This window comes from Equus asinus, chromosome 17 (genome assembly GCF_041296235.1).
Source record: "Equus asinus isolate D_3611 breed Donkey chromosome 17, EquAss-T2T_v2, whole genome shotgun sequence".
Classification (NCBI taxonomy): Eukaryota; Metazoa; Chordata; class Mammalia; order Perissodactyla; family Equidae; genus Equus; species Equus asinus.
In genome coordinates, this window is record NC_091806.1 from 39,389,472 (window position 1) to 39,523,449 (window position 133,978).

The 133,978-nt window shown below is 56.5% G+C and overlaps 1 protein-coding gene and 1 long non-coding RNA gene across 13 annotated transcripts; one reads left to right on the forward strand and one right to left on the reverse strand.

The window, feature by feature from the left end:
* Positions 1-1,182: 1,182 nt before the first annotated feature.
* Positions 1,183-67,862, reverse strand: SYT7 (synaptotagmin 7). 12 transcript variants are annotated; one of them, XM_070487943.1, is made up of 15 exons: positions 67,667-67,862; positions 61,713-62,502; positions 38,162-38,265; positions 33,859-33,938; positions 29,782-29,913; positions 28,659-28,883; positions 25,489-25,581; positions 24,853-25,221; positions 20,595-20,717; positions 15,629-15,764; positions 11,228-11,498; positions 8,014-8,183; positions 7,505-7,619; positions 6,771-6,970; positions 1,183-4,539 (listed from the first exon to the last, which is right to left on the reverse strand). In XM_070487943.1, the coding sequence occupies exons 1-15, from the start codon at positions 67,700-67,702 to the stop codon at positions 4,435-4,437; spliced, it is 2,949 nt and encodes a 982-aa protein (XP_070344044.1). In that variant the 5' UTR covers positions 67,703-67,862; the 3' UTR covers positions 1,183-4,434. The 12 variants fall into 12 exon arrangements, with proteins under 12 accessions (XP_070344044.1, XP_070344045.1, XP_070344046.1 ...); XM_070487944.1 differs by lacking the exon at positions 25,489-25,581 and having other exon boundaries at positions 67,667-67,861; XM_070487945.1 differs by lacking the exon at positions 20,595-20,717 and having other exon boundaries at positions 67,667-67,861.
* LOC139040798 (uncharacterized) lies at positions 9,193-14,325 on the forward strand. Its single transcript, XR_011495122.1, has 2 exons — positions 9,193-11,153; positions 11,313-14,325. It is a non-coding gene; the product is annotated as an uncharacterized lncRNA (long non-coding RNA).
* Positions 67,863-133,978: the final 66,116 nt, after the last annotated feature.

Sequence of the window (133,978 nt, forward strand, 5' to 3'; positions counted from 1 at the left end):
GAGGCCTAAACCCACAGCAAGGGGCTGCCACCTCTGCCCGGCCCGAGCCGTCCCTGCTTTCAGGCCCGGTTTTTCAGAGCTGTTTTCCCAGAGAGAGCGCGAACAGAAGTTTTGGCAAGGGGTACGCTTGAGGGTACTTACCTGACCCTAGGGCTCCCTCCAATTTCTGGACAGAGATCAGAAGCCAAAAAGAAAGGACCCACCTTGGAACGGGACATTTAAACCAAGTTGTCAGGAATGGATGGGGCAGAAAGGGAGAGTGCGGGCAGCTGTGGGGGTGGGGTGGGGAGCCTTCGTGCAGCACGAGGAGCTGCCAGTCCCACGCCCTGGGGAGCAGGAGGCACAATGGCCCCCTTCACTCCGGGGTGGGACAGAGGCCAGCAGGTGGGCACATAACGACACAGGGGTTCTTGTTCTTTCTGTGCCTGTAACAGATGGAGCATCTGACTTCTGAAGGACCCCGAGAGCTGGCCGGCCTCAGCTTCCCCCAAGCTGTGTGTAGGGAGCGAAGGAGGGGGTGGGGTGGTTATTGCTCTTCTGTGGACTGAGGGATCTGAGACGGGAGGAAGGAAATAGCTTGCTGGGGGCCACAGTGGCTGGAGAAGGCCAGGCCCTCAGGCTGGGACTGGCCATGGGCTCTTTTGAGTTGGATAGACATTTCCAGCCCCAAAAGATTAAACCAGAAAAGGGTGGAGAGAAGCCACAGGTCCAGCCAGCAGACCCGGAGCCCTTTCCTTGTGCCCTTGAGGACCAGGAAGGAGGAGGAGATGCTGGCCTGAAACCACAGTGGCCCAGCCGGAGTTCAGGTGGTGGTGGGGAAGGTGGAGGGTCCCCCTTTGGTTTGTCTGACCTGCTTTGGAGAGTGATGAGAGTTCCCTAGGAAGTGAGGGAGGGGATGTCGGGCTGGGTGAGCAAGAGGGGCACCCCTCAGACCTCGAGGAGACCGCACCCCCAGCAAGCCTTGCTTCAGGCCTGATCCAGGAGCCGTGGCTCATCCCGCTTTCTGGGTGGGTTCTCATTCTAGATCTGAGGATCGGCGGGAAGGCCTTACCCACCAGTAAAGCCAAATCCCAAAGGTGAGAAGGGGAGACAGCCCCAGGCTCCCCATGCCCCTCACCCCACTGCCTCTTCCCCTGGGAGGTGAGGGAGGGCTCGGACCCACGGAGGAAACAGCCAAGGCCCTACATTTTCACGATCCTTTATTAATCAGAACGGGCCTTGCCACAAAAAGCAGGGCCCATTCCCACAAAAATATGATTTTGCAAAGAGGAAATCTTGCTGGCTTAGAGGGTGCGTGTGGTGGAAAAACTTTGCCTGGTTCTTTTGTCCTTTTTTTTTTTTCCCTTCAGTTTTTCTTCATTTCTCTTCACTGCAAATTTTTTGCGAGAGTGGGTTTTTGTTTTTGTTTTTGTTATAAAACACTTGCACTCAATGACTCACACAATACAGACAGGGGCCACCAATCCCCACCCCTGGGGCCCCAGCCAAGCTGGGGACTCTGGGGGCCCCCCTTGGCTTTTGTGTGGCTGTTTTCCTTGTCCCTTCCCAGGCGTCTGGCGCCAGTGGGCAGGTGTGGGGTCCTGGGGTAGGTGGAATTTGTACAGTAGTTATGTGGGGAGATGGTCACAAGAAAAGATACCGAACAAGGAAACGACTAAGTCTAGGGTGCCCACGAAGATGGCAGATGACGCTCATGAAGGGACCTGGGACACAGTGAAGAGATAGATGGGCCCAGGTGGCCTCGGCTATCCCTGGAGGCCATGGGGGGAGGGGCGGGTGGGCCTCGCTTTCAGGCTGCGGTAATAATACTTTGCTCACTCGCGGGTAGCACCTTCAGAGTCCTCCTGCCTCCACCCCCAGGTCAGGTGACGGCCGCCTCACAACCTCCCTTATGAGGTAGGTGAAGTGTTATTACCATCATTTTACAGATGGGGAAACTGAGGCCCCGGGAGTGTGGGTGATTTGCCTAAGGTCCTGGGATGGTGGCCGGGCTCCAGTGCCCTCCCCCACCCTCAAGTTCCCCCATTCTCTGTTCTCCTATGGCCTCAGACCGCCCCCGCCCTCATCCCACACCACCCGCCTCCTCCAGAGCCAGCCCTTGGCCCCCCACTCGCCGCCCCACCACCGCGTCCCGGAGCTCCGACTGGACGTCCGGGGTTGGGGAACCCCAGGCCGGGTTAACCAACGTGCCTGGGTGGGGTGAGAGTGGGAACAGACTCCGTCCGGAGATGCTCTCTGCATATGATTGGCTAAGAGCTCCGTGGGCGGGGCTCGGGGAAGGATGCAGTTGCCCCGCCCACTCAATGCCAGTTGGTTTAGCTCGAGGGCTGTGCCGCGGGAGTGGGGCCTGGGGGCCTGGGGCCGGCTCGCTCCCTCGCCCGCCTCCCCCGGAGTGGAGGGGCGCAGGATCTAAGAGAGGGCTGGAGGATGACAGATCCCTTCTGCCTCTCAAGGCAGCACACAGCCTCCGGAGTCGCTGCCCTCCCATCCCCGCTGGGGGCTGGCTCCCGGCCCGCCCTGTTAGGACCGTGCAGTTGGGGCAGACCCCCATTTTAAGCAAAGCTACAATAGAGAAAAATCTGGATTTACAAGGAATGTGGGTGACTGTTTGCTTTACATGAGCATTCTTCACGCTACAAAATGATTCACCTACTCTGTACTCGAGTCCTCCAGATCCGAGGGGGAGGGGTGGGCGAGGGGTGTGAGATCCACTGTAAGAAAACTTTGATGTGGGCAAAAACGCGACCCGTCTACTGCACAGAGCGGAATGCTCAGCTCAAGGGGAAGTCTCCTGAAGGAAAATGGTTCTCGAATGCCGATGCGCTTGCCGTGTTCTGTAAGTGGGGACCCTCCCTAGGGTCTCCTTTCCTGGGGTGTCAGGCCCACGGCCACAGACCGTGGTGTCCGGGCGCCACCTGGCGGTGGGTGCGGGGAACATCAGGCCCCGGCTCGCGGACCCTGCCTTCGAGGCTGTCACCTCTAAGACCCGCGTGGGGAGGAGCCGGCCAAAGCAAGGACCATCCCGAAATCTGCTGTCGCCGAGGGAAAGCCAGTTCTAGTCTCTGCAGCAGCTGAGGCGGAGAAACCACAGCTTCTTGGTGGGGGGCAACTTCAGAACTCATAGGATCCTAGAATTTTTCCCTGCTTCCTCTGCCTGAACTAAGGGGGGCAGAAGGAGTTGCTCTGAGGGACGGGCGCGCGGGGAAGAGGAGAAGACATTCCTGGAGAAGGTCGGGCGATGGAAGATCAGAAATCACAACAGGGAAGGAAATGGAAGGTCTGCAAGCAAGGGGGATGGAGGGATGGGGCGTGCGGGTGGGGAGGTGTGCACAGACAGAGACATGAGGGAGGGGAGGGAAGTGGGAAAATGTGGAGAATATTGCCAACGTGGCTGGGAAATGAGATCTGGGAAAGTTGAGGGTGTTTTCGGATGAGAGTGTTAGGGAAGAGAGTTAGTGGGGCTCGGGACCCCTGGGAAGGAAGGGAGCAGGTGAGTCCGGGTGGAATGTGGCACGTACAATAGGTACCTGAAAGACGTTCAAGAGATGAAATCACTGCAGAAGAAGCTACTGGAGAACTCTGAGCAGAGAGGGGCACTGGGTGGGGGCAGGATGGCAGGAGGCAGCCCAGTTCTTAGCCCAGCTCCAGTGTCTGCCCCTCTTCCCCCCGCTTCCCCCTCCCTGCCCCACTCACCCCTCGCCTGCCTCTCCTCTCCCACCCCTGCTCTGTGCATGGACCTCTCCCAGCCTCCAGCTCCACCTCACTTCAGGAAACGCTGCCCTCTCTGCATAACCTTCAGCACTGCCGGCCCCAGGGGGACAGGGAGCAAGCGCCCCGACCTCCATACACACACGCGAGCACACACACACACGGTGAACACAACACAAGTACACAGGGCTGCGGCTCCAGGACCCCGGAGCAGGCTATATGCTATCCTCGGCATTCAGGGCCCAGCCGGCACCTGAAACTGCGCTGGGACGGGCCTCTCCTGGCCAGGCCGGGGACGAACGCCTCGGCCTCCCCGCTTCCTGGGCCCACCTCGTGGGCTGGGGAGGGGGCAGCTTCTCTCCACTCCAGGCACTGCCTTAAAGAAAACGGGGGACCGTGCCCACCTGGCGGGCCTCTGGAGGGATCTGCCCATGTGCCCATCTGGCTCGTGCTCTCCCCCACTTCTTTAGTATCAGCAAGTCAGGAAGGGAAGGGGCAAAGCAGGAAAATGGCTCCCAGAGCCCCTCCCCCCGAGCTGGACCGGTGGAGGATGGGGCTGGTACTTCCTAGAAATGGGGCCTGATGGATTCCTGGGACCCCTCCCTGGCCGAGCCCTCAGGGTCCTCCCCTCACCCATGGCAGGAGGGCCAGGCCGGGCGTTGTGCATAAAGTGAGGGCGTGATGGGGACCCAGGCCCTCGGACCCCTGGGCCTTCCTTGGCCCCACTCAGGCCTTCAGCTGGTGCCACTGGGCCACAGGCTGCCGGGGACGGGCAATCATGTCCTTCCAGTGTTTCACCTCCCCGGGCCCGCTCTTCCAGGACAGGTAGATCTGGGGAGAAAGGAAAGAGGATGGCATTAGTGGTGCTCTCTGAGGCATTGTCCCCTACCCCCCCAGGGGGTGATACTTCAGCCCCACAATGACATGATCATGGGGACAAGGGGCCTCCCCCTGCAGTGACAACCTACTCCATAGAGACCTCATCCCCCCTCCCCACTGCCAGCATGGCCCATTTTCCTTGCTGGGCCTCCCCTGGGAGCCCGGGTATGCCCGGCCCTTTCGAATTAGACTCCCGACTCGTTTTGTTTGAGGTAGGTATATTATTACCCCCATTTTACAGATGGAGAAACGAAGTTGCAGAGAGTTAAGAGACTTGCCCCCAGTCACAGAATTTATAAGTGGGGCAGAGGGATTCAAATCCAGGTCTTTTTGGCTCTACACTAGCAGCCCGATCCTGTCGGCCTCTATGGTAGGGGCTCCCGGCCTAGTGGGGCTGCGTGCATGATCCCCCAGCCTTGTGACTGGCGGGTGGCTAAGAGCACAGGGCTCCCTAAGCTCCCAGGCCAAAGTGAGAAGAAATCCACCTCCACCTTGGTCCAGCCAGCACAAGGCAGGACTGTTGAAAAGAAGCGATAATTGAGATCTCAGGACACCCAACTCCAAAAGGCTAAGCTGCAGGAAAGCTTAGAAGTGCATGTGGTTACTCAGCCCTCGGCCTGAGCTGGTCAAGGCAGGGGCTCAGCAGGCCCCGAGCCCTGCTCAGAACACACAGTCCCGCCGGGGTATGGGTGACAGCATCCTGGGGAACTGTCCCACCCGTGACCACAGGTCAGCCAGCCATGCTCCCTGGGCCTTGCTAGATGGCAGGCAGGCCAGCTCTCCTCTTTGAGGCCACCTTACTTCTGCTGCCCCCCTATAGCTGAGTTCTCCATTTCCGTCTGTCTGCGGGTGCCTCCACCTCGGCCCCCTGCCCTGTTTCCCCCATATTGACCCATGCCCCAGCAATCTGTCATGTCCCCTCACTTGCTTCTGGCATCCACCCTTCCCCTGCGCCCACCCTCATCTCTGGCTTCCTGCACTGTTTCTGGTCAAACCTCCGTGTCTGAACGGACGCACGTGCCCTTATAGGAATGGCTCAAAAATAGCTTTTATTAAAAGAGTAGTTAACATATATGTGCCAAGTATTGTGCTAAGCAGCTCACCTGAGTTCTCTCATTTAACCCTCCCAGCACACGGTGAGGATGGGATTGTCTCACTCTTATCTCAGGAGGAGGACATGAGGCTCAGAAAGGTTATGACTGTTAAGAGGTAGGGCTGGGACCTGTACCCAGGTGGGCTGACTCCCAAGCCCACACTCTCAACACTAAACCATAAACACACCCAGGACTAAACATTTCCAAGTGGAAAAATGGGAGGGTTGATGGCACAGACTCACATCTTAGAAAAACTCAAGGGCAGGTGGGGATTTTTTGTTAATGGACAATGAGGGGAGGTCATTTTCTTCAAGGAGGACATCCACGTAGCTCAGGCAATTCTTACAGCACCCTGGGAAGAGCTGTAAGGTCAGTATGAGGAGCTCCATTTACCAAGGAGAACACGGAAGCTCAGAGAGAGGAGTGACTTGCTCAAGGTCACAGAGCTGTTTAGCAGCAGATGAGGCGGGAACCGAAGCCGGGTCTTTGGAGTCTGACTGCAGCTCTCGACACTGCCCCACACAGCTCGCCCTCTGCAGACGGGACCCGGGTGACACTGCTCTGAGGTCCTGACCCTGCCTGAGGATGCTGTCCAGAAAACCTCTTTTTGGATCCAGGGCACTTCTTTTTCCCACCTCCTGTTTTCCCTGCCCTTCCAGTGGTTCTGTCCTGATCTGACGGACCCACAGGAGGACACTTAGGGAGGATCTCATCCAATCTCCTCATTTCAGAAATGGAGGCTCAGAGAGGGGAAGGGACTGACCCTCTCTCTCCTACTGTCCAGTCCTGCGCTCACCCACTACCCCTGATGCTTCTTCTTTTTTTGTGTGTGGTGAGAAAGATTGGCCCTGAGCTAACATCTGTGCCCATCTTCCTCTATTTTGTATGGGGGACGCTGTCACAGCATGGCTTGATGAGCGGTGTGTAGGTCTGTGCTCAGGATCTGAACCCATGAATCCCGGGCCACTGAAGTGGAGCGTGCAAATTTCACCACCACACCACCAGGCTGGCCCCTCTGCTGCTTCTTTTAAGGACAGACACTCGCTAGGTGCCAGGTGTGTGCGCCACACCGCCTGCCTTGCCCCCTACCTTGCCGATGACATCGTTGCGGCTGAGCTTGTCCTTGTCCATGACGGTGATGATGATGGTCGTCTCCCTCAGCTTCTCCGTGGGGATATCGAAGGCAAAGGACTCGTTGAAGATGGGGTTCAGGTTCCTCTTCATCGTCACCGTCTTCTTCTTCTCCACCCGCTTGTCCTTGTACATCAGCCACACCTTCACATAGGGGTCTGGGAGACGGGTCAGGGAAGGGTCAGAGGGGCAGTGGGGGAGTCCCCAGGATGCCCTTCCTCTTCCAGGTGTGGACACTGGGGCAGGAGGGGCTGTGTGCTTTCCCCAGAGGGTGAGAAAGCCCCAAGCAACAATGAGGGGATCTTGGGGACAAGCGGATGGGGGAGCTGGAAGGGACCTTAGCCATCACCTGGTGCCCTCTAAGGAAACGGTGCCCCAGAGAGGCCAGGTCTCGCCTGAGGTCACAGACAAGTGATGTTGGAGCTGGGGCTAGAACCCAGGCCTCCACAACAGTGTTCCCTTTCTTTCCGATTCTGGGAAGGACAGAGCCCAAGGGGATGATGACCCCCGAGGGTGCTCCAAAGGGGGCCACCACCCAGGGCTCTAGGGCAGAGGAGCTGGGACCAGAGGTGGGGTGTGGGGGTCGGGCTGAGGGCCACAGCACAGACCCTGCTCTCCACATCCAGTGTGACCCCTGTGTCCCCAGAACCTCCCCGGCCCATCCACCCCATGCTGCGAGAAGGGCCAAGCACCTGACGTGCCCCCGATGTCCATGGCTTTGAGGTTCCGGGCTTTGATGATGTTCACGATGATGGAGTTGGCAGAGGGGTTGTAGCAGAGAGACAAGAGCAGCTCCCCTCGGCTCCCCTGGGAGGGACAGGGGAGGGGTGAGGCTGGGCTGAGGGGAGGGCTGTGGGGACTAGGGGGAGGGAGCGGTGGTCTAGCTCTCCAGTGGGCCCCAATGCCCCAGGCTCCCACCCTGACCTGGGTGCTTACTCTGCCCCCCGTCTGTCATCTCTGTCACATGTGGTCTGCCCTCATCTGGCAGGTCTGGGCACCGCCCACGACAGGGCCCCCTGAGCAGAGCCCCGGTTCTTTGTCTCAGCTCAGGCAAGTACCCCTTGGGACAAGCGCTGGTGGGAACTCTGCTCCCTTGAGGCGGCCCGTCTGCACCCCTCCCCACAACCCTCATGACGTCCCTAAGGCTGAGGGGCGGATCTGCCAGCCCTGAGCCACCAGGGGCCCACGGGTGGGGCCTTACACTCCCATCGCTGCATGGCTTCAGATCCTTCCAGAAGGTCTGCATCTGGGTCAGGTCCACCTTGTTGAGGGGGATGGACACCTCCCCGATGGGGTCGTTGCGGCTGAAGCGGTCGTAGTCCAGGACCTGGAGGTAGAGGACCCTCTGCACCACCTTCTCGTAGGGGAAACCTGGGGACAGACAGCGCAGGTGAAGAGCGGGACAGAGAGCCACGGGGGCTGGGCAGGGCTGGGAGGCTCCCGGGCAGGAAGGCCCCAGGAGGAGGAGCAGCGCTGGCCCTTAGGCCGCCCACACCCGCATTCGGACCTTCCTGAAACGTTTCAAGGACTGTCATTGTCTCAATTGTCTCCCTTGACAATTCTCCGAGGTCGTTCTCCGAGGTCGATGGCATCTTGTCCATTTTACAGATGAGGAGCCTGAGGCTCAGAAGGCTTAAATTATGGGCCCAAAGCCCCACAGCTAATCAAGAGCAGAACTGGGGCCATTCGCTCACTCACTCACTCATCATGTGTCCATCTCGGTGGCCGGGCTGTGGCCCCCTTGCTCTCAGAGCAGCCCTGCCTCTGTCACTCGTCCTGAGGCAAGTCTGGGAGAGTGGCCCTGCCTGGGACAGCCATGGCTGCCAGAAAGCAAGCCCCAGGCGGGCTCAGGGCAGAGGGAGCCGGCCAAGGCATAGAAATAGGAGTGGATTCATGTCCTGGGACTCTGCGCTTGGCCTTCGCCTCCTTCCAACGCATCAGCCCGTCCTTCCCCAACAGCTCCTGCGGCCGCCCCCTTCTCCGCGGCCACCTCCCTCATCCAAGCCACCGGCACCCCGTGCCAACAGTCACAAGAGCGTCCAACCGCCCTCCTCCTCACACACTCTCTCCTACAGTCCATTCTCAACGCGGCGGCCAGAGGCAGCTTTTAAAAATAGAAATCGCATCATGATACTCTCCTGCCTACAGCCTCTCAATGGCTCCCAGCTCACTCAGAATAAAAGCCATGTGCCCTGCCTTGGCTGCAAGTCCTTCCACAACTTGGCCCGCGGTCCTCTCCCTGCCCGTCCTGTGACCACTCTTCCCTCAATGACTGGGCTCCCACCACACCCGCCTCGTTCACGGGCCTTCAGCCCCCGGCTTTTCCCCGCCTCCAGCACAAGCCGGCCCCCACCACGCCCCCTCCCAGCCTATTCTCTTCCTTCAGGTCTCGGCTTCCTTTCCTGGCATCCCACATGGGGTCTGATCCCCCGATACCCCATTCTACACTCCAGCACTTTCCTTTCGCAGCGTGACTCCCAGGCTATAACAGAGATTTATCTGTTTCCTTGAGTCTGACTCTAGCCCTCGGCCAGGATTTCCAGGAGGGATGTCTGTCCTCCCCACCGGATCCCGGCATCCCACGGTTTCTGGCACACAGTAGGTACCCGATAAACATGTTAAGTGAATCAATAATTGAACGAATGAATAAATGCCAGGGAAATGCCTGACAGAACAGCAGGAGTGTGCTGGGGTGGAGTGGGCGCTACGGCCGGGGGGAGAGCCAGGAGGAGCTGGGATGGGTTGGAAAGGTACCAGGGAGCCAGGGTAAGGTCTGGAGCCGGGGGATCTCTGGACTCTGGGAGGCTTAGATGAAGGAGAGGCCAGTCTGGGAGGTTCAAGGGGCACAGGCCAGCCTTGAGGCCTGAGGGGAGGAGACCTGAACCAGGAAGGAGAGAGGATGCTTAAGGTCTCAGCCCCATTGATGGAGAAGATGAAGAGGATGCTAGAAGCAGAGAGAAGCCTCTGATTGGAGCAGGTCTGGAAGAGGAAATCCTAAGTTCCCTGAATCCCCAGGCTCTGAATTCCTTCAGGGTCCCTTCCTCATATTCAGGGGGGCTACGTCTTGCTCATCTTGGAGTTCCCCAGGCCACTTGCCCATGTGACCCTTGGCATCTATTCAGGTGAAATGCATGAGGACAAACATTCTGGAAATCTCAGAGGCTCCCATAGGTCCCTACACCTGAGTCAGCTCCTTCAACACCAGAAGAGGCCATCTCCTATCTGGCAAACTCTTATTCATCCCTCAGAATCCATCCTGAATGGCCCCTCTTCTGGGAAATGTTCTCCAGCATCACCAAGGGGAGTTACGCAGTGTGTGGCCTAATTATCTACACATCTAAGTCCTCCATTAGACCAGGCCTGCCTTGAGGGCCATAATGCTTTTCTGCACCCCCAGGACCCAGAACAGTGCTCAGCTCATAGTTAATGCTAGGTAAATGTTTGCAGAAGGGACCGGTGGATTGGGGCTCTGCCCACAAACCTCACCCCACCAGCTGGCTACACACCTTCAGATGGCTGAGCCTCTTGCTGGTTGTGCCATCTCTCAACTGGCCCCCATGCTGACCGGGGACGAGGAGCGTGCAGAAACACACAGAAGCACCCACTAGCTCACCCCCAATGACTGACTCAGTGCGTGAGCTGGGAGACAGCAGATGGAGAAGAGTCCCTGGGGTGTGCACAGAAGGTTCTGGAAAGCCAGGGCATTGGGCAGCTGGAGGGCTGCTGGGAAAGGGTTCTGGTTTCTCTAAGTGGGGTCCAGGCACCCAAAGGGCAGAAATTGCTCCTGAAGATAAGAAAGAAGGGCCTACAGGAGAGAGGAAGGACATCCGCCTCCGTAGGGGCCACTGCTCCTGTGCGTCAGGAGGGGCCTGTCCCGTGTGTGGGGAGGGGCGGAGGCTGGGAACAGACCGAGTGTATTTCACAAACTAGTAGAGTGTTTCCTGGGTGTCAGGCACTATTGTAAGTGCCTTTACAACTTGCTGATGTACTGACTTGAAACAGGCTCAGCAAGGTTCAGGAACTTCCCCCAGGTCACACAGCTAATAAGCTGGGCTTCAAACTCAGGCAGCCTGGCACAGCCTGTGCACTTAACCGCTACAGCTTGGTGGCCCCAGATGCCCCACCTCTACATCCTGTGGGTCCCTCCCTTCCTTCCTGCCCTCCTCAGGAAGAGTCACGTGTCTGGGCTGAAGCCCCAGCTGGCGGCGGCCCAGCTTTCTTCCTCGGCCTCTGGCTGTGATGCCAGCTCCACTAGGCCCTGTAACCTGATGCCAGCAAGACACAAAATGCATCAGGTTAGCTGGGCCAAGACAGAGCACACTCCTGTGTGCATCTATGCATGTGAGTGTGCTTGTCGGCTGGGGAGTGGCGATGGGAAGAGGGACCCTGGGTGGCGGTGGGGGCCCCAGCCTCACCTTCAAAGAGGAAGGTCTCATTCCAGTGCGGGTTCAGGTTCTTCCGTTTCACCTTGGTCTCCAGCTTGTGCTTCTTGTCTGGCAGCAGGTAGATCTTGACAAAGGGGTCGCTGGTGCCGCTGAAGTCCTTGGCGGGCAGCTCCTGGGCCTTCATGATCTTCACGGTGAGCGTGGACTCCTGGAAGTTGTAGCCGACGCTGAACTGGATCCGGCCCAGGTTCTCTCGGCTGCAGCCCTCGTGGGCCTCGTCCTCCTCGGAGCCTGGGGAGAGCTGGGGGCGGGGCGAGGCCAGCAGGGTTGGGGATGATTCCGCTCCCCCAAAGCCCCCGCCGCCGCAGCCCAGCTCAGTTAGGAGGCCTCCCTGGGCCCAAAGCCAGTCCAGCTGTTGAGAGCTGTGCTCTCTCCCTGGTCGCAGTGTGGGGCTGGTGGTGGCCTGTCCCACGTTCACATCTGGCTGAGGATGCTCAGGCAGAGGGCCGTGCCTGGACCAGGGTCACACAGGGAGGGAGGGAGGAGCCAGGACAGCCCCTGTCTCCTGAATCCCGCTCCCCAGCCCCAGGTCTGCCATCACCCCAGCCCCAGCCCCACCGCAGGCTGCCTTCGCCTCCCGGGTCATGGCTGTGCTGGTGCGCCCCAGGTCCCCGAGCTCCCTCCTCCGGTTTCCACGGCCCTGGGGGGCCCACTGTGAAACACACCAACGCAGACACCTGGGCTCCAAAACAGATGTGGGGGATCGCTCACATCTCAAAAGAGTTTACCACGATATTTCTTTGCAAAGTGACTCTCTGGGGTTCTGAGGATGATGTGATTTACAAAATGAGAGAGGCGAGTTTTCAGGAGCAACGTCTGTTTGTGTAAGGCAGGGACACTAAAAACACGAATTCCTGGGCTCCGTCCCCAGGAGCCTGATTTGATGGGGTGGGGGGCTGGGCAGCAGAATTGTCTTAAAGGACCCTTGGATAACAGTGCTGCACACAAGGGCTGAGGACCCCTGGCAGAGAGGGCCACACCTGCACGCAGTCCCCATCCCCCAGGGGTGGAGGCTTGGGCCAACCGCGGGGTGGGGAGGAGGGGGTGGCGTGGGTGGCCCATTCCCAGGCTGACCTTGAAAAAATAGGAAGTAATTGGGGGGAGGGTCTCCCAGCCAAGTGTGCTAATCTGTGGCTGCTCACTAGGAACACTTGGGGAGGTTTTGGACTCCTGCCCGCCCCCTAGCCACCTGGATCCCGCCCCAGACCCTGCCCCCCCAACTCCAGACTCAGGGGGTCCACGTGGCTCAGGCATCCTTGTCTCTAAAAGCTCCTCAGGTGACTGGATGCGACGTAGCCAGGGTGCGACCCAGGCTACCACATTTAAGACAAAACCACTGGCACCTGCTTCTCTCCCCCCTTCTCCTGCAGGAGGCTTCGCTGTGCCCTCAGGCTCTGAAATGCTAAATAATATGGATTATAAGAATACGTATAGTGTGCACCTGCCATGGTGGAAGACTCTTATATCACCTTCTTACTGAATCCTGACAACAGCCGGGCAGTTATCACCACTCTCTAGCTGAGGAGACCGGCCCAGAGAGGTTAAGTCACGTGTCCAAGTTTGCACAGCAGTGTGACCCTCTCTGATTGGAAAGTCCACTCTTTCCACCAAAGCAGGCCCACATTCCAGGGCCATTTTGAGACTCCCCCCACAAGCCAGTGAGGCCTCACTTGCCCCAGGGGAGAAACATCCAAATCACACTAATAATAGTAACGACCACTTGCCTGGTCGTGCCCTGCACTGTACGCTTTGCCCTCATTGACTGCCTACAACATCCAGACGAGGCGGGCACTCCCACGTTCCAATTTGCTTTGGGGCACTAGGAGATTATTGTCGCAAGTCGCCTGTGAACCCAAGTCAGCGCCCAGCCTGGCCATCCTGAGCCCCTGACCAGCTGCCCTCACTCTCACACTCAGATCTGGTGTCTGGGGCTTCACCCGCCGCACCCCAGGTCTGCTTGGAGGTGGAAGGGGCCTTGGCTGCCTCCCTGGCTCTTCCTCACAGTGGGAGAAGGTCCCTCCAGCCCCCACCCCTGGATCCAGAGCAGATCCAGGGAGCTGCATGCTCCACCCCAGGCCCGCGGTGCATGTGGCTTCTCTCCCCAGATCCACTTTTCCTCTGGCCTTCCTCTCCCTCCTTGTACCAGCCCCAATCCCTTTGAACCTCAGTTTCCGCATCTGCAGAACGGGACCTCAAGACCTATCTTGTGGGGATCCTGGTTGGGGGGGGCGGGGTCCATGTCCCTTCCCGGCCCCAGGCTGTTTGCTGTTGCTGTGGACCAAGACCCTGGAGTGTGCGTGAGCACACAGAGCCTGCAGGCCATGTGTCCCTCCCCATTCCTTCTAAAATTGAGGTGGAGTCCCTGGTGGCCCCAGCCCCGCCTGAGGTCCCTCTGGTCACTTGGCTCTTGGTTCCCAAAGGAGGTGGTCACGTAGGAGTGGGTGGGAGGCCCAAGCTGGGCCAAGTGGGCTTCACCTCAAAAGGGGGCAGCGGCTTTGTGCCTGCTCCCAGGCTTTCCGAAGCACAGCCCTCAGCCCTAATTAACCAGCCGGGGCAGCTCCAGGAGCTGTCTCCACGGCAACCAGGCTGGCCATTCCCCCCCACTTAGGCCCCCAGGGAGGTGCCGCCTGAGCCCCTGCTCCAGCTGAAGTTAGCATCAAAAAGCATCCAGCTAGCCCACAGCAGGTTAGCGCGGGGTGACTCATATGGGGGTGTGGCCCGGCCTCCTCTCTGACCCCCTCCTCTGGATCTCTTCTTCTGGCCAGCTGTGGGTGCCTGACTCCTCCTGTCTCCTGACCCCCAGCTTCTGGCAGCCTAGGGGAGCTCAGACAGCGGTTTACTTCTGTCCTGCTCATCTTTGTCATCGCTATTAATGCCAGTGACCTAGCTTTGGCCTAGGGCTGGACAATTAGACCCTGCCTGCCCCGCTCTGAGCATCCGCTGGGGCCTGCACTTCCTTCCTGTGCCTGTGGCTGTCGGCCCCTCCCTGGGGATAGCAAGGGGCAGGCAAGCTGGCTGGGAAAGGGCCGTCCCTTCTGGGAACCTGGCTACCAGGAAGCTGTAACCAATTAAGAAGCCGTTCAGGGAGGCAGGATGGGCTGTGGCAATGGCCCGTCCAGACGAGAGGATGGTGGGTCCATCCACATGGGCGGGGGAAGACGGACGGGAGGGCAGCGGAGGGCCAGGCCTCGGGGGTGGGGAGAAGGGGGAGAGGTGGGGAGGCCCAAGAGAGACCAGCTCTGGAACAGGGAAAATCTGGTGTTCCAAACTACATCCAAGAGAAACGGAAACTCTTGGCCCCACCTCCGGCCCGCTGCCTGGGAATCTGCATTTTTAACAAGATTCCCCTGGTGATTCATGTGCATATTACAATTTGAGAGGCACTGGGCTGGAAAAGGGCAGTGGGGGTGGATGGTTAGAGCCGGCTGGAACCCTAAGTGGCAAAGGGTGAGGTCTGGTGCTCTGCGGACCTCAGGAGGGTGGCGGCCGCGGGTGCCAGAGCAAGAGAACTCTGAACTGAATGACGTCAGGACCGCCGAGGGCCTGAGAGCCCACCAGGCCCGCGTCCCCTCTCTCTACCAGGTCACGTCCAGTAGGATCACAGCAGGCGCCAGGTTCCGGGCCTCACGTCCTCTCCAAGCCGTCCTAGGGCTTCTGAGCTGCCAACCTTTACCTGACTCCTGCCTGCAAACCTCGGCTGCCCAATCAGAGTGTCCTCATCCTGCAGGTCCCGCCCCTCCGGGGGCTCTTTGGAAAGCACAGCGGGGCTAATGGCCGTGACTCACCGCTGCCACCAGGGGGCGCCACGTGAAGCCACAACCTCTCCCGGGGTGAAAACGCGCAGAACCGTGGGGCTGGGATCCTGGTGGGGCGGCACGTGGACAGAAGGGATCATGACCAGGGGGGGAACCTGCTCTCCTGTTCTCTTTGGGCCTCAGGTGGCTCCCCAGAACGGGGGTTGGGGGAGGTCCCTGGGATGAGGATATAAGCCTCGCTCCCCTGGGAGCTCCTCTTCAGACCTCCACTCGGTGGGACCCACGCCACTCAGGGAGGGGACACCTCCTGTCCCAAGTCCTCTGCCCACTGGCCTTTCCTTCTAGGATCATAAAAATACTTCCCATGAGCACGTTTCCGTAGGCCGCAGCACCACCGAGAAAGAGGCTGGAGGAGGATGGGCATTCTTATTCTCATCTGACAAACGAGGAAACTGAGGCACAGAGAGGCTGTTTTGGCGAAAGAGCTGGGAAAAGAACCCAGGCCTCGCTCACTCAGTCACCGTGCTGGTTTGCCTTCCTGAGCCAACTTCGCCAAACACTGTCACCAATTTCCACGCACGCTCCTCCCCCCGCCTCCCAGCCTCGCCCCTCTCACCATGAGCATCTCGCTGGTGAGGGAGTTGACGAGGTCGGAGACGGAGGAGCGCGGCTCTGTCCGGCGGTCAGACTCATCGTGGGGCGTCTGGCCCGGCACTGGCGCTGTGTTCACCACCTTCCCTCCTGTAGGCAACCTGAGGGCGGGGCAGGGGGTCCGAATGAGCTTGGCTGGGGAGGTGCGCTGGGCTGGGCACCACGGGCCTGGGTGGCGGCTGGACCTTCTCTGAGACCCAAGCAGCGGCCACCTCCAGCAGGCCGGCAGGAGCTATGCTCTTGTCCGGGGAAGCCTGGTTTTCCCCTGAGACCAGCTCTCAGGGCTCATCCCCCTCGGCTCTGCCCCAGAGTGATATGGCTTGGCTGTCCCTGTGGGTGCACCCACACCTCCTATTGACCAGAAAATCCCCTCGTTGCAGTCACTGCTTGCATGGTGGTCTCTGAGCATGCCTCCCTCCCCAGAAGCCCCCTCACCCCTGCTGGCCCCAGCCCGGGAGGGGAAGCTCCCCAGGTGGCCTGTCCAGGTCACCTCTCCCCGTCATTACCCTCTGCAGACACACCCAGAGCGCCCATCTCCTGAAGGCACCACCTTCGTTTATTCAGGCTCAGCGAGAACAGACGTGCCCGTCAGACACGAGGCTGACCAGGCGAGCTCAGGACCACTGTCCACACAGCTCTGTCCAGTAGAACTTTCTACGATGACATCAGTGTTCTATATCCACACTGGCCACGTGTGGCTACTGAGCATTTGAAATGTGGCCAGTGAGACTGAGGACTGAATTTTTAATTTGGTTTGACTTCATTTAGATTTAAATAGCCACCCACTGGATGGGGCAAGTCTAACCTCCTTGCTCCCCAGTGCCCACCCTTCTCCCACTCTGACCACTGCACGTGTGATAAGGCTGTCACTCAGGGTCAGAGGAAGACAGGGCGCCACCGAGGAGCCCCGGATCTGTCTGTTCCACGTGAGGCCCTGTCTGCACCCCAACTCCAGGCTGTTCCCAGGAAGCCGGGCTCTCTGGCCCAGTGGCTGGGTTGTGAGCCCAGCCTCCGTCCAGCTGGGGCTCAGAAAGGGGGCACTAAAAGGCTGCCCAGGGACCAGGCTGGAACATCCCATGAGGAGGAGAGGTGGGGGCAGGCAGCTAGGAAGAGACAGGGAGACTGGCAGCACGGGGCTTGAGACAGGCTACAACAGAACAGCTTTGAGAACCAGAGCCACAGACTGAGACACACACAGGCTGGACACAAGCCATGGCCTCGGTATGGACCAGCCGCCAGCACACAGTTGGCCACCACAGGCAGACATGCACGGAATATGCTGGGCCCTGGAGGGGAGACACCGGGACCCAACAGCAAGGCGTGCACACACAGGCACACACACACACACACACACGAGTGCACACAAGCCTGACACTCAGAGCAATAGGGAGAGAGTAGGAGGGGCAACCAGGCAGGTCACCAGAGCAGTGAGATGACACATATACAGCGATGCACACACTTAGATCCACAGAGGAAACATTCAGGGGGGACCCAGGCATGCCCAGGTGTGTACATGAATTGGGATAGACTGAAACAGAAAAAGCAGGGAGTGGTTCCAGAATCGGACGCACGACGCACCTGCTGTGAGAACCTGGGCTTGCCTGGACGACACAGAAACGCCCCACCCCGCCCGGGACACAAGGGGCGTCTGTCCCAGAGGTGCGGCCACAGCAGAGCACGCACATACAGGACACACACACGGACACACATGGCAGAGCATACACACACATGAACACACGCACGTGGACACGTGCTCACGCAGGCAGGCACGGGGAGGAAGAGGAGACTGAAATAGCTGGAGAGGTAAAGTCAGGTTAAAAATAGAGTGGGAGAGGAGGAGAGAGCATGAGATTGACTGCTGCAGGTATGAGAAAGTCAGAGTTATTTTGGCCACACCACAGCGTCAGCACAGCTGCAAAGCAGCCTGGGAAAAGATGGTCAGCGCCACGGAAGCTATCGGAGGTCACAGGACAGAGAGAGACAGAGAGACAAGGGCACAGAGAGGCAGAGGGAGAGGCGGAGGGGCCCGTCGCTGGCCCGGGGACATCCCTGTGAGGAGCAGATGGGAGGAAGGAGGGGGGAGAGAGAGAGAGGCCAAGAAGGGTTAGTCGGAGACGAGTGAAGAAGGCTGCAGGGCGGACAGGGGGACAGGAGGAGCGAGCGGCTGAGGGGAGAGGCGGAGAGGAGGCGGGGGACACACACCAGGACAGAAGAAACATGGTGGCTTCGGGGCAAGGAGAGTGATGGGGTGGCCAGGTCCCCGCCCTGCCCAGCGCCCCACTTGGGTGGGGGTGGGGCCACGGTGGAAACCATTTGGATCCCAAGGAGCAATGGTGGAAGGGATGGCTGAGAGCATGCGGTGGGGATGGGTGCAGGGCGGAATGGGCACAGCTGGGCATGAGACCCAGGGGCGGCCTTGGCCTCCTTCCCTCCCTCTCTGGCCCAGGAGCATTCTGAAGTTCTTGGGGCCCACTGTGCTGAGGCCCAGGGACTGGTGGATCCCAGATGGGGGTCTTCAGGGCCACCAAGAATCCTGGCAGTGGGGGGCAGGGACCCACGTTCCCATCTCCGTGTTGTTTGCTAGACGCAGCGCCACCTCCCCTGGGACCTAGAGTGGCTGCTCCGCCTCCTGGGGCCCTCCTGTCTCCCAGGAGCCTGCTGCTAACAGACCCCAGGGGCTCAGCATCTTCCCCAACAACAGCCACCCACCCCTTACTCTGGAGACATCTGGCGGAGGGATCAGCTGGGTGGAGAAAGGGGGACTGGGGCAGAAGGGCAGACCCTGAGTCTGGAGGCAGAAGCCGAAGAGGAAGAGGCAGCCGGCCCAGGCCCACTATTCCAAGGTCCAAGGAGCCAGAAGCCCAGAGGGCTGGAGCCCTAAGGTGCCTGTGGCCTGGTGGGTGGTGCCAACAACAAGCTTGGGATGGGGAGAGTGCTGGGGAGGAGGCGCTGGATTCCGGACACCCTCGCAGCGGCCAGTCACCCCAGGGGCCATGAGAAATGAGTTTCCAGGATGGGGTGGGTATGACCAGGTGGGAATGGCACGGGTCCACTCGGAAAGTCAGGGCAGGTGGGGGCCAGGGCCGGTGGCCTCCCCCTCCACACCCCTCTTTCCCAGGAAGGCCAGGGACAAACTGATGTAATGATCAGAAGGGATGGGTGTGTTAAAATATGGAGTGAGACCTGAGTGGCAAGGAGGTAAATATAGGCTGTGGGTGAAAATGGAGCCAGTTAATTAACACATGGGTGATGAGAAATCTCGTTTCCAGCCTGCATGTGTTCCCTCACGCTTCACACCTCTCCTGTCAAGGGCTCGGGTTCTTAGCAGGCTTTTGGAGGGCTCCGGCCCCCCTCCTGCAGCCTCTCGCCTCTGGCCCCCGGCCCTCTCCCCGTGGCCCTCAGGCCTGCCTGCAGCCCAGCTCTGAGGCCCCAGCCCAGGAAGCCGGGACTCCTGTAGCGCCAGGTGGGTTGGAGGGGGCGGGCTCTGTTCCTCCCGCACCCCAGGACTCGGGCTCAGGGTGTGACACCATCTGTGCCACTGAGTGAAGCTCTCCCCTCCCACTCTCTGGGGACTTCCAGCTATGCCTGGGGACATGCAACTGGGGACTTGAGATGGGGAGAAAATGAGAAGGCTGGTCTCCAGAAGCCACCAGAGGGACAGGCAAGTCAGCTAATTCTTGGCCTAACCCTCCCTAGCCCACAGGCCCCTGGCAGCAGCCTGGGACAGTCCCCTCCTGCCCCTAAGGGCCTCTTCAGGAAAGTCAGGGACTCTAACAAGTGCCCCAGCCCAAGGGCCTGTTCCCCTATGAGAAGCTTAGCATGTCCCAGCTGGAAGAGGTCACCCTGTTCAAGCCTTCATTTGACAGCCCAGGAAGCAGAGGTCCAGAGAGGCTGTGACTTGCCCAAGGTTGCAGAGTGAGGCTCTGGCAGAACCAGAGCTAGAAGGCCAGCATCCTGCCTGCTAGGCCACATGCTCTCCTGTCTGATGAGAAGCAGACCTGACCAAGATGATGAGCCATCCTCCCACGACCACGGGTGTGTGGCCACCCGGCCCAAGGCCAGGAGCAAGGAGGCGGCCAGGCGAGGGTCACCCCACCTATGTGATGCCACCAGAGCCCTAGGACCTCCAACCTTTCCCAGTCCCCCTCCCCAGGGCTCCACCCCCTCCTTGAGATGGGGGGGCATCAGGAGATGCTTCCCTGAGTTCCTGGTGGCCGAGGCTATGGACCGCTATATGCCTAGCCCTCTCTCAGCCTGTGTGGTGGCCACACGGGCTACTCCTGGTTGCCACAGGGCCCTGAGAGCCAGCAGCAGAGCTCCCAGCTGCTCTCGGCTCCTCACCCCGTTCCCTCCTCCTGGTGTCTCAAGCTCAGGGCTGCTTTTCTGGTTCTTTCTGGTCACCGGGCCTCTCCCATGGCCCAGACCCTCCCCCCACGGGGCTCTTCCATCAGCCAGCAGCCCAGTCACCCCCTTGCAGTGGGTGTTCCAGGCACGAGGGAGGTTGCGGTGGCGGGGATGAGGGAGAATAGGCTGGCGCCCCTTCCCTAACATCCCCCCCACCCACCAACCACCAGAGAAACTGGGATTTCTGGGTCGGGGGTGGGGCAGAGATGAAGGATGAGGGGGCAGCAGAGGGGGGCCAAGCAGGAAGATGGGGCAGACAGGCTGGCTTGCTCCGGGCAAGGGCAAGCGTGCCGGGGAGCAGGCTTGATCCAGAATGGTCCCAGGACGGCCGCATGGCCTCAGACCCGGGGGACACCACCGGGGTGGCGTGTGTGAGGGCACCGGCCGGGGAGGGGCTGTCCTCCCGCTCAGCATCCGCTGAAGGTGCCGCCACCTCGTCCAGCAGCCGGGCCAGTGGAGGCAGGTGGCCCCTCCGCGCCTCCTTTTCTGCCGTTGCCGCCGCCGCAGGCCCTCGCCTGTGCTCGTACCTCTTGTCCCCCTGAGCGTTCTGGTTCTGCTGGGTTCCTGGGTTTTGCAGGTCAGGGATATTGGCAAAGTCATCCTGTTCCGAAAGCCCTAAGACCAAGGATAGCACCACCATCCGGCCTTCCCTGCCCGGGGTGGGGGCAGCCCACCAGCCGGGGTGACACGAGGAGGCCCCACAGGCGGGGGCAGGGAGGGGAAGGAGAGAGAGACAGAGACAAAGAGAGAGAAGAAACAAGCGTAAGAAACTGGCCCTGCAGGAGAGAAAACAAACTTCAGCACTGTCAACAGTTGGAGAGCAGAGCAGGGTGGAGGCGGGGAGGGAGGGGATGGAGGGGAGGCATCCACGGCCTGAGGTCCAGCTCGCCTGGGGCCAGAGCAAGATTCTCTGGAGAGAAACGGGCCAGGGCTGGGCAGAGGCCTGCTGAGATGGCATGTGGATGGGACCGTTCCGAGGAGACACACGGGGAAGGCTGGGGGGGAGAGCAGAACACAGGCCCTGGGACACGGCGGATTTCTAAAGCTAATTCATCTCCCTTCCCACCATCCGGGCCCCCGGGAGAAGAGGGTGGGGCTGTGTCACCATCTTGCGACTGTGCAGGTAGGTTTGGGAGGTTCTTGGAAAGTTTGGAAATCCAGTGGGCACCGCGCCCAGGCTTCTGGAAGCCCCTCGTAAAGACATGTCTCGCTCATGGTCAGCCAGATGTCCTTGATGCCAGGAGGGGTCTTAGGAGCTCCCTCCCCCAGTACCTGGCCTCACAGCCCTTCAGAGAAGAATGGAAGTCCCTTTAGGCACACGGCATGTGGCCATCGTGGGCCTTCTCCTGTGTCCCCCTTCCCAGACACTCAGGGAACCACCACCAAGGTTTGTGGGTCCAGTCCAGGGGCCTTTCCTTGGGGGAGTCGTCCAGAAGACACCAAAAAACAAAGGTGGAGAGAGAGAAAGTGCAGAAACTTGGCAAGGTCTGGAGAAGTCCCAGCAGGACTCGAGGGAGCCTGTGTGCACAGCGAGGACAGTGTGGAGGAGGCTGGGCAGTCGAGGCAGACAAGGAGAAGGCGAGAACCCCTCAGAGCTGACGTGTGGGCAGCAGTGTGGGGCCGGAGGTCCAGCTGTGACATCTTTAGAATGGAGCCTTCTCAGAGAACCGCTGGACAACTGCATTTTCCAGGGATGAAAAGTGACCTGCCACCCCTCAAAACCACCTGAGTTTGTGGGCATTTTCTGGATGTTTCGTGGAGCTCATCCAGCGTTGGTTCTCTCATCCAAACAAAGGGACAGGGATTCTTGGATGGGGCAGGTATGAAGGCATGACTCAAGAAGGGCCAAGGGAAAGATGGTAAGCCTGACGGAATGTTCCAGAAGTCTACAACTTCAACCATCACCCAGGAGGGCAAAGTTTAGAGAGGAACAGCTAGCTATGGCTATTTCCCAGAGAGGTTGTCAAAAAAGGACCTTTAGGGGCCAGCTTGGTGGTGTAGTGGTTAAGTTCACGTGCTCTGCTTCAGTGGCCTGGCGTACACAGGTTCGGATCCCAGGCATGGACCTACACACCTCTCATCAAGCCATGCTGTGGCAGCAACCCACATACAAAATAGAGAAGACTGGCACAGATGTTAGCACAGGGATAATCTTCCTCAGCAAAAAAGAAAAAAAGGAACTCTAGCAGGTGAGAAATGGCGTCTGAGGGGAGCAGTGGGGACGCAGGGGTCTTAGAAAATGGGAGAGGGCAGTGGGGTCCGAGGGAGGGGAGAAAGCTAAGTGGCCGCACTGTCTTCTCTTTGTATCTTTGTCCCGGGCGCAGTCACTCCAGGCTGACGCTTGCACTGGCATCTAACTTTTGGGGGAAAACTCCTCACTTCACTCAGGACAAATCCACATTTTCTTTGTTCTCTGCCCACCGGTGCTGCCATCGAGTTGGTAAAATTCCATTTGGCTGCCTGGGAGCTGGTTGAGCTGGGGGAAGGCGAACCCAGCGAAAACAACATGTTTTTCCCGGTTAATGCATTTTTCAGATATTCCTTTGGTTCTTCTTAAAAACAAAGGGCTCCTCTGCATAATTTCCCAATTTGTCATTCTCTCTGGCATGGCAGGCCACAATGGCAAGAGGGGGAGATTTGGGGTGAAGCTGGTGGTGTCGGGGGGGGGACACCCTTTCAGCAGGAGCAAAGCCTCCCTCCCGGCAAGATGGGGTGGGATCTTGGGGGGGGGGCTGTCTAGCCCCCCCCACCTTGACCCTCTACCTGGGCCACCAGCTTTTGGGGCAAGAGAAGGGCCTCAGAAGCATGCCAGCTAAACCGAAGGCGGGGGTCAGGGGTCGGGAAACTACAGCTGGTGGCCTGTTTTTGCACAGCCCACAAGCTAAGAATGGTTTGTACATTTTTAAATGCGATCGAGACCACATGTGTCCTGCAGAGCCTAAAATATTTATAATCTGGCCCTTTACAGAAAAAGTTTGCCGACCCCTGCAGTGAGGAGCTACAGGCGGAGGAGGTAGTGGGTAGGGTGAGCTCTGGAGGTGGCTGGCAAGTGAGGGGCACCAAAGTGGGCAGAAGCAGTGTGGACAAAGGATGCTGGCAAAGGATGCTGGCAAGGGACCACTGCTCATCCAATCCTGGCTGACGAGGGTGGCGGTGGGCAGAGAAGAGTTGGTGCACAGGGGCTTTCACAAAGCTGGCTCCTTTCTTCCCAGAGTGTGAGGACCGCCCCTGCGCCAGTGTGACGGCTGCTAGAACAGGAGGCAGGGTGATGGCTGTGCAAAGAGCAGCCGGAGGTCAGGAGGAACAGAGCGGAGCAGGGGCCCGGCTGGTCCTCAGTTCTGTTCAAGCCACAGCAGAACCACTTCCTTCCACTCTCCGAATCCACACCAGTGCCATGGAATCTGTCCCAAAACAAACCACCACTTGGAAGTCAGAAGGCTCTGGTGGGCATCTTGTCTCATGCAGGCATCCAGGTGGATCCATGAGGGTCCCTGGGTGGGGAAGAGTCCAGAATGCACTGCCCGATTTGCCAAGTAGAGTCACAGGTGGCATGTCCTGCTGGGCCAGGGCCACAGCCCACTTGGACATGTGTGGGAAGCTGTCAGAGTGCCTCTCCCAGGGGCAGCACTCCTGTCCACCCTGGAAGCTCGGGCTGGGGTCTCAGCCAGAGGAGAGGCAGGATGCTCCGAGGGACTTGCATGCCTGTAGAATCCTTGTATCTTGCCAATGAGCTGGGCCTTGACCTTGGCCTTCCCCGTCCCCCTCCCTGTCTCCTCTCCCAGGCTTAGTGTGCTGGTCTCCTGCTCTGTGAAAAGTGCTCCCAGGGAAGACCTGGGCGAGAGGAATAATCCCCAGAGCCTGGAAGGAAGGTCATGTTAGGCCGGAGGAGGTGGGAGATGTCAGGGACCAAAGCCCAGGCCTGCCCTGGGCTCTGAGAGTGAGTGCAGAGGGCCAGAGGGATGCCAGGGAGAGGGCACCCTGGGTGGGGCCCCTATCAACAAGGGGTGGGAACACACAGCCGGGGAGGGGGGGAATGGCTGAGGTTAGACATCGATGGCGTGTTGTTGTTTCTCAGACCTGTACCCGAGAAAGAAGGCTCTGACTTGGAAACGACATTTTCTAAAGCTTTGGGGGAACATCCAACGTTTTGTCCTCTGGGGATGGGTCGTGACGGGAGCCAGGGCGGGAGCTGGAGGACAGGTGGCTATGGAAGGTCGGAGAGGCAGAGGACAGGGCCGATGGCAGGGACAGCGGAAGTGAGAGGGAGGGAGGAAGTGGGGGCAGGAAGGCGAGCAGAGTCGGGTTACAGAGAAGTGAACTGGAGAGGAGGAGGCAGGGCCTGGGAGATGGAGCAAAAGAAGACTAGGTTTGGACAGGAGCAGGGGAGGAGAGAGGTCACAGGAGCACAGGGAGCAGAGGGCGAGGCTGGCAGGGTGGCCAGGAGCAGCCTGGGACTAGCCGGAAAGAGCAGACAGATCTGGGCACCGCAGCAGCAACCTCCAGTGTCTCCACTGACTTTTAGGGGGGACCTTGTCTGAGCCCCAAAGGTACCAAGGGGGGTTGGGGTCCTCAGAGGGGTGGCTCAGATACGAAGCCTTCCCTGGGGGGCTTTAGGCACAAGCCACGAGCCACAAGAGGCTGGGGATGGGGGGTGGCCAAGTCTGCTAGGCACCCTGCCGTGGAGATGAAGGACCATGAGCAGGACAGCTGCTCTCAAGGAGATGTGGGGGAAAGAGGCTGGGTCGGGGAGGTGGGGGGCTGGGCCGCTCCAGGGGGGGGACTTACAGGAAGGATTTCATGTCCAAGCCTCGGTTTCGAATCTGCCCCACCACGTGGTCCCAGCTGCCCGGGTTGGAGCGGCTGCGGCCCCCGGCCGCCCGGTACTTGGAGCCGGCCGAGGCGCCCTGCCGAGCCTGGCCCCGGCCATAGGCCCGGGAGTTGGCACCAGGCGCCGAGCCCGTGTGGGCCTGCAGCTGGCCCAGGCTCTGGCTGGTGGTGGGCTGGCTGGGCTGCCGGCCCCGCTGGTGTTGGCTCAGCGGCTGCTGCAGGCTCTGTTGCCGCATCAGGGTGCGGGGTCGCTGGCATTTCGGCTCTCCCGTGGAGCTGGGGATAGACTCAAGGGTAGTGGCCGTGGACAGGGTGGAGTCCTCGAAACTTGGGGTGGGTGGAGGAGAGGAGAGAAAGGAGAAGCAGGTGAAGGGATCACAGTGGAGGAGCAGGAAGCCCAGGGCCAGGACTAGGAGGCCCCCGTGGAGGGCGCGCTCTGCTGGACCTCGCCAGGCCTCCATGGGAGATGTCGCCGCTGCCGTCGCTGCCATCACCTCACCCGGGAGGCCACAAAGCCCTGCGCCCACCCTGAGGCCCCCAGGTCGGCCCTGCCCAGCCCACCCTCTGGCCTGGGCTCAGCCTGGGCCCAAATACCTGCTGTCTGAGCCGACCTCTCTGCTGCTCTGACTGGGCCTCAGGAGCTGTGGAGGCTGCGTGGTGAAGGCGGTCCCAGGGCCCTGCGGCTGCCTGTCGTGTTGGGATGGGAGGGGGTGGAGGGACCTGCTGCCACCTCCTCCCGCTGTCTCGCCGGGGGACCCCAGCAAAGGCTGCCTCTGTGTTCTAAGTACTACTAGCCTTTGGAGACACGAGGAAATCCAGCCCAGTGCAGAGCTGGCCTAGTAATGCTTGGTGAGTCGGGGGAAGTCAGCACTTCCTACATTTTGTCCAAGGAGGGTCCTCGGGCTCCCAGACCTCGGCCCTGCGGCCAGGGCTGCCTTAGGATTCGGGCTCTGGGGCAGATCTTTGCCCTCCTCCCAGATTTCCCTGTTTCTGAGGTTCAGTGTCTTTTCCTGGTATCTTGGGAACGACTCCCAGTCTGAGGAGAGGACCCAGGAAAGGAGCAGATGAGGTGGGAGCTCCTGTAGCCACTTGTCTGGCCTCTTTGCCACAATTCTGATGGAAAACAGGGCGACTGTCCTCTCCTCTATGCATTTGCAAGGGGGCACCTGCCTCATGGGTCCGCCAGCATCTCTGAAAAGTGCTGGGAATGGGGGCAGGGACAGAGAAGAAAAAGGATGTGGCTGAACAGAGGTGGTGTGAGGTCAGAGGGACCCAGGTTCAAAGCTCATCTCTGCCGCTTCCTAACTGGGACTTCGGAAAAGGGAGGCCACCTCTTGGTTTCTTCATCTGTAAAATGGGGGTAAAAGAATAACCCCTGAGCTGCCTCCATTGGGGGGTTGCCACGAGGACCTAATAAGGTTGGGCCCAGGGATGTGTGGCATCACTCAGTCTCCTCATGCCAGTGGTAGTTGCAAACGTGTCAGGAGATGGAGGCAGAAGGAGTAGAGACTCCTGGCCTCCCCCAGACAACCTGCCTGCTTTATCCCCTGGCCAGAGATTTCAGTCCAGGCAGGGCCAGAGCCTCGGAAGTCGCAGCCTCTTCCTCCTCTGCCCCTCCCCTGCATCTCCCAATCCCGTGGCCTAGGGCAGGCGTGGGCAAACTATAGCCTGTGGGCCAAATCCGGCCTGCCACTTGCTTTTGTCAATAAAGTTTTATTGGAACGCAGCCACACAGTCATTCATTTACATCCTGTCTATGGCTGCTTTGGGACTACAACAGCAGGGTTGACTGGTTGTAAAAGAGGCTATGTGACTTATAAAGCCTAAATACTTCTCAACTGGCCCTTTAAAGAGAAAGCTTGCCCATTCCTGATCTAGGGCTACAGGGCAGCCACGTACCCGGGGAGGCGTCCCAGGGCCCTTGGAGCCACTTTCACCACTGCAGCCAGACCTCAGCTCCGCTCACCCCCTGAGCCTACCCTGGGAACCAAAGGACAACAGTTAGCTGCCCCTGTGGGCTGAGAGAGAGAAAGAAAGAGAGGAGAGAGAGCCAAAGAAAGTCAGAGAATAGTAAAGAGAGAATAAGAGAAAGAAAGAGAGAGAGAAAGAAAAGCAAAACGTGGCTTTCACTGGGGTCTCAGAGGGGGCAGCAGCCTTGCCGGGCTCGGGCTTGGAATCAGGGCTACCACCAGTGGCAGGTTTAGGCCTGGCCGGCCAGCTAAGCCCACAGCTCCCGGAGGGCAGGAGAGGCAGGAGGAGGACAGCACTTGTGGGGCCGCCTCCTCTTTGCTGACCTCATTTTGGTTTCCTATCACATCCCAAATTAGTCCAATTTACAACCTCTCAGTCACAGGAAACTAAAATTGGTTCCTCCAGGCCTGGAGCCAGTGGATGGCATGGAGGCCTCAGCCAGCCTGGAGTCTGTGGCCGGAGCAGCTGGGGGCAGGTGGGGCGCTGGGCCTGGCTCTCTGATGGGGTATGGGGCTTCCCTCTGGGTCCCTCCTGAGGCCTGATGTCAAGGAAGAAACTGGCCTGTGTTCCCTTAGGCCAACAGGCAATGAGGTGTCAGCGCAGTGGCCCTCAGTGGTCCCAATGGTGAGAACCAGGGGCCATCTGAGAAGAGCCAGGAGTGCCCTGAGTTGAGACAAGGGGCCAGCCCAACAGCTAAGAAGGGGTCAGGGCTGTCAGCCTTCTAAGTGAGAGGCCGCCCCATTAGCTGGGAACGAGGCAGTTCTAAAAGCTGAAAACGGAACCTACGTCCCAATGGGTGAGAATGGTCATAGTTCAAAGGATTTAGAGCCTGGAAGAGCTCAGCTGTGGGGAAATGGAAGGTTCTAAAAGGTTCTAAAAGCCAAGATGAGAAAGGCTGCCCCATGCCAGGGGTAGGGGTGGGGAGTGGGAAACATACTATCTGCCGAGAATACGGGCTTAACCCTACATCCATGGCTCAAGAGAGGGGCCGACTGTCTGTCTGGCAAGCTCAGATAGCTATTGAAAAGGAAACAGTCCTGTCTGATGTCCAGACCACCCTAGTCAGAGAAGAGAAGCTAGCTGGGGTTCAACAACCCAACCGCCAAGAACACATAATCCCAACAGCTGACAGTGGGATAGCTCGCTGACCAAGACTGGGACAGCCAATGGGGATGGCTGGGATGAGGATGAATCAATGGGGACAGCCCGGCTGCTCATGGTGGGCCTGCATAACAGATGGTGTTATGGTGCAAGCAAGACTGGGACACACCAATGGAGTCACCTGATGGTCAAATATGGAATGGCTCAACCTCTGGGTCTAGAGCCATCTGCTGGCTGTAAGAGGTAAGGCCCAGTGTCCGATGAGTGGCATAAAACACAGGCTGAGTGGGCCGGCTCCCCAAGGATGGGATGGTCCAATGGCTGAAGAACCACAGGTCTGCTGCCCACGGAGGGATGACCTCACGGCTGAGATGGGACGGTCAATCAAAGAGGATGGGATGACCCAAGGACTGAAATGAAGCTGCCCTGGTGGCAGAAAATGGAATGACCTGGTCACTGGCAAAGAAAGAGACTGATGGGGGCAGCAGCCGGAGGCTGAGGTGCGACACTGCATGACTGTTAGTCGTGTCCGATGGCAAGGACGATGGGAGTCTCGTGAAGGGATGGAATGAGCCAGGGGCCGAGGACGGCACCTCTGGGGGCAGCAGCGGGCATGCCAGGGGTCCCGCTGTCCACCCTGGTGGGGGCAGGCCTGAGCTCATGGCTCCGGTGGCCATGGGGCCATCACTCACTTGGACAAGTTGAGCTTCCCTGCGGCCAGGTGGCTCTGCACCGTCCGCCAGCGGCCTCTCCCCGCCTTGCCACCGCTGCCCGGCTCGCTGGGGGCAGCCCCGCCGCTTCTCAAGGCGTCCTCTCCGGGTGGCGGCACCGGCGCCGGCTTCTCCCCCAGCCGGCCTTCCCGCTCCACCGCCAGCCCCGCTGCGGCGGCCACTTTGGCGCCTGACAGGAGGGTGCCACTGGAGGCAGGCACGAGGCAGCCGGGCCAGAGGGGCACCGGGGGTGGCGGTGGGGGAGAGAGGGCAGGCCACACGTGGGGGTGGGGGGGGGTGGAAGAGGAGGAAAAACAATGACAGATAAAAGGAAGAAAGAGACAGAGAGAGAGGAGGAGGAGAGAGACATACGGACAAGAGACAGACAGAGAGAGAGAGAGAGACATCAGCACGGCAAATGGGTTAACAGCGGAGCCTGCAGAGAGGAGAGAGGGGGACCGGGCGGGCTCAGGGGTCGGAGAACAACGCACCACAACAACGGAGGGGGCGCCCCTCCCCACCGCCTAGGGCAGGGGCGGCGGGGGTTGGGGGAGGGCAGCCACCTCCAACTCTATCCCACAGGACAACGAAGGGTTAGCGACGGAGGAAGAGCGGGCTGTCCAGGCCAGGAGGCCCCCAGGCAGGGAGAGAGAGAAAGCCGTGTTAGTCAGAGTTCACCACCACTATCACCGCCATCACCGCCACCACCTCCACGACCACCGACCACCGACCACCACCACCGAGCAGCCAGGGCAGCAGCGCACAGCAGGGAGGAAAAAGCGAGCCACACCGGAGGGAGGGACCAAAAAACGGGCAACCCCATCCTGACTGCACAGAGGGGGGTGGGACCAGCTGGGGGGGGCCGGGTGTGGCTGCGGAGGGGGCTCTCCTGCGTGGCTGGCCCTGGGGGAGGGGACAGGAGAGGGGCAGGCAGGCCAGGGTGGGGCAGGAGGGGTTGCTCGTCTCCATGGTCAGCCTGCCCATGGGGTGCGTGGGTGGGGACGTGGGGGGAGAGGAGCAGGAGGAGAAGTGAGGGGCCGGGAAGGGGGAGGAGGGCGTGCGCAGATACTCAATACATATGATCAAACCAGGTAAAGTCACTCACTTGAGGGACAGTCGTGGGTCGCCATAAGGGGCGTAGGGTGAAATGTTTAGAATAAATTCCTTGGGAGGGTAGGAGCTCCATTTCTGCTGCACTGTGCTCTCATTGTTATTCCAAAAGTCTCTGTCTAGATCGCTGGAGGGGCAGAGAGAGAGGGGAGAAAACAGGAAGATACAAGAAGAAACAAGAACTTCAAGTCCTGAGGGGGCAGAGGAGACCGGGCCCGGGGGGGTGCCGGGCACATGGAGAGCAGGGCCGGCCGGGTCGGCTCCTGCGGGAGGAAGAGAGGCGGGTGGCAGGGCAGCCGGGGCCCAGCACACACACACGCACACCCACGCACACACTCGAGGGCTCGGAGAAGCAGGGCAGAGAGGAGGCGAGCCGCAGGCGGGCAGACGGGAGCCTCGCACCCAGGAAGCTGGTGGGAGAGAGAAAGATGGTGAGAGAGGAGGGGAGAGAGGGCTGGGACCAGGCCAGGGGTGAGATGGCGTGGGGAGTGGGAGGAGGAGAGGGGGCTGGTTTCTGGCTGGAAAGAGCTGAAAGGTGGGTCAGACCCTGCTGCCCGCTTGCTGGGCTCCACCTCTCCTGGCCTCAGTGTCCCTGACTGTCACACCAGAAGGTTGGCTGTCACCATTAGCCGTCTGATCTCTCACGGTGGGGTGGAGACCCCAGTTCTGGAAGATCCTAGGTTCTCCCCTCTTCATCACCTCCGCTGAGCCGCTCCTAGGGCAGGCCTGGCTCCCTGCTTGCCTTTCTCCTCCTCCCTTTGGCCTGAGGTCCCCCGGCCTCCTCTGCTGTCCCCACTTCAGGAGAGCTGGGATGCAGCCTTCCCATGAGATTAGTGGGATCTCAGCTGGACTGGACACCGTCTCCACTCATTGTAAACGTGGTGGTTGGGTCACCCACAGAAAGGGGAAGTGTCTCCAGGTCTCCGCCCTTGCTGAAAGTGTGACGAGGGTCACCAGGGGCCCTTCGGGTTCTCTGTTCTGAGGCCTCATGGAGGCACAGGCCTGCCCTTCCCTTGGGGGGATGCTGGGCAGCCTCAGCCTCGGGCCCTCGGCATTCCTCTGGCCTGCCGGATGGGGCAGCCTCTTGCTGTGCCCGTCTCCCTTTCCAAGGTGGAGCTGCTGGGGGAGTCTCCTCCAGTCTCCCCATCCCCTCCTGCTCTGTGACATGACCCACCGAAGAAGCAGATACGCCAGAAGCACCGAGAATGTGGGGACTTCCATGGGGGGCAGGTGGCAGAAGCCTCAGCCCCCAGAAGGCATGGCCTGGAAAGCCCGGGAGCTGAGGGCGAGGGGCTCCACCAGCTTGTCAGGCTCCTGGGACCCCCAGGAGGAGACCTGAGAGCACAGGGAAAGGAGAGGCAGCTCCAAGGCCAAAGGAACATTCTGGAAGGGAGCCATGCCTGAGCCCTCAGGAATGTAGCTAAGGAAAAGGGGCTCCAAGGAGGAGTGTTGAGAATGGGGCCGGCATGTGCTGAAGCTGTGCCACTGCTCAAGGCCAAGGTGAGGGCCCTATTGGGGGAAGGGCACTGTGAGGGAGGCACGCCCCCTGACCATTGAACGAACATGTTCTTGGAGCACCTGCTTCTCTCCCCTTAAGAGTGTGCCCTTGACCTTGGTTTTCAACCTCAGACTCAGGAACAAAGGAGAGAAAGAGAGAAGCTGAGCTGCCACCAAGGGCCCAGAGGAGATGGTAGCCCTGGCCCGACGGTGGGCATGGCCTCCTTGGGCCTCCCTGGTGTGGACAGAGTCTCTGTCTGTCCAGAAGGCCCCTTGGACATGTCTCCCAGGAGACTCTGTGCACAGGGTTCAAAAGCCGAAGCCCTGAGCCAGCTCACAGGGGCAGTGGGGGCTGGGGGCAGGAAGCAGGCCCCTCCCTGGGGAGGCTCCCTCCACAGAAGACCCTCTTCTTACCAGCGATATCCTTTGGTCCCCCTCCCCCCATGTAACAGAGAGACAGAGCAACTGGAAGGCCGCCCTCCCCTTACCCCATCCTGGTCTCCAAAATTGAGGGCTATCCACCCTAGGTCCTAGAGAGAAAGATCCACCAGGGTTATCACTGCTAGGCTGGTCTCCCACCCTGTGTTCCAAGGAGCTCCAAGGTCCCTCAGGTTGTCTGCTGTGGTACTGGGAAAAAGGATCTTTAATTAAATAAGTTTGTGAAACGCTAGTTCCTTGACTGCAGGACTTATCAGAGCCTTTAATGTGTCAATGAATATCAGTATCTCCAGAGGGCGATATGGTGTGCAGTGTTTCCCAAACTTAGTTGGTCACAGAATAACTATTAATCGTTTGTGGGGCATGAGTACTCCGAGGAACACAGTTTGGGAAGCCCTGCTGAAGAACGCAGCTTCCCAGAATCCTTGATAAGATGATCCCTTTGGAGGAGGTCCTAAGGCCACGGGGTGACTGTGCAGGGGCAAAGCCCTGCTTCCTGCCACTCCGCTGGCTTCAGCCCCGGCAGGAGGCGAAGGCCTAGGACCCTGGGGGCTGTAGATGGGAATGGTGGCTTCCTTGCCCTGGGGCAGAGGGTCTGCAGCTCAGCAGGGTTGTTGGGGGGAGAGGCTCAGCAGGGAGGTGGGGCACGGCCCGCTGTCGCCCCACGTTGTCTCAGAGAGCCCTCAGGGGCGCGGTTGCAGCCTGCAGAGCCCCCTGCCCCCTCTCCTGTCCGCCCTCTCCTCTTGCTGGAATCCCGCCTCCTCTCGTGGCCCTTTCCAGGACCATCCAGGACACGCACACCCCTTTCCAGAAGGTTATGGTCATCTGGCCCACACCATGGCTACAAACTCAGTTAGAGGCCTGGCCTGGAGGTGGCCCAGGCGCTGGGCTGGGCCGGCCCCGCGCTCCCCCCACGTGGTTCCTCCCGCCTTCAGAAAGCCTGGGGCCCGGGCTCTGCGACAGCCCCTGAGACCTGTCAGCTCTCCGCTTTGAAGACTGGAGAGTGCGCAATCAAACCCAGCTTCAAAGGCTCCCGGTGGCCTCCTTCCGAGCCTCCTCCTCGCCCCCGGCCTCGGCCTGGCCCACCCCTCCACTTACCCGCCCCCTGCCAGACACACACCCGCAGCTTCTGTGAAGGCCCCAAACAGGGTCAGAGCCAGAGATGAAAAAAGAGGAGGGGGCCAGGAGGGGCAGGGAGGCAGCCCTCAGGAGCAGGGAGAGGAAGAAGGGAAGGAGGAAGAGAGAAAGGGAGAAAGATACACAAGGAGAGGGGTAAGGGGGACTAGACAGTGGGAGGGGTGGGGAGGTGGGCAGGGGCCCCGAATTGAAGGGAGGGATGGCCCGGGGAGGCTCCGCTTGGGCAGGGCACCCTGGCTGGCAGGTTCAGCCCTGGCAGGCTGAATTGGAGGGACACCCAGCCCTACCTCGGCCTGACAGCCTCCAGCGAAGGCCTGTGCCCAGCAGAGAGGAACGGGCCAGGGCCACTGGGCAGAGGGCACAGAGCCCCCACTTCCCAGGGCCCCCAACCCAGTGGGGCAGGGGGGCTTGCCCTGGTGTCTCCCAGCAACCCATAGCAACGGGCTGGCCAAGGTGGTCTGCAGTGGAAAGCAGACCTGCCTACCTGAAGAGGGCGCTCAGAGCAAAACAAGGGAACCCAGGCAAGTCAGAGGCAGCAAGACCCGCAGAGGGGACCGCAAGGGGGATCAGAAGTGATGGCGAGGGAAGAGTCTCTCCCCATCGCTCCCCATCCTCTGAGTAGCTCTGCACAGGGGTCTGCCCCCCCTTCCAGGTCACCCTCAGAACATTGGTGGGGTCTGAGAAAAAGAGCTTGAGCCCCCTGGAGAGCGGCTCCCCAGCCCAGGGGCTGGAAACAGTGTGTGTGATATGCGGGTTGGATGGAGAAGTCAGCGACCAGGGTGGAGAAAGACAGTGCTGGGAGTGAGAGCAGCCGGAAAAGGGGACTGGGGGTCCTGGAACGTCGTGAGGATCTGGAGGGCACTGGCAGAAAAGGTGGAGCCCTGGAGGCCCCCTGAGGTGCTGAGAGTAAGGGGGAACCTGAATATGTGTGCGGCCAAGGGGCTCCTCCCACTTGGGCGGCTTGCGTGTCCCCACCCCAAACTTGAAGCCTGGCACCTACTTGATGGCCTTCTTTTCACTGCGCCCACGCCCTGAGTCTGGCGTGCCCACGGTCTCCAAGGAGTTCTTGTAGCGTTTGCCCTGTGGAGAGAGCGCCAGGGTCACTCCCGGAAGACATGGCTGCACCCTCCCTGCCTCCCCAGAACCGGCCGGGAGGACAGGAGTAGATGGGAGCCCAGGCTTGGCAACAAGGTCTGGGGCCAACATGTGAAGATTTCACCCCTGTGGGGTACCAGCCCTACGGATATCGGCTCTCTCACGCACACCCATGGGGCTCACCCCGACCTGCACCTCATCCCTGACCCCCAGGGATGGGGCCCCTCCTTTCCACCTGTCTCCTGGGGCTCTGGCCCGGCTCCCAGAAACACATCTCCCTCTGCCATGAGCAGACAGCTCTCAGGAGCCTGGCCACGTCACGCTGGCCACGTCACCGCCCCCAGATGGTGGGGGTGGCATCCTGCAGGGCAAGATTGGCAGCGGCCAGTGACACGAGGGGCGGGGGCGAGGAGAGGGCCCCATGCCCGGTCCTGTCTGGGGCTGTGTCCATCACTGTCTGGGGGCTCCCTGGGGTCCTCCTGCCCTGGGGCTGGGAGGCAGGGCTGGGTCTGAGCACCCTCCTATAGGAAGGCAGCCTTAGAAAGGGAGGCTGCCCACTGACTCTGAGGCGGGGGCAGCCGCCCAGAGTTCCCCACACCAGCATGAGGTGGGGGAGGGGCAGGGCAGGAGGAGGTGGGTACAGCAGGTCCCGGGCTAGGGGACATACAGAGGCAACGGGGCCTGCTGCCGGGAAGGTGAGCACCATTCACCTTCTCGGTTTGGGTTTCTAAATTTAGCTCATGCAGAGCCTGGCACCATTAACATTCCTGGCTGCCACCAAACGTCCTCACGCGCACCCATGGGCCACGGACCTGCGCCTGGCCCAGGGCTGGCCCCACAGCCCATTCTCCGCTGGGCACTGGCTTGCCCCTGCCCAGCCCAGTGGGAAGGGACACACACACACACACACACGCGTACGTTTCCCCAACATCCCGTCATGCACACCAACACCATAGCCACAACAGTCAATTATTCCATCCTTCCTAGACAAAATAAAAGCCGCACAGCCGCGTTCCCCGACGCTCCCGCCAGCTGCAGCCCCTTCACTGCATGGGAGCTGCCTGTTTAGGGAGACCGGCCGTGGCAGCGGAGCTCCCCCGGAGGGTGTGGAGGGTGGGGGCAGGGCCCTCATTCCACCTCCAGTGGCCCCACCTCTCAGGGGTGCCAGGCTCCTGGTCCCAGCAGTGCCCCACATTCCCCATGTCACCCTAGTCAAGTCCCTTGCCCTCCATGGCCTCCTTTCTCAAATGGTGTTGTGTCACCAGATGAGCCCCAGGTCCTTCATCCTTCAAAATTCTCATCACAGATATTAGTCTCTCCTTTCTTACTTCAGCTCCCACCCCTAGGAACGGAGCCCGAAATGGCAGGGACTGTCTGGTCCTTGGTGTGGAACCTGGCACCCAGCAGTTCTCAAAAACCCACCACTGCAAGAGTCCCTCTAGCGCCCTGCCCCCCCTCGGGTCCAGCTGGGCTGCTGCCTCTGAGCCAGAACTTGAAGAGCTAAAAAGGAGGGCTGCTGCGTCCTCAGGGTCCACAACAGCTGCCTTCTCAGCTCCATCTCTGATCCCTGCCATCATTACCCAGTTCTGACTGGGAAGACTGGGGGTCTGCAGACGCTCCAGGTGGCCAAGGGCCCTTCTTGGACAGGCGCCTCTGGCAGGATCCCACCCTCCCTGTTCTGCAGCACTTCAGGCAGCGGGGCAGGCAGGGGGGGCCCCATCCCCACCCCTCACCCCCTCTCCTCTTGCTTTCTCCTCTTGGCAGGGGACATGACCCGGGTCAGCACCCTCCTCCCAGGCTGCTCAGCGGCCCCTTCCCCAAGACCCAGCACCTAGTTTACCGAGGGCTTTCTGGGAGCTTCTGCCTGCCCCTCTTCCTTCCACAGCTCCCAGAGCCTCCCCCTCTGGCTGCAACTATCACTCTGCAGCCAGCCTGGGGTGCTAGGGGGCAGGGACTGGGGCAGGACTTGATTTGGGGGCCAGGGGGGAGATAAAGGGGCAACAAGAGGAACCCCAGGCGGGGTCCAGGAGACATCAGGCAGCCCCAAAGGAGCCCCAAACCAACAGCCTGCCTATCAGGGAGGGGGTTGGCCAGGCTGATCCGGAAAAAGCCAGCTGGAGATTAAAGAAGTTATTAATGTTTGGAAACGGGATCTGGGCTGTCAGGTAGCACATCACTGCTGCTAAGGGGACAGGCAGGCAAGGAGAGCCCAGCAGCTGTGTAGGGGGCGTCTTAAAGCCCCTTCCACGGACCACAGAGATAGCCTGGGCAAGGAGCTCCCTGGCCTCTGGAACCCGAGGGTGGGGGTGGGTCGGGGGAGGAGGGGAGTGGCAGAGTTAGGGGGGGCTGGGCAAAGTAACATTGTCTCAGAAGCTCAGAGGAGGAAATGGAGAGGGACAGACTGTGGTCTGGACCCCTGGGGAAGCTCCTGGCTGGAGGCTGGGAGGAGGGGCTGGGGCCCTGGAAGGTTCTGTATGTCTCAGCTGCTCAAGGCACTTCCTTCGAGGACAGCCCCCTATCTGACTCAAAAGCTCTCATCTTTGAACTCTTGTCCCCAGGTGAGTGGGGGCGGGGGCGAGGCTCTCACCACACACACACACACACACACACACACACACACACACTGCAGCACTTACCAGGGGAGGCCAGGACAGTGGGGCAGACACAAGCATCAGCTCACACGGGGATCTGATGCGATGATTGACATCCCACCGTGCAGGGGCCAAGAGACACAGACACATTGCCCCCATACCCTCCAAGTCCACACACTCAGCACAAAAGACCCCCAACTCAAGGTCACCAGCAGCGCCCTCTCATACAACCTTCCCCTGCCTTCAAATACAAATAGACAGCTGAACGGGCCCTGCGACAAGATGCACAGGGCTGCAGTGCGTGCTCAGCCACTCCCATGGCCTCCGAGGACACTGGCACACATAGGCACGTGGCCAAGCCCCCTCCTCCACCGCCCCTGAAATTCTGAGACAGACACAGACACCGGAGATCCAGGAACAATGCAGGGCAGCCAGCCTGGCTCCACACACCTGCGTGTAAGGAGCCGTCCGGCTCACACACACACTAGCACACACTCCCACTTGCACGTGGGCCAGAGCTGGCCTGAAGCTGAATAGCCCAGGATGGAGTGTCATGCTTCCAATTCCTGAGTTTGCCTTTCCTGAAGGAGGCATGCCGGGTTATGGCTTCTAGGGTCCTCCCCAGGGGTCTCTGTCCTTTCTCTTCCATAGGACCGGGGCATGAAGCCCCCACCTACCCAGTGCTCACGGCCACAGCCCTCCCCCCTTGTCCTGAAGGTCCCTCTGTGGCTGGGCAGGGAGAGAATGGAGCTCCCAGGTGTGGCACCCTGCCCCCACTCCCACCGTTCTCAATCTGGGGGATGGAAAGAGCCTGCCAGGAACCCTTCTTCACCTAACCCCGGGAAAGGCCCCACACGTGGGACTTCTCCAAGCCCACCTTTGGGGCTGCCCCCAAAGTCCCCGCCGCACTTCTGGGCTGCGGCGGCAGGACCGGGATGAGCAGGGGCTCCGCGGAGCTGCGGGCGGGGCGGGCGGGCGGCTCAGCCCAGCTCCCCTCCCCGCGCCCTCGGGTGACGAATGTCCCTCCTGACGGTCTCGTTACTTATTAATGGCCTAATCCTGCTCGTTAATTCCCCAGCCCTCGTTAAAAATGAAAAGAAGCCGTTTGCGCTTGTACAAACCCGGAGACCACGATGGATGTGTAGGCGCTGGGGGTGGGGCGGGGCGGGCGGCGCCTCCTCATTGGCCAGGAGACCCAGCTCGGCCACGCCCAGCCCTGGGGGCGGGGGCGGGCAGAGGGGCGGGGGCGCGCGGCGCCGGGCTTGCAGGGGCGGCGATTCTGTGATTCCTTCTGCGCGCGTGTGCCTGCGGTTCGTTCTGCAGGAGGTGGGGCGTGTGTGCGTGTAGTTACGAGCATGCGAATGCCTCTGGGACCTATTCTGTCCACCCATGTGTCCCTAGGTGTGTGGCTCCGGGTGTACATATGGGGCCAACACCCAGGCAAGCAGAGTGCGTGCACGCGTGTGGTGTGAATTTCCACGGAAGTGTGCCTGACAACGCGGGCAGGTGGGTCATCTGCGCACGCCCTTGAGAGCATTCACGAGCCTGTAATAGTCGGGGGGGTGGGGGCCGGGGTGCAGGGCCAGGCTCTGCCCCCGGGGCCCCCAGGAGCCTCACCAGTTTGCGCTGACACCAGTGGCAGAGGCCGCAGAGGACGACAGTGACGCTAAGGCTGACGGTGATGATGGCAGAGACCAGCAGGACATCGCGGGTGGGTGCCCCTGGGGAGGACACGCACAGGTCAGACCCTCATTGGCTAGGGCCAGCCACCCTCCCTCAGCCCAGAGCCCCCTAGAACAACCATCCCACTGCTTCCATCTGGCCCCCACACTGGGAGCTCTGAGCCCCCAGTTCGGCCTTGCCGGCTGAGCTTGGGAAGGCCCTTCTCTTCTCCTCCTCAGTTTTCTCATCTATAAAATGGGGGAATCTTGCAGGTTGATGTTTCTCCCAGTCCCTCCCTGCATGGGCCCTGTGTGAGTCCATGGATCCGCACCATCCCCCAAACTTGACACCCTCAAAGGGAGAGGCCAGTGTGCCCCTAGCCCAGCCAGGCCTCACAGGCCCTTCAAGTACCTCTAAGACAGCCACGGCTTCTGCACAGCCTCCCTGCCCAGCACTCTTCCATACTCACGCGCCACACACATACTCTGAGCCAGAACTCCAGCTAAATTTGCCCAAACAGTCATTATTATTTCTACAGTCCCTCTGAACAGATCTGCCCCATGAGGGTCTGGCCAAGACTCAACAGCCACATTTGTCATCAGAGTGGGGATCTCTGGAACCCCCTGACCAGCCCTTGCCCCCTTTAGCTCAGCTGTCCTTGGGCTGGATGTCCACCCAGCTGTCCTCTGTACACCCCACCCTCCCACCCCTTATCCCCTGAGCTCGCTTCTGGGCCTCCCATCCCATGGGCTCCAGCCCCACCTACGGTGTTTGCAATGTCCTAAATGCTCCCAGGAGCTACCCTGCAGTTTCCATTCCAAGAGCTCCGGGTCCTGCACCCCGACAGACCTGTCCTGGGAGGAAAATCGCAGGCGTCTGTGCAAATCCTGCCACTGGCTGCCTCTGTGGCTTTGGACGAGCCACATAACAACTCACTTTTCTCCTCCTGTGACTGTGGATTAAATCTCCTCCCTCCTTTCTGACAGGTGGGTTGTCAACAGGAGCCCAAGCCAAACGTAAGGAAGGCAACACTTGACCAGAAATGATCAATGTGGGGGAGTGAGCCGGGAGAGAACGGTGTGGATCCCGCGTGCTCTGTAAATATGTGTGCACCGGGATGCGTCCTGAAGTCAAGGAGCCGCTGTTTATTTACAGAGGAGCCTGCGTGGGCTTTCCAGTGCCAGTGGTGGCAGTAATTAAGAGTTGACAATCTCTGTCTGGTCCTGGTTCCTGCAGTTTTAGCTTTTGCAATCGCGATCTCTCTTGCTCTGCCCTGGGGCCTCATGGAGGAGGGCTCAGTGGCCGGCCCCAGCTCTCAGGGCCCCCGGGGCTCCCTCTTGCCACCACTCTAGCACCCTGTTTCGCTAGCTGCTGGTTTGCTGGCTCGCTATCTGCTCTCCCTAGGATCACTCGGGTGCCAGCTCTCCCTCTCCAATTTCCCGAGCCTCCCAGCTGTGGGAAAAGGCCCTCCTTGCCCGGCCTCCACCTGTCCACCTGCCAGGCCAGCTGAGCTTCCTCCTATCCCGAGTCCACAGCCTCGGCTGCCAGGATGCTCCTGCACCCAGTTCATTGTCAACCTCAGGACCCATAGCACCCAGGAGCTCTGCCCTGGCCAACCTGCAGACACCAAGGAACTTGTCCTGCTCCTGCCTCCCCGGGGCAGAGGAGCACAGCTCTGCAAAGCTGGAGGGGCCACATTTGCCAAAGTCCTCAGGCCAGATGGGAGGCCTCCATCTTTAACCTCCAGACTTCTAAGGGAGAGGGGGGCAAGACGAGTGGGGAGAGCGATGGCCAAAATGCCACAGGGCACACCACCAGGGCCCCAAGACTCAGGCCTGTGGTTAAGAGATGGACAAATGTGCCTCCCAGGAACGGGGCCTGCACTTTCTCCGGTGCTCCCCACAGGAGCTGCCCTGGCCTACTGGAAGGGGCTGGGGGTGCTGTGTGGGTTGAGAAACCAGGTGACCCACACCTTCCTTTGTTCCTTTGTTTTTAAATAAAATAAATTCCATTCTTAGGCTGAGCTTTCTTCCACTGCTACCTACCCTGAGGCACAGGGGACAGGCACAAATTATTTCTTAGCATGTCGAGTGCCCCAGAACTAGCAAGTGGCAGGACACCCAGCCTGGGGCTTCAGACTCCAAAATACCCGAGAAAAGACCCAAGTGTGAGTACAGCTTCTGCCTCTTAATAGCTGTGTGGCCTTGGACAAGTGTCTTAACTACTCAGTGTCTCCATTTTCCCCTTTATAGAGTGAAGATGATAATGACCCAGCCTATGGGGTTGTTGTTAGCACTCAATAGATAGATAGGATTATTATTAGGGCTGTCGGTGTTAGTCTGCTCTCAGACATAAACAGACGGCTCTGGGAGCACAAATAAAGAGGTGATAGCTGGACTAGGGAGCAATCTGGGGAGGCTTCCCTGAGGAGGTGATGTTTGGTGTGGTCCGGAAGATGGGGCTGAGGAGAACATAGGACATTCTGGGCAGAGGGAAGAGCAAGAGCAAAGGCAAGGCGGGGGAGGAAGGGTCAGGCATGTTGTTTGAGGAGCTAGACCAGGTTATGGGGCGCGGAGGGCCTGGGAATGAGGTTGGGCCTGATGGGGAAGGGGCTTGTCTATCAGGCTGAGGGGCCTGTTGTGTTCTGTAGGCCATGGAAGGTTTTGGAGCAGGGTAGGGGCAGGACCAGAGGGGGTGTTAGAGGGGGCGAGTTGGAGGCCCAAGTGGGCCCCTCTGCCCCAGTGCCCGCCCTCTCCACGTGCCCTCTCCTCCACGCACCTCTTAGCCATGGGGCAGTTCTCCAAGGGGTCACCTCCCCAGAGTTCCCTCTTTGCCAAACACAGTCCTTCTCAAAAAACTGCTCCTCCACCCCTGCTGTAGGCTGGAGAGCCCCTGAGGACAGCGGCTATTGATCCCAGAAGCCAGTGGGCACACTCTGAACGGTCCCCAGAGACCCAGGGAACATCCATCCTAAGCAATTATCATTCTGTGGGCACGCAGAAGGAGCACTGGGCTTGGAGTCTAGGCGAACTAGGCTGGGACCCTATTCTGGCCACTAGCCAGCTGTGTGGCCGTGGGTAAGGCGCTCAACCTCTCTGATGTCAGTGCCTTCATCTGTGCAAGAGCCGACCATTCCCTGCTTTGATGAAGGGCAGGTGTTCTAGGGGTCCCACATGAGTAACAACTTAGTCCTCACAACAACAAGTGGGGTGAGCATTTTACTCACTGTCCCCATTTTACAGATGGGGAAAATGAGGATTAGAGAGGTCAGGTACCCTGTCCTAGGTCATTCAGCTAGTAGGTGGTGAAACCAGTGTTCAAACCTAGGCAGTCCGGCTCAGAATCTACCCTCTGCTTTGTGTGCTCTGTGGAACCCCTAAGATTCCCAAGAACTTCTCAGGGGCTACAGAGGTGGATGCTGAGTAGATGAGGATGTGGTCTCTCAGGCCCTCTTCATCAAAGCAGCATTACTTCCCTGTTTCTCATCCTGGGCTTTTGCAGAAAATTCCACGTGAAGGAAGGGACGTGTGGCTAAGGAGAGTTGGGACCGGTGGGACCCCTGGGATCCCCCATAGCATGGGTAGATGCCATCATCCTCCAGATGCCTGACCCCTCTTCCCCAAGATCCCCCAGGCCCCCCAGCATCCCTGAGACAGCCCTGAAAGCCAGGGTGACACGAACACTTGCCATCGCAAATCGCACTGGTACTGTGAACAAGTGACATGCTGTCCTCGGCCAGCACGTGATGCTGCCATCCAGGGGTACAAGCACATTCTTGCCTGCCAGCCAGAGGGAAATGATTCCCAGAGCATGGAGTCACAGTGTCTTGGGCTGGAAGGGACCTTGGAAGTCATGGAGTCAGGCCCCATCAACGCACACCTCCCGCCCCGGGCAGCCCGGTTGGTGACAGGAAGCCACTTCTGCGGCAGGCAGGCCCTCCACGGATGGGCATCGTTAGGGAGGGCTGCTGTGCCTTGCGCCAAGCTGAATCTGTCGTCCTATAACTTTCTCCCTGGTCCTAAGCTTGCCCTCCAGAGCCGCCGGGAACAAGTCAGCTCCCTCTGCCGCATGACAGGCCTCCAAATCCTTGTCGACAGCTTTCATGTCCCCTCTCAGTCTTCTCCAGGCAAAGCCATCCTGGCCCTCCTAACCCTTCCTCTGATGACATACATGGTTTCAAGTCCCCTTAGCGTCAGCATATTAACATTGGGGAAAGAAAATATTGCAGCTCTAGTCAGCCTTTTGACAGAGCTGAGTTCCACGACCTATCCAGGGGCAGAGGAGACATCCGGGGTTCCCAGGGGGAGACACAGACAAGGGCAGACAGATGACATCGCAAGACCTGGGAGGCAGGAGGAGCCAGGAGCGAGGAGAGCCAGGCCTCCTGGGTCCCATCCCAGGGGTGTCCTGGGAGTGAGGTGTTGGCTCAGGCATGTCACTGCCCCTCTGCCCAGGCCTGTGGCAGGCATGTCAGCTGATTAGAGCCCAGTATTAATAAGGATCGAGCAGAGTCCTGTGGCCAGAGCCTGTGCTTCTGACCATGCCACCCCTCCACCCCCAAGGGGCTCTCAGGATAAAGCCTGTGTGTCCGAGAAGGCGGCCCACCTCTGAGGGTGGACAAGATGCCCATACAGAGTCTTCCCTTATAGGACATCAGCTCTGTGAGGGCAGGGCTCACTCTTGTGTTCACCATCGTCTTCTCAGCACCAAGGACAGAGTTGGGCATACAGCTGGTGCTATATAAATGCTTGTTGAAAGAATGAGTCAGGAGGAATCCCAGCCTCCAGGAATAATGATAGTAATAGAAGCTACCATTATTAAGTACCTACTGTGTACCAGACTACAGGGTCCATGAAAGCAGGGGCTTTATCTGCTTTGCTCATTCTGATATCCTCTGTGACAGGCTGACGCATGGGAGGGGCTCAGTAAATATTTGATGAATGTTCAAAGCTTGCATATGTTATCTCTTTTGTCTCCCAAACAAGATGGGAGGAAGAGATGGGAGAGGCTGCAGTGACAGAGTTTGAGAGCCTCTCTCTTTTATACACACACACACACACACCCCATGACCCCTCCCTTCTTCCTCCATGCCCATCTTTGCCTGACAATTCTTGATTTTTCTAGACCCAGATGAAAAGCACCTCTTCTAGGAAGCCTTCCATAATCTCCCCAGTGAGAATTAGTATGTCCTGCCCCCAGCTCCCATCACACTGTGCCTGCACCCTTCTTTTAGGGTGCAGCGATTAAGTACCAGGGCTCTGGAGCCAGACTCTCTGGGCTCAAATTCTGACTGCTACTCTTCTAAGCCGTGTGACCTAATTTCTGTGTGCCTTGGTTTCCCCTTCTGTAAACCAGGGCTAATAATAGTGCATGCCTCATAGGACAAGTGTGAGGTTTAAAGGAATTAGTGCATATAATACGCTTAGCACAGAGGCTGACACAGAATAAGTAGGCAATAAATGCTGGCTATTATCCTGGCATCACCACGTCGTGCCCTGTATTAGAGACATCTGGGACATGCAGTTGGCACTCAATGAGTGTTGAATGAAATACTGAACTAGATACACATCGAGTTTTCCCCAAAGGACAGCAGAGGTCATGCCTTACTCAATTCTGTGCACCCCTGAGCCCTGCCACAGGACCTGGCCCAAGGCTTGACCAAGAGTAAGCACCAGTGAACGCCTATGGCAAGGAATAGGGAGGGCTGAGGCGTGCAGGTGTCGGCGGGGGGGGGGCGGGGGGCGGCAGCTGGAAGCCAGGCTGGGCTTCAGGTATGAACTGCAGACCGGACCCTGTCCCCTGCCAGGGCTCTGCCCCCACTCCCAACTCCTTCTCATCTCCTCTGCAAGTCATGATTTATGGATGAGCAGAATCAAACAGGCCCACTGACTGCTGGGATGCCCCGGGGAGCTGCCGGAGAGGGAATGGACTTCTGAGGGCAAGAGCACCAGCTGCCCAGAGGGGAATGGGAGGGGAGCCAGAGGCGGAGCAGGTACACACACGCAGGTCACAGACACAGACAGCTATGGCTCACACACACACTCCACTGAGATGCACCCCTTGCATGGACACTCATGTTCACACTCACACACACACGCATGTATACCCATGGCAACAAGCAGATGCCCAGCCCACCCTGCCACCCACGGTCTCTAGGCGTTCATGCACTTCCTCTGGCCTTGGATCTTCCCTCTGCCCATTATTTATCTACTCAGATTCTGTCTGTCCTTCGAGGCAGAGCAGTGGGACAGGAAGGAGACTTGGAGGCAGATGGCCTGGATTCAAGTCCCACCTCTGCCCCTGGTCAGTCACCCCAGGCAAGCCCTTTCTGGGCTTCAGGGCTTTACCTTCAAATGATGATGATAACCCCTGATGTCCCCTGCTGGGGTCCCGTCAGGACCAAATAATAGCCCACATTAACTGAGCACATGCTGTTTGTGGCAGAGACTGTGCCAGGAAGATTATATGTACCATCTCGTGAGATCCCCCACCACCTTGCACCAGTATTTCCACTTCACAGAGGAAGAAAGGAGCATGGGGAACTAAGGCAACTGGAGCCTGTCCTTTGCCACAGCTACAGCTGCCTCCCTCAGAGCTGAGGGGACAGCATTCTGGAAGATGCTACACAGCATGCCCAAGCCACACCTAACTCTTCTCCTTCCTTCCAGAAGGCCAACCTCTTGCACACTTGAGGCTTTGCCTAAGCTGTTCCCTCTGCCTGGAATGCCCTTCCTTCTATTCTCCACCCTCAAGATCCCTAGACAAAGATGGTCTTCATCCCCTCTCACATTTCTTCCTGCTTCTCCTGTAACTGTGGCATTTCTTCATTGTAGATTAATAATTTGTACTTTCTATGTCTTTCCCCCACTGGGGGCATCTGGAGGACTGAGACTCCAGATCGCTCATCTCTGTAGCCCAAGGTCCAGTACATACAAGAGGTTGGATAAGTAAGTGCATGAAATTATTCAAGGCCCCAGGGGAGCCCACCTCTTTCAGGAAGCCCTCCCTGATGACAAGGGCTCACAGCAGCCTCTTCCTTCTCTAAACTTGAATTAACTGACCCTGGGTCCAACCTAGTTTTCTTGGCAGTAGGCCTGTCCCCCCAGCAGAGCCAATAAGGTAAGATCCCATCTCTCCATTGTTCAGAGTTTCCCACAGCCCATAGCCCAGAACACGATACGGAGAAGCTCCTGGACACATTGGAAACCTGTGCACATCGGCTCTTCCCCCTAGAATTCACTTGTTCTCTCACACTCAGATGGTGACACACACACTCCCCATATCCAGCCCTTCCAAAGTTGTCCTGTCACCTCCATACCCTCCCAACCTGGCCTGCTCCCCTCTTTCGAGCACCCCCAGATCCCAGGCCCTTGCCTTCCTTACTAGGTGCCTTAATCACAGTAACTAAGGAATGCAACACTGGATCAGGTTCACAGCCCTCAGCACCCCTCTGCAGGTAAACACTCTCACGCTCATTTTACAAAGAAGGAAACTGAGGCTCAGAAGGGTTAAATGCTTTCCCAAGGACACACAGCAGAAGAGCCGTAAAGCCAGGATTGGACTCCAGTCTGTAAGACCTCAAATCCTGCAGCTCTCACTCCTGTTCCATCCCAGGGAGGCAGAGCCTTGAAACAAGTCACTCCGAGGACAGACAGAGGCAAGAGAAGAAAGAAACCGAGTGAACACAAAATAAAGAACAGCCAGGGACAAGGCTGCCACTTCCCTAAGAGTTTTACCAAAGAGAGCGAGGCCCTAGTTACTCCAAGACCTCTCTCACACACACACCTTTCTGGGGGCTCCTTCCACCCTCAGTAGATAGAGGCTCAACCCACCTAAGGGTCTCAGAAAAGGCTGGGGGTTGGGAGCCTGGGGCTGGACCAATAGGAGCAGGTAGAGGAAGTGGGTGGGGTGCCCAAGCACTTGCCCAGGCCCTGTCTCTGGTGCTGACTAGGGTGCAACCACTATCCGGGACATAAAGCGAGTGATGTTGGGGGTGGTTGAGGCTATCTCTGTCAGCACGTTCCCATCCTGATCCCGCCTCCTCCTGCCTGATTCTGCACCAGGACGTATCGTGCCCCAGCGCCTCCCCCCATCCTTTGGCGGCTGCAGGATGACGTTCAAGGTGGAAAGCAGTGAAAGCTGGCACCACAGGTTTCCATAGGAAGCACCCCTCCACGTGCATGCTGAGCAGATGGAAATGGGGGAAGGTGGGAGGGTATTTACAAGTGCAGAGCCTACCAGCCCCAGGGCGATTTGGGCATGGGGAGGGGGGCATTTTTGGTGCCTATCCCACTCCCCTTCCTCCTCCTGATCCTACATACACAAAAAAGCCAGAAAAAGGCAGAGGTGGGGAGAAAGCAGTGGGGAGAAAACCAATGAGCTAAACTCTGAACCCCAGACTGCCAGGCAAAGCTCCAGGACTCTGTCATACTGAATGTTTTTTCCCCTCTCCATCCAAAAACAGCCCCCCTCCAGGCCACCCACCTTGGAAATGGGCAGCTCATCCCCTGCAATAGGAAACAGAAAAGAGATGGGCAGGTAGAAGGAAGAAAGAAAAAGGAAGGCACGAACAGAACCCTTCACTTATTTCCCAGGAAAGCTGGGCCTTGGCCCCACCCCCATGCCCTCCGGGCAGTCTCTCTGAGCATCCTTCAGAAGGCCACCCGCCTGGAGGCAGCCACAACCCCTACGGCCTCACCCAGGAACAAGGCTGGCCAAAGGGGAGGCCCGAGGGGAATTGTTTTGGAAAGTTATGAGTAGCTCAAAATAGGGGCTTAGCACGAGCAAGCTTCTTCAACCTTGACTGTAATAAAAACAGATAATGCGTGAGTGAGCTAGGAGAGTGCTGGCAGGGGCCGCAGAGGCCGGCTGGATGCAGACGGTTTAGAATTCAGGGGAGATGCCAAGTGAGTAAACAGCGAATAAAGGATTATCCGGATGGGCCAGGAGCCATTCCAGCAAGAAATTGGACGGGGACATGTCAGGATCCACAAGCACTCCGACTCCTCATGAGGGAGCGGGGCCTGGCCAGCCTTCTCTATCTCTGCTCTCTCTTCCCTCAGAGAGCATGGCCCTTGTAATAATGGCTCACATTTGTTCAGGGCAGAACGGTTTACAAAGTATTCCAGAGTTTACCGAGGGTTTCAAATCCACGTTGTATTTCTGCTCAGTGACCCACTCCCCTCATCACAGCCACCCCCTACCTGTCACAATTCCTGGCTTAGGGAAGCCTGGGGCACCTGGTTTCAGTCTTCAGCTTCAAAAGAGGGGGAGAGGGAGACAGGGCATCTGCAGACCCCTAAGAGCTGCTGAGTCTGGAAGTCACCAGGGTCAAAGCCATTCAAGATGGACAGGGCCAGGTACCAGCTCTGAGCAGGAAGCCCAGGTTGAACAGTGTCCAGCCAGGAGTTAGCCCGGAACCTGTCACCCTCCCCACCCACTCTGATCCCAAAGCTGATGAGCTGCCTGGGCAGTCATGAAAACGATCACGTCTGTCACAGCAGCAGGAACCCAGGAAAGGAGGAGCTCAGATGGAGGGCCTCTCCACCAGGAGTGTGGAGTGGGGGCAGGATCATGGATGTGTGATGATTAAGTGCAGGCCTTGACCACTAGTTACTCCTATGAATAATGTATTGGTGTGCCTTGGCCTAAATCAGCATCTTATTGTTATTAATAATACACAGCTGCAAAGAAGCTGGGCTTGGAATGGTGTGCTATATTTTATTTGAGGATCTCAGAGCACTTAAGAGTTCCTTATGCTGATGACTCAACTCTATCTCCCCAAGTTACAGACTTCCTTAGAGGCCAGGGCACCTATCCTGCCCTGACACTCTCCCACCTGAGGCTTGGAACCATGAAAGCCACAGCAGCTAGGAATCTTGCATCCTGGGATTCAGGTTCTTGACCTGGGCTTTTGAGGGAGGAGGGAGTACACTTAATCTTTGCCAGCTCAAGGGCTCTTGGGCATGCAACATAGTGCGAAGCTGCTCTCAGAGATGTTTAGGAAGAAGGGAGATAACTAATGGGAATCCAGGTGCGAGAGAGATGGATGAAGACCACAGATCCCCATCTGAATCCAGTTCTGCCACCCAGTGTCACTGTGGCTGCGTGACCTTAGGCAATTAACTCAACTCTCACTCCTAAGTCTCCTCGTTAGAAACAGGGTGTCTGAGATTCCCTCTTGGAGGTACCATTCTACAGTATTCTGGGGTATCACTAGCGCCACAAATACTGGGAGAGAGCCACTGAACGCGCCGCCCTAAACTCTGTCCACGGTGCTGAAACAGCGCTCAGCCGCGCCTCCTCTGTCCTTGGTGCTGAAACAGAATTCAGTGCCGGGACTGCGTCCTCCTTTAGGCCGCCCTGTGCATTGCCTCCGGCGAGCGGGATCCAAGCCACCAGAACCTTTTTCAGGACTGCAGCATAGTGGTCCAAACTTCCTCTGCCAATTCCTCCCTGATCAGCCCCGAGCTGAAGCCACGGCAGCGACCAGCTGACCTCAAGAGCTCCCCTTCCCCAGTGAGGTCCTCAGATGCCGAGGATCCCAGTCAGCAGCCCAACTCGGGACAAAAAGAGCCTCCCCGCTAACGCAAATGCCACATTCCATTTCCTCAAAAGGAACCCGCTGCACTGCCTCCTTGCGGCTGGCGCGGGTACTGCGCTCAGAGCAGGAACACAGAAGGTCCCCAGCGGTGGTGCTGGGCGGGTGGGGAAGGAGCGGCAGACGGTCCGGCCCCCGCCGCCCCCTCACCTCTCCCGGGGCAATCTGGCGCTCTGAGCTTGCAGCGCTGCCCAACACCCGCACGCTCCAGGCTGTCCGACTGTGTTCTGGCCGCCTTGGGGCGCCATGCTGCCGGTTCACAGCAAAGACGCAACCCAGGTGGCCCGACTGACCAGGCGAAACTTCCTGCTCCCTCCTCCAAGGTAGGTGGAGCAGGCCTGTTTAAACAAACGCAACCTTTCCTCTCGCAGCAGGGCCAGCCCTATCAAGACGAACACAAAGGCCTGTAATATGCCTCCCCCAGGGCAGAGACTCTCTACCTCACACCCACCCAAATAAACTTGCGCACAGCCTCTCCTTGGGAAAAAGTAGGGGTGGGTGGGGGGAAGGCCACAGCTGCAGCCCACTCCTGTTCCCCCCTCCAGCGATGGGGGCTCTCTGTGAAGCAGATCTGCTTGGTGGTTCTAGGGACTGCTTGATATTAGACTGGGTGTAGAAATTTCCCTCCTTCCAAAAACCTGAAGATATCACCCAAAATCACAGCTTTTCTGGATCCAGACAGGGAGTAAAGATGATAGCCTTTAATTACAGTAGATACAGCTAATATCTTTTATTGAGCACTTACTATAGGCCAACCACTGTGCTAAGAGCCCGGCAAACATTATCTCATTTAGCCTTACCGCTCCCCCCCACCCCCACCCCGCAGAGGAGGCATCATGATCAGCATCCTACAGATGAGGAAAGTGGGGTTCAGAGAGGTGAGGTGACCACTCAGGGTGGTGCAGCTGGCGAGTGTTGAGCCTGGCATGGGAAACCACATCTGTCCGCCCTTAATCTTACAGCTCAGCTGGACCCACCTGGCCATCTTTCCATGTCTGGAAGCCTCACTGCCCCTTAGGTGTTTCCAGGACCACCCCACCCCTCCACCACCCTCAAGTCTCAGCTGAGAGCCCCATGGAGGAAGACAGTAACACCTCACCCTCTCACAGCACTTTATAGCCTGCAAAGTGCTTTTATAGCCACTGTCCGAATCAACCCTCATGATAGTGAGGCCCTCTTCTGATTTTACAAGAGAGAGAACTAAGGTTCAAAGGGATAAGTGGCTGGCCCGAAGTCACACAGTGAGTAGTGGAGCCAGAACTCAGCTGAAGATGGTGGGACTCCCAGCTGAGTGCTCTCTCCCCACATCCCCAAGGTTGAGATCCTGGAGGCCAGACAGGAAGGAAATCCTGAGGGCCTTTGTCTCCTGAGGGGCTTCCTGAGGCCCTGACCTGGGCTGTTTCCCTCTTCCTGCTTCCTAGGGGCTGTCGGTTGGCTCAGCTCTAACTTGGAGTCCCAGAGTCTCAGTCTAAATGAATTTTTTTTTTTCCAGGCAATTACTTCCTGCTAATTAGGAGGCAAGGCTGCCAGTCCCTGGGCCCTGGGCTGACCCCTTTTCTCAACTCACAGAGGTGGGGGCATTTTGAGGTACTGCATAGCAGCACCAGCCACAGACATTGCCTGGGTCAGCCCTGTCGGCTGAAGGAGACCAGGAAACTTTTGAGGGCACGGGGTCTGGTGGAGGAGTAAGGAGCTCCAAGGAGCTGGAAGAAGGGAGGTGGGGTGAGAGCGATTCTAAAGTGGGAGAGAGCCAGGGGACAAGACGCTGGAAGGAGCCTAGACATGCCGAGTAAGAGAGAGACCTAGGCTCTGGAGCAGCAGGGGGAGCAAGGAGGATCCAGAGAAACAGGGCCACGTCGTAGGAAGGAGAAAGGAGGAATCTCAGGAAGCAGAGAGAGAGCAGAGGGGAGAGGGAGAGGAAGGAAGAAGCACCCTGGAAAATGGTCAAGATGACAGAAGTGGAAGAGGCAGAGAGGGGAAGATCCTGGGAGACTCCAGGAACGGGAAGGAGAGAGGAAGGACAGGGAGGAAGAAGGAACTGTTGAAGGTAAGCCCCAGGGAGAAGGGGAGGAGAGCCGGGGAGGACGGCTGGAGTGACAGCTCCCAGGGCCCCAAGAAGGGCTCTCTCTACGTCATTGTCCTTGAGCCTCCCCCAATGTCAGTGCCCAGCCAGTCGGGCCTGCACACCCTCCTACGCAGCCACAGGTGCGGGCGGGCATCATGGCAGGCCACCAGCCGGCTCAGGCCCCAGATGCTCCACTTACCCAGGGCAGCCGGCCCACTTATCTTCCTGCCAACCTGCCACCCCTCTAGGGGCTGAGCCAGGACCCTCCTGGTCACAGAGCAACATGACCAGGAGGCTCTGGGACTGTGTGTGGTCCAGCCTCTCCACTTTACAGAGGGAGGATCAGGGCCCAGAGAGGAAATGGTGCTTGTCCAAGGTCATATAGCAAGTGAATGATGAGGCCAGATGTAGAGGGCTCAGGGGCTAAGTCCCAGTGGTGAGTCCTGCTCCCTCCTGGGCAAAGCCAATAACAGGAGACAAAGACAGGTCTTGGTTGCCAGCAAGTCAGTCCCTGATCAGTTTAAGCCCCATGGAGTGTAGGGGGGCAGGCGGAAGGGAGAGAGGGTAGCCAGGGGCTGGAAGAGAAGCAGAAGAAGTCACTATTTATGGAGCACTGGGTGGGAGGGTTCTGCATGGGTTATAATTGCAGCCAACATTACTGAGCTCTTACTAGGTACAGCCTTCCAGCCACTTAAGACATTACATGCAGGACCTCACTTAATCCCCAGGATAACCCTATAAAGTATGCTATTCCATTAGAGGGGAGAAACCAAGGCTCAGGGGAGTTGAGTAACTGGCCAAGTCCACAGGCTAGCCCGTGGCATAGGCAACGGCTAGCCACTGCCCTGAGGAGCCCTCCACCCCAGCGTTATCTGAAGATGCTCAGACCCCCGAGTTCCCAAGATCCCAGCCCAGCCCTGGCAGAATCTAGGCCCCAGATGCCAATGGGGTTACAGTCTTGCATTGCAGGGGCTTCTCGTGGCTCAAGGGGGCGGGGCAGTGTCATGAGATCCTAGACTTGAACAAGCCCTGTCTTAGGGCACTGGAGCCTGGGTTCTAGTCCTGGCTCTGCCACTAACTTACTGTGTGACAATGGGCAGGTCGTTTGGCCTCTCTCGACTTGGTGCTCCCACCTATATCATCAAACGCAGGACCAACAATAAGAGTTAGTATACACTTAGTACTAACTCTGTGACAGGCACGGTTCTAGCGATCTACACACATCACTCATTGCACCCTCCCAGCAGCCGCCTGGAGTAGGCGCATTATTGTCTCCATCTTACAGACAGAGAAATGAGGCAATGAGGTAACTTGCCCAAGGTCACAGACCTAATCAATATATGGCAAATGTAGGATTTGAACCCATTACTTTTTGATCCAGAGCCCATGCACGGGCTGCCACTGTGCATTATTTCTCTAATGGTGTCCCAGAGAGGTCCCCCTGCACAGGCACACATGCCATCATGCTTCCACATGGAAGCACACAGACTGTCACGTGTCTGCATGACATGACATATGTTTGTTCACGCTTCCACCCCCACTCCTGTGCTTTCACCCCATTTCTGTCTGGAAGGGCCACGCTCCGGCATACACTTCCACAAGCATCCCGGCACCAAGAACAGGCTGACTCCAGCAGGGCCACACATATGCACACACACATCCCCCTTTCTGGGCGCTGGCTGACGCGCGGGGGCCCTGCGCCACACTTCAGCACATAGCCACGTGGCAGTGACGTGGGCCACCACACCCCTTTTCCTCTGCCCCCCTCTAGTGCCTGGGTGGCTCGCACGTCACATCGCACACCTGCCGGCACCCCATCCACGCTGCCTTCCTCACGCCTCTCCCCGAACAGAAGCGGGCACCTTCTCCAGGAAGGAAGCGGGCACAGGCCCAACCTGGCTCCCACAGTCTGAAGATGCCAGCCAACCTGGGGGTGGAGAAGGAGAAAGAGGCATCGACCAGAGGGTCTGGGGGGCCTGGGGTCCACGGTTCCAGTCTGAGACTAAGCCCTCCCTTAGGTCTGAGTGCCAGAGGTGAGCTCTCAAGACCCTAGAAATACCAGTCCCCCTTTGTCATTGCCAGATATGGGGCCAGATGGGGGACCTGCGGACAGAGGGTCTGCCCATCACCCTGGAGCAGAACTGTGATGCCCCTGGGGCTTCTCTGGCCAAGTTACTGCTGCACCCCTCACTACCCCATCCCTGGTCCCTGCTCTCTCCTCCCCCTGCCCAAGCATCTCAGAGTTCTGGGTATTTTTAGGCCTCAGCTGACAGGCTGTGAAATCGCTCCCTTCGCACCTCCCCAACCAGGCGGGGGCTGGAGAGGGAGGAATGGGGTTGGGGGGGGGCACACACAGCCAATTCATCAGGCTCCTCCAGGGCTGGCAGGTGCCAAGCAGGGAGTGAGGGGTGCGTCCCCTTGAGTGAGAGGATCCTTCCACAGTGCCTGTAAGAGGGAGAGGAGACAGGGTGGGAAGGAGGCTCCACCCCACTCCAGGGACGTGAGAACAAAGGCTGTAGGGGACTCCTCGAGCACTAAAGGAGGCAGTGGGGACGCCCGGAGTCCAGCTCTGCAGCCAGCACTCCCGGCACTCCCTTCTGAGCGATGGGCCGAGAGACAGGCTGGCTCGGATCCTAGTGGAATACGGGAGGCACCAGGCAGTGTAGCCCAGTGGTTAAGACCTAGGCTTTGAAGTGAGGCTGACTTGAAATCTCATCCCTGCTCTACTGAGTGACCTGGTGAGACGCTCCACCCCTCCGGGCCCCAGTTTCCTCCTCTGACCAGTGCTAATGATCTCTCCCTTACAGACTGCTGTGAAGATTAAATGAAAAGACATATGTGAAGAACGAGGTGGTCTGTGGACCCACCAGGACCTGCTAGGAGATTCTCCCTTGCCGCTTGCAAACGTTCCTAAGCGCTCCTTCCCTGGGCTGGCTTCCTTACCGTGATCCCTGATGCGGGGCCTCCAGTTCAGCCAGGCATCAGACTGTTTGGGGCCTGCCTGACCCTCTCCCCTCAGGGGAACAAGCCCCCCGCTAAGGTGGGTAGGCAACGGAGACCATCCCCCCTGCACCACTTCCTGCTGCAGGGCACACAGACATGCCACGTGTGCACACGAACCCAAATACCACCACGTGTGTGTGCTGCCAGCGCCTGGGTGTGAGGGCGTTTGCCCTGGGGTGACCCCCTAGGGGAGTGGGAAGCCGTACCCAGGCCCTGCTGTGAATGGGCCCCTGTGCCAGGGGCCGTGGGCATGGAGAGGGGGGCGGGTTTCCGTGGAGACAGGTTGGCTCTGGTGGGGCTCTGGAACTCAGGCCTGGCATCTGGAGCGTGAGCCGTGTGGCTCCCCCAGGGCCGGCCCTGATGCCCATGGTGCCAAATGGGATGCAGAGCCAACCCTCAGGAGCATTAACTGTGTCCACTAGGCCCTGGGCCTCCCCACCTTGGCTCTACATTCCTCCCTGGGAGGCTTTCTCTGATACCGCAGCCCCCTAGGTAAGCCCCCTGGGGGTGTCCATCCGTGCCCAGGCTGCCCCCTTGACTGCCCATTACCCACCACAAGCTTTCCAAGTGCAGGGCCCCAGTCCAGCTGGACACTGCAGACCTCCTCATGTGGTTGGACCCAGCCTGTGCAGGTAAGAGATGGAGGAGGGGCTGGGCAGAGGAGGGGATAGATATGTTAACGGCAGGGACCCCCCCTTCAGGCTTCCTACCCTCTACTCTTCTGCAGAGGGGAAGTTCTTTGTAGAGATCTGCCTGAAAGTCATCCACCGCTCTCCACTGCCCTAATTAAAAAAAAAAAAACTCCAGTTTTCCTATTTCAGAATGCCAGGACCTTCATAATCCGGCTCAGCCCAGCTTCCCCAAGCCTCAACTCCTGCTACCACCCCCAATGGCCCCCCTTCCCACCACCAGCTGCGGCCTCGACTGGCCGAGACCCACCACACCTCCAGGTCGTCGTGTGTTCTGTCCCCACCATCCCAAATGCCTCGCCCCTGCCTGCTGACACGGCAAGCTCTTATTCTGCCTTCAAGACCCAAGGCTCTGGACCCAACACTCGCACTCTTGGGTCTGGCGATGTGGCTGGAATTCCGAACCGACTCTTAAGTGCAAGTCCCTCCTTCCCAGGGTGGCCCAAGGATGGACAAGCTGACATCTGCCCTGTGCTTAGAACAGCACCACACACAGTGAACGCCCAGCTCGCCTTCGCTGTCTGGACAGTAACTGATGGATGCCGCCTCAGTGAAGCCCTCCCCAACTCCCATGCACCAGGCCTGCGGCAGGCATGTCTTCCTCAGTGCTTCCGGCCCCCTCATCCCACACGTCAATCACTCAGTGCGGGGTGATGTGGATGACAGCTGCCGTTGGCTGCGTGTTTACTATGTGCTGGGTTCTCTGCTAAAGATGCTTCCCGCCCTATCTCACCTCAGCTCCAACCCCCTGGGAGGTAAGAACCATCATCATACCCATTCAACAGGGGAGGAAACTGAGGCCAGTGGTGGCGTAACTTGCTCCAGGGACACAGCAGTGTTCCTGCTGGAATTCAAAAGGACAGATGTTTGACCCCAGACACCTAGCTGAAGACAGCCAGCCTCTCCTGCACATGAGTGCTTAGCAGATACCGAGCGCTCCACAAATAAGAACTGACTGTTATGGTGCTATTGTTATTATCAGAGGAGGGGACAGGGTGTGTGGCGTGACCTGAGAGGGGCGACCTTAGGCTGGACCCCCTAGAAAGCACGAGACCCCCACTCCTGGAGAAAGAAATTGAGGGCTCAGAGGGGCTCTTGGGATGCCAGGCATGGGGTTCAGCATGGCAGAGAGGAATGCAGGGAGCCCCAATATCTGGACCCAGTGGCCTTGGGGAACCTGAAGGGTGCTGGAGTGAATAAACACTCCAAGGGGCTGTGTCGGGCCCAGGTTGGGCAGAGTGGGAGAGGGCCTGCCGTGTGCTGGCTGAGCTGGCCATCGCTCTCTGGCCCCGCTGCCACCACCCCGCGGTAATGAGACGGATCCAATTTGTACCCAGGGCCCCGCCGGGAGCAGCTGCCGCGGCAGGGTTTGAAGTAATTTAAATGGACACATTAGCCACACAGCTCTCTCCTCCACTCCCCTTGTGCAGGGCTCCACGCAGGCGCCCCTTGTGGCCTCCCACACCCCACACCACCCTACCCTGGCTGGGGGCAGGTGCACGCCTCACCAGCTAGCACCGTGAGACCCCCACCTGCTGGGACTGACCCCTCAGCACCCCTCCTCTCTCATTCCAGGGCCTCCTGGGGCTCTAGAACCAGAGGGCCGGCTGGACTCTGCAGGGCCCAACGTCTCCCCTTTCTCTGAGGCAAGCAGCGACTATGGGAGCCCCGTGCAATGGGACCTCAGACCTCTCCCTCCTGTCCCCTCTGATGGGCAGAATGGGTCACCTCCTTCTCTCTCCCAGCCAGCCCAAGAGCCCCCAGCTTCCTTCCCTCCAGGAAGGGCATCAAAGAAGAAGGGCCACTACCCAGAGGAGGGGGTAGTTCTCTCAAGAATCCGGGAGAGGGGTGCATACACACACACACACACACACACACACACACAGCATCAGACGTAGTCACAAACACAGATGTGCCCAGCTCACCCCACACACACACACACGCTAAGAGACCTTCACGATGTCGCGGAAATGCCCGTATCCATACACACTGAAGCTCCAACACCCCCACATCCACACCCGTGCACGCAGCACAGCCAGGTGAAGCCCTGCTGCCAGCAGATGGAGGCCTTGGAGGCGGCCACACTGGCAGGTGGGAGGGTGTGGCGGGGGGCAAGCAGGGCCCCTGGAGGACACAGGCCCTGCCTGGCTGGGTACAGGGCCAGGGGAGGTGCCCTCCCCAACGCTTTCTGTCAGAGCTCCCTGCGCACCTCGACGCACCTTGCTACAAATACACTCATTAGCTGCTGTTTACCGCGGGCTCAGCGCTCAGATGAGCGCAGCTATTACGGCCGTCCACCTGCTACCCGCGTGCGCACGGAGGTACCCACACAGCACAGTGCTTCTCCCCACCGGCTCCGCCCTCCCTCTCCACCGGTCCTGTGGCCCCACACCCTCAATCCCGCAAATACATCAATTCCCCAAATATCCCAGCTCGCGGTACAAGTCGGCTCCCTGCCCAACCCCACAGGCGACACACCTCTTCCAAGGGGCCCCTCAGGGTAGAAGCTGCAAAGCCCACCAGCGCAGGCCGGACGTGCCATCCCATCTTCCAATCCACTGGGTCCAGAATTCCAGGCGCTGGCTCTGGGCACCAGCCAACCCCTTCCACAGGTCCCATGCCGTCTGCCAACTCCATTCCAACCCTTGGGGAATTCTGCTGGGTGAGACCAAAGGCCTGCCCTCTAGACACAAGTTGGACAGGGCCCAGCAAGGCTGCCCTGCTGCCTGGAAGGTCAGGAACTTCCATGGCTATGGAACTGGCACAATCCGCCTGGCACCACCAGCTGGGGTTCCCTGGCAAGGCAGGCGGGCACCCGGGCTGGGCCTGGCACGGGCTGGCTCTGGCACCTGGCCAGCCCGGTGACCGCCCCAACAGAGAGCTGACCTCACCAGCTGCATGTGCCACCTGTGGGCACTGCCCATGGAGCCTGGGCAGGAAGTCTTCTTCCAGCTGAGTCCTCGGCTCCGGGACGGGGCCTCCCGCCCCCTGCGAGGCCCCCCTCGCCACTCCTCTCCCTGCTGTTCCAGGCTCACTCCCCTGGGGGCAGCAGTTATGGAAAATGGTCCATCAGATTCAATAAGGATGCAAGCCCCTGAGAGAATAGGGGGTGGGTGGGTGGGGAGTGGGGGAGGGAAGGGGACGGGGAACCACCCACTCCTCCCCCATGGTACCTCAACACCTCCCACCACAGCAGGGCTGGAGGGGTAAGACAGGGACAGCCCTCCACTGGCACTCTATGCTGCCTTCAGCTCCTTGGGCTGGAGCTTGGGGTCAGCCAGGGGCAAAGCCCAGCTGCCCAAGGCCTGTCTTTGCTCACCTGACACCCACCTGTTCCCCTGCCTTCAGGTGTCCCTCACCTGTCACCTGCTAGCCTGTGTGTCCACCCCAATCCAGCCCGCTCTAGTCCCCCTTCCCAAACCAGGAGGGGCTCAGAGGCTGTCTCTCTCCCCACCACCCCTCAATCCTTGAGTGCCCGGCTTCTTGGTCACGCTGTTCTCACAAGGCCACTGAACAGCAAGGTCCAAGGCCAAGGAGGGGTCCTGTCTCCATGGAAACACTACAGCCTTGGGGGCACTGGCTACCTTGGCCCAAGCCCCACAGAAGCCATCCCTCCTGCCCTACTCAGCCCCAGGTCCCAGCCCGGGCCACAGCCTGTTGGAAGATCATCGATCAGTCCCACACTCTGATCCAAGCCCAGGATGCAGGCCACAGAGGGGGCAGGGGGTGGGGGATGGAGGGGTAGCTGGGGTGGGTGGAGAGTTTGTCAGCGAAATGGTCAGACAGAGTCAGGCCTCCCTGGACCGTCCCACACCCGAGCCTGGGTCCCTAACCCTGATGGCCCTCACGGCATACCCCTATCCTGCCCCACACATTGCCCAACAGCCTCTGCCCCTAACTTGTGGCCAGTGGGTGAAGGGCTGGCCTGCACAATCTAGTAGATCTTTCTGTCTTGAGAGAGGAGACCCACCGCGTCAAGGACCTCTGTCCCATGCCGTGTGTCCCCCACACGCCCTAAGAACGACCTGCTCCGTAGAGTGGCTGTAGGGGGCAGAGCCCACTAACAGGTGGGACAGATGAGACTTGGAGCCCTGCTGCCCCCAAGGACAAGCTCACAGAAGGCTGGGAGCAGGGGAGGCAGCCCTCAGGACCTGACCTCTCTCCCAGGCGCCCCTGCACTGGCCAGACTTTCCCTCTCTGGCCTTGCTCACTAGCTCACTGCAAGGTCACCTCTCCCTCCCTCCCTTCCTGCTGCCGTCCTGCCTGCCCACTGCAACGCTGACCCCTGCAGGCCTGCCAAGGCCCTGCCCGGCCTGGGGACAGGCAGTCCAAGGGACACAGGGAGGCCTGGCCAGGCTATCTTCAGGATGGACGGAGGATGAAGGCTGAGGGCAAGGAGAGGGCCTCGTGTCTATGGGAGCGGTGGAGGGGAGGTTGCAGGCATGGCTGGGGAGGCTGGGCACAGTTTGGAGCAGAAGCCGATGGGGGTTTGTGGGGGGGGGGGGCTGGTCTTCCCTCTTTTTCCCACAGTCCCTTGCCTCAGCCAGGATAGGGCAAGGAATGAGCTGCGTGGGGGGATCAGGGGCCCAAGTAGGGAGGGAACTGCCCCCTGAGGAAGGGTCTCAGCAATAGGCTGAGCCCTGTGGGGACTCAGAGTGACTGGGATGACGGAGAGTGTCCCATAGGGACCCTCTGGAACCAGCCTGGGACATGGAGGAGCAGGAGAAGACAGGAGATCAAATTTTCTTTAAAGGACTGGGCCACAGGTGTTCCTGAGAGTGAGATGAATGGATCAGGATGTAAAAGGTACTGGTCGCTGGGGGGCCAGAAGGACAGCCTGAATCACGCAGGACTTAATTTGTACATCTCACTCCCACCTGGTGCCAGCCAAGAGCGAGATGGGGGAACAGAAACAGGGGACACACAGCCCTGACCAGGGGAGCAGAGTCTGGAGGGTCTAGGGTGAGTGGGTGGGGGAAGTGGAAGTCTGGCCTGGAGCTGTAGGGATTATGGGAGGCGGGCAGGGATGCTAGGGGGCACGGAGGCCAGATGGAGGTCTCTGGCTCCTCAGGATCCCCAGGGGACCAGGATCAAAAGCACACTCTGTTCTCTGCAGCCTATTTCTGACCCCACCCAGCCCAGTGCCCACAACAGGGAGAAGTAAACCTCAGGCCAACCCTGCCACAGGCACTGGGGGGCCATGCAGCTGCAGCTGGAGTGGGCAAGACAGGTCTCCCCCCCAGACGGGGGGGCTATTCGAGGAGGGGGGAGAGGGAAAGATCTGGGGGCCAGCAGCTCTGGGTTCCAGGCCCTTCTCCCAGAAGATGCCAAGCATGTCAAGTTGGCCTCCGTGGAGAGGGCAGAGATGCTTGGAGGAACGGTGATGTCATGGTGCCCAGGCGGAAGAGCGAGGGAGACGGGATGAGGGCATGCCCCCAGGCCCCTGGCCTAACAGGAAAGGGGAGGCTGCCAGCCTGGCAGGGAGAGGGGTGGGGGAGTGTCCTCACTGCATCCCCCCCTTCCATCCTCATCCCCCAGAGCTGGTCTCTGAACTAAGCTGTTGGCTACTGAGATGGTGATCCCAGCAAGAGAGTGCCTCTGCCTGTGGTCCAAGTGCTGGCAGCTGGCAGCCTCCTGAGGGAAGATGCCAGCGCAGGTGACCTGGGTCCAGACAGATGAAAGGAGGAGTCTACGAGGGCAATGTCCCTTCAGCCATCACCCAAAGGACATTCATGGATGAGCATGAGGTTCCAGAGAGGGAGACCGAGTCTCTTTCACCCTTATACTCGAGTGCTTAGTGGGTGCAATGCCTGGCACCCAGTAGGTCCTCCTCAGTGAACTGGGGCTGCAATGACTTGATGGGGGGGGGGGGGTGAGAGCTGACTCTTCAGGAGGCAGGGAGAGGCTGAGGCTGCCCCTAGACGGAAAGAGTAAATGCGGGGCCGGGGCAGGAGTGGGAAAAGACGGTGCCCACTGGCCTGCCCTCAAAAGCCTTGGGCTCTGGGCCCCTTCTGTGGAGGGTCTTAGAGCTGTCCCTCTCCCCAGCATCCCCCACTCCCAGGTCGGCAGGCATTAAGCGGCGAGGTTCCTCATCTGGGAGCAAGTCTTCAGGCCGGGGCGTCGAGCATCAGAGAGAAACCCAGAAATGGAGACCCTGATGCCAGAACTGGCAGACTCAGGGCGCTGGGTCTGGGGTGGGGCACACCAGGTGGGAGCTAAGACTGAGCCTGGGCAGGAGCTGCAGGGGACCTGCCTACAGGTGGGCACCGTGTGAGGAGGCGTCAGGAGCCAAGGAGGAAATGGCAGAGCAATTTCCCGAGGAAGGAGGAAAGATTCCTGGGCTTGGCTTCGAGGATGCCAAGCAGACGTGGGCTCCCAGGCCACTCCCCGGCTCGGGCTCCGGCTCCGGCTCGGCTCGCTCCGGAGAAATGCAAAGGAGTGCGGCCCCTCCCCCTCCCTCCCCCGACAGGACTGGAGTGAGTTTGGGGTTCTTTGCTTCCCCCCTCCCCAAGCCCAGGACAACATTCCCCAGGCACCCTGATTCTCACCGGTCTCTGCTCTCTCTCCCTTCAGTACTCCTGCCTCCCTCCTCAACGCTCCTGCGGTTACCCCCGCCCCCAGAAGCCCCCCTCCCCGGCCGCTGCACCAGATTCCCACTTGCCCCCTGGCACCCTCTCAATTCACAGCTGGCACTGCCGATGTCACTCCTCTCCCCTGTGCCCACAACCTTGGCCAAAAGCTGCCCGGGATGCTTGCCTTGGGGTCCCCCAGCGCTGGCACCCCCGGGGCTCTGGTGCTGGGGACCCAGGGTTGCCTCGGAGGGCACTGCCCGGCTCCCGCGGGGGCAGCGGCTCCTCGCTCCGCCACACACGTTGTCCTTGGGCTGCTGGGGGTGGGGGGGAGGTCCTTGTGGGGACACTGCGAAGCCGGCGCCCGGCATCAAGCCCGGCAGTGCCTGGACTGCAGGGGGCCGGGGTCCGAGCGCCTGCCGCTCCAGCCCGCGCCCCCGGGGCTGCGATGACCCCGGGGGCAGTCCGTGCAGCTCCGGCGGACAGCAGCCCCGGGCTGGGGCTCCGAGACGGCGCCGGGCGCTGCCGCCGTCCTGCCCGCCGGAGCGGGGCGCCCCAGCCCGCGCGGGGCCGCGCTTACCTGGGCTGGCCGCCTCCGGGTCCCGGTACATGGTCCCCTCGTCGCCGGCTCCCTCCGGGCTCCTCAGAGCCGCCCGCGGCCGCGCGCTGCTCCGCCGCCGCTGCAGGGCATGGGGCCGGGCGACCCCCGGGGGCGGGTCCGAGGGCAGGGGCCGCGCGGGCTGCACCGAGCCGCCGAGCCGGGGAGCGGGGGCCGCCCGCCAGCCCTGCCGCCCGCCCGCCGAGCACGCTGCCGCCGCCGCCGAGCCGCGCCGAGCCGCCTCCCTCCGGCCTGCGCGCCGCGTGTGCGCGCCGGAGCGTGTGTGTGTACGAGGCCGTGTGTATGTGTGTGTGTGTGTGAGCGCGTGTGTGAGCGCGCCCGGGGCACCGCCGGCGCCGCCCGCCCGCCCGCTCGCTGCCGAGCGCCGAGGCCACCGCCACCGCCTGCGCTCGCTGCTGCCCGCTGCCGGCCGCACGCCGCACTGCAGCCCGCGCCCGCCGCCGCCCGGAGCCGCCCCGAGGGCACCGCCGCCGCCCCGCGCCCCGACCGCCCGCAGCCCCCGCGGGGAGGGCGCGGAGCTCTCCGGCTGGGCTCCTCGAGCCGCACTGCGCGACCAACCCGGCCGGGGCGCCCCCGATGGCAGCCGCTTCGAACCCGGCAGGGCCGCGGAGCCGGTCACCTCCTCCGAGGTGCCCTTTGACTCCGCTCCAAAAGGTGTGGAAATCCACTCCGGGTTTTCCGCTGGGTGGCGGCTCGAGGGCGTCAGCTCCGGGCTCGGCACCCCGGCGGTCCCGCGAAGACGGGCTGGTGTCTGCGAAAACAAGGAGTGGATTTCTTTTTTGCCGGCGCCGAGACTGGGTCCGCCGCTCTGGCCATCCCCCCGAGCTTGCACACAGCTGGAGCGGAAAAGTCTAGGATGCCACCTTGGTGGGGGACGAGGTCCACTGACCCTCCCCACTTAACCCAGCCGCACAAAAGAAGGAAACAGACCTTTCGGCCTCTGCTCATGCCTCTCCTGCACCTCGCCACTGCGCACCCCCCCACCACCTTTTCCTAGACCCCAGCATCAGTGGGTAGAAAGGAAATCTCTCTTAACCCTCCAACCCTGGAGCCCCCTTGGCCCTTTCTGCCCTCTGTCAGCTCAGTACAGTCCAAATCAGGTGAACCCTATTTCTCGTTTCTCTCTAGAATTGGAACTGTTTGAGTCTGGGGCAGGGGGGAGAAGGGGTCCTTCTCCCAAGGATTTGAAAGGCCTGGAACAAAATCATTGGTGGTTTCAGGTACAGAGACCTCCCAGCACACACCTACACACCTAATCAGCTACACCACCCTCCCAACACACACAAGCACACAAACACACAAACACACCTCCCACACAACGAGACAGACACTGAAGCTTCACACATGACAGGGCGTGCCACTACCCTGAACTGAAGGGAGTAGGCAGGAGGACCTAACCCCCAGGCCTGCCGGAGCATCCTGCCCTCCCCTCCAGTGAGAATGCAGTTCAAAGGTGAGCCAGGCTTCCCAGAGTCAAGGATTCCTACTCCCACCCCGAGAAATCCACTGAACTCATTTTATACCGCACAGCTCACACCCAGCCACACCTCCACCTTCCCACAGTGCAGTAGGCAGCCAGCACCCAGAGGGACAAACCTATGTCTCAAGTCTCCCCCAGCACACACACACACACACCATCCCCTTGAACTCACATGGAGACTGTTACACACACACGCACCTCCACCCACAGCTTTTCCGGTTGAGAAACAGATAAAGAAATTCCCCCAAGCAAACCTCCATGAAGACTGTTCCGGTGGAGAACAGATTTCCTTGGATTAAATGTTCTAATTAAAAATGGAAGGGAAAAAAGGCATCTGTAGGTTCTGGCTCACAGTTCCTCGGGGGCCAGAAATCTCAGCCCTTATCCCCTGGTCAAGGGCCATTAGGTTTCATACCCCCGCAGGCAGCCGAGACTCCAGGAGTTCGCCACACACCCCTTTTTGGCAAACCCCAGAAAGCAGAGCCAACCGGCTGGGACACCAGGGTCTCCAGCCTCGGCTTGTTCCTGCTCCCTCCCTCAGCTGCCTCTCTCATTGCCCTAGTAAAGACCAAACAGTGCATCCCTTCCAACCCCCACCCCTTTCACCCCATCGCCCCCACCCCTGTCAAACGGGACACGAGGCAGAAAGATGCCCTATTCAGGAATCTCCCCACCCATCAACCCAAGAGTCCAGAGGGAGACAACAGAATTCATCATTACAGCTCAACACGTCTTCAAGAGCATCTCGAATCACGGAGTTTTTCAGAGTTGCCAGGAAGAGGATGTCTGAGGGACGACCCAGGCTACCCCTCAGGTGACAGATGGTGAAGACAAGGCCTCTACAGGGGAAAAAACTGATCCAGGGAGCTAAAGGCCCCAGAGCTAACTGCCCAGGGGGCTGATGAGAGAACCAGGAGTAGAACCCTTGATCCTGACTCCCAGCCTTTCGCCAACCACTGTGAGATTCCTGAGAAGACCCAGTGCTCGCTCCCATCCGAGAGCTTACAGCCTGTCCCTTACAAAAAGAAAAATTCCAGCCTCATTCACTCCCAGCAGGTCTTAGATAGCCATTGTTCCAGAAAGTCAGAGCAGGACAGCCCCTCAGATGTACTAGATAAACTCCATGAGGTATAGTTGTGGAAACTGAGGCTCTGAGGCACTGGGCATCTTGGGTGAGTTTTATTCTCTGCCTTTATCATTGACACAGGAAAGGCTTCGAGGACACTTTTTCTCTGGGCCTTGGTCACTTTGTCTGGGGGATGCAGAGTCACTGGAAAGATGACAGAATACAGATTTGTGTGGTTCTGTCATTCATAGCTGTGTGACCCTGGGCAGACTACTTGACATCTCTGGGCCTTGGTTTCCTCATCCATACAATGGAGAAAATAGCAATAATAGTACCTATCTCCTTCTACTATTATAAAGATTAAATGAGATGATACAGTTGAAGCACTTAAAATGATACTTGGAGCACACTTGATAGATATTGAATGCCATTATTATTGTTTATCCTTAACAGAGACGCACATACTCCCCACTCCCATGTTTTGCCTGTCAGGGAAGTTCTTCCAGATGTCTAACCTCAAACCATTCTGCTGCATTTGAAGGCTACTCTTTCCTGCTGGAGCATCAATGAGAACCAAGCCAACCGTGAGTTTCCATCTCCCGAGCACTCACAGAGGACTGGGCAGGGCAGGAAATGAAGTCTGCAGGAGTGAGCAGGTACACCGAGAAAAGAGTTGGGCAGGTGTCACCCTCTCCTGGCCTCAGGTCCCACCCTTTGCCGGTTGAGGGCCTGCCTCTCTCCTTCTGGCCCCTAACAGAGGGGTGCCCAGAGAGGCCCTCTCATTCGGTGACGTTGCTGGCCCCCTGTGTCCTGGGTTCCATGACGTGGCAAGAAATGCTGGCAGCGCCTGGTTCCCCAAGGATTGCCACACTGCAGGCTGTGGACCCCTCAGGCCTGTTTCCGATCTGGTGCCGTCATCAGGGGCCAGGTGTCCTGGGTCGGCTTCGGGAGGGACTCGAAGCAGGGAGGGACATTCTGTCCCTCAGGAGCAGATGCCAGGCCTGCACTCTCCTAAACAGGGCCCCTGAGGCCGCCCGGCTCCGTTGCTAGGCCACGGCTGGGAGGCAGGGCTCCTGGTTCGCCTCTGGCCTCCACCTGGCCTGCTCTCCATTGCTGCTGTCTCCCAAGAACTCCTGTCCCCCCTACCCTACCCCCTTCGCCATGGGCTGAATTATTAATAAAAACGCTGAGGAAGCTGTTTGCGCAGCTCACGTGACAGAACAAACACACCTCTCTCCGCGCCGCCACCATCTATGTGGCAAGAGACTCAAGCTGAGCATTCGCTTGATCCAGGAGGCACAGGCTCAGAGACCAGCCAGAAGGCTGCTACGAAGGGCAACAGTAGAGCTCGCTGATGTCCCAGACGAGGGGCAGGAACGGCCCTGCCACCCCGTCCCTGCAGCCACCCCCTCCCCAGTCTTCCTCTTCGCCTTCTGCAGAGGGCAGGAGCCTGGTGACAGTAAAAGCAAAAATTAATAGGCATCCTCTCTCCAGCAAGGATGCGACAGCAGTCTCCTAGGAGGCAGCTGCAGCCATCTCTATGCCCAGCTCATCACAGTGGAGACTGAGTCAATGCTCGCTGATCAATTACTCTTCTCTCCAGACCCAGTAACCACCGACTCTCGCAGGCCTACCCAGGGTCACCCGCCACACTTCCTCCAGGCGCTGCTTTGGAGGCCTGATACTGAAGAGGCAGCTTCTAGGGAAGAAATCCTAGACTGGAATACTGGTCCTGCCTCTGCCCCTAGCTAGCCGTTTGGCCTTGGCCTGTTACTTGACATCTCTGGGCCTCCATTTTCTCATGGAGATGGCAAGGCAAGGGCTGGGTGTTTTTCCAGGCTCCAGGGGGATGATCCCAGGCACCAAGGCCCCTGCCCCAAGCTGACCTTCTGTAGCCCTGGGTCCCCATTCCACGTCATCAGGCCATGTTGCTGAGCCAGAAACATTCTCTTGCCAGAAACCCCTTCCCCACACCCCACCCACCCCCATCCTTTCTGCCTGTGACCTCCTCCCCATCCAGATTCTGGCCCACGGTCACCCTGACACCCGCCATGGGATTGACTCAGCTTCTCCAAACCTTGGCCCCTCAAAAGATGAAAGCTGGTGCCCCTGCTCCTGGCCAGCCGCTGCTTGGGACAGCCCCAGCCTCGGTCAGAACCTCAGCCTTTGGCCTCTGTTCTGAGTCGCCCCTACCTTCTCAGCCTTGGGCCACTCTGGGACCCTGAGACTGACTGAGCCACAGGGCCCAGTGAGACACCCTTGCCAGGATGCACCATGGAAGCACGCCGGCTTGTCCACTACAAGCGGAGTGACCTGGGGTCAATCACTCAATCCTGAGCCTCACTCAGTTGACCAGTCTGTCCCACAAGCATGGTGGTGTTTAATCTTGAGGTGGCCTTGGACTCCTTTAGGAATCTAAGGAGCCCCATGAACCTCTCCTCCCTAGAAAAATGCATATCCAAATACAGACACAACATTTTTCCCATAATTGGCGGTGTGAGGGGGCTCTTATAGGCTTCAGATAAAAATCCCCAGCCTGGAGGCCTACAAAGTGGCTTCCACCTCTGACAATCTAGCAGTTCACTGCCCTACTCACCCGCCCCCCACAGCGATTCTTGGGTCATGGTGGGGATGGGCTGGTGGTCCATCCCTGCCATTTCTCCCTCCTACCTCTGTGCCCTCCCCCCCTCCCACACAGACTGTGTTCGGAGCTTGACAGCAGCTCAGACCAGCGTTTCGATCCCTCTTGGAGCCCACTGAACAGGCTTCACCTGCCTTTCAAGGTATTTAAAGGTTCTTTGACCAAATGCTTTTTGATCTTCCGCTGATGGGAACCAAGCAGAGGCCCTTTCACCACGGCCCCCCTCCCCCCGTATATTAATGACTAAGAGCTCTTTTGATATTGCAGAAACCTTCTGTGGTTTGTTCAAAGCCCTGGCCCTTGCGGCCACCTCCCCTGGGGGCCCAAGCCGGTCAGCTCCGACCATCACCGCCCATCTCTAGCGGTGGCCTAGTTAATAGGGGCCTCCTAGCGCTAGACAGCTCCCTCCTGCAACTGCGGGACCCCAGACCCGAGCCCAGCCGGTACAGAGCAGCTTCAGTCATGCCCCGCTCCTCCCAGGGAGCCCCCACCAGGTCCGGGTAGGATGGGGCCCACGAGTAAGTGCACCCTAGATCCGAGGGAACATGCCTCTTCTTCCCACCCAAATGAGCCTGCATAGATGGGCATGCGGCCCATGGGATCCATTACCCTGTTTCCAGGGTCCAGTAAATGAGATCCCTTAGCCTAAGGCTGAGAAGGGGAAACTGAGGCTTTGAGAAATCCCGGGTACAGGCCTCGGCGTGTCAGGGACAGGAGCCGGCACCCACCGACTCCAGACCTTCGCCCGCTCCGCAAGCTCGCATCACAGCCGGCGCCACTCGCCCCCCGCACTCCTCCTCCAGGGCCGCGCAGAAGGGCCTGCGACGGACCCCAGCTGCAGAATCCGTGGGGGGGCGGGGGCCGAGGCATCTGGCTCAGGGCCGCCACCGCCCCGCGACGGGCGCCCCCGGCTCGGCCGTCCTCCTCTCCAACTTGGACCGACCCACCCAAAGCGCCCGAGTCTCGGGCCGGGCCGGGCGCGGGCTGGGGCGGGGATGCGCGTGCGCGGAGGGGGCGCCGCGGAGCCCGCGTGAGCTGGTGAATTACCGCGTCCTGGAGAGGACGCGCGCGCCCCGGAGGAGAAGGCACCCGTGCACGGACCTGGGGGCGTGACACGCCCTGGGACTGAGGCCCCTTCCCGAGCCCCAGCTGGAGGTGAAGTCCGCAGTGGGGGTGGGGTCCCATTTCTCAGCATGTGAAAGGGTTATCAGCGCCGAGAAAGCTGGGACTGCCCCGCTTCCACGATGCCTGGCTCTGCGCTTGGGACGCAGGAGGGGCCCCAGCACTCCGGGAGAGGGGGTAGTTCAAGTGGCCAGCCCCCCTTCCTCGCTCAAGGCTCTGGGGGCTGCTGGGCTCCTTGGCCCTGGCCAGAAGGCCAGACGGAGCGCCAGAATCCAGTCCCGACCCTGTAATAATCATAAGAGCAGCAGCCACTGTTTATTGAGCTCTGAGGGCTTGCCGGGCCCGAATGCCAAGTGCATAACACGCATTATCCCACTTAATAGTCACAGCAGCCCGATGAAGAAGCCCCATTGTGATCCCCTCGGGAAGGTGAGGAGGCTGAGGATCAGATCAGAGGGGGTGTGGCTTGCCTGAGGTCACACAGCCAGGAAGGGTGAGGGAGGGGGCAGGTGGAAGTCGCACCCAGCTCTGACCAGTTCTAAAGCCCAAGCGTTCAACCACTGGGCTTCTCTACCTTTCACCTTGGAGCTTTTTGGAGGCGGGGCAGGCTCCAGGGTCTGCTCTTCTGCCCAGTCTGCCCCAGCTCATGGGAGATGGGGGGTGGAGCAGAGGTGGGGCAGCAGTGGAAAAGAGGGAGAAGATGAGGGACCACCCCCCACCTCTCTGGCTGCTCCATTTCCGCCTGGATCCCCTTTCTTCCTGCTCCCGCCCCCCTCAAATGTGTGCATCGCCGAAGGCTCTGTCCTCAGCCGCCATCTTCTTTCTCATCCCACACTCTCTCCTGTGTGAGCTCATCCACTCCCACGGCCTCAGCTTTTACTTCCGCCCAACTCCCAACTCTGTCCCGGGGGCTCCGACCTCCCTCCCAAGCTGGCATCTGCCCTCTTCATGAAGCATCTCCATCCAGGTGGGCTGAACTCATTACCTTCCTTGGAAGCAGCCCCTGCCTGGGATGACTCCGTGCCTGTCAAGGCCTCCTTAGGCTCCCAGGCCTCAGATCAGTTCCCCTGAGCGTCCTGCTGCTCCTCCCCCACATTGAATCGGTTTCCAGATCCTTCAGACCCTTTCTCTGTGGAGCCTCTCACACCCTCATCGCAAACTTGGCAGCTGCCTCCCTAAGTCAGACATTCACAGCCCTCTCACCCTGCTCCTCAGCAGCAGCTTCTGTTGCCTTCTTCTCCTTCATTCCAGTCCAATGCCCTCCTTCACTGTGATTTTCTGCGACAAGATCTGGTCATGCTGCTCCCCAGCTCCCCAGCCCCAAGGCCTTCGATGGCTCCACACTGCCTGTGGAGTCAGGTACAAGAAACTTTGCCTGAAACACAGTCCTCCCAAGGATGAGGACTCTGCCCTCCTTGTCTTGCCTGATGCCTACCTTCAGCTAAAAACTGTGCCTGAGTTTCTGCCATGTGTTTCCACCCTTCAAAGCCCACCTCAAATGCCACTTCTTCCAGGGAGCCGTCCCTGCTTCTCCCAGGTGAGTCTGAACTCCTCTGTGGCCCCACGGTACTTCCTCAACACTGCTCTGATGGAATTGTCTACTTCAGTCGTATTTTGCACACCTCTCCAGTGCTGATCTGTGCCCACCTCCCCCACCCATGCAACGGATCAGGAGCTCTTTAAAGGCAAGCCTGGCCCATCACTATGCGCCCTCATCTTCCTTCCTTCGTTTTTTTCTTGATCCATTTAGCAGACATTGAGTAGCTCCTATGTGCCAGGTGCTGTGTATACAGAACCCCTCTGGGCTCTTCCTCCGGGTAACTGGCACAGTCAGGGGTACCTTTGCCCTGGGCAAGCATTTCTCCAGACTCCCAAATGCCAGGCCCTGGCCTAGGCACTAGGAGGGGAATGCAAGCTTAAGGAAGACCCAGCCCCACCCTCCAGGATTGTAGATACAGAAACAATCCGGTATGTGTGTGTATAAACGCGGGTAGGAAGAAAGTGCTCTGAAACCATAGAAGACAGGAAATGACTTTGGCCCTGGGGAAATCTAGAAGCTTCCTGAATGCCCAGTCCTTGTACCAGGGAGGAGCCTCTTAAGCCTTTGCTGAATTAAATTGAGAGAAGAAAGGGGACGTAATAGAGACTGAAGAAGGAAGGCGGTGGAGGGGAGGGCAATGACGGAGCAGTTTCAGAACATCTGCGCATGGTGGTCCTGCCCCCCATCCCAGAGGGAGGTCTCGTGGATGAACGAGGTCGTGGATGTGCAGCCCTCTGAACTCTCAGGAAGAAAAGAGCTGTAAAAACATATACCAGTGATCATCAGACCAGTGAGTCCTTCTTTCCAGGAAGCCTCAGTGTCCCCCTGGGAAATCAAGTGTCCCCTACAACAACTCACTTCTCTCTCCGGGCCTCAGCTTCCCCATCCGTACCACGAGGATGCAGGATGAGATGGTCCTGAGTGACCCTGGCTGCTCCAGGGAGAGGCTCTGTGGGACAGCTGAGTCTGACCGGAAGATACCCTCTGTCTGCTCCCGCCCACCACACCCTGGGCTGAGCTCAGGTGTCCCAGTGATGTCACGAAGGCCACTCCCCATCCTATTTGTCTTTCTGGTCAAACAAGGCCATGCAGAAAGGGAGGCAAGGGTGGACTTTTCGACCGGAAGTTCCCCTGTGAATTTGTGGGCACAGGCTTCAGGCCTGGATTCTGAAAAAGCCCCCTGTGTGGGCCCCTCCCCTTCATCCCGGGTCCAAGATCTGGGTTCTCCTGGGGAAGCCCCATCCTTCTCCAAATCCCCATGGGCTCTCCTTTTATGGCCAGAAGTGTGGGGTACGAGATGCCCCCAGTGGAAGGGGGTGGAGGCTATAGTGGGGGGACAGATGCTTCTACCGTAGACCTCCCTAGCCCCTCTGATGTGTGCTCCCCACCCATTCCCTGAGCTTGGCTGGTGCATCGCTTCATCACCCCTCCCCCCCATAGATCAGACACCTGGGCCATGTCCCTACCTCCCATCTTTCCCTTACTCCTCATGTTTAATTGGTGACAAAGCCTAGCCTTTCCCCCCTCCTGGCTATCTCTAGTGTCCTCTCAGCCTCCTGCTGCCCTGCAGCCACTCCCCTGGCCCAGGTCCTCTCATCTCTCACCAGCCTTCTCCCTGGGTCCCCTCCTCTGCCTCCAGTGGGCTCCCCTCCCAGCCATTGTCCTATGGGCATCAAAGCACAAGTACGACCCACTGTGTCGCTCTTCAGCTCAAAGCCCTTCCGTGGATCCCCCTTGCTCGTGGGGAAAAGCTCCCTCAATCCTTATCTGGCAGGCAGGGCCCTTCCTGACCTAACCAGAGAGCTGATGTGGTCTTTGAGAGGGTCCGGAAGGTGAGGAAGCACTCGCTAAAGGAGGGCATTGGGCGCATCTCAGAGAGAGGGAACGGCGGCTGCAGAGGGGCAGAGGTGATGGAGTCTGGTGTGTGAAAAGTCAGAAATCCAAGTGGGGTAGCTGTCCAGGGGGGAGCAGACACACCTCCTGGGGGCCAGGCACTGTTCTCATGCTGGGCCTATAGTAGTGATGGAAACAAAGATCCCCTGGGGGGGGCTTGCATCTAGCAGGGGGAGAAAGGCAATGAGTGATAAGCGAAATATGTAAATGTCACAGTAGTTAGAAGATGAGTCTTGTGGAAAAATAAAGGGTAGGGAGAAGTGAGGGTTATCTGGAATGCGGGGGACGGATTGCAACGTTAAGACGGGGTGGGCAGGGCAGGGCTCCTTGAGAAGGTGATGTCTGAGCAAAGACTTGAGGGAGGTGAAGGATTTAGCCCTGTGGTTCTCTGGGTAACAGTATACCGGGATAGGGAACAGCCAGTTCAAAGGCCCTGAGGTAGGACTATACCTGGAGGGTTCCAGGAGCAGCCAGAAGGCGTGTGGGGCTGGAGCAGAGTGAGGAAGGGAAAGAGGGAGAGCAGAGGAAGTCAGGAGAGTGAGGGAGAGTGGGGAGGGCAGGTCATCATAAGAACCTGGAGAGATGGGAAGCTTCTGGAGTGTTTAGTGGAGAGAAGGGAGACAAGCTGACTTACACTGTAAGAGGATCGCCCTGGCTGTGTGTCAAGGGAGCGAGGGCGGGAGACCAGTTAGGATGCTGTTATAATGATCCGGGTGAGAAACGAGGCAGCTCAGACCAGGGTAGATGCCGTGGGGGTGCTGGGGAGCGGCTGGATTCTTGATCTGTTTTGAAGGCAGAAGGAATGAGATTTCCTCATGGATTGGATGTGGGCTGTGAGAAAAAGGGAGAAGGAGACGTCACCCCCAGAATTTTGGCCTGAGCAGTGGAAGGACAAGATTGCCATCGATTGGAATGGAAAGTTTGTGTTAGAGCCACTGTTGCTCAATCTTTTTTTTCTTTATCACCCACCCCCAAGGAGCCTTTTTAGACTTTTCTCCAATCACCCCCTCCCTGTGACATTTTAATACCTCCGCTATCATGTGTCTATGTTTATGTCCTTTGGTCCTTTGAGAGCACAAACCATTGCAATATCTAAGAGTTTTTGTCCCCCGAGAACCAATTTTCGCTCCCTTGGGGGAGGTGGCACCCCCGTGGAGATAGAGAGCAAGTGGTCTGCGGCAGAGCAGGAGCTTAGGTTGGCACAGGTCCGATTGGAGCTGTCTCTTCTCGGGGGAGGTGTCGAGGAGGCCGCTGGGCGTTTGAGGTCCAAGCTGGAGGACTGGCTTTGGGAGTCATGGGCAAACAGATGGAGCCTAAAGTGATGAGAGGGGGTGAGATGGCTGGGGTGTAAGCACAGAGAGAGACCAGGACGGGAGACTGGGCTCGGGGTCCCCCACGTTTTGAGGTCCGGGAGAAGAGAAAGAAGCAGCAGAGGGGACCAAGACGGAACGGCCGGAGTGGTTGGAGAAAACCACGGGAGCCAACAGCCAGCCTGGAAGCCAAGGGGAAGGGATGCTTCCTGGGGTGGGGGGGAGTGCCAGATTGTCAAATGCTGCTGGGACGGCTCGTGGCAGCAAAGCTGAGAAGTGACCGCTGGGTTTGGCCACGAGGAGGTCATTGGAGATCCTGACAGGGGCACTTTTGATGGAGGGGTGGGGCGAGGGGCACATGGGGGTGGGTTTGAGAGAAACAGGAGGAGGAGAACGGAGGACATAGGATGCAGATGACTCTGAGGCGGTCCCTGCAGAGGGGAGCAGGGAATGGATGGTGGCTGGTGGGGAAGGTGGGCTGGGGACATGTTTGTGTAGGATGGGAGGGAGAAGAGCGAGTGTGTTCACTGATGGAAGGATCTGGTGGAGAGGGCGAGACGGATGACGGAGGAGGGAGAGAGAGCGCCCGCGGGAGGGCTTGCTGGAGCGATGTCCTTGAGTGGAGCGGAGGGCTGGGCTCCGGAGCCCGAGTGGCAGTGGGCGCGTGTGTTGTCACGTCTCGTAGGATGAGGGAGGCAGAGCGTGTGGGTGCAGAGGCTGGTGGGGGTGGATGTGCCTTGCGAATCTGGAAGTGCTTCTGAGAGACTGGATTGTCTTCGGGGAGTGGGAAACAAGGTCAACAGCTGAGAGTGAGGGTGGGGGAGGCAGGGGTGGGGTGCGAAGAGAGGACAAGGTGAGGAGTAGTCGCCAGGAGCAGGGGTGGCAGGTGTGAAGGGCTCTGTAAGGAACCCTCCTGCCCCACCTGGGGCCCAGGTCAACACCCTCTTCCAGTGAGTTTTACTTAGATGCTCACTGCTCTCTTTCCTCCAGGAGAAAGTCTCTTCCTTTCTTTGGCATTCCAGTTACCCCAAGGGCTGTGCAGTCAGGCCGCCAGTGTTTGAATTCTCCTCTCCAACTCACCTGCTCTGTAACCTTGGGCAAAGATTTTAATGTCCTTCGTGCCTCCGTTTTCTCATCTGTGAAATAGGAACATGGTAGGAGCATGTACTCTGTGTTGTTGCACCTGTTGCCTGGCACGGAGGAGGGCTCAGTAAATGAAGAGCAAAGGCATGAATGAAGGGAGGGGAGTTTGCTCTGGGCGCCTGCCTGCCAAGGAGTGGGGAGAAGAGGGCTGGTGTCACATCTATGCCCTCTCTGGCGGAGGACTCTGTGCCCCCAGCCCCAGTGCTCATCTCCCACCATGTGAGCTGGGGGCCCTGACATGGCTCCCAGGTGGACAGCAGCCAACTGGAGACAGACCCAGCGGGGCAGCCCAGGACAGGCCCTAACTCAGCCTATGGCTGGCAGAGTCCAGCAGTGAGAGAAGGAGAGAAGGGCTTGGGTTGGGACCTCTTCCCCCGGCCCCACCCTCAGGACTTCCTCCTGGGCCAGGCTCTTCCTGTTTTCCCTGGAGGCCGTTTCCTCCAAGAGGTCAGGACAGGATGTTGCTTCCTCTCTCCAGAGCCCAGAGCTTTCTGGACTTGCAAACGTCCTGATCTGGGCCGTTGGGTCCCTCTAGAAAATGACCTGCTGGCGAGTCGCTCCCCCAGGGCTGTGATGCAGGGGGCTCTGCTAAAAGTGTGTGGGGGTGGCAGGCGTGGCAGGGCCTTACCTTCCTCCAACTGGCTGGCAACACACCATGGAAAGACCACGGGATGGGAGCCGGCATCCTGGGAGGCGACTCACGGCCCTGGCATGGGGACCTGCTCTGCCACGCCCAGCAGAGGCCTCTTGCTCCCAGAACTTTGCTCATTCCCCTCCCCCCCGCAACCTGGAGATAGCAATAAAGACTCACAGGGGGCCTGCGAGGAGCAAGAGCTAATGGCCAGAATGGGCTCTGTAGGCTGTTATGAGATCCACACTGTTCTTTACCATTGCCAAATGCCTGGCAGGGCGGGTGGGGAGGGAGCCGCTAAGTGCCAGGTGGTGTTAAGGCTGGAGCGGGGGTGGGGGCGTGCTCAGCGAGGCCCTGGCCCTCCCCCTCACCCCCTTAATGAACTACCCGGCATGCACTGTCGGCTTGGTCCTGGTGGAGGCTGGCGCTGATGCCTGGCTGCCCTGATCACTCATGCGTCCCGCAAGCGGCAGCCTAATAGAGGCACGGCTCCCGGGAGCCTCCCGGAGACTGGCCACTGCCCCCTCCCAACCCTCATGTCCTGTCCTGCCCCTTGGCCCCTCCCTCTGGGTACCCCAGAAGGGGAGAGTCAGTGCCCTCAGGCAGGGCCGTGGCACAGGGTCAGTTCTGGAGCTGGGAGACTTCAGTTACCGCTGAGCAATGCCCTCCCTGTACTGTGAGGAGGAACCACACAGAGAGGGCCTGGGACTTGCCTAAGGATGCACAGCCATTCTTTCTAGGATAGTGGCTGCCTTTCTCTACAACAGCCAGACTCCTCTGCTTCCCTTCAGAGGACTGGGGAATTAAAGAAGTTACCCTGGCTTCGTCTACTAGTGATGTCAAGCCGGAAGTGGCATGGCACAGGGTGACGATAACTGTTCCCTTTCATCGTGGGCCTGCCATGTGTCAGGCAGTGTTCTGGGTGCTAGGAACACGGTGAAAGAGGCCAAGTCTACCCTTGTGGGGCTGATGTTATTGTGTTAAATCCTTATAACACCCTATGTGGTCAATGTTGCTATCCCCAGTTTACAGATGGAGAAACTGAGGCTCAGAGAGGCTGGGGAGTGAAGCGAGGCCCCACAGCCAAGGAGCAGTAGAGCAGGGATTCGAACCCAGTACCGTCTGACGCCGTCCACAGCCCGGCCCGTTCACTTACACTGTGACAGACCAGCAAGAGCCTGGACTGGAGGCAGGAGATGTGCGTTGGCCACTCACTGGGGTCTGGGTTTGCGGTCAGTCTCCCCCCAGCCCTGGGCCTCAGTTCCCTCATCCAGAGGTGATCCAGAAGGTTCCTTCCAGCATTTCTGCAATGCTGAGATGTCAAAAGACCTGGAAGTCTGGCTCCCTACAGGATCCAGGCAGGAATTCCTCTTCTCCCTGCCACTGCGCCCCTGGAGGTGGGACAGGAACCCAGCCCACCCCTGGACCAAGCTTTGCAACATAGTGGGGAGATAGAAGCCGGAGTCAGGCTTGACCCTGACCGGGTGGCAGCCTGGCCTGGCTTTGCCATAGTCACAGCCGTGGGACTGGACTCAGAAGCCCTGAGTTCTAGTCTGCATCTCTCTCCTCTAACTTGCTGTGTTACCTTGGGGAAGCCCACGCCCCAATCTGGGCCTCAGTTGTCACATTTGTTGGATGAGACCATTTCGGAGGGTCCCCCGACTCTGCCCATCTGAGTCCGTAAGGTCGTTGAGCCCTTTACGGGGGCCCAGCCCTTTCTGGGAACTGAGCCAGGCTCAGTGTGTCTGCTGGTCGTGGACTCCACTCCCACCGCACACCCCTGCCCCACACCCTTCCTATAAACCAGGGAGGGAAGAATGACCTGTCTCAACCTGGTCCCAGGGCTCCCCTTTCACCTCCCCCCACCCCAGCCCCCTTGCCCCCTCTATGAGGGATGTCTTCACCCTCCCTGCGGAGGACGGGGGTGGGCAGAAGATCAAGCCAGGTAGGGCTGGCTGGTAGCCAGGGCTCCGTGGAGACCACGCTCAGCTGAAAGGCATCTCACATCGTGGGCACGCCTGCCAGGTGGTGGGAGGACCATTTCTTTCTTTTCTTTTTTTATCCCCATCCAAAGTGGCTGAGGGGTGGGGGCAGGAAGAGAGACTCCTGAGATGGGAGACAGGGCTCCAGGGCCTGGGCTCAGATGGCGGGCGCTAGCACCCAGGGTCTCCCATATCCCACCCCTGCGGACCCAGGTCCCAATCCAGGCTGCACCCCCTGTCCGGGCAGGGGAAGGCCTGGGCCAGCTCTCCTCAGCTTCAGGTCTCTGCTAACATTTGTTACGTGGATCTGAGAGCCCCACCCCATTTAACAGATGAGGCAACTGAGGCTGAGAGCGGACAAGTGACTGGCAGATGGGGGGCCTGGGGCAAGCGGCCAGCTTCCTGGGAGTTCTCTGGCCTCTTTAGAGAGGGATAGGGGTTTGGGAGGCTCACCCCACGGTGGGGAATGATCTCCTCCTGTTTTATTAGGGGAGTGGGAAAGAGCCAGACAATAATTAGGAGCAAAGAGGCCAGCACAATGACTGAGCGTTCCCAGAATACACCACATTTCCTCTATGCTCCAGACCTCTGCCTGGGCTGTTCCCTCTTCCTGGGGCTCCTTCCTCCACCTGGCTAACTCCTACTGATCCATCAAGTTATACTTTAGATGTTGCCTCCTCTAGGAAGTCTTCCCTGGTTTTCCCAGGGTCAAGTGATGTGTGTGCTTCAACTGCTCCATGGCTCCCCACCCATGACCAGGGCCTAATCACCTGCTATGTAGTTGTGTTTCTCATCACCAGAGTAGGAGCTCTTGGAGGGAAAGGCGCTGTGCCTTATTAGCCTCTAATATCTGGATCCCATCCCCAGCAGGGAGAGGGGTATACAGTTTGCCCTAAGAGCTGTTTGTCAAATGACTGAATGGACATCTGTAGAGATCAACAATGTCCCAGGGCTGTGCCGGCGGTCCAATGGTGAATAAAGCTTGGCCACAGCCCCATGGAGGGCCTGGATGCACAGTGATCCAGGACACTGTCCAGAGGGAACCTGGATAAGGTGTACTGGGAGCTCAGAGAAGGGAGGGGTAGCAATGGAGAAGGAGTCCTAGGAAGCTTTGGGAAGTGCAAGGGGCCCGGAATGACAAATAGTTTGGGTCAGGGGTTAGGACTTAGGGGGCGAGGGATTGGCTTAGTGACCCAAACATAAAAGTCACTTTGTCCCAAGCCTGGGACAGCACCCGGGGGCAGATCAGTGAAGGGCGCGATGGACAGGGGAGCTGGGTCACGTATGGAGAGCCATTTCCAGGTGAGACCAGAAAAGGCAATCATCGTGCTCAAGGTAGCGCAGCCTAACAGCGGCTCCCAGCCAGAGCTCTGTGCCATCCGCTGCCCCGCCCTCCCACCTGGCAGCCTCCAAGCTGCCCCAGGCCCCGGGGACGCAGCACCGGAGGGAGGGGACCGTAAAAGCTTATCAACAGCGTGGAGGAGGCAGCCTGGATCTCAGAGGCTAAGTAACCTGTGTCTAATGTTCACTTAGCAGAGCTCAAGCCTCCGAAATGTCAGTGCTCGCGGTCTGCCCCTGCGGCGGCCGAGGCTGATGAAGCCGGGGAAAGGGAGTCACTCAGTGTTCCTAGAGCTCCGGGCCCCAGGCTGCGGTGTCGGTGGGAGAGTTTTCAGACGCCAGACCAACCTGGCAGTCCAAGCTGGCCGCTCCCCGGAGGAATAAAGAAGCATCTTTTTTGATCTTGGAGAGGCCATTTAGGAGCATGGAGTCCGAGCTGCCCATTTATAGGTGGCGAGCGGAGGAGTCTGGCCATGGGAACACCCCGCCAAGTGACCTCAGAGCCTGGTGTTACCTTGAGCCTCTGCTGCTGCTGGGTGCCCAGGCAACCCGCCCCCAAGGGCAGAGGAGAGGGGTCCTGCCCTCATCCAGCGTCCAGCACCCCCTCCCCCCGTCACCATGGAAATGAGGCCCCAAGACTTTGGGGCCTGCCTCTGCCCTGTCTCCCTGTGCCACCTCAGGAAAATCCTCGACCCCCTGGTCCTCAGTTTCCCCATCTGTCAAGGGGCTAGAAAGCTCTCCAAGACCCCATCCTTCTACATCTCTATCTTCTTCTTTTTTTTTTTTTTTGAGGAAGATTAGCCCTGAGCTAACATCTGCTGCCAATCCTCCTCTTTTTGCTGAGGAAGACTGGCCCTGAGCTAACATCCGTGCCCATCTTCCTCCACTTTATACGTGGGATGCCCACACCACAGCATAGCGTGCCAAGCGGTGCCATGTCCGCACCCGGGATCCGAACCGGCAAACCCCGGGCCGCCAAAGCGGAACGTGTGCACATAACCGCTGCGCCACGGGGCAGGCCCTACATCTCTATCTTCTAAGATACATCCTTCTATTTGTATCTTACAAAGGATGAATAAGGCCACCGCCCCGCCCCCTCTCTTCCCCTGCCCTGCTTTTGCTATTCTCAGCAGCACAGCATCTGATTTTGATCACTGCGGTGACCTACAGCTGTGCCTGTTTCATAGTAGATGCTCAATAAATATTGGCGGCTTTTCAACGCCCAGCAGGTACCCCACCTCTCAGCTGCAGGTCCCTTCCAGACTGACACACCCACCCACCCCCCAGGTTCCGTTTCGTCCCTGCAGACTGCGGTGCACGTGCTGAGATGCCAGTCTGGAGGCCTCTCCTGTTTCTATTCCACCTTCTCCTTTCCGTAGTGCGTGCGTGGGAGCCAGCCGTGTCTTTTTTAGTCCCCCCTGCATGGCTAGGACGGGTGCCAGGGCCTTGGTGGTACAGCCAGTGCTGTCAAGTTGTTTACCGTCTGCCCGTGACTCACCCACAACAGCCCAGAGAAGGCTCTGCCTTGGCTGGGCCCAGACACGGGGAAGCGAGGGAGACCACGGTCTTAAAAGCCCCCTGGGATCCTGGAACGAGGTGTGTGTGTTGAGGGGGCGCGCAAAAGGCTTCCCAGAATAGCCCTGGCACAGGGGAGCAGGCATAGGAATTTGGGGGGCCAAGGATGGGCCAGGATTGAGCTCTGTTCTGTTCGAGCCTGCTGGTTCTTTCATTGTGAGGCCTTTGTCAGGGCCTCACCCTGGGCTGGGAGCCGGGGGCCCTGTGGTAAATCAGCCCAGCTCTTTGCCTTCGGGAGCCTGCAAAGTGGGGCAGAAGGTAGTGGGTATTATGGGCTATAATGGAGGCAGCCGCGGGCTGATGCGGGGGTGCAGCTGAGGTTGTCATTCATTCGGTGGGCTGAGGCTTCACCGAGGAAGGGCTTTCCTGGCAAAAGGAACAGCACGTGCAGAAACACAGAGGCCGTCCTCAAACAACAGCGAGTGGTTGGATGCTGGCCCTGCCCTCCAGCTCGGTGACATTCGGCCTCTCCCTCCGCTCTCCAGTCGTTTAATCTGTAAAAGTGGAGGTGATGTTGCTCACATGGGTCATTAGGGCTCGTCCTAAAAGTTTTCCATGGGCCTCTCCAGCTGATAGGGATTCTGTGGGAGCGAGAGGCGGGTGAGTTGCCCACGGGGCAGGGAGCTGGGCGGCAGTGAGGTCCTGGTGGCTGGGCAGACAGGACAAACAGGGCTGTCTGTTTAGGCAAGGAGGGGAGCCGGGAGTGGGACACTGCCAGCCAATTAGACTGTCTCTCCAGACCCAATGTTTGCTGATGGAATAAGGGAGTCGGGTGTGTCAACAGTGGGGAATGAGGTGGCGCTGAACTACACACACACACACACACACACACACAGGCTGTCCCCGGAGCAAGTCATCAAGAGCATCATGCAGGGCACTGGCTGGCGGGAGCCCAGTAAACCCCATACACCAACACACCCAACACACCCAACACACCCAATATACCCCATATACCCAACACACCCCATATACCCAACACACCCAGCATACCCAATATACCCAACACACCCAATACACCCAATATACCCAATACACCCCGTATACCCAACACACCCAATATACCCAACACACCCCATATACCCAACACACCCAGCACACCCAATATACCCAACACACCCAATACACCCAATATACCCAATACACCCCGTATACCCAACACACCCAATATACCCAACACACCCCATATACCCAACACACCCAGCACACCCAATATACCCAACACACCCAATACACCCAATATACCCAATACACCCCGTATACCCAACACACCCCATATACCCAACACACCCCATATACCCAACACACCCAACACACCCCATATACCCAACACACCCAACACACCCAATATACCCAATACACCCCATATACCCAACACACCCAATATACACCAACACACCCAATACACCCCATATACCCAACACACCCAATATACCCAACACACCCAATACACCCCATATACCCAACACACCCAACACACCCAATATACCCCATATACCCAACACAACCAATACACCCCATATACCCAACACATCCAATACACCCCATATACCCAACATACCCAACACACTATTAATGGAGGTGCTCAGAGCACAGGCCAGACTGGGTCTCCAAGCCCGGTCCCTGGGCTCTGGCTCAGCCTGAGGAAAGGGGAGGGGGCATGGGCATACCCCCTGGGTGGGGAGAGCTCCTAGTGCCAGGTCCTCACATAAGCGCCTCGCTCCCCTGGGGAAATTCCACCGTATGGGTCCCAGTCTTGACTCCGCCACCAACTTGATGGGTGACCCCGGATCAGTCCTCTCCCTCTCTCTGAAAATGAGAGGTGAGGAGGGAGCATGTTAGCGGTTTCCAACAGGAACCCCATCCCGGCTGCGGCCAGAGCCATTCTGCTTTACCCCTTTGCCTGGTTATCCCTTCCTGTGCCGAGCGATTGCTGAGCGCCCACTCCCTGCCAGGGGTCTAGAGTCCAATGGGACAGCTGGGTGTTCCAGCCTCAGTGAGTTTCCCCGTAGAAGGGGAGCCCCAATCCCAGAGGCTGCGCTGGGGCCACAAGTGGCTCTATGGCTCTGTGAGAAGGTTCCAGAGTCACATAAACTGTGGTTCATATCTCAGTGCTACCCCTTGCTGGCCATGTGACCTTACATCACCCTTTGGCATCAGGTCCCTCATCTGTGGCCCTGGGATGAGGGGAAACACCCCACCTGCAAAACCACCTGGCATAAAGCCTTCAAAGGTGCATAGTGAAGGGGGCGGCCTGGTGGCATAGTGGTTAAGTTCGAGTGCTCCGCTCTGGCGACCCAGGGTTTGCACATTCGGATCCTGGGCATGGACCCACACACCGTTCCTCAAGCCATGCTGTGGTGGTGTCCCACATACAAAATAGAGGAAGATTGGCACAGATTTGTTCAGGGCCAATCTTCCTCACCAAAAAAAAAAAAAAAAAAAGGTGCATGGTGTGTGCTCAGTAAGTCACAGTTGCTGCTATTATTACTGACGATCCTGATGGCTCCTCCCAGTTCTAGGAAGGGGCAGCCATGGAGAAAAAGTCCCCTGATCCAGACAGGGATAGGAGACAGGGAATTGAGGACACCAAAGTTGGTGGGCAGCCTGGGGTTGGATGGAGCTAAAAGGTCCAAGGAGGTGATGCCATTGCCCTTCATCCCTCTCCACTGCACCCCATCCACACCCCAAAGAAGTCAGCAGTTCACTTGGCCTCTCACAGACTCCCACACACGCAGCAGCCCCAGGCCTCCTGTCGGAAAAACACTTTCACCACTGGGTCTGGTCGGCTGGAGAAGGAGGGAGGGAACCAGACAGCCATTCCATCATGTGGATGGAAACACTGTCATTCGACCGTGGAAACAAGTCCTTTAACGACCATGAGGGGCCAGGAAGAGACCCTAGGCCTCTTGAGTGCCCAGCCTGGACCCGTGCCCCCTTTGTGGGGAGCAGAGCGCCCTAACACCAGGCCAGGTGTGCCTTGGCTGCCCCCAGGGGGCCTAACCACCCTGGGCACACCCTCTGCGGAGCCTGACTCCTCAGGGGAAGCAGATGGCGCCAGGCCTGCCCAGAACCGCCTGTCCTGGAGCCCAGCTGCCGCACAGATGTGAGCTGGGGGGAGGGGGATGGGGGTGAGGAAGGCAGCCGGGCCTGAGTCACCTGTCAGCCCCGGCGTGGTAATGAGCAGATTAGAGTTATTACAGCCGAGTGACTCGGCACGCACTCGCTCACCCGGGCAACCGCCAGCGAAGAGCTGATTGCACGCGGCTGCCACGCCAGGCCCGCCTTGCCCCTGGCCTCCCACCGCCCGTGGCTCGGAGGCAGCCTCTGTGGGCTTCACAGGCCTCACTGGAGCCTCTGGGACGTGCCCGTCACCCGTGGCCCAGACATTACCCCTTCCCCCTTGTCCTGGGCTTGGCAGGGTGGACCCCGGAGCCCCACACGACAAGTGGACACAGTGACCCCTGCCTGCCCAGGGAAACTGATATAAAGTCCCTCCGTCCACTGGAGCAAGGACAGGGTGTGGCGGGGACCCAGCCCGCAGATCCAGTCCTTGCCTGTCTGGTCTCCTACCTGGGGTCTGAAAACAGTGGGGGCCACCTCGATCTGGGTCAGGCACCCCTCGAGCTACAGTGAGGGCAGCTCCTCCCTTCCCGCTGGGCTTTGTGTCTTCCCATCTGCTTCACCCCCAGAGCAGGAACACAGAACCAACATGTCACATTGCTCAGGGCTGAGTAGCAGGGTGACAGTAATAATAACAAAGAACAGCTGAGACCTAGTGTGGACTAAGTTCCAACAGGCTCCACTCTAAGTGCTGGACAGGTGTAATTCACTTTGTCTTCACAACAGCCCTGGGAGGTATAGTATCGTCATCCCAGTTTCATGGACGAGATGGCTTAGGCCCAGAGGGGTTAAGTAACTGGCCCAAAGTCACACAGCTGGTGAGCAATACAGCTGGGCTCCAGTCCAAGCATCCTTACTCCGGAAGCTTCTCTTTCAACTATCGCATTCTGCTTGTCACTGTCCCTGCCCAGGGCCTCTCTGCCGGAGTGTGGGACCCACTGCTGCCCTCCTCATTGCCTCTGGGAATCATCTTCCGGAAAGACACTTCTCCTCGTGCCTGTTGCCCAATCAAGACCCTTCCGTGGCGCCCCACTGCTCACTAAACAGGCTTCTATCCTGGCATTCAAACCCCATCCTTTCTGAGCGGCCTTCTGGCCTCCCTCCACTCCCCACGCTCGTCCCACACACTGTCGAGACTCGGCTCGCATCTCGCTCTTCTTGTCCGCTTTCTGGACGTTCCCCCTATGGTTTTGTGTGGGCTGTGCCCTCTTCCTGGAATGCTCATTCCCATAGGTGGCTCAGTGCCATGTGGCCTGAGTGCCTGAGCTGACCCGGGGCATACAAGCCTCTACAGAGGCGGGAGGAGGCAGTGGCGGGAGGCAGATCCGAGGCCAGGGGCTTTGGGAACAGGTGTGTGACTTCAGGGCAAGTCACCATCTCTGCGAGCCTCAGTTTCTGCAAAGTGGGAATATTCATCCCGGCTTCTCCCGAGGTTTAGTGATGATGGATGTGAAGGTCCTGGCACACAGTAGGTCCAGAACCACGTGACAGGTGTAAGGAGACCCCTCCTTCATTTGTGAAGTCCATTGAAGACCCTCTGGTGTTGGCATTGCAGGGAAAGCCGTGGCCTGGGACCCTTGTCCCAGACAGCCACTACCCTCAGGGCCTCTCTGCTCTGGTCCCACCACTAACAACAGGGCCGGGAAGAAGGCCCTGTAAGGCGGCAGCCCCAGTGACCCGTCCCGGCGGAGGGCCCTCCGCCCACCTCTGGAGCCCAGCACCAGCCATCCCGCTCTCCGCGAGCAGGTGGGCGGCACCCTCCCTCCTCCACATAGCTGCCGCCTCAGAGAGTCAGAATCCAGGGAGACCGTCTCCTGGCAGCCGAGCTCCCGCCACCCGCCCCGTACGGGTGTCTGTGATGCTGCCACACCCGGGGGCCGCAGGCGCTCCGGCATCAGGGCTCACTAGACCCTGGGAGAGTGGCAGGGGGTCCGGCCAGGGAGGCTGGAGACGTGGCCAGGTCCAGGTGCCTGCTTGCCAGGAGGCGGGTGCCAGCACGGCACACCCCCCAGGGAGTTTGGGCAGGCCAGACGGCCATCCCGGCTGAGGGAAAGTACCTGGCACAGGTCCACAGCGGGTGCTAGTGGGTGGGGAGAACCTTTCCTTGGTGGGATGCTGAACATTTTGGGTACCAGCAGGGCCAGAATCCCTGGCGGAAGGGGTGCGCATTTGACAAGGCTGTTGGGAGGATATAGAATGTTCCATCCTTCTTCACTTGAGAGGCAGTGGTGACTTCAGCCCCAGGACCCTCCTGTGCCGGTTCACACCCACCCACTCCTCCCCCTTGGCACACCGGCTCTGTGCCAGCCTCGGCTGGACGGGGGCAGGAAGTAATAATAGGTAATAATTTACATTTATATTTTGAACGGGCAATGCGTTCACGTGATTCAAAATTCAAAATTCAAAAAGGACATATTACAAAGAGGTCCCTCCACCCCCCCGCCCCCGGCCACCCAGCAGAGAGCAGCATTGTCGTCAGTTCTCGTGCGTCTTCCAGAGATGTTCTGTGTATAAACCATCACCTTCATACGTGGTCTCATTTGTTATCCTTTTAAAATGTGTACGCATTCTGCTCTGTACCTGGCTTTCTTCCCTTAAAACGATATCTCGGCTGTTGTCGTATGTCAGTTGAAAAACAGTTCCTCATTCTTATTTTATGGCTGCGTATTGGTGCCTTCTATGGAGGGACCACAAATTATTTAACTGATCCCCTCTTGTTGCACATTTAGGTTGTTTCCAGTCTTTGGCGGTCACATTAAGCATGGCCGTAAATAACCTCGCCCGTATGCCGTTTCAAAGGCGTGCTAGCAAACCTGCAGAGAGATCCCCACCAGCCGAGTGGCTGGGTCGGACGTGTCTACGTGCAGCCGCAAAGGGATGGAGAGGGTCCACCTGCCCCCGCCAAGGTGGCACATGCTCCATTCCCATGAACCATGCATTTGCGTATTCTCCCGTAGTTTTGCCAGCACAGTGTTGTTTTTTGTGGTTGTTGTTTTTAAAGATTGGCACCTAAGCTAACCGCTGTTGCCAATCTTCTTTTTTTTTTTCTGCTTTTTCTCCCCAAACCCGCCCCCCCCCCCGGTACATAGTTGTATATTTTAGTTTGAGTCCTTCTAGCTGTGGCATGTGGGACGCCCCCTCAGCATGGCCTGACGAGCGGTGCTGTGTCTGTGCCCAGGATCCGAACTGGGAAACCCTGGGCCGTTGAAGCAGAGTGCGTGAACTTAACCACTCGGCCATGGGCCCGGCCCCCACCAGCACAGTGTTTTACCAAACTCTGTGAGCTTTGCCAGTCTGATATTTGAATAATGGTATGTCAGCATGGTTAGAAATTTTAAAACAGCAATTATATTGGTGGCTGTTTACTGAGCAGGAAGGCATGGTGCCAAGCACGTTACACGTGACATCAGGCTCATTTCTCACAAAGAATCGCTGGAAGCAGACAGCAGTTGTGCCATTTTATACAGGAGAAGCCCAGAGAGGTTAGGTTACTTCCTTACGGTCCCACAGCCTTGAAGAGGCAGAGTGGAGGTTTGAACCCAGATTGTCTGCCTGGAGTCCATGCTCCTCCCTCATTTCTGGCTGCCAGTGATGGGCTGCTGAAGATTCCCCAGGCATGGGGACCATCCCCTCCTTGCCCTCTGCAACCCTACCCGGGCTCTGGGCCCACCCAGGGACATTGCGCCCCAGGAGTGGGTGATGGATGGAGACTTGCTCCCCTCCAGCCCTGCCTGAGGGTGGGGGGGTCCCTGAGAAGGACTCCCACAGTCCCAGCTCTGCCCTCTCAGGGTGGAGGCTCGGCGGGAGGTGGGCTCCGCTGGTCTTAAGTGCCAGGCAGGCTGGCATCCCGGAGGGCAGAGCCCACACCAGCTCCCCACCCGGCACTCACAGGGGTTCAGTTCCCATGAGCAACTTCCGCAGGCTGCTCCCCTTGGCCTCTCCCCCTCCAGAGCCCTCCCCAGGCGACCCCCAGCGGCCCACCCACATTTAGTGCTGGGTCCCTCGGGCCTGACCCCCGTGTCCATGCCCCCAGATCTCTCTGGCACAACCAACAACCAACTGGTGAGAGTTTCTAGGTTCTCCTGTTGTGTCCAGAGGTCTGGGAGGAGGGTCCCAAGCCCAGAGTCAGGAGTCCACCTCACTGTGTGGCCCTGGGCTGGTCCCTCTGCCTCCTCTGGCCCTCGCCTCACCCACGGCCTGCAAAAACTGTCAGGTGCCTCCTCCATCTGCCAGCTCTTCCGGGGCTTGCCTCTGTCCCAAGGTGGCTGAGAGTCCAGCTGCCAGAAGGGGCTGTTCCCCCTTGTCCCACCCACCAAGCGGCACTTGGAGACTGTGGGGCCCTTCCCGACTAGGCCTTTTTGCCTGCTCCCCTCCCCCCAGGCCTCAAATGGCCCAACAACAATGCCGAACTCTGATCCCGGCCTGTCCAGCACGGGCGGGGCAGAAAGTTCTGTCAACAGCGGCAGAAACTCCTTAACGGAATGTCAATAGGATTAAAGGCTCTGATGGCCCAGGAGCGGAGTGTGACGTGATGTGACATGATGGACAGTGGGGGAGGGCTCCCTGGGGCAAGGGCATGTGTGTGAGAGACAGAGAGAGAGAGAAAGAGCGAGTGAGAATGAGCAAGTTTGCAAATGAAGGTTGAGCACTGAGAAGCTTTCTGAGGAGGCTGTAGACGGGGTCCCCAGGGACTCAGAATGGCAGCTTTGTCACTCAGGCAAAGATGAGCTGTACCAAGCACCCACAGGGTGTTAAGCACCACCCTGGAGTTGCCGGTGGAAGGTGGGAGCTGGGAGGCAAAGAGAAAAGGAGATCGACTCAACCCTTTGTGTTCCAGACACACGGGGAATTGGGCAGGGGCCAACTTAGAAAGATCCCAGACCGAGGCCCTTGGGTCACTGCCAAGTCTGAGGCCCAGAGAGGTTAGGTGAAGGTCTCAAGGTCACTCAGCAAGCCAGGCACAGATCTGGTCCAGAGCCAGGACTTCTGGCCCAGTGCTCACTGTACAGACCATGTACTGCATAGCTAAATGGGACACACACACACACACACACACAGACTCACGGTGCAAGGTGTGGAGGACACCTTTCTAGGTCTGCTAGGCTAAGCAATTTGAGCGAAGGCAGCCAGGAACGGTGGAGGCTGCGTAAAGATTAGAGTCATGCTCCCTGTGTGTATGAGATGATGGGCGTGTGGGTTGAGTCCTAGCTCCACCATTCTGTGGCTGTGTGATCTGGTCAGGGGCCTTTGTTCTTTGAACCTCAGTTTCCTCTCCTGGGACAGCAGGATGTTAGGAGGTTTTAAAGGAAAGCCCCCGGCCCTTGGCAGAGCTCCAAGATTCTGCCTTCCCTTCCTCTCACCCCGGACACGTGGGAAGACCAGGCAAGTCTCATTGATTGGAATCGGCCCTGGAAAGAATCTGAGTGAAGCCGGCTAGAAAAGAGGATGGTTGGTGCTCAGTTGTTCTTGCCGTGTCTGGCCCCTGGGATCTTTCAGCCAGGAAGCCAGGAGAGCTGATGGTGGAAGTACCAGGCCAACAGCCTGGGTCCAGCAGGATGGGCCCCACGCAGCCAGCCAGCCCCGCCCCCCATGTACCCCCCAGGGCCTGCCTTGGGGAGACGCCCGCAGCAGTGGGGAGTCCCAGAGCCACTCAGTTCCCGTCAGGGTCCAGACATCTGCTGTGCCCATGCTGCCCAGGCTGCTGGCTGGCATACAGGCAGGCAGGCAGGCTGGCCAGCGGGCACTCAGGAGTGTAAATTCCACATTTGCATCACGGATGCTCCCGGCCCCAAGGGCCGCTGACCTTTACAGCTGCTGCCTCGGTCCTTCTTCCCCTTCCAGGCCTCCAGGCGCAGCCAGGCTGGCCACTGGCTTCTGGAGCCTTGTAGAGCAGCAGGAGGGGCGGTGGGCTGGGGGGTGGCCAGGGGCCGCTGGGCGGGAGGCCCGGGAGGTGGGCCCTACAGAGACCAGCATGCCCTCCCCTCTTCAAACAGGCAGGGGGAGCCCACTGTCTCCTGACTCACCGTCAGCTGCCCACCCCCCCCCCACAAGCCAGGATCCCCTCCGTCCCTCTCTGTGAGTCATTGCCTGACGCACAGGCAGCCTGGGCCCCCGGATTAGCAATGTCACCGAGATATCAGTCACCCCCGGCTGCCTGTGACGTCTCCCCGGGGATTGCCCCGTCTGTGCTGAGTGGCAGCGATGCTGAGCATGCTGTCAGCTTTTCTGGGCTCAGCAGTCAGGCGTGCCCCCCTGAGGGGCGGAACCCCTCCCCTGCCCACCACTACCCGCTCCCAGCCCCGGGGGACTCTTGTCACGGGTGGTTTGGTCAACCAGCTGGCTGGGCAAATTCCCCAAGATGCCTCTAAATTAAAATCCATCTGCAGGCCTCCAGGAGAGCAGGCTCTGCTCTGGGCCTCAGGAACCCAGAGATGGGGACACTGAGTTCTGCCCCCGGGGACCCACAATTGGAAGATCCCATTTATTCATTTTTATTGTCCATCCCCAGATAGCTCCTGGGTCAGCTGCTGGGGATGCTTTGATGCGTGTTATGGGTTGAACTGTGTCCCCCCCAGAGGGAGGATACGCTCAGGTCCTAACCCCCAGTGCCTCAGAATATGACCTTGTTTGGAAGTAGGGTCATCACAGATGTAATCAGGTTAAGATGAGCTCATTCCAAAGTAGGGTGACCTTTAGTCCGATATGAGTGGTGTCCTTATAAGAAGGGGGAGGACGGCCATGTGAAGATGCAGACACGAGCAGAGAGCGCCATGTGACAGAGGCGATGACTCGTCTCCAAGCCCAGGAACACCACGGACCGCCAGCAACCACGAGAAGCTGGGGAGATGCAAAGCAAGATTCTCCCCGACAATTTTCAGTGGCAGCAGGGCCCTGCTGACACCTGGATTTCAGACTTTCAGCCTCCAGAACTGCGAGATGATACATTTTCGTGGTTGTAAGCCACCCAATTTGTGGTACTTTGTTACAGCAGCCCTGAGAAATGAACACAAGGAGGGACGCGTCCTAGGCGCTGGAGCTTACAGTGTAGCAAGGGGAAACAGGACTCGTGAAGCAAGTAACAAACAGACACATCCTCACAAGCCAGGGCACTCGGGTCATCGCGGCTGAGCTGTCTGAGATTCATGCCCTGCCCAGCACTGTCACAGACTGGAGGTAACTCATTTCGTCCCCACGCCAAAACTATGAACCAGGCGCTCTTAAGATGTCCGTTTTACAGATGGGGAAGCTGAGGCATAGAAAGGTTGATGAATTGCCCGAGGTCTCACGGCTGGTATGGGGCAGGGAAAGGATCCACTTGGTTCTGGATCCCACCCACTTAACCACAGCAGATGGGAAAATAAAGGATACACGGCGGGGCAGGGGAACCATTTAGAAAGAGAACTAAGGATCCTTTTAAACACAACTGGGACTATGTGCCCTCCCCTTGCTCAGACCTTCAAGAGCTCCCGTTTTCAAAGTCCAGATTCCACTAGCTGCTCCTCACTCAGCTGTCCAACAGCAGGAAGCCGGAACACGTGGAGGCTGAGAGCACGGACTCGACTCGGAAGGGAGGCAGCTGTGAGCTCGAATCCCTCTGGTTCTGCCACTTAGCAGCCGTGTGACATCTGAGCCTCAGCCCCTTCGCCTGTAAAAGGGGAGCGGGAAGGGGACCCCAAGGTTGCTGGAGGGGTTCATGAAATAGAGTGAGAAGCACCCCCTCACAGCACACGCTGCGTAAGTTGTCCTCATCCTGTGCCTCTGGCTGCCCCTCACTGGAAGCTGCAGCAAACCTGACCCTGACGCGCTGGCAGTCCCCATGCCTCTGCTCGTGCTGTCCCCTCTGCCAGGGATGGCTTTCCCTCCCTTCTTTGCATCCTCTAACTTGAAGCTCCCCTGCCCTGTCCCCGCTTCCCCATCTGGGGAAGGTGTCCCCCAGCAAGGACATCTCTCGGGGAACCTGGAGACTCATCAACAAGAGAAGTCCCATGTGTTAGCTCTCTCTGTCCCTGGGGCAGGCATCTAGGCCCCATCTTGCCTCAGTTTACCCATCCTGACAGTGCTGTGGCACCTGGCATCCTTGCTCTGCCCCTGGTCCCAGCGTCCTCCCTCACTTGTCCATCTGCCTACCAGCTGGCCCCCCATCACCCCATTCTCCACCGGCTGCCCTGCCGCCCCCTGTCTGCCAAGTGTCCTCCTCAGCAGGGGGTGGAGAGGAGGGCCCGCCCCTCTCCTCAGCTGACAGGCAGATTATATGGCTGTCTTGCCCAGAAAAGAGTGGGTGACAAGGGTAATTATCTGCCTGCCATTTAGCCACCCCGGGGAGCTGGCTCTGCCCTTGGGGTTTGGTGACAGTGGGAAGGCCTCCTTCATGTCCCACTATAGCCAATGTCTCCCCCGCTTCTGAAGGATTCTGGGTGCTGAAGCCCTGGTGGCCCCCAGCTCCTGAGTCCGCTCCTTTAGGGGGCTTGTCAATCAAGAAATCATATCATGTTGTGGGGGGAGTAGAAGGCCTGGGTTCCAGTCCTCCCCTGCTTTGCTGTGTGACCTTGGGTGAGTCACTTCTTCTCTCTAAACCCTGGTGCTGTAATATGCAAATAGGAGAGGGTGAGCTCCAAGCCCCCTCCATCGTGTGACTGTGGCAAACACTGCTGATCCCACCCAATACCCATCCCCACTTGCTAACCACAGTCCAGTTTTGGGAGGGTTGCCTTGTCCCTCATTCCCATGGATAGATCAGGGCTAGTCTGGGCTAATCACACTCCCCAATCTCCCAGCTTCCCGTGAGTCTACAGCTGACCAATGAGGCATAAACAGAAGTTGACTGTGTGGGGTTTCAGGAGAGTTTTTGCTTTTTTTAATAAGGGGAAGACTGGACTGGTAGGGTTGTTTTCGACTCCAAGCTCCCTTTTTCTTGCCTGGAACCTAGACACGATGTCTGGAGGTATGGCAGCCATTATGGCACCATGAAGTTGAAAGTCACCATCTAAAGATGATGGAAGACTTCATGAGGCCAGCACAACAGCCCTGGGCAGCTTACCTCTAGATTCCTTGTTATCTGAGAAGAGGAAGCCCCAAAATGTTTAAGCCACAGTTTTCAGGTTTTCTTTGATTTGTGACCGAATGAGTTCCTCACAGATGCAGATCAGAATCTGTCTGCAGATGTCTTCATTGCTCTAGGCCACTTTAGGACATCTGGAACCCATTCTTGGTGGCATTACTATGTTATATCCCTGTTGAGTGACTGACCAACTGATTGACTCTCTGAGTGAATAGTAAGGATCAAGCTTTTACAAGTTCCTGATAATAATAATAATAATTGTTGTATCATTATTATTACTATAACCCCATGTATTGATGACTTGCTGTACCCTCTCTATGAAGCATTATCACATTGAATCCTTACAGCAACGCTATGAACACAAGTAGAACCCTAACTGTTCCCATTTTACAGATAAGGAAAACTGAGGCTCAGACTGGGTCCCACAGCTGGTAGGTGGTGAGGCTGGAGTTTGACCCGAGTGTGTGGGCTCCAGCACACACCTTCTGTTCCCCTCACCTCCCACCCTCAGTTCAGGGGAACCAGCTTGATGACTTTGTCTTTTGGCCAAAGAACAGATAGGGAGGGAGAGGGGCCTGGCGGGACAGGGTGGCTGTGGGGCTCCCTGAATCTCAGCTGCTGTGTGCAACCGTGCCGAGCGTGTGGAGGTGAGGGCCGGGGTGAGGGCTGGAAGGCAGGGGAGGCTGAAAGAGGGGCCCTGGGAGGCGGGAGTCACAGGGGTTACGGTGGACCAGGCAACGAGGAGTCTGTCCCCAGAGCCTCTGGCCTGGGCCATCCAGATCATGAGGGGACCACGAGGTGCCACCCACGGGCCCCAGCTGCTCCCCAGGCTCTTCTAGGAGGACCCCACTTGTTCCTCAGAGATGCCACCGCTGAGGATATGGAATGGAGGAGCCCCTCTCCTGCCGCCTTACACGGTGGTGGCCTCTTGCTCCGTCAACTTGGCCGAGGGTCTGTTCTGGGGGGAGCTGAGAGCAACGCAGGAGGTGCCTGCCCTCCACGAGCTTGTACTGGAGGTCCACGCAGAGAGAAGAGGGAGCCCCCGGGAGGGGCCTATCCCGGAGGAGCAGAGCCGGGGCCAAAGGAAGAGAGAGGGAAAGAGTGTTCCAGGGCGTGGGCCCCGCACGGGCAGAGGCCTGGCTGGCTCAGCAGGGAGGGTGGTTCAGAACAGCAGAGCCTGAGGGTCAGAGCGGGGAGAGGGGCCTGGGGGCACACGAGGGCCGGTCCCTGGGACTTGTTACCTGGAGGTGTGGGGGTGTGGAGGGGTGGGCAACGGCCACGCAGACTCAGAATGTCCAAGCCGGGAGGGAACAGGCATCGGGCCAGGCTTCAGAGCATCTCTGAGCTCTCTCCAGGCCAATGTTCTGAGTCACTGAGGCCATAACTCAAAAGAACTATGCAAAGTGGGTGCCAGCCACGTGGAAACACTGGTGAGAATGGGTGCCCCAGAGAAGGCCTGCAATTTCTCTCAGTCCCACCCTCAGACGAGAGGTCGAGGGTCCGTTGTCTTGCTTTTTTTTTTTCATGTACCAACTCTTGATTCTAGTGGTTCTTGTGAATTAATGCGATATCCACAATGCGATGCCGGTGGCGGCCGAGGGACATTTATCTTGCACTGTTTGAACAACTCCTATCACTCTTAAATTTCTATCTATAAATTCAGATGTAACGGGCATGGAGTGTGGTACTGATCTTTCTCGTTACCAGCTAGATGGGCGTTGAACAGTCGAATCGCTAATCGTGTTATTCTTTCAAAAATGTTTAATATTTAATAAAAATTTTAAAAAATAATAAAAATTCAGATTTGATTTAAAATGTTATAGTAGTTATAATTTGTATTCTGTTTTTTAATTTCAAGGAATAACTTTGAATCTTTTAGAAATATACTTTTTTGAAATTTTTTTTATTTTTTGTGAGGATGATTGGCCCTGCTAACATCTGTTGCCAATCTTCCTCTATTTCATGTGGGACACCACCACAGAGTGGCTTGACAAGCAGGGCTAGATCTGCGCCCGGGATCCTAACCAGCAAACCCTGGGCCACTGAATCAGAAAGCATGAACTCAACCACTGCGCCACTGGACCGGCCCCTGAAAAATCTTTTCAAAATTTTACATTTACTATAGTTTATCTTTTTGATGAAAACTATATTTTATTTCTCGAGCCTTTTTAGATCACTCACTCCCGTTTCTAGAACACAAATTTGTTATTTTGGTGAAACGAATGAATGAGCATTTTTACGGAATAAAACTATAATAATTTACAAATTATGTATGTCTTTATTTGATTGCTTGTCCAAACACAGTCAGTCCATCAACAGAATACCCAAACATGCCAGCTTTCAAGCATATCAGAACCATAGCTTTATACATACTTTTCCATTTTGCTGCTATGGAGGTATATTTCTCAAGGTAAGAGAAGGGAACATATTTAACAGCTCATTTGCTCGATTTTTAAATATTTAGGCACGTGGTATGTAGGTCTCCATTTGTGCTCTTGCGAGTATTAGAGAGAGTTTTCTTTTTAATAACGGCTTTATTGATACATAATTCACGTACCATAAAGTTCACCCTGTAAAGTATACAACTCAGTGTTTTTCAGTATATTTATAAAGTTGTACGTCTGCCACCACTGTCTAATTCCAGAACATTTACGTCACCCTCCCAAGGAACTCTGCACCCATTCGCAGTCACTTCTCATCCTCCCCTGCCCCCGGGGCCCTGGAAATCACTAATCTCCTTTCTGTTTCTATGAATTTGCCCATTCTGGATATTTCAGGTAAATGGAATCGTGCAATATTTGTCCTTTTGTGTCTGGCTCTTTCGCTTAGCCTAATGTCTTCAAGGATCATCCATGTTGCAGAATGTGTCAAAACTTCGTCCCTTTTTAAGGTTGAGTAATATTCCATCGTATGTATGTACCATATTTTGTTTATCCATTCATTGGCTAATAGGCATTTTTATTTGCACTTTTTGGCTCTTACGAATAGTGCTGCTATGAACATTCACGTACAATTTTTTCGTGGACATATGTTTTCAATTCTCTTGGGTATATACCTAGGAGTGGAATTGCTGGGCCATATGGTAACTCCACGTTTAACTTTTGGAGGAAACTGCCAAACTGTTTTGCAAAGCCGCGGCACCGTTTTGCATCCCCACCAGCAACGCACAAGCGTTCCGATTTCTTCGCATCCTTGCCAGCACTTGTTACTGTCTGTCTTTTGATTCCAGCCATCCTAGTGGGTGTGAAGTGGGATCTCGTAGTGGTTTTGATTTGCATTTCCCTGATGACTAATGATGTCGAGCATCTTTGATGTGCTTATCGGCTATTTGCATATCTTCTTTGGAGAGGTGCCTATTCAAATCCTTTGCCTGCTTTTTAATTGAGTGATTCAGGTCTGGTTTGAATAGTTACAGGGATGCAGCCAATAATCATTACGGCCTCTACCCAGAAGCCTCGTTCTGGCTTCTACACCAGCCAGTGCACTTTGTAGGGGGCTGACCTGCCGTTTAGTCTTCGAAGGGCAGCTCCTAGCACCCAGAATGCCTTCTCTTCTCATCTCTTCAGCAAAGCCTTCTTGGTGATCCTTCTTGGGTCACAGAGAGATGCTGACCACGTTGCAGTGGACCACGGCCAGCTGTGGCTCTGGAGCCAGCCTGCCTGGCTCATCCCGGGCTCCCCCAAACCTCAGCTGTGCAAACCCGACCGGCTGACTGCTCAGTCTCCTCCGCTGGGAGACGGGATGGGTGATGCCCTCCTTCCTCACAGAGTCGTTGGAAGGACTTGCTGAGAACACACAAGTAAATCCTGTCGCATACTGTGCATCATCAATACTTGGTGGACTTCTCTCTGCGAGGAGCACTTCCAGTGACAAGGGGGTCGCTACTTCCAGGGCGGGACTTCCCATTTATGGGTGACGCTATTTGGAGGAAGCCCTTGGGATGTTTGGCTAAAAATCGCCTCCCTGTGACCCACCCCCGGCAGGGCCCCAGGGTGACAGGGCAGTACCCAGGCCCAGGCAGCCCTGCTCCTCGAGCCATTGGGTCATCAGGTTCCCCCACCTCCTCCGGCCCCACTGTCCATCCTCTCCTCCCCCTCTGTGTCACCCATGCTTCCTCCCTCCTTCAGGAGTGGCGTGTGACTGCTCAGGGGATGTGAGAGGCAGCTGGAAAGTGACACAACACCCTAATTACCCTTGTGCCTTCTATAACCCAGCACCTAAATTTAGCCAGCAGATCCTGGGCACTGGGGATCCAGCTCCTCCCCCAAAGCCCCCCTCCCTCAGCAGAGGCAGGAAAATGAACCCACGATGGGGTTTCTCAGCCCAGCACCTGCTCCTCACTGCCCTTGGGTGGGTCAGGGATGTTGCAGAGAGGCCGGGTGGGGGCACCAGGCTCCAGTAGGGACCCCTCCTGCTGCAGCCGGCAGCTGGGGCTTCAAGCCGTGATGGAGCAGAATGCCACTTGCCCAGCCCCTGTCCTTTTCGATGATGGGGAAGCCTGAGAGGGAGGGCCAGAGAAAGTGGCCAACATGTTAGGGGCGCAGTCTCTGGAATCAGACAGCCCTGGGTTCTCAGCCTCCGCTCCACCACCTGCTAGCTGTGTGACATTGGGCAAGTCAGCCAACCTCTCTGGGCATGTTTCCTCATCTGAAAAAATGGGGACAATCCTAGGACCTCCCAAGTAAGGTAGTCATGAAATTTAAATCAGATGATCCATGTAAAGTATGTCACAGCAAGTGAGCACCCAGCAGGCTCAGCCACGACTGGTGTCAAAGTTGCTTGACATGTGGAGTGGGGACCCAGGCCTCTGGATTCACCTCCTCCATTGGTGACTCTTTATGCTTCTGCTTCAGATGAGGACACTGAGGCAGAGAGAAGTTAATTACCAGCCCAAGGTCACCTGGCTAGTTGACCACAAGGCTGGGATTTGAACCCAGGCCTGCAGACGCCGAGCTCTCAGCAGAGGGGCCTCACCTCTTCCAAGTCCTTCTCAAAGCCCACCCCCTCCAGGAAGCCTTGCTGGCTGGCTCCAGTGCAGGTCCCTCCCGGTTCCCCAGAGGCAGAGTGTGTCTGCCGCAGACCATGACCCCCTCCCAGGCTCCAGGACAATTCTGGAAGGGGTGGGCTTGCTTCTTGTTTCTGTGTTGGAGGTTGAAGGATGGAGTTGCTGTGAATGACAAGTCACTGGTATTTGGGATAAATAGACAAAGGGGGAACCAGCAGGCAGGGATAGAAAAGTGAGCTGGGGTGGAAGTGTGGACCTGGCGGGAGAGGGAATCAGCCAAGGGCAGGTGCGCCTGGCCTATTCTGCACCCCAGAGAGGGGTGACAGTGGCTTCATCCTGGAGTGGGGAGGGGGGATGTCTTGGTCAGGGATGGGGGTTCCAGGGTCAGTCAAGCCTGGGATGGATACCTCCATTTCTGGGTCTTGGGGCCTCAGTTCCTCATCTGCAGAGTGGAGCAGGAAACGCTGGCCTCCTAGTGGTGGAGAGAGAATTAAGGGAGACCACCAAGTGGGAGCCAGCGTGCCCGGCCCTGGGACCTCATGGTCAGGACCTCCAGCTCGGTGGGAAAGCTGGATGGAGCCTGAGTCCCTCTCTTTCACCTAAGCAGCCACTCGGATGTGGCTCGTCTGCGTGGGGTGCTTCCCCTGGTAGCTCTGCCACCCACACACACAAACACACACACACACACCCCACTTCTTGGCCAAGTGGAGCTCCTGGGCACCATCCCTCAGGGAACCAGTTTGGGGCAGCCTGGGGCAATCCCCTCTCTGCTGCCCTGACCCCTGTTCTCCCCACACCGTCAACTCCTGGCTGTCATCAGGGCCCTCCCGGCACCTATCATCTCGCTGAAACCTCCTAGGGAGGCGCTTTCATCATCCCATGTCACGAGTAAGGAAACTAGGGCACATGTTCCAGAAGGAACGTTCCGGAAGGGCAGAGCTTGGCTTCAGACCCAGGCCCTCTGGCCCCAGAGTCTATGCTGGAAGCCACGACACTCCTCTGCATGCCTGAACAGGATGAGACCTTCTCCCCCGGATGGGCTGGCGTAATCAGGCAGCTTCACAACGTGGGAGTTGACACCTCAAGGTGTGCGCTAGCGAGCTTTCTGAGGAGGTGCCTCAGAAGGTAAATTCTTCGCCGGAAGTTCCCCTTCCCGAGGGGCTCGTTGAGTTTGAGCTTCTCTCTTGTAATACCTCCCCACTAAAAAGAAGAAGAAGAAACAACTAGCAGCTAATATTCTTCCAGCCCGTTTCACGCTCCACACACCGTCCTAAAACCTGACCTGTGTTAGCCCGTTCAATCCTCGTCACAGCCCTAGAGGAAGGGATGGTGAGTTTCTTCGTGGTCCAGATGAGGAAACTGAGGCTCAGAGAGGTTAAATCATTGGGTGAGTCCCAGCGCTGGGAGTGGAGCCGGCAGCAAACCCGCACAGTCTGGCTGCAACCATTCGTTCATCCCGCTCCCTTTGACCTCAGCCTCCTGCCTCCTTCTGCCATACCTGGCGCAAATCCCCTCCCCCATCGCCTCCACCCTTTGATGGGAAGCTGCATCGCCCATCACCAGGAGAGACCTTCCCCCAGCAGCTGGGAGAATGAGGAATGGCCGAGGCACCGCACCCCAGCACAGGATGGGGGCAGGCTTGGCCCTGGTGGCAGTCCTGGGTAGTCCTGGCAAATGTCCCTGCTGGCCGCCCCAGCCCGCCCTCTGCAGGTGTGGCCCCGGGCGAGCAGCTCTGGGAGCCCCATAAGCCGCTAGGGAAGGTAAACAGAAGACTCAGGCGGGATGACCTGAGCTGTGTAGGGAGCAGGGATGTTTTCCCAGCTGCCTCCCTTTCTCCATCCGCCCTGGATCCAGTAAGTGGCATGACCGTGCAGAGCGGAGCCCGGCCCTAATGACTGCTCCTTCCGTTCCGCCAGGAGAAGGTCTTTGCGTAAAGGGCTCCATTAAATCCTTAGCCGAGGGCTGCATTCTCCTCTGTTTCCATCTCAGCGGGGGGGGAGGGGGCATTTGTCCAGTCCGCCCTGAGAGAGTTGGACACTTCATTAAATGGTAACTTGTTATTATTGTTACTATATCATGGCAGAGGTAAGACCACACCATTCTGGGTATTGGGAAAGAGATGAAAAAGACCCACCCAGGAATGCCAAGGGCGTTAACTAAACTTTCTCCAATGTATTTACTCCTCAAGCACCAGTGGCTCAAGTCTCTGGTACCTCTGTGAGCCCATGGATCTCTGGCTGGGAGATGGGGACCTGAGTCACAGCATCCGGAAGGCCAGGCGTGTCTGGATGGGGGGCCTGGCGCAGGGAACCAAGCCATCTCCGGATCTTGCATATTATCTGCAACAAAGACACCACATTTCCGAGCATCCTATTGAAACCACAGGGAAGGAAGATTCTGGAAAGGGTCCAGCGAGTGAGGGCTGATACCTGGAATATAATTGTAATGTGCCTGTTGTTACTGCTTCGGAGGTGTAAATACTCCTGGGGTTTTCTTTGTTTTATTTCGTTTGTGGATTTTTTTCAGGGGTAGAACAATTGGGTATAAGAGCTCTTGAGGTCCACTTCTTTTTTTTAAAAAAAACACATATATTTTTCCCTTCTTATTCTCCCCAAAGCCCCCCAGTACATTGTTGTATATTCTAGGTGTGAGCGCCTCTGGTTGTGCTACGTGGGATGCCACCCCAGCATGGCCTGACCAGCAGTGCCATGTCTGTGCCCAGGATTGGAACCAGCAGAGCCCCGGGCCACTGAAGTGGAGCGTGCAAACTGAACCACTTGGCCACAGGGCCAGCCCCGAGGTCCACTTCTGACCTGTGTGTTGTTTAGGATTATACTCAGCTGATGCAGCTAGGAAAACCCAAAGAAAGAGTGAGTCGAACAATGTAGTTTATTTTTCTCCCAAGTAAACAACGTTTGGGAGTATCTAGTCCAGTACTGATGTGGCAGCTCCATGAACATCAGAACCCAGATCACTTCCTTCTTGTTGCTCAGTCATCCTTTACAAGTTGCATTTGCCTTATGATCCAAAATGGCTGCTCCAGCTCCCGCAGTCACATGCATACTCCAGCCAGCAGAAAGGAAGAAGAGGCAAAAAGGGTGCAATCGCCTGCCTTTGGATGACGCCTCTTCTTACACCCCAGTGGCAGAACTTATTCACGTGGCCATAGCTAGCTGCAAGGGAGGCTGGGAAATGTAGTCTTTCTTTCAAGTGGTTGTATGCCCAGCTAAAAGTCAAGGGTTCTTTGGCAAAGAAGACAGAGAGGACAGATATTGGGGAATAGTTAGCAGTCTCTGGCACACCTTAATGTTATTCCATTCTACTGGGGAAGGATGGCCATGTCCTTCCTGGCCCTGTGCCCCAGGTGGCCTGGGATCGCTCTTGACTGGTTGTGAGTTACTCTTAACTCCCCATCACAAAACCAGAAGTACTCTGAGAGCAAGCCTGGGACCCCCAGAACAAAGCCCTTACCCTGGCATTCAAGGCCCTTGGCCACTGGGTTTCATCCACTGCCACAGCCCCATGCAGCCTTCGCCCAGCCACTCTGGGCCACCACCTGCTCCATTTCTCGCCTCACCCCATTGTTCCCTCTGCCTGATGCCCCATCCTGGGCCTCCTCTGCCGAGGAGACTCCTATTCAGCCTCCAAGACTCACCACAGACATGTCGCCTCGTCAGTGCAGCCCCACTGGGCCCCTCTGGGGAGACTCAGAATCCGTCTCTCCTGCCCTCCCTTGGGCTTCCGGAGCCTTCCATCATCCCTCTATTTATAGCCTGTTCAAGTCAGGTGCCCCTGGACACGTTGCTGGGAGGGAGGGGAGGGCCCCAGGCTGGGAGAGCAGGTTCTGTGACCTGCCTAGGGAAGGGCTGGGATTTTCCAGGTCGACTCCTCTGGTCCGATGTCCCCCTTCTTCATCTGTGCACCGGAGAGATGGAGCCCCCACACCTGGAGCAGCCTCATCCCATGCACGTGGGTGGTCGCTCGTCTCCCCGGCTTTGCCATGGGCCCTGGAGCCCGGGTTGTGCTCATCTCCAAACCCCAACCCTGGCCCTGACCCTGCCTCCGTCACTGAGTCACTGCGTGCTGACCTGAGTAACAAACGGGGGTCCAGTGGGATGTCTCTGTGCTGGGGAGGGGCCTGGGAGGCTCAGGCCTACTCTGGGGAGGGGCCTAAATGGGCAAGAGGGCAGGAGCTGGCTGTAACTCTGGGGAGACATGAGGCTCTCTCCTCAGACACTCAATTTCCCTCGTGCCTTCCTGGCAGGTGCAGGCCACGCATCATGGCAATGGGGAACATCCACCATCCAGAACACGGAGCAGGGAGAGAAGGGCCCTGTAGCCCCAGTGTCACTGTCACCTCCCTTCACCCAGCCGAGCCCCTCTGGGGTTCCACAACACCTCCCGGTCAGTGCCACTCCAACTCCCGCTGGATCCTTGGCCTCCAAGCATTTCTCAACCCCCCTCCCCAAATCACAGCCTTCCCACCCTCCTCCCCGCAAAGGCCCTCCCCACCCCCATTCCTCCAAAATGCTGACAAATCTGAATGCTACCCCAAAATGACCTGGGGGTCCTGAGTCCGACTCACGTCCCCTCTGCCTCCACCCCCACTTACACACCCACTTACAGATAAAAAGGTGACACCCATGCCAAGGACATCCACTGGCTGCCAGCTGAGTGCCTCTCCCTGCCCCTTCACCAGCCCCCACGCCCGGCCCTGAGCACTTGGACCGAGCTCTCGACCCTCTGTGGAAGCCTCAGTCCTCTTGTCACCCCCCGAGGCTCGCAGTCCCAGCTGATCAGGACCTTCCTGCCCGCGGTGGACCACATGACAGGCTGCGTCCAGTGCACCTGAGCTGAGCCTCACCTGAACCGGCACTGGACTCCAGCATTTAGAATCAAACAGACCTGGCTGTGTGACCTCCAACAAGTTACTAACTCTCTCTGAGCCTCTAATATTTGTAGCTGACTCCAGTCAGGCACAGGGGCCTCCCAAGGTATCTGAGGAAGGGACCAAGGGGTCCTCACATCCTTGTGGGTTTGAGACATCTCTCTTCCCTCCCTCACCTTTAGAAGGTGAGGGCTGGAGGCTCCTCCATAGAAGTGGGTTAGGAGGGGGAGGGAGGACCAGTGTGGCCCTCCGACCTTGCCCCAGGAGCTGGCACGCTCCCCACCTAGCTCAGAGACCACCCAGGGGCCACCATACTGCCTGAGGACGAAGGTGCTGGCGCCAAAGAGGAGAAGTGATCTAGGTCGCCTCCTAGTGGACACCCAGGGAATGTCTACCCTGGCAGAGGACAATTACCGGGGCTTCTAGTCCAGCCACTTCATGTACAGCTCTCAGCTTGGAGCTGGGGTCCAGGGCTGACCCACACCTGCCAGCTGTGGCACATGTCACCTGTCCTCAGGGAACCTCAGTTTCCTCATCCCCAAACAGAGATGCTGATAACACCACCTCCCAGGACCACAGCGAGCCTTCAACCCGGTGGCCAGGCGACCCCAACTTGCACACAGTAATGTTTTCAAGGTCCCGAGAGGCAGGAGCTTACTGAAAGGCCACCGTGAGCTGGCAGCCGAGCCGGTGTGAGGAGCCAGGGGCTCAGCCTCCTGGTCCAGTGCTCCTCCCACTCCTGGGTGCCGTTCCACGTGACCTCGGACACCCGGGCCTGTTCATTCCTCCAGGTGGCTCTGGGTGTGTTCCGATTTTTTAGGTTTATTAACACTCTTGTCCCAGGAACAAGCTGAGGACCACATCCAATTAACCTTCCTGCCAACGATTACGGGATGCGATTTCTCTTCCAGAGCGCTCGCTGGCTTATCTCTGTTCCCATCTCCTTCGCAAAAGACAGAAGCCTTGTGTGAGCACTCAGGTGGCTCTGATGTCCCCAGATGGGGCCATGTGATGCTGACCCTGAGCACATGGCCCTCGGGTCCTCCACCAGGAAGCCAGGCCCTTTCCCCACGGCGAGGAACTGCGTGGGGTCGAGGGGACAGAGGAAAGAGGCTTCCCCAGGGGAGAAGGGGGATGTGAAAGGGGAGCCCCCACCCCAGCCCCAGGGACCCATTTATTTGATCTCTAATGGGGTGTAAGGAGCCCTTCCTGATGAGTGCTGGGTAACAGCGTCTCCCTAATTCCTCTGTGGTGGTGGTGGGGGTGACCCTGCGGGCATGGAACAGACTGGAAGGACCCACAGCAGGCTCTCTTTTTTTACTTGGGCTGTGTGTTTATCTGGGGGCAGGTGGCGCCTCCCAGCTCCCTCGTGCCCGGGCCCTCTCACAGTGACCCCCAGAATCCCCCTGTACACCCTCGGGGGGGGGCCTCCGGGGCTTCGCTGAGAATCTGAGGGGGCCACTCATAAACGCATACCTGCTGTGGCACACCCAGCTTTTAAGAAGCACCCACAAATCCACAGACACACAGACAGGCCAAGGCGGAGACTATGTGGCCACACGACCCTGAAGAGACTCACACAGACACACACACACAGGCCAAAGGAAAGGAGCGGGGTTCAAGGGGCAGTCAGGCCCCAGGGAAGGGGCTGAGAGCTAGGGGTTGGGAAGCCCTGGGGCTCCCGAGCTGAAGGAGCTGTGCCCTCTCCCAGCCAGATCTCCCTGCTGAGGCCCCCATGGCAAGTGTGCAGGGCATCGCTCAGGCCTGAAGCTGCTAACCCGAGCCTAGGCCTGGAGGCCATGCTGGGCATCCAGTGGCTCCAGGAGACCAGGGTGGAGCCAGCCCTGGAGGCCCCCCACGTCCCCCCACCTCCCCACCCCAGCGGAATGGGCCTTTTAATTTCTCCCTGCTTTCACTGTCCCCCCAGCTCCCCGTCCCCTCTCCTCGGGGCCATCCCCTCCTTGCCTTGCCTACCTGCCCCTCAGCCTGGAACCCCCTCCCACTGCCCCCCACCTCGCCCATACCCCACCACCTCCCCAAAGCAGAATTCATCTCTGCCTCCTGGTGCTCAGGGCCCTTGCACAGACCTCTGCCCTTGCTCCCGAAGCTTCCTGCCATCAGGCTCTGGGAAGGCACTAACTCCCTGACCGTGCTGAGGAGGCTGTGCCTTTTTCTCTTTTGTACCAAGGGCCACGGGAGGCCATGGAACACTTTTAATGGAGCCTGTGAGGATTGGATTGTGGTTTAGAAAGGTCACCGGGGCAGCTGCGTGCTGGAGGGAGACAAGGAGGAGGGCATGGGACGCCTGTAACCATCAGAACGGACAGCCAAGGTCGGGGATGTGGGAGACATCCGGGGTATAGCTTCCCCCAACTGGTGGTCTGCACGCCTGGCTGTGCACTGGATCCCCTGGGGGAGATTTGAAAAAATAGATTTCCAGGCTTTACCCTGGAAACACCTAAACAGGATCTCACATGTCAGGGCCAGACCTGTAATTTTTTTTTTTTTTTGAGGAAGATTAGCCCTGCTGCCAGTCCTCCTCTTTTTGCTGAGGAAGACTGGCCCTGAGCTAACATCTATGCCCGTCTTCCTCTACTTTATACGTGGGATGCCTACCACAGCGTGGCTTGCCAAGTGGTGCCATGTCCGCACCCGGGATCCGAACCTGCGAGCCCCGGGCCGCTGAAGAGGAATGTGCGCACTTAACCGCTGCACCACCGGGCCAGCTCCTGTAATTATTTCTTATTGTGGTAGAAACACGTAACATAAAATCCACCATCTCAACTATCTTTAAGTGTACAGTTCAGCAGTGTTAAGTAAATTCACACTGTTGGGAAACAGAATTCCAGAACTCTTTTCATCTTGCAAATCTGAAACTCTGTACCCATTAACGGCTCCCTTCCCCCGCTCTCCCCCGCCCCTGGTAACCACCATTCTGCTTTCCGTTTCTGTGAATTGGACTCCTTTGGATACCTCAGGTAACTGGAATCATTCAGCCTTTGTCTTTCTGTGACTCGGAATCTGTATTTTTTAGAATCCCCAGTGGTTCTGACGCAGCAGGTATGCAGCCCCGGGTCTGGAAACCCCTGTTCGTGTTACTCAAGCTGAAAGGGGTCCTCTCCCTATCTCTTTGCTCTTAGGAGCGAAATCAGATCCTAGTGACCTCTGACCTTGAGAGGATGTTCCCTTTGACCTCTGGGGAGAACTGTTTCCCAGACAGGCCCTCGGAGTCTACTAAAGTCAGACCAGGTAATAACTCAACAGCCCAGGTCAGGATTAATTTTCACGACCTACATTTATATAACGTTTTCCATCCCGGCCAGTCAAGCCTGGTCCCCAACCAGCATCGTCGACAACCCCACGAGCTGATGAGCAATGTGGACTCTCAGGGCCCACCGGGCTGTGGAATCAGAATCAGCATTTGAGCAAGCCCCTTGGGGGTTCGCGGGCACAGTGAAGTGTGGGGAGCACAGTTTCAGGGTTTACAGAGCGAGGTCTGCTGGGGGATACGGGAGGGAGGCTTGACCCCGGACCCCCCAGGAGAGGGCGCTGAGAGTCTGGGGAGGTAGCCCAGGCTGAAGTGGGCTTCCTTTTTTCTTTCCTATACGGCTGCCATGGTCACCTTTGAATAAGTCTGTTGCCAACACCTGTCAAAGGCTGTCTGCACCGGGGCCGCCCCTAGTGGCTTAGTCCCTGGCCCTCGGTCACCTGCCTGGTCGTCAGCTCTCCCAGCCTCAGCCACAGATTCCCGGGGCTTCAGCCTCTGCGTGGGAAACCCGTCATCTCCTCCGCAGCCTGGCTGTGGGAGGATGGCCCTGCCCTTGGCCTCCTCATCACACAACCGGCCTGACACGGAACGCTTCCAGCAGGGCATCAGCTCCTGTGACATGCCAGCAATCCCATCTGGTCCTCACAGTGACCCTGAGAGGTCAGACACCTCACTGAGCACTTGGCAAGCACCAGGAAAAGGCTCAATCCTTCCAGAACCCCATGAGGATGCCACAAGGGCTATCCCCATTTGGCAGATGAGGAAACCGAGGCTCAGAAAGGTGAGGTGACTCGTGCAAGGTCCCATAACTCATAAGCACGGGAGTTGGGATTTGAATTTGAGTCAGTCTGTCGGCATGAGTTCTTAACTGGGATGCCTCTGCTCTTGCTGTCTTTTTACAGCGGAGGGCGCGGAAACTCGGTTTTGTAATCTGTTCAAGGTCACACGGCTGCTAAGTGCTGGACCTGGGACTTGAACGCAGGACTGTGTACCCCCGACCCTGAATTCTTCCCTGGTGGGCCTGCTTTCTCTACCCCATCCTACAGACGTGGGAGCTGAGACCCAGAAGCTGAGCAAGTCGGCCTGAGCGGGTGAGAGTCCCCAGGTGCTGGCCCGTCCACCCCACTCCCAGCTACCTGTGCCCACCCCTGGCGTCCCCCTTCCACCCCCGCCTGGGCTGTCATCTCAGTGATAACTGGCATCGATGGACCAAGGTCCCTGGAGCCACAGCTGCTGCCCGGGACGCACAAGGAGCTCAGCACTGCAGGGAAAAATGGAAACTGACACTTCCTGGCCCCAAGGCTCCATGCCTGAGTGGGGGAGCAGATCACGCACCTGGGCACGGGAGGTGGCAGGGCACAGCAGCTGTCGGCCGATCAGGAGGCGGCAGGAATGAAAGCTGACAGCTCTCCCACCTAGGCACCGCTGGGCACCCCCACAGCCGGGACGGAGGCAGGGGCAGGGCTGCAGAGCACCTGAGATGGCCCCTGCTAAGCCAGGCGGGAAGGGATGGGGCTTTTCACCGGCTCCCCAGACACTGCAGGATGAATAGGGGCTCCAAGCATGGATTCAAATAGCAGCCCGATCCCTCACTAGCTCTGCAATTGCAAGAAAGTTGCTTAACCTCTCCGGTTAACCTCACTTCCTCATCAATAAAATGTGGGCGGTAACAGCATCTCTGGCATTGCAGAGACCCAGAGGAGTGTGAGCATATATGAAGTAGCACCCCATAAACATCAGCATCTGGGGCGACCGAGTCTAAGAAAGGCAGTTGACACCTGGCTGCTGGGAGGGACAGAGGAATTATATTTTATTTTACTTTTTGAGGAAGATTAGCCCTGAGCTAACATCTACAGCCAATCCTCCTCTTTTTTCCTGAGGAAGACTGGCCCTGAGCTAACATCCGTGCCCATCTTCCTCTACTTTATATGTGGGATGCCTGCCACAGCACGGTGTGCCAAGCAGTGCCATGTCCGCACCCGGGATCCGGACTGGCAAACTCCGAACCGCTGAAGCGGAACGTGTGGACTTAACCACTGCACCACCGGGCCGACCCCTACAGAGGAATTATAAATAGGAAAAGCAAGGAGGGCCTGGTATATAGCAAGCTCTAGATCAGTCATAGGTATTATTATTAGGAGTGGGGCCGGCTACATCATTTGTAAAGCCCAGTGCAAAATAAAAATGTGGGGCCCTTGTTCAAAAATTATTAAGAGGGGCCCGGCCCCGTGGCCGAGTGGCTCCGTTTGTGAGTTCCGCTTCGGCGGCCCAGGGAAGTTTCCACTGGTTTGGATCCTGGGCGCAGACATGGCACCGCTTGTCAGGCCATGCTGAGGCGGCGTCCCACATAACAGAACTAGAAGGACCTTCAACTAGAATATACAACTATGTCCTGGGGGGCCTTGGGGAGAAGAAGAAAAACAAAGAGTAAGGTTGGCAACAGATGTTAGCTCAAGGCTACTCTTAAAAAAAAAACATTAAGCATGTCAAGACGGTGACAGCAGAACGTTAAACTAAGCCTGGGGCCCTGTGTGATGGCACAAGCTGACCCCGATCAGGAGACAGGACACCAGCGTCCTTGTAGAGGTTCAGCTGTCCGTCCTCGGGAAGGTTGCCCATCTGCTTAATGTGGAGCTGGGTGGCGGCTTCCCCAGTCTGCCTCCCCTGGTCTCCAGATTCTTCAGAGACCCCTCATTAGCTCAGCCCCAGATTCATTTGTCCTGCGTGAGAGAAGCCTTGGGTCTGCCCTGAGCTTTGATCCCTTCACGACAGGCCCAGAAGCCTTGAGTGTCAGGGCAGATGGCCCTTTGGGATCTTCCCCATGCCCACCCCAAGACAGGAGGGCCCTGCCCAAGGACACACAGGAGGACCCAGCGGCGGCGCAGGACAAAGACCTGGCCTCTGACTCCCAGCCTGGAGCGGCGTCTCTGGGAACCAGCTCACACACAACAGGGGATCCCGGGCTCCGTGTGGGAGAAGGGTGTGCCAGGGAAGGACATCGGCCGTGGGTCGACCCGGGCTGTCCCTGGAGGTGGGGTTGCTGCTCTCTTGGCTTCTCTGTGTTTTCTTCAATGGCACAAATTGCTTCTGTAATAACAGGAGAAAACCATAAAAGAACCTTCCTGTAAGGAAAAGCACAGCATTCACATAGGAACCAAGGAGACAAGCCCTTGATGTAAATTCAGAGAGAAGAAAATAAAGAGAACAGAGATAAGCAGCTGCCTGTGGCCGAGTGGTCAAGTTCATGTGCTCTACTTTGGTGGCCTGGGGTTCACCAGTTCGGATCCTGGGCACGGACCTACACACCACTCATCAAGCCACACTGTGGCAGCATCCAACATCGAAGAACTAGAAGGACTTACAACTAGAATATACAACTAGGTACTGGGGCTTTGGGGAGAAAAAAAAAAAGAGGAAGATGGGCAACAGATGTCAGCTCAGGGCCAATCTTCCTCAACAACAAAAAAAGCATACTTAAAAAAAAAAAACAGAGATGGTTAGATTAGAACAATTGATTTTCTGGTAATAACGCCTCACTCCCTCGATGAGAACCCTGGATTGAGGGACTAAGAGGATAAAATCCGGGTTGGGCTCTGAGATTCCGGAGGGACGCCAGTGTGTGTGTGTGTGTGTGTGTAACAAAGTGTGTCAGTGTGAGCACATAGTGTGACTGTGTGGGGGTGATTGTGTGTGAGGTGTAGGGACAGTGGTCCCTCCAGAAGCCAAGCCTGAGGCTCCCCAGGGGTGATGAAGAGGCAGATGGGACCACAAAGAACACAGGCTTCGGAGCTGGGCAGGTCCTGCTGGAACCCCAGCTCCCTGAGTGATCTGTCCCTTCGCTCGCAGAAGCTGCAGTTTCCGCATTAATAAAACCGGGAAAACGCCTGCTTCACAGGGTCGTAGGTGTGGGTATTAAAGAAAATGAGCGGGCTCGAAGAGTTAGCACAGAGTAGGTGTTCAACCACTCCGAAAGCCCCAGCATCAACCCCTACCCCTGGCACTGGACAGTTTCGGAAGCTGGTCCTCACCGGGGTCTGTGACCTGACTCCAGGGGACAGCGGGGGAGGGGGGGCAGTGGCTTCTGGAGGCTAGGTCATTGCATCCCACGCGGGTCACCATCTAGCCGGCGCCCAGGGGCGAGGACGCCTCCCCCGCCCACCAAGGCGGCCGCTGCGCGCGGAGCCCTGGGTGGGACCTTGGAGGAGCCATTGGGCGGAGCGTGGAGACCCCTAGTGGCCTCCTGGGGGACTGCGCCGCTCCGTGTGCAACCGGCCACGAGGAGAGGGTCTGTTCTCAGTCCCAGGGCTTCCCTCCGAGGCCCTGCAAACATTTTTCCGAGCCCCTACTAAGTGCCAGCGCTTGTGCTAGGTGCTGTGGAGGTAGAGAGAAGGTGATTCCCACCCCAGAGAAGCCCGCCACCACGAGAGTTGCAGAGGTTGGGCTGCCCCATTCCTAGCCACCCCCCCACACACCCCCCCACAAAGAAGAGAATTCAGGATCAGTCAGGGGACCGACAGCAAGACACCCCATCCTCTGTGCCTCGCTCCAAATCCTCTTCGTGGGAGTGGTGCCCCACGGAGCACTTGGAACGAGCAAGGGCTTAAAAATTGTTATGATTATTAACGGTATCAAAGAGCTGGTGCATTGGGTCAGGGGTCATGCTCCCTTGCTCCTCTACAAATGCATTGGAAAATTCTAGAAACTTGCTTAAAACAAAGTGTCATGATGCGCCAGATACTGGGAGAAGTCCTTTGCATATGGCGTCTCGGCTGATCCCCAAGGGACAGAGACTCCTGGCCCGGGGATGAGGAAGCTGGTGCACAGGGAGGTTTAGGTGGTCAGGTAATGTTGGAATTTGAACCCAGGTCTGCCCAGCTCCAGAGCCCATACTCTTGTGCAGGAGGCAATATATCCGTCTTGTGAGACAGCCCACGACTTACCAAGCAAATTGACTCTCCTCTCTGGGTGTCAGAGCCCTTCTCTGGCTGGCCAGATGTTTTGCTTGTTTTCGTGGTTGTTTTTTAAGACCATATGGGTGCTGGTTCCCAGCCCTGACTGCGAGTTGGATTCACTAGCTTTCCTTGGTCTGGGTGCATCCTGGGTGTTGGGATGTTTGAAGCTCCCCAGGTGATTCTAAGGTGCATCCAGGGTTGAGAAGGACGTCGTAGGCCATGGTACATAGTTTATTCTGCTAAGTATTAAGCCTGTGGAGGCTCCCTTCCCCGCCCCCTCCCCCCCCGCCCCGGTGGCACCCAGGTCTTCTCAATTGCCTTTTGTTATTTATTTGTTAGATAAAATTCTTCCCTTTAAAGTGTACAGTTCAGGGGATTCCAGTATATTCATGAGTTTGTGCACCTGTCCCTACTATCAGCTTGCACAGCATTTCCATCACCCCCAAAAGAAACCTTGCACCCATCAGCAGTCACTCCCCATGACCCCTGCCTCGAGCCCCTGGCAGTCGCTAATCTACTTTCTGTCTCTATGGATTTGCCTATTCTGGACATTTCACGTGAATGGAGTCATACAATACATGGGCTTTTGCGTCCAGCTTCTTTCATTTAGCAAAGTATTTTGGAGGTTCATCCATGTTGTAGCGTGTGCCAGTACTTCTTTCCTTTTTATCACCAAATAATATTCCATTATATGGCTGTACCACATTTTTGAAACCCATTCCTCAGTTGACAGATGGCCTTAAGGCTCTGACATTCCCTTGGCCAAGAGAGGTGACTTGACTTACCCAGGCAATGAGACCAAGAGAGGCATAAGGATGACTGGAGACGCCTCTCAAGCCTGCACAGGGGAAAGCCTAGAGGAGAAGGGGTGTGAAAATCAGGAAGAGCTCCAAGGGTGGACAGTGGGATGGACCCTGAGCCCCAGTGGGAGGTGGGCCATGCCTGTCTTCCCACTGCCTTCAGTGAAGATAACCAGGGACCTGGGTATAGCTATATCTGTAACTGAACTCAATGGGTTCGTCTCTTGGTGAGTGTGGAGGCGAAAAACACAACCAAGGCATAGGTAGGTGAAGAAAAGGTTTATTGCTTGCATGAGCAATGGAGAATGCAGGGGATAACTCCCACAGGCAGGGTTTCTCCCAGCTGGGTGCTGGTGGAGACTTTCTATACAGGAGAGCAGGATACTAGGTTTATTTGTAACAACTGTGTAACAACTATATCATTCAGGGCACATGCATAGCCCAGTAAACTTGCTACTGTATAGATTGCATGATCTGAAAGTGGCTGCTCGGACCCTCACGGAGGAGGAGAATTTAAGATGCTAATGAGTTTAAGGTAACTTTAGGCCGCTTGGAGCTGGAACATTTTGCAGGGGTCTTGCTGCAAGCATGTGAGTTTCTCTGCAAGATAGCAACATCAATTTCTGCAAAACAGAACACATAGTTTCTCCCTGTCTGGAAAACATTTGGCAGACCTGTTAGTTCTTGATCAGATCCTCCATAACCCTTTCTTTGTTTGCCTGGTTCCCTGGTCACGTATCCACGAAGCTGTACCATTGCAGCATAGCTGAACAGTGAAAAGCAGGAAAAACTTGAGTGTTCAACAGGAAGGAATTTGTTCAATAAACTCTGCCACATCCATCCAGGGGAATACCGTGCAGCCAAAAATGATGCAGTAACCACTAACTTTTATTATCCTCACAGTGCCAAGCCCTGTTGGTGCATTTTACGTGTGCTGACTCACTCAACGCTCACAGCCACCCTGTGAATTAGATGCTCCCGGGATCCCTATTTTAAATGAGGAGACAGAAGCTGGGATCCGTCGTGCAGCTAGAAATGGTGGGGCTGAGATTTGAATCAGGGTCCACTTGCTTAATATCTCGCCTTTACCGCCTCTCCAAGGGGAGATAACATATATACTGATGGGAGAAACTGTTCACGAAATATTGGCTCTGTGAATAAATCAGGTTAGGGAACAGTATGCAGAGTATAAATCAAGACTTGAAGGAAATATGCCAGGCTGCAGTTAGGGGTGATCTGCATAGCCGCATTAGGAGTTGTTTTTACTTTCTGCCCTGTGATTATATTTTCCCAACTCTCTACAAGGAGCACATTTTTGTTTCCAGGAAGAAAAGCATTTTATTTGGTTCTCTTAAAGGATAAACAATTTTCATACATTGCTGGTGGGAATTCCACACGCTGTATAACCCTATAGAGGGCAATTTTGCAATATTTATCAAAGTTGTGAATGCATTTGCCCTTTGACCCAGCAATGCTGAGTCTGCATTTTAGCTATAGGTGCATTTTATCCTATGGAGGATGTATGAAGTTGCTCACTATAGCATTGCTGATTATAGCAAAAGATTGGAAACAAGCATGCATTTTTATAGGGATTTGGTTAAATAAACATAAACGTTGGAAGGAACACTATACAGCCACAAAAAAGAACAAGGATGCTTTCTCTACTGCTAAGGAAAAAGCACTGGCATATTTTTAATGAAAGGGGCAAGATTCAGAACAGTGTATTCATAATATTACTTCTCTGTAAGAAAGAAGGGAAGGGAGAAAATATATTTTGTGTCTGCTTGTACTTTATCATAATGATACTGGAGGGCAGAGTGATAATCAAAATATTTAACAGCCAGTACAGAACAGATGACAGCTGGCCCTGTGACTGTGCAGGAACAACTAAAGAAGTGGCAGCCTGTAGAGATGGGAAAATGCTGTGAACAGGACAGGGATAGAATGAGATTTCTTAGCCCCTGGCTTTTGATATTATTTTAACGTTTGAACCATAGGATTGTCTTACCTGGTCAAAAATAATAATTTTCAAAAACCCAGCACCCAAAATCCAATCCTTGCTCCCCCGACCCTTGGAGTGTAGGGAAGACTTGGAGAAGAGAGGGCATGCTGGATTGCTGTGAGCGCCACTGGGTGTGGGCACAACCCCTCGGGGCTGCACCCGTCTGTGTGTCTGTCCGGTGCTTCAGCTCAGGGGTGAAGCCTTGGCCCCTCTCTGGGGCATTGACCCCCACTATACTGGCCCAGGTATATACACGATGACATGGGTCAGGGGCAGGGGTTTTCTCCCCTCCTCAAAGACCCCTCAAGCTTTCTGTTGGAACAAAGACCCTGGGGCTTCCCCAGCTGCCTTGACTTGGCACCGTGCCAACCACATAGTAGGCTCTTAGTGAGCATTTGTTTAAGTAATTGCTCCCCCGCCAGCCCAATTATGTCGCCCTTGGGGTGGTAAGCCTCTTACCCACACAGATCTGCCCTGGTGGCTTAAGCCGTGCAGTTGCTGGTACTTGGGGACATATTGCTTTAATCAGATAATCAGATTACTCCCTGCCCTCGCATCTGGCAGAGACCAGGGGATTACGAAAAGGGAAATGAAAGCGTAAAGTGTCCATCCTGTCGGGCAGACGCTTATCAGGTGCCTGCCATGTACGGGTCCCAGGCCTAGGCTCTGAAAGGCAGCATGCCCTCGGACTTCCTCTCCCAGGTCAGCCTGTTCCCTGTGCACCCCCTCTGCAGGGTGACTCATCGTAGCTAATGTTTATGGAATACTCACGCATGTAAGATGCTGTGCCAAGCATGCCACATGCAGTGTCCCTCTTGATCCTCCCATTAACCCTGTATGGGAAGTCCCTTTATGATTTCATGACTGCAGGTGCAAGTGAGACAAACCAGACTCAAACTGGCTTAAGCAAGAGGAGATTTTATTGACTTGAACAACTGAAGGTTTACAGGCTTCAGGTATGGTGAGATCAAGGCTCTGGCTATTTCTCACTCTTCATGCTGGCTTTCCTCATGGCCATGAGGTAGCCCCCAGTAGCAGCAGGGCAGTTTGTTTCCTTGTTCATGTCCAGCAGAAGAAAGACTGAGTTTTCCGGGGCTCTCTTTCAAGAATAAGAATGATTCTTTCCCAAAAGCTTTGAGCAAGCCTCACCTCACATCTCCTTAGCACAAGTTGGTTTAGATCTGCCCACCCCATAATCCATGATTCTCAGTCCTGGGGCTGCACGTCAGAGTCACACAAGGAGTTTAAAAAAAATACCCCGTGACCAGGCACTATCCCAGTCATATTAAGTCAGAAACTTTGGAGCCTGGCCCCATCACACGCTCCACTTTAGTAGCCCAGGGTTTCGCTGGTTCGCATCCTGGGTGTGGACATGGCACTGCTCATCAAGCCATGCTGGGGTGGCATCCCAAATAGCACAACCAGAAGGACCCACAACTAAGAATGTACAACTGTGTACTGGGGGGCTTTGGGAAGAAGAAGAAGAAGAAAAAAAAAAAGAAACTTTGTGGGTGGGGCCCAGGCATCAGCATTTCACAAAAGCTTCCCAGGTATTTCTAATGCACAAGGAGGGCATCAGGGTCAGACTTTGGGCATTACCTCCCAAGGAAGTCCTCTACCCAGGGACAGAGAGCCTGGTCCAAATGGATAGAGACCGTGGTCAGGAAACTTCACACTTGTGGCCCCCTGCTGGACCCCGCTGCCCATAGCATACCAGCAATTGGTACTTTTAATAAATCCTATAATTTTCTTGTGAATAGCATAATTATATTGCTTGGCAATTTGTGTGTGTGCTCAAAGCATTAATTTGTTCAATGTAAACATCTAAAATATGCCACAAGTATTATAAGCCGTGTTAACACGTCTTGGTTTTTTTAAGAAGCTGGGAGCTTCCAAAACTGAAAGTGGCCCAGACCTCTCTCTCTGTTTCTGAGAGATTCCCGGCCTGATGGCTGATTGCAGCCCAGGTCCGCCAGCCCTGGCCCCTCCCACGCTGTGGTGAATTTTTGATCCCGGTTCTTCACTGCCCTATGATGGCGCTGTGCATTACCACTTTACCCTGGCCTCATGGTGGGTGGGGCGCACTCCCTGCTCTTGACTTTGACCTTGACCACGTGACTTGCTTTGATCAGTGGGCTCTGAGGTGAACAGAGACTTGAAATGTGTTTGCATGGCTGAGCTCTCTCCTTTGTACTTCTGCTGCTGGAAGAACGTGCCCCAGGGGGCTGCTGGCCCTTCCTTCTGGGCCCCAGAATGAGATACGTGTCTGAGCTGAGCTTGACCGGCTGCCTGAAGCAGAGCCACAGAGCCACGCCCCAGCAAGCTGCAGCCCATGAGCATGAGAATACGTGACAGCCGTTTTATAAATTATTTTATTGAAGTTGTATTGGTTTATAACATTGTGTAAATTTCAGGTGTACGTTATTCTATTTCAGCTTCTGTATAGACTGCATTGTGCTCATCACCAATAGTCTGGTTTTTACCTGTCATCATACACCTGTGCCCCTTTGCCCCTTTTGCCCTCCCCCAAGCCCCTTCCCTTCTGGTAACTGATGAGGATTTTAGGCCGGTTAATTTTAAAACTGCAGATGAGAAGCAGGCTCCAGGGAGCAGAGTTTGCTTGCCCTTTGAGAGACAGTTGCATTTGTGAAGGAAATCTCCGTGCCTCCCCCTCTGCACCAGGAAGAAGGCGGGATGGCCTTATCTCTGGAAACTCTTAATGGGGAAGGCAAGAACTTAAGTTGGTTACTGTCTGGCAACCTCATGTAACTGATTTAGGGTGGTGGCTTCTGGCCTTTACTTAATCCGATTTGATTCTTGTCTAAAAGTTGTGGGACCACCCAATGGCCAGACCCCACCTGCACTGATACCATTTTAACTTTTTCCATGTTCTTTCCTTTGTCTTGTAAAGAGATGGCTCACATACCTATGCCTTAAATTTAGCCTGACTCTCCAGCCATGTTTGCAGCAGTAGCGGGGGCGGCAGCAGCGGCTCCTCCTGCCCATGGGCCCTGTCCCCACGCAGCAGCCTGACTGCCTGTGGGTCCTGTCCCCATGCTATTCCACACTATTCTCTAAATAAAAGAGCACTACTGCCAGATCTTGAGAGTCCAAGAAATCTTTCTTTCGACTCCTCGGCTCACTGACCCCGCATCAGTAACCACTAATCTGCTCTCCTTATCTATGTATTTGTTTATCTCACGAAACTACAGTGAGCTATCCCCTCACACCAGAATGGCTATTACTAAAAAGACACGAAATGACAAGTGTTGGAGGCAGTGTGGGAGAAGGGAATCCTCATACATTGCTGGTGGGAGTGCAAACTGGTGCAGCCACTATGGAAAACAGTATGGAGATTCCTCAAAAAGTTAACAATAGAACTACCATATGATCCAGCTATTCCACTACAGGGTATTTATCCAATGAACTTGAAATCCACAATTCAAAGAGACTTCTGCACCCCTTTGTTCATTGCAGCTCTATTCACAATAGACAAGATGCGGAAGCAACACCAATGCCCATCGTAGAACGAGTGGATAAAGAACATGTGGTGTATTCGTACAATGGAATACCACTCAGCCAGAAAAAAGACAAAATCGTGCCATTTGTGACAACATGGATGGACCTTGAGGGTATTAAGCTAAAGGAAATAAGTCAGACAGAGAAAGACAAATACATGAGCGTCATTTTAAGCCACTGAGTTTTTGGGGTTGTAGGGGAGGAAGACTTTGCCTCTACCCTCTCTGGGTTCGTCTGGCCGGAGAATGAATTAAATTCACGTGAGACAGAATAGCAGGAGAAAGTTAAACAAAGCTTCATAACATGTATACGTGGGAGCCCAGGCAAGCTGAGCAACTCACCAAAATGGCTGGAGCCCCCACCTTAAATATCATCTTCAGCAAGGGACAAAGGAGGATGTTGGGGGTGGGGGGAGTCAGTTACAGGAGGTTACCAGAAACAGGAATAAGATTCTTATGCAGATTTAAGTCCTTGCCTTTGGCATTGATTAAGAGTCTCTAGAGATAAGGTCATCCCCTTTCTTCTTCCTGGTACAGAGAGGGAAGCACCTTTACAGATGGAGATTTCCCTTACAAATGTAAATATCTCTTAACAAAGGGTAAGCAAGTTCCACTCCTCAGAGCCTCCTTCCCTGTCCCAGCCCCAAATAATCCTCATGCCAAAGAGACATACCTTGGGGTGGCCAATGCCAGTCCCCCACATGGTGTTTTGTTACATAGCGTTATTGCAGCATTAACTGCCTAATACACCTTCTCAGACTGTGCTGTGGATGGACACACCAGTCCCAAGCTCTTTTGGTCCTAGAGGACATTGGGGGCCAAGCACAATGGGAGGGAGTGTCTGAAGGAAGAGGATTTCCCTTCTGGGACCCGATGACAGCATCTAGTGGTTATAAGGATTATGGCCAGGACCTAGTCTAAGCATGATTCCAAGCATGGGTTATTTTGGAAGCAGACTGCCTGCTGGGTTTGAAACCCAGCTCTATCACTTACATGCTGTGTGACCTTGAGCAGTTCACTTAACGTCTCTGGGCCTCAGGTCCCTCATCTGTAAAACGAAGATGATGGTGATAATAATACCCACCTCTGTCATGCGGATTAAACAAGTTAATTCATATAAAATGCGTAGAGCAGTGCCTGGCCTATAGTAAACATCATGTAAGTGTGAGCTCCCATCATTAAGTACTCTTCATGCATTTAATTCTCTCAACAAAGCAACCGAAGAGCCTTATCACTGTTTTGTAAATAAGGGAACTGAGGTTAAGAGAGGTCAGACGACTCCTCCAAGGTTGCACAACAGGCGAGTCACGGAGCCAAGGTATGAAAACAATTCCATCTGATTCCAAACCAGTTTTTATCTCTGTATCCCTCAGATTTAGTTCAAGTTTGGTGCACGTCAGGCGACAATGAATGTCGACGAATGAACGAATGAATAGGCATGGCTAGGTGGAAAGCAGGCTGGACTGAGACCAGAACTCCTGATCCAGCACTCTCTTTACTTCGCCTCGCTTTTAACTGGGCTGGGGACTGGTTGGTGAGTGGGGACCTCCCCCAGGATGGTCTGGGGAGATGGGGTACGAAGGCAGCTGCCCTGGGTTGGGAGGCAGGATCCTGCATTCAGATCCTGGCTCTGCCACGTCCAGCTGAGCGTCACGGGGCCGGCTGCTTTCCAAACTCTCTGAGACCCAATTCACCCCCAAGGCAAAGCAGGATCCTGGGGGCCAGTCCTGTGGCCGAGTGGTTAAAGTTCTGAGTGCTCTATTTCGGGGACCGGGGTTCACGGGTTCGGATCCCGGGTGCAGACCTACTCCACTCATCAGCCATGCTGTGGAGGCATCCCACATACAAAGCAGAGGAAGATTGGCCCAGATATTAGCTCAGGGCTAATCTTCCTCCAACAAAAAAAAAAGAGGAGGACTGGCAATGGATGTTAGCCTAAGGCGAATCTTCCTCAGCAAAAAAAAGAAAGAAAGAAAGAAAGAGAAAAGCAGGATCCTGGGGGGAGGGCAAAAAGGGTAAAGGAGTGCGTATGTATGGCATCGGACAGAAACTGGACTGTCGCTGGTGAACATGATGCAGTCTATACAGAAACTGAAATGTAGTGGTATTCACCTGAAATTTACACAAAGTTGCCAGCCAATATGACCTCAATAAAATGATTTCTTTTAAAAAGCGGGATCCTGATGGAAGGAGATCCAGGGAGCAGCAGGACAGCCAAAGCCAGGGCCACCTTCAGAGCCCCAGAGCCACCTCTGTGTCCTCTGCTGCCTGCAAAAATTCTCCCTCCTTCCCAGAAGGGAACCTGAGCCCTGCTGAGCTGGCACATTCTGGGGTCCAGACAGCTGTGTCCCTCTGCCGCCCAGCCTGGAGTGAAGGTCTGTCCCTCAGAAAGGCAAGGACAGGTGCAGGGCTTCCTCAGAGCAGCAGCGTGTCCTGTGCTTGACCCACAGGCTGGGAACAGACGATTCCAGGGCCAGATATGGTGAGGCCTTTGCTGATGGAGAAGGACAGGCAGAGCTCCGGGATTTGGTGCAGGGGAAAGAGAAAGGACGTGGAGGCAGAGACCAGGGGTCGCGTCCCAGCTCTGGTCACTTAGCCACACAGAGCCTCAGTTCCCTTGAAATGGAAACCATAATTCCTGCATCTTGGGGCTATGCAGAAGCTCCCAAGGGGGTCCCCGGAGGGAGAAGACCCTCTGTAAACTGCAAAGGCTTGTGCTCCAGGAGGCTTCTCTCTGGACCTCGGTTTCCACATCTAAAATGGTAGCAAGGAGCTCGAAGGGTCCTTCTAGGTGGGAAGACCCTTCAGCCCAGCCCCGTAAGAAATCATCACCAATTCAGCGTCTCTCGTGAGACGTGACGTGGCTTCTGGTGCAATGCACGGGGAAGTCCCACCATCACCCCAACTGTGTCCTCACCCCAGTTGCCTAATATCGAGTCCTAATTGCCTAATTGAGCCCACCCATTTTACCGGAAATACGGGAGACAAAGGAATGAACTTAACAGGACAAGAGGGAAACAAGGGGACGAATCCTGAAGGTGGAACGTTTGGCAAGTCAACCGGTCCAGTCTTCACAAGTCGTTGTCATAAGAAAGGGGCTGCCAGACCAAAAGAGACCCAAGGGCATCCAACCTGAGGGTCCCGGCTGCACTCGCCTCTGCACGGACCAGCGCAGAGGACATTTGGAGGACAATGAGGAATGTGAATACGGCTGTGCACCAGATAAAAGAAACAGATATCGACGGGGAGAGGTTGAGAGTGTGAACTGGAAAAAAAAAAAGTGATTGCAATGCAACAAGGACAGTATGATCTCGTCTTGATAAAAAAATTATGTGTGCATAAAGAGATGTGGGAGGACAATGAGCTATTTGCACTGATGTTCCCCAGATGGAAGGAATGGAATGGGGTTTTGTTTTATTTGTGTTTATCTGTGTGCTCCATCTTTCTATGATGGTGATAATCAAAGGTTATTTTAAATTCGAGAAGTTCTCTGCATGGTCCCTAACTCTGACAGTTTCCTCTGGCCTTTGTTCTCCCAGCTTCTGCTCCCTCTGGGACCTGCCATCGACACCACCAAGGGCACTGGTGTCTCCGGCCCCAGCTTCCCTCCCTCCCTCCCATCCTGTCCACCAAATGACAGTAACACTCCAGCCTTTCTCTTGATGTTCCCTCTCTCTTCCTCCCCAACAGAGAAGTGATTCTCTGATGTCTGAGTCTGGGAGGAGCTCCGGGGCATGTGCAGCCGAGCCCTGTGTGGTTCGGAAGCCCTCACTGGTCTGCTTCTGCCTGGCAGTCAGGAGCCTCCCACATCCCCACTTGGGCCAGGAGCTGGGTGGTTTTGGTGGGTGAAGGTCAAGTTCAAGGGTGAATTGTAAGAAGGCTTCTTGGCCACTGATCTGAAGTCAGAGGCTTAGGGAAATATTTTGATCTTTGGCTGGCTGTTTTGTGTCTCTCCGGTTCATTCCAAACTCAGATGGGGAAGAGGAGTGTGCTTTACCAGATCTTGCTCTCTCTCCCGGCAGTGACCGCCGCTCCCCTGCTCAACCCCAGGCCCCAAAGGAAGCTGATCTTCCAGAGGCATCTTCTAGAGGTGGAATTTCAGGACTGATTTTCTGCAGAAGAGGAGAACAGGAAGTCCCCGGGTACAGCAGGAAGTGGAGGTGAGGGTGGTGGTGAGGATTGGGATCCAGACGGAGGAGACACATGGGCACAGAGGCTGGATGGCAGAACGAGATGGAGGAGTGGGCCGAGATGAGGCTGTGCCTTGTGCGCAGCTCAAGGGGGCCCCCGCGAGCCAGGCTGGAGGACTCTGATTTGAACCGTGGGGCACGCAGGGCCACCGAAAACTTTTAAGTGGAGAGGAAAAAGAGCTGTTTAAAAGAATAAGTGATGGCAGCAGCCTCCACCTTCGAGCGAGCTGAGAACTTCATTTCAGAAACAAATCGCTCCTGGTTTGCAAGGGTTCAGAAAGGGGTTTCTTAAATTATGCAAAGGTGGGCCCTTGAGCTGTGGTCAGCAACCCATCAGACCCAAGCCCCCTGTGGATGACAAATATTTTGTAACGCCCCCTCCGCCAAGCTGAAATGAAATTTATAAATCATCACACATGTCCTCATGCAAGCTTTTTAAAAAAAATCACTGCAATCTCCTAACCATAATATGAAGGAGGAATAAAAGGAAAGCAATTTATAATAAAATAATTTCAGGATGAAAATGCACAAGCCGACTCCAGCAGGAGAAGGGATGACGTGGCCTGACATTTGCTCCAAGAGGTGGGACCACCGGGAATACGACAGCCACGGAAGCAGACGGACCCAGGTGGTCCTGGTGGTGACTCAGACGGAAGCAGACGGACCCAGGTGGTCAGGCGGTGTTGATGCTAGTGACGTGAAATGGGCAACAAATCCTGGCAAAAGTCCGAACAAAACCAAAGATAATCTGCTCTTTCCGTGTACATAATAGCTGCATTCCTGGAAAATTCTGTGTGTTAAAAGCATGCAGAAATTACTTTGTGTTTATATATAAACAGATCTCACACACACACACACACACACACACACACCCATTGCAATGAAGGAAAACACCCTTCCAGATCTCCCAGATGCCTCCTGAGGGCGCTGTCTTGGCCTCACTGAGCATCACTCTCTTAGAGCCTCTTCTAGAATGACAGCTATTGAGACCAGCACGTAGATGCCCTGTGAAGTCAACTTTGCATCTTCTCCGGGTGGCTGAGAGGGAAGTGACAGGCTGTGGGACTGGGGGAAGGCTGTAGAGAGGGGCATGGTGAGCAGGTCCCGGGAAATGGCATCCGGCCCACGCCAGAGACAGCTGGCTGCTGAGACATTTCCTGTGATGAGGATGGACAAGAGATGCTGACCATGTTCAGGTCGGAGGTTCAGTGGTAAGTTGTTCTGACGCTGGGCTGTGATCCCCTTCCTCTATGCCCAAACCTTTCGTAAAATCAGTTTCACACAGTAGTGGTAGGTGGGGGGATAAATAAAAATGACGGCTCGTGTCCCCTAACTGCCGGCACTGAGAGCTTTACCCACAGCGACTCATGTGACCTTCAGCCAGCCCGAAGAGGAGGGACCACTCTGGCCCCCATTCTATAATAAGGAAACCCAAGTCCAAAAGACGGAGAGTTCCCCGGCCAGGGTCAGTCAGCTTGTCCATGGCACAGCATGGCGGAGTCTGGCTCTGTGGTCCCGCTTGATCACCCCATCGGCAAGGGCCAGACTGCTTGGGTGAAAGGTCCGTGGCAGGTGGGGAAGTGGGGCGAGGTTGTAGAGATCTGGGCTAAGAGGTAACATGAGATGGGGCATCAGCATCCATCGGGGATTCTCAGAGACAGACAAGGATGTTGGACTTGCCCGGTACAAAGAAGAGGCATGCAAGCCACTCCAATGGGATCTTTCAGGGAAAGGGGACTCCAGGGAGGCGGGAGACTTAAGCTTCTGTACCCCCCATTTCGGGGACCCCAAATGGGCATATTGGCTTACATCCAGGGCCCATCTGAACTGTTGTTTTCTGAACTCTTACATGTCCCCGATTTCACCTATTCCCACCCCATTTGTTAATAGCTGTATTTTGATGTATTCATTGGCTGAGCAAATGTAACACAAAAGACTAACGTGAATCTGGAAAAGCTCTCAGTGAATTTGAATGTTATTAATCACAATGGCATCCACATACATTTGAAAAATATTATATATGCAGAAGCCACATGCTTTCCAGCTACGACGCTGGGGAGCGTACAGACAATGCTGGGCTAAGGGGACAGGTGGGAACCAAGAAAAGGCATAGAAGGGGCAGTTGAGGCATCAGCCCACAAGCCCCCAGCCCCAGATCACCCCGCAGGGGAGGCTCAGGGTCTCCACAATGGTCCTCAGCCACGGCTCCCTGGTGGTATACGTCCTGAAGAAAGGCTTTGACTGAGCGGTCTTACTGTCACACTCTGGGTTCCTGGACCCAATTCCAGTGTGTGTGTGTGTCTGTGTCTGTGTTTGTCTGTGTGTGTGTGTGTTGGATGGGGTAGAGGAGGGCCTCTACACACCACCAAGCAATGCTCCTCCACCAGCAGGGTGTCTGAGAATTCAATTCCGACACTATCTACCCAGAGATAGAACCAGATCCTACAGATGAGGACTCAGGCCCTCAAGACCCCCTTTCCGTTCAGATGCCAGTTGCAAGGCCAGGTTGTTACCTGTGCTTCTGACAGACTGGCTGTAGATCAAAGGTTCCCACGATTGCCTCCTTGGGTTGGATTAAGGTGCTAGAGAAGCTCACAGAACTCAGGAAACCGGTTTACTCACTCGATTACTGGATTATTGCAAAGGATATCAAAGGATACGGATCAACAGCCAGATGAAGAGATATGGTGGACAAGGCCTTGAACAAAGGAGCTTTTGTCCTTGTGGAGGTTGGGGCCCAGCATGGTGGCACATGGAAGCGCCCTGGTTCCCCAGCCTGGAAGCTCTCCAAACCCCCACTCTTTGGGTTTTATGGAAGCTTCCTTATAGGCCTGATTGATTAACTCGTTGGCCATTGGTAATTGATTCAACCACCAGCCCCTCTCCCCTCCCTGGAAATCAGAAAATGGGCTGAAAGCTACACCTTTTTATTTATGGCTGGTTCCCCTGGCAACCAGGCCCCATCCTTAGGTGCTTTCCAAAAGTCACCTCATAACATAAACCCAGTTGTGGCGAAAAGGGGTTTGTTATGAATGACAAGACACCCATTTCACCTTTATGGCTCTGAAGTAACTTCAAGAACTAAGGACAAGAGATCAAGTGTTGTAACCAAAGATGCTCCCATTGCTCTTATCTAAAAGGCAAGTCCAAGGGTTTTAGAGCTGTAAGCCGGGAACTGTAGAGGAAGACCAAATAGATGAGAAATACATTTTGTTCACCTGGATGACCAGATACATATTTCTTATGAATTACAACATGACACGTTCATTGCTGAGCAGCTCCAAGGGGCAGAGCTTAGACCAGCCCTGACCAGGGGGTTAACTGACCTCCTGCCCAACCCATATAAAGATGCTTTCAGACGCTCGGGGGAGCCCAGGGCAGTCAGCTCTGACCCATCGAGCCATTGCAGTGGATGGAGAAGGGAACAAAAGCTGAGGACGCATTCCACAAAAGGTGGCTGGAAAATTGGCTACAACTGAAAGGAGTGACCATAACAAAGGTTGGCAAGGATGTGGGGCAACTGGAACTCTCATACGTGGTTGATGGGAGTGTAAATTGGTGAAACCACTTTGTAAAACCAGAAGAAGTGACTGAACCCAACATACATATATCTTATGATGCAGCAAATCTATCCCCAGGAATATACTCAACAGAAATGGGTGCATGCATATGCTCACCAGGACACATACACAGATGTTCACAGCAGCAAATATCCATCAACTATAGAAAGTATAAATATTAGGTTGAGCCTTATAGAATGGCCATTTTTTGTAGATAAAAAGGTTGAAGATTAGCAATTTCATATGATTAATCCTAATAGATTGTGGTATATTCATGCAATGGAACACTATACAGCAATGAAAAAGAATGGGCTATTGCCACATACAATGATATCGATGTATCTCATAAATAGAACAATGAGTGAAAGAAGCCAATCACAGAAATAAACATACTCTATGATTCCATTTATCTGAAGTTCTAGAACAGGCAACATCACCCATGGTGACAGAAGTCAGAATGGTGGTTTCCTTCAGGAAGTACTGACTAGGAAGGGGCGTGAAGGACTCTTCTTGGATGCTGGAATGTTCTAAACTTTCATCTGGATGATGGTTACCCCATTAATTAATAAATTAAGCTGTACACACTTAGGATTAGTATGTAACTTTTAACTCACTAAGAAAAGAAAAAAAGCCTACTTAAAAATGGTCAATAAGCACATGAAAAGATGCTCAACATCACCAATCATCAGGGAAATCAAAGTGAGATACCACTGCACACCCATTAAGATGCCTATTATAAAAAATAAGCCAACAGAAAATGACAGGTGTTGGCACGGATGTGGAGAAATTGGAATCCTTGTGTGTTATTGGTGGGGATGCAAAATGGGCATTCGGAAACAGTATGGCAATTCCTCCAAAAATTAAACATAAAATTACCAAACGATCCAGCAATTCCACTTCTAGGTCTTAAAAACAAGACAACAGGCCCCAAAATGGAGTTGCTTATGCTAAGGCCCACGTCACCAAACTGAGACTTAGCTTGATTACGGTTTCGGCCCTCCCAGCGATGGAATCTTAACCAACCCATCAGGACTCGCCCGATCGGCGCTAGCTGGGTGACCTGCCTCATAGACACCTGCCAGCCTCTGAGGGAAAGTAGCTTTGCAACAACCAACTCACTTTTCACCTCGTGTAACTTCTTGCTCCCGCTCCTTCTGCCTATAAACGTCTTTCCTTCTCTCCAGCTCCTCGGAGCTCCTTCCTGTCTGCTAGACCGGATGCTGCCTGACTCGAATCAATGTTTGTTCAAATGAACTCTTAGAACTTTTGATGTGCCTCAGTTTACCTTCTGACAAGGGCATACACTTAAAAGAATTGAAAGAAGGGACTTGACCAGATATTTGTAGACCCACATTCAGAGCATTATTATTATTGTTGCCAAAAAGTTTAAACAACCCAAACACCCGCTGATGGTTGAAATGTGGTCTATCCATACAATGGAACATCATTCAGCCTTAAAAAGGAAGGAAATTCTGACACACGCTACAACATAGATGAACATTGAAGACATTCGCTAAGTGAAATAAGCCAGACACAAAGGACAAATACTGTGTGATTCCACCTATACGAGGTCCCCAGAACAGTCAAATTCATAGAGACAGAAAGCAGCACGTGGTTACGAGGGGGGAGGGGGAACGGGGAGTTCTTGTTTCACGGATCCAGAGTTTCAGAATGGGATGATGAGAAAGTTCTGGAAATGGTGGCACAACAATGTGAATGTACTTAAGGCCCCTGAATTGTACCCTTAAAAATAGTTAAAATGGTTAATTTTATGTTATGTTTATTGAACCACAAAAACAACTTTTTTTAAACTACTAAGAAAAGGGTATCTGAGATCCAAGGCTGGGCTGTGGTTTCCTGGGTCCACCACGCCCGCCACTGCAGCCTGTCTGATTCTGTCCCCTCTGATGGCTACTCTCCCAGGGAGACCCTTGCAAACTTGCCTCCAGGGCCTTGCAGTGCACATGCTGGCTTACATTTCTTCTTCTTCTTTTGGTGAGGAAGATTGGCACTGAGCTAACATCTTTGGCAATCTTCCTCTATTTTGTATGTGGGATGCTGCCACAGCATGGCCTGATGAGTGGTGTGTATGTCGGCATCCAGGATCTGGACCCACAAACCCCAGGCTGCTGAAGTGGAGCGCGGAAACATAACCACCATGCCACTGGGCTGGCTCCCTGGTTTACCCTTCTTGACATCGACTTCAAAAGGCAGTGAAGTCTCTGGAAGGTGCTTGGTCCCTTTGGAGTCCATTAGGAAGCTGTCATCCTTCATGAATTTACCAAAAAGCCCACCTTCTTTTTTTTACTTCACCTTTTTTGTTCTTTGAGGAAGATTGGCCTTGAGCTAACATCTGTTGCCAATCTTCCTCTTTTTTTTTTCTCCCCAAAGCCCCAGTACATAGTTGTATATCCTAGTTGTAGGTGCTTCCAGCTCTTCTATGTGGGATGCTGCCACAGCATGGCCTGATGAGAGGTGCTAGGTCTGCGCCCAGAATCTGAACTGGCAAAGCCTGGGCTGCCAAAGCAGAGTGCAGGAACTTAACCAATGGGCCATGGGCCAGAAAAAGGCCACCTTCTGACTCACAGCTCAGGAGGGGATGGGTGACATCAGTTTGTGCAATCTGGGGATCAGCCTTGAGTTTCTGCTAACTATTCTTACGGTCAGAACGTCCCTGAAACCCCAGGGCAAGGGCTCAGGGAAAGCATCTTGACTGGGCACCAACTCTGTGCCAAGCCTGGACTCCTCCCCTCCGCCCCACCCCAGCAATACTATTAGACCCATTTTCCTGTCCAGGAAACTGAGTCTCAAAGAGGGTTTGACAGCCAGTAAAGGAGGAGTTTAGACTTTAGAAGGGGCTCCACTTGGCTCTAGATGCTGCTTGTGGACCTGCCAGCTTCATGACTTGGGGGGGGGGGGCGGGGTGGAGCAGGCTCTGGGATCTTGGTGGCAGTACAGTCCTTTCTCAGTGATAAGAGGTAGCAGAGAGAGGGCAAAGTCCACTCTAAGAGGCCTATCAAAATAGAAGTCCCAGCTCCCTCCATACTCTGCAGGAGTTCTTCACCTACAAGTCTGTTTGGTGGCTTGGGCTTCAGGCTAGAGGGGGTTTCCGGTGTCTCGCACGGAATATAGCTCTCCTCCTCCTTTGCCTGTCTCCCCACCCACTGCCAGGGTCACCCTGACCCTTCCAGCCAGGGAAGCCTTGAGAAGACAGAGATAGCGTCTGTCTGTGTGTATATGTAGGGGGGTGGGTGATCATGAACGGCAGATGGTGCAGAACGGGGCTGAGTGGGGTGGGGTTGGAGTAGAGGTGGGGGCCCTCCTGGTGGTACGACAGGGGGAAAGAGCCTGGCATGAGAATCAGAGCCTTTGAATTTTAGTCCTAACCCAGCCTCCGCCATGCTGTGCAACCCGGGGCAGGTTCTCTCCCCTCTCTGTGCTTCTATTTCCTTATCTGTACAAGGGTGGGATTGGAGTTCACGATTACCAAGGGTTCATCCACAAATATTAATTGAGCCCCTGCTCCAGCCACCAGCCTAGGTCTGGGGACAAAGAAGACAGACCCATCCCCCGCCCTCCTGGAGTTGAGTCTAGTGAGGAAGACAGACCCTGGTGAGCAATCACAAGGACGTGATGTGCTGTGGGGTTGAAGTATGGGCAGCTACAGAGATCCCTCCAGCTGACAGATTCAACCCCGCGTTGAGGACTGGGCTCCTAGAATAAAAGAATCAGCTCAAAGAACGACCTGCTTTCTGCCTGACCTTTTCCCCGGAACCCCGAGGAGCTCCCCCAGTCCTCCAGATGCCGTCGCCTGTGGTCAGTACACGGGGGGCACAGGGATCCAGAAGAGGGTCTTCCAGCCCTGCTTTCCTGATGAGCCTGGGGATAGACAGAAACAGTCATTCTCTGAAACCGAATCTCCTGAGAATCAACCAGCAAGGGCCGAGAGAGCCGAGGGCAGGGCGGGCCCTGGCAGAACGGTTTGCAAAAGGGCAGCTCTTCCAGTGGGCGAAGGCGGAACTAACACGACTCAGCAGGGAAGATGCGGGCCCTGCTGGCTGAGGGGTTCTCGGCCTCGGCTGCATGCTGGATGCACCAGGGGGCTTTCTGAACTCCTCATGCCTGAGTCTAAGCCCCGGAGATTCTGCTGTAACGGGCCTGGGGTGCAGCCTGGGCCTGGGCAAATGATCCCATGTACTAAGCTGAGAACCAGCGACCCGGCAGAAGGCTGGGGTCTGCTCAGAGGCCAAGGAGGGGGACTCAAGGAGGCCAAAGAGGTCAGAGGGTGGCCAGCTCTGTCCAAGGGATGAACAGGCTGCGTTCTGGACAGCCTGGGGACTCGGGTCCCCAGAAAGGCCTGCTTGGTAGTGAAGCAGAGGTTGATCCCCACTCTCTCACTGCAGTCCTACCCTCCTCCCCCGGATTGCCAGATAAAATACAGGATGCTCGTGGGCCAGCCCCGGTGGCCTAGTGGTTAAGTTCAGTGCGCTCTGCTTTGGCACCTGGGGTTTGGTTGCCGGGCACAGACCTACACCACACGTCTGTCAGTGGCATGCTGCACCGGCAGCTCACATACAGAAAGAGGAAGATTGACAGCGGATGTCAGCTCAGGGCAAATCTTCCTCAGCGAAAAAAACAAACAAACCCAAAAACCAAAAAAAAAAACCCCAGGATGCTCAGTTAAATTTGAATTTCGGATGAACGACAATAACTCTTTAGTATAAGTATGTCTTGTGCAATATTTGAGATGTACTTATACTAAAAAATTATCTGTTGTTCATCGGAAATTCAAATTTAATTGCGTGTCCTGTTTTGTTTTTTCTTTTTTGCTAAATCTGGCAACCCTACCCCACCCCACCACCGAGCTAGGAGTCAAGAACGCCAGTTTCAGGTCTGATTCTAAGATGTCGGGGAGCCTTGGGCAACTCACCGCCCCTCTCCGAGTCTTGGTCACCTCAAGACTCATAAAACCCCTCCCACCTCAGGGGGCTGGCTGACAGTTTCCAAGGCAGTAAACATGAGTCACAGGTCCCTGGAAAGCCATCGAAGACAGGGCTTTCTCACTACGAGAGCGGCATTTCCCTCCTGTGGGTTTGATCCACATGAACAGTTTTCAAGAGTCTTCTCGCCCTGGGGATGCTGGGTGAGCAGGAGAAATGAGACTGAAGCTGCAGGCAGAACCTGGGCCATGGGGATCTCCAGGGTGGCAGTTTCTTTCTCTCCGTCTGTCCTTGTAGCTTCTTCCTTCCTCCTCCTTCCTCCTCTCCGCACTCTCTCTGACATCCTCGCTGCCCCCAGACGACAACTCCCCCTCCCTATCCAACAGAAACAGTTCATTCACCATGGAGCAGGCAGCTGCTGCGGGCCGTACTCTGTGCCAGGCACTAAGCACTGAGGACAAAGTGGTGGCCCAGCCCCTGCCACATGGAGCTTCTAGTCTGGGGCAAACTCAACTGCTTAAATGAATACGGCATGGCAAACCTTGATAAGTGCCCCAAAGGAAAGGGACAGGGTGCTTGGGGAGCACGTCAGCACCAGGGAACCCGACCTCGAGGAAGCATCCTGGGAAGTGATCGCTGAAGAGTGGGGGAGGGGCGGGCCATCCCCGCAGAGAGTCTTTGAGGAAGAGCTTGGCTGGAGCGTGGAGGGCAGAGCAGAGAGTGGCCTGAGATACGGGTGGACACGTGGGCGGGCCAGACACGGTGGATGGTGGAGACCATGAGAAGAGTTTGAGTCTTCAGTCCGTCCTTTGACCCAGCAATTGCACTCCTAGGCATCCGCCTGTATTAGCTTCCTAGGGCTCCTGTAACATATTGCCAGACACTTGGTGGCTTAAGACAACACAAATCTATTATCTTATAGTTCTAAAGGTCAGAAGTCCAAAACGGGTCTCACTGGACTAAAATCAAGGTGATAGCAGGGCTGTGTTCCCTCTGGAGTCTCTAGGAGATGACCCATTTCCTTGCCTTTCCCAGCTTCTTGAGGCTACCTGCGTTCCTTGGCTCATCTTCAAAGCCAGCAGTGGCTGGTCGAGTCTTTCTCAAGCTGCCATCTCTCTGGTTCTCTCACTCGGCTTCCTTCTTCTACTGATAAGGAGTTGGGTGATTACATTGGGTCCACCGGCTAATCCAGGATAATCTCCCCATCTCAAGGTCAGTTGATTAGCAACATTAATTCCACCTGCAACCTTAATGCCCCTTTGCCATGTAATCTAACATATTCAAGGTTCTGGGGAATAGGACATGGACGTCATTGGGGGACCATTATTCTGCCTACTATACTACCCAAGAGATCTAAGTGCAATATTCACCAAAAGACTTGTACCAGAATATTCTTAGAAGCCTTGTTCATTAGAGCCCCAAACTGGAAAAGGCCACGTATCCATCAATAGCAGAATAGACAAACAAATCATGGTATGTTCATCTAATGAAATATTACACAGCAATAAAAAAGAACGAACTGCTGATACACACAATAACATAGATGAATCTCACAGACATAATGTTGAGCAAAAGAAGGCAGACACAAAAGAGCACATACTCTATGATTCTATTACTAGAAAGTTCAGGAAAAACCTATCTATGGCATAGAAGTCCGAATACTGGTTACTTTGGGGAGGAGGTATTGACCATAGAAGGGCAGAGAAGTGGAAATGTTCTGTATCTTCATCTGGGTGTGGTCACAGGTATATACATATGTGGCAGTTCACCAAGCTGTATGCTTTACTATATATGTCATACCTAAAAAGATTGGAGTCTGTATTTTAAGAGGAATGAGAAACCACAGCAGGGTTTTAAGGAGTGACACAATGTAATCTGATATTCATTTATAAAAGGTCACACTATCTGTGGAGTGGAAAGCAGATGAGAAGTGAGAGCAGTTAGGAACCTGTTGCAGTTGCCTTGAAGAGAGACAAAGGTGACCTGGACTTGGGTGATACCAGCGGAAATGGATACAAGTGGATAGTTTTAAAGATATTTAGGAGGAGGAATCAATAGGACATGATTAAAGTGATAGGTGGATGGATAGATGGATGGATGTGTGGATGAGTGGATAAGTGGGTGGACAGATGGCTGGATGGATGGACGGCTGGATGGCTGGATATGTGGATGAGTGGAAGGATGGATGGATGTGTGGATGAGTGGAAGGATGGCTGGATGTGTGGATGAGTGGAAGGATGGACGGATGTGTGGATGTGTGGATGAGTGCTTGGATGGATGGATGTGTGGATGAGTTGGCAGATAGATGGCTGGCTGGCTGGATGGATGGATGTGTGGATGGGTGAGTGAGTGGATAGAGGAGAGGGTGGATTGATGAAGGAGGGGATGACTAGGTAGTTGGGTAATGGACAGACTGGGTGGAGGGATGGGTGAGTGGATGGACAGGTGGGTGAAGAGCCAGGTGGGAGTATGATTGGGTGGGTGAATGGGTGGATGGATGAACACCCTCAAGAGGACAGACTCTCTGCTCTTGTTACTGGTGTCCAGAAAGCGCAGATGAATCACGCTAGTCAGTAAGCACGCAGGCTTTCCCCTGAGACATCTGTGTTTACACTCCCGCAACTCCCCATCGCCCCAAAGAGAAAAACTAGTTACTACAATGCCCATCAGAGAGCAGACACTTACAAATAGGCTGGTTTAATGAGATGCAAGGATCCCCTAATCCTTTGGGCATTACAGCGAAAGTGTTGGTGATACTACAGTGAATGGAGGATAAGGCAGGAATGGAAAAACCTCCCAAAACTTCCCCTTGGAAGCCATCAGTCCTTTCTCCCCTCTCTATCATCATGACCACCCAAACAACCATCACTGTCACCTCCTCCAGCATCTCCTCCATCACCATCCCCTTTATCACATAGATTTGTTGAGACCCTGACTGCAAATTGTGTTTACTCAGGTAAAAGGTATGGGCTTGTAGGCTCCCCTCTGGTGGGAGGAAACAACTTGCCTCTTGCACAGGACCTGAGCACGTCCCAGTGGTGGCTGATCTCTGGGTGGTCCAGCTCCCACTTCCAGGCTATTTGCTCTGTGACCCATTCCTGTATCTTGTAGCAGGAGGGACAAGAAGGCAGGGAGAGCAACAGTTTTCAGAGGGAAGAAGGGCTGAAATCCCACTAGGAGATGCCCCGAATGATCCAGAGCTGACTCCAGGCACCCCAAACCCCAATTCACATGCATTTCCTAGACCTCGCAACTGGCTGATTTCTCTCCCTGTGGGAGTCTGACAGCTCAGCCTCCAGAGCTTTGCTCCCGCCTCCCCAGGCAGGCTGAGTTTGTGCTATTTGGGTAAACAACATTCCCCTTGGTTGTCAGATGCAGACTTATTTACCTGGTGGCAGGACTGAGCCATTCCTTCCCACCCACCCCGTCACGGGTACCAGGACTCAGGGTGGGAGCTGGCACCCTACAACACTCAGGGATGGGGGACCTAGCACCTGGCAGTGGACAACGATCCCACATCGGCTACTGGGAAAGTCACATTCACTATTCCACTCAGGGGTCTCTGGGCTTTTGCATCTGGGAACAAGCTTGGCTAAAGGCACCATGACCCAGAGCTGTGATTTCATTTGTCATCCTATATCCTGCATCCAAGCTAAAATATAGTCATCAGATCTCCCAGGGCCATGAGCAGATACTTTATACTTTAAAATCCTGCATGCTTTGAATTCCCCCAACCTTAAGCCAGAGGGCCATGCTGGCTCTCCCTCCCTCAGGCTGTGAGGCAAGGTGGTCACTCAGTCCCTGGGACCACCGGGCAATGTCATGAGGGGGTTGGTGCCCAGCCCAGGAATTCTGCAGTTGTCTTTCTGCAGGCACCTCTATCCTGAAGCAATCACTGGCCAAGCCATCTCGTTCTGCAGCTGCTGGAAGCCGAGAGTCTGGGCCAGGGCACAGCTGTGCCAGCTGTCGGAGACAGATTACGCTCCGAAGCTCGGCTGTGACTCACGTTCCAGTACAGGGGAAATGCGCAAAAGTTATACACTGTCTTTGGGGGTGCCAAAAATCATCTTGGTTTCGTCTTGCAAGATGTTCAGCTTGCAGAGTGTGGGGCAGACGGAGGAAGGGGGTGGGGAGGAGGCGAGGGGAGCAGATCTGTCTCCAGTCGACTCTGCCTGTCACACACCCTCCATCGCTCTAATAACAACACTCAGCATTTAATCAGCCCCTTTGTGGAAGCAGACGATGTCACGCTCATTAATTAGTTAATCCACACAGCCCCCCTGGGAGGAGGAGCTATGTTATTATCCCCACTGGGACCCAGAGGGAAACTGAGGCCAGAGTGGGAATTTGGCACCGAACTGAGGGAGCACAGCCGGGCAGCTGGAGCAGGACCAGTCTATGGCTTGTCGCCCATTCTGGTGCCCTCACTCCTGTCCTCCTCCCCAGCTCCAGTCTACCCACAACGCTGGTGGCTGTCTGCAAAGACACCTGGCCAAACTCTGTCGGAATCGGGCCTGAAGGCACTCAGAGGGCAGGGCAAGCAGAGCATAGAGGGGAGAGGATGCAGCCTGGCAGCTGGACCAGGTCAGGCCCCCAGGGAACATGTGCTCTGAACCAGACCCCTGTTATGGTACCTTTCTTCCAAAGGATCTTGGAACGAGGGGCGAATGGTGACCCTCACCATCATCAAAATGTCTGCTGTCTGCTTCCGGTTCAGGCAACTCCGGGATTTCAGGGTCTGGTGGTTTTGGAACTGAAAGGAGGGATGTTTCCAACAGGAGACACAATAATGGTTGCACTGAATTAGAAACCGAGACTGCCACCTGGCCATTTGGGGATCTTCATCACACACACACACACACACACACACACACAGGGTCCCCATGGAGGACCTCCTACATCATCGTGCCCAGTAGTAAGTTTAGATGCAAGCCTGCTGTGAAGCTTTACAGCCAGGATCAGGCCCTCAAGGATAAAGACTCAGGTCAGGCCACCAGGCAAAAAATCCTGACGAAATGAGATGCAGGCAGGAGGCAAGTGGAACGCGGAATAAGGAATCGGAGGCAGGAAATCATAAACACGTTTTAGGAGTTTGCAGTCAGTTGCAAAAATAAAGACTGCAGCCTCCACCTGTGTTTTCTTGTTGGTTACTAGAGTTGCTGAAGATGAAATGACCCCTCCCCTCTTTTCTTTTTCAATAGGAGT

What these genes read in the sequence shown, in the direction of transcription:
- SYT7 (XM_070487943.1), bottom strand. Translation starts at nt 67,702, where the DNA reads ATGCGAGCTTGCGGAGCGGGCGAAGGTCTGGAGTCG. An exon ending in TTGGACATGAAATCCTTCCT is followed by an intron (nt 20,718 to 24,852) that starts GTAAGTCCCCCC and finishes CACCCCGGGCAG; the next exon opens with GGAAGGCCGGATGGTGGTGC. An exon ending in GGACATCGGGGGCACGTCAG is followed by an intron (nt 6,971 to 7,504) that starts GTGCTTGGCCCT and finishes CCCGTCTCCCAG; the next exon opens with ACCCCTATGTGAAGGTGTGG.